Here is a 142,121-nt window from a genome sequence, read left to right on the forward strand (position 1 = left end):
ATTTAGTCGGGTTCACATTATAGACCGACTCTTGTGTATCTTATCTTTATGTTATGTTGGTTGAGTAGAGAAGAAGAAGATAGAAGAAAATTCAGCTATCCATCTCTCTCTTGTGTCTTCCTCTCTCTTGTGTGTGTGTGTGTGTTTGCTTCCTAGGGTTTGAAGCTCTCCCTCTCCCCCACATTCTCTTTAAACCATGCTAGTGGTGTAGATGTGGAAGCTATCACCCAGGCGAGTCATTAATGTCCGCCATAACACTAGTTGAGCTCGATATCTCAACACTCCCCCAGGAGCTCAACTCCACACACTGCACTCCAAGTAAGCTCCTAAACATGTGGAGCTTCTCTGTGCCCAATGCCTTTGTGAAGATGCCAGCCACCTGATCCTCTGTGTGCTAACATATACCAGATCTACGTCTCCTGCTAGAATCTTCTCCCTCACAAAGTGATAATGCACCTCAATGTGCTTTGTTCTAGCATGATATACTGGGTTTCTAGCCAACTGTATGCTGCTCATGTTATCACAATATATGACAACTGTACTATCCACGGGCTCTCCCATGTCACCAAGTAGCTTTTGAAACCAAGCTACCTCACAAGCGGCCATAGCATCACCCTATACTCTGCCTCTGTACTCGACAAGGCAATTGTTGGCTGCTTCTTACTCCTCCACAACTCATAGCAGCACTCCCAAATGAGAACATAAAACCACTGGTAGATCTCATGTCTACAATACTACGAGCCCAAATGAGAACATAAAACCACTGGTAGATCTCATGTCTACAATACTACGAGCCCAAATGAGAACATAAAACCACTGGTAGATCTCCTGTCTACAATACTACCAGCCCAATCAGCATCTGTGTATCCATGCAACTGTATCTCTGTACCAGCCTCATAGAAAAGTCCATAATCAACTGTGGACTTTATGTACCTGAGGATCCCTCTAGCCGCATCCAAGTGTGGCTTCCTAGGGGCCTGCATAAACTGACTCACAAGTCCAACATCATAGCTCAAGTCTGGCCGCGTAATGGTCATGTAGATCAAACTACCCACTATGCGCTTGTATGTACTGGGGTTCTCCAAAAGCTCACCTGTATCTGCAGAAAGCTTTGTGTTCTTCTCCAATGGCACTGAAATAGGCTTACAGCTCGTCATACCATACTTGGACAACATGTCCAAGCCATACTGCCTCTGCAATAGCAAAATGCCATGAGGTGATCTCACCACCTCTATGCCCAAGAAATACCGCAGCTCACCTAAATCCTTCATCTCAAACTTCTGCTTCAAAAGCATCCTAACATCATGTATGTCTGCATCACTATCACTAGTGATAATCAAGTCATCCACATAGATGACTAATAGCATGATCCCTCTATCTGTCTTTTTTACATATAGTGAAAAATCTACATTGGATATTTGAAATCCAATGGTAACAAGATACTCCCTGATCTTGTTTGACCATGCTTTGGGTGCCTACTTCAAGCCGCCAGACAAGGCTTTGCGTAGCCTGCACACAAAATCTGGATGTGCATCACTCTCATAACTTGGTGGCTGCATTATGTACACTTCTTCTTGCAAATGACCATGCAAGAAAGCATCCTTTACATCCATTTCACTGCACACAAAATCTGGATGTGCATCACTCTCATAACTTGGTGGCTGCATTATGTACACTTCTTCTTGCAAATGACCATGCAAGAAAGCATTCTTTACATCCATTTGATGTAAAGACCAACCCTTTGTTGCAACCATAGCAATGACAGCTCTCATGGTTGCCATTCTTGCAACCAGGCTGAATGTCTCCTCATAGTCTATGCCATAATTCTGCGCATAGCCCTTGGCAACCAATCTTGCCTTATACCTGCTCATTGAACCATTAGCATTGTTCTTGACTTTATACACCCACTTACATCCAATTGCCTTCTTTTCCTTAGGCAAAGGCACTAACTCCCATATTGCATTTGCATCCAATGCTGCCGTCTCCTCATCCATGGCATCTTCCCATTTCTTATTTCCAATTGCCTACTCAAAGCAAGTGGGCTCAACCTCCTATATTGCTTTTACCATGTAAGCATAATGATGGGCTGTATATCCATCATATCTCAACCTGCCAACAGGGTATCTAACCCTCATAGACCTGCGTACACCTGGATCACTGCCAGGTGTCTTCAAAACAACCCTAGTTCTCCTTACACCAGGAGTAACCACATACAGAATGCTAAGCTCCTTATTAAGGATCTACTTAGAGCCACTAGAGACACCATCCACATATGAGTGACCTGCTGACAGATCAGGCACAAAAGGTTGATCTACCTTTTCCTTCCCTTTCGGTGATACATGTGTACCTGCATCATTTCTCAACTTGCTTGACCATGGGCTAACATTGGATCCACTGCTCGAGGACTCCCCATGTCTACTCAACACCTGTGATTGCTGCTCTACATGTGGTGTAACATTAGCACTTCTTACATTTGCATCTTCTGTTGCCTTCACTATTGGTGCATACCAGCTACTTATCTCATCGAAGACAACATCTCTTCTTACTCGCATGACAACATCTCTTCTTACTCGCATGACATCTCTTCTTACTCGCATGACAACATCTCTTCTTACTCGCATGACATCTCTTCTTACTCGCATCTCACGAGTGGTAGGGTTATAGCATCTATAACCTTTTTGCTCCATATCATAACCAATGAAGATGCATTTCTCTGCCTTTGGATCCAACTTTGTTCTTTCTTCACCATGAACATGTACATATGAAATACACCCAAACACTTTCAAGTGAGACACATACGGTCTTATGCCTGTAAACTTCTGTTTATAGGAGTCATACCATGAACAGCTGTAGTGGGTGTCCTATTCGTAGTGTACACAACAGTTGCTACTGCTTCTGCCCAAAAGTAATGTGGGATATTCTTTTCAGCCACCCATCAAGGCACGTGCCACTTCTGCAATGTGCCTGTTTTTCCTTTTTACAACACCATTCTGTTGGCAGAGTGTACCTGACTTTTCTTGCACCCTGATTCCAATCCTTGAATGCCTTTATATTTGCAGGAGTGGCATTCTCCTTAGATAACTCTAGAGGCTCCTCATTGTCTCCTTCTACATAATCCCAAAATCCTTTACCCATTAGGAAGTTGGTCATTCTGAACTTCCAGGAATAGAAGTCATTCTTAGCTACTCGTGGTGAAAATAGATTTAAGGAAAGGCCTAGTTTTAGTTCCACTAATCACCCAATCAATTAGTTCACTATAAACTTAATCCAAAAAAAAACCCAAGGTTTCACACCAACTCATGCATTATTCCATATAGTTATAATTGGCTTCATATCAGCTCATGCTATATTGCATATAGCTATAATTGGGTTCATATTAACTTGTGCTACATTCCATCATTAGCACATTTTAGTATAGTGGAGAGATTCTATCGTTAATCACGTGGGTACCAATGACAAAATTCATGGATCTAATGGCTAGTCATGGATGCATACAAAAGTCCTTAATTCAATGATTGGTTGGGGGACTTGAGACTAACTTAGTTAAAGTTTTGTCACGAGAGTGTGTAGTATTAGCTCATTATTCATCTAATTGTTAATTCTTAAACTTGACCATTTCGGATGGTCTACCTCCATGCATTTGCAGTGCTATGGTTGATCCTTCTTGTATCCCTTGTCCTTGGCTTGTTTTGCTAATATTATTACTTGTACCTTGTTAAGGTCTCACTGGTTAGTTTGATGAATTCACTGATGATATTGAATTGCAAGTCAATGTCCAAAGGTTAACATAAGAATTGAAAACAGCCTCACTCTTTATTAAATTTTGTGTGATTTTTTTAACAAGAAGGTATTAGTATGAAGGATCACATGCTGGTTTTTGTTAGAGGATTAGAATTATGAGTAATGTGTGGGATGTTGTCAAAGAAAAAATTATCATTGGTTGTGATACTAATAATTCTCACCCCATTTTTGATCTTCATGTATTAAGCTACATTGTGTTTGTTATTTTGAATATTATGTACATCTATACAAACAAGGCTTTCTCTTAACCCCATGGTTACAGAGATGTCAATATGAGTTCCTCGCATTTCTATCATGTGATTTATTTTTATTGGTCTTTTTGAGCTCCCTTGATTAACATCCACAAACGTTCATATAATGATGTAACAAAGTGGCCACCATATGTAGCAACAATCCCCCAAAAATATCCCCAAATTGATAGTGGTGAAACCAATAGAGATGTGAGAAGAACCTTAGTTTTTGTAGATATGTTTAGTAGGATTTGTGCAAGAAAAATGATATAGTATTCCATGTTCTTGAACTGTTCACTTTTAGCTTTTATACGAGACTTTTCTTTCGATGTAATGTGCATGGGTTTTGAGAGCAACATTCAAGGCTATATTGTAAAGGCTTTTCTATTTTTGGCCCCACGCGTTTGTAGTATATGAATTTAAATTAAAGTAAATTTAATAAAGTTGAGGTTACCACGCACCCCATTTTGTGTCCACCGGACAAAAAGTGAGCCGCGGGTCCACCGCCCGGTGTGAATTGCTCATGCCACATTGTTGGCCGCCTGCTTCTTTTCCGCCGGTTTGCCTAAATCCAGATGTGTGTGGATGCCACGTGTGAGCCTGCATCATTTTTGTGCTTTCCTAAGGGTTCGACGTGACGAGCGATGAGAGTCTAGGTAGGTAGCCTTGTTTTGCAAGTGCCTTGTTCTTTCTTGCTTTTGCACTTGTCCTCGTCGTCGGCACCATCTAGCGTGGTCGCCATGGGCCTGTGGGAAGCTTTCCTCAATTGGCTGCGCAGGTATGTATCCATTTCTCCACTGAGATCGGTTTGGTTTTAAAAAAAATCGTCAAAATTACAACTCCCTTCCGTCTACCTCCAAGCTTTCGGAGGGCGCATCTAGCTTTTTGGGGTCTTATTTTAGAGTGTAAAATCACCTAAATGCCAGAAAATCTTGTTGGGCGTTTTCCAGGTTTACTAAACAATGCACTTCCTTTTGTCAAAGGATACGCATAATCAATGGATCGGGCTAGTATCTCTTTGACAGAGACTCTCAAGGATGAAGAAAGACAGTTATGCTAGCCCTAAAGACCATAATGTTATGGCAAAGTCTAGCGCTAGTTGTATCCAATCGGGAGGCACCGGGCATGGCTTTTTTAACGATACAGGGGGTGAGGCTTTTTTTCTGAGCAAGTGGCGTCAAGGATAGGGCCTTTTTTTTGGGGTGGGGAAACATGGCCAGCGTTTACACATTCAGTTAAATACTGCTTCTACAAGGAAATTTTGTGTTTCACAACCTGTGACAATGGTAAGGTGAAAGTGGGTTCGTTACCCAGGCACTAGAGCTTCAGCAGGTGCTGGGGCGCTTGTTACCATTGCTGCTTGACTAGATCACGCTGTTTTTCTGCTGTTCTTGGACAGCACGACACAGTGATATGCTGGGGCACGAATAATGCCTGACCTTGCTTCAGCTAGATTTGTGCGTAGGTGGTCCTGGAGTGCAAACACAGTATACTAGAAATGGCAAGATACTTGGACACTCTATAGTTGGGCCCGCTGCCAATTTAACTTTAGAGCTATGAAATGCGCTCGCATCCCGCTCCGAGGTGGAGCTGCTTTGCTCCCTTGGGCTCCCCTGGATACACACTGGATCAATTGAACGAGCCCCGCTCTATTGGGTAGTTGTCATTGTGAACTTGCGGGTGGTTCACAGGAGAGACATCATTTCCGTCATCGACTATCTTCTTCATGGAGACCCTCTCCACTAGGTTCTCCATATAGTTCCGACTCTCGATCGTTGGCATGGCGCCACGGGACTACTAGGTTACGGAGCTCTTCATCCATGCCTCACGAGGAACAAATTGGTGTGGATTCATCAATGTGATTTCAAGAAACAATGGGAGTGTTTCATGGAGAAACATGGTGAATTGATAACCAACTTTGGCATGTTTGTGTAAGCTTTTGGTCACTCCCAAGAACCGTCCGGGCGGTCGAAGCAAGTTGAGTGTGTGTGAAAATATACCCAAAAGGGTATTTTACCCAGCCCAAAGGGGCTATTTACTCATTTAAACTTTACTTTTTATCTGCTGGCCGACCAGCACCCTGCCTTTCCATATAAATATGAGGTGCCTCCTTATGAACTTAGCCATCACGAGTACTTCCCTGCTGGTCACGAGTACTTCCCTGCTGGTCGCCTACTTCAGGACTGCACCTCAGCGTTTTTACTCCTTGCTGCTGCTGCTGGATTGGTTGCCTACTCCAGGACTGTACCTCAGCGTTTTTACTCCCTGCTGCTACTGGATTGGTCACCTACATCAGGGCAGATCATCTGCGTTTTTCTGCTCCGGCTGCTGCCGTTGGTACAGGTGGAACCTCTCTCTGCTGGTGCTGAACTGGTCGCCTACATCAGGGGTGATCATCAGCGTTTTTCCTCTTGAGTTGCTGCTGCTGGTACAGGCCGCATATATCTGCGTTTCACTTCAGCATACTTCTGCGTTTTACTTCAGCAGCCATCAAGACATCAGTGCTTACTTCTCAGCTCACATCAGCCTTACATTAGGCATATATCGGCGCTTACATAAGGCTTACTTCGGGACTGTTATCTGCGTTTTTGGGACAGTAGCCGTCTCTGCTCGTTTGGAGTCTCACATAGAGCTCCTGTACTAGACTTTATCATTTATATACATATCACCGTTGCATGTTGTGTGATTTGCTTTGATCTTTCATATATTTGGTCCTTTGGTCTCTTTTGCCCTCACATGGTATTAGAGCTATCATGAGCAAAAGGATCGAAGACCTTGAGAGCACACAGCATGGATCGTCTACCCGCGATTCCGGAGGATCAACCTATCATACAAGATATTGACTCTCCTTATTCAGATATAGATCACACGGAGGATGGGACTCCTCATTCACTATAGAGCCCTGTTCGAGGTCTTTCATTGGGAGACGACCAACCTATTTTTACCCACTCACCTTCTACACCCTTGGCATATGGTTTTTCTTCTCCGAGCTCATCAGCCGTTACTTCCAGAGGAGGATACATGCCCACAGCCAGTGTGCCAGTATTGCCTCAACTGGAGAGCCTTGCTTCTCATTCTAGCCGACAAATTGGACTTTGGTATGGGACTTTTTCTCAGGAAGGACACGTACCTCCTCGGTCGTTTGGAGATCCATCATCATCAACCCTACCAGTGACCACGTCAGGTTTGTATATGTCTTTTTAGTACGTATGTTCCTAACTCTACCTGGGTATCTTCTTCTATAGCACAGGTTCAACAAACGGTACCATTAACTACTCTCGATCCCTGGCATTTTGTGAACCCAAACAGAGGAGGGTCTAGGAGTATAATTCATTCTTAGACTTCTGGTGTTCAAGGAGGTAACAATGTTTTCTCCTGTGGTTCACTTTCTGTCCCTACTCCTAATGTGTTATGGAATACTGCTCAATTTCAAGCACAAAACCCTCCCACCCAACCCATATCTTTTCCTACTAGTGTTGGTGTGCAGTCATCACCGCCTGCACCTCCTTTGGGTCCTGCGTATGGGTTCTACCCATCCCAGGTATCTTTTAGCTCTATGCCCTCTGGCACTGCGGTGCCACCCAGCATTCCGAGGTATCAGGTAGTTTACCAACCCATCTTTGGCATTGGTGTTTTTCCTAATTATGTGCGAGGCCTCTCCAGGATTTGTGCCTCAACCAGGTATTCCACCGATGCTGAGTGCCCAAACCTATATTCCATCTTATGGAGCACCCTCGACAGGTCCTACACCTATGCCTGGTCCTGGTGGATTTTCTGGTTTCCCCCCTCTAACCTTACACTCTGGATATGGGCACCAACCATCCCGGACTCCCCCACCATCTTTCTTTCATGTTTCTATGTCCAGAAATGCTTTCATAGAAAAGACTCATTTTTACGGGTCTAATTATACAACCTGGGCTAATCTTATGGAATAAGTTTTTACTTTCCAAGGTTCATGGAACCTAGTAAAGGGATTTGAACCAAAACCCCACCCTTCCCTAGCACCTCCTGAAGTCATCTTCCATTGGGAAGCTAGAAATGCCACTGCTATAGTGGAGCTCATGCAAGGCCTTCTGCCAGAGTTTCATTCTCAACTCCAGCAGTTCTCCTATGTCTCTGACAGATGGGCACGCTTTGCAGAGAGAGATGCTGCACGTGATCGCATGCGTCGCATTGATCTCGAGCATCAAATTCAAATTTTCTCTATCAAAGAAGGGGACGACCTGACCGTCAAAGTTGTTGAATATTGGCGCATTAACACCGAGTATGCCACCATTGGTTCTGCCAAGTCACAGGAAGACCAGCTTATCACTTTACTAAACAAGTTTCCACCTAGTTTCATTACTTTTGTCACACAAACCATTAGTCTAGAACCTATGCCTAACCTATATGAGTGTGAGTGCCAACTCTTGTGCTTCGCTCGGTTGCATGACCAATTTCATCCCAAGAAGTCATCCTCTTCCTCCACTCAAGAGGGGGCCCTTGTGTCCAATACCACCTCTACTCAAAAAGGACAGCAAAGGAAGGGGAACAACAACTCAGGAAATCAAGGCAAACCTCTCGGCTGCAATATTGATTCCAAAAACCCTGCCTCAACACACATTCCCCACTGGCAAAATATTCCCAAAAAGAATAGATTTTGCACTTATTGCCAAATGCCTGGACATTTTGATGATGAGTGTGTTTTTAAAGCCAAGGAAAATAGAGGCAACATCTCCAACCCCACTACCTCCACCCGCCGCCAAAACAACCAAGGTGGTAGCAATGCCCCAAATTGGAGATCTAGAGGGGGTAGTAATCCAACACCTGCTCTGTCGAGCTCCCTGCCAAGGACCCAACAACAAGGCAATGGTTCTACTTGGCTGCGTTCTTCTCAGTGGAGATTCACTGGTCAGGTTGCTCAAGCCCCACCCTCCCAGTCAGTTTCTTTCACTACCCTTGAAGAGATGTCTGACTGGTCTTCCCTTACGCCTTATCCCGGCCCCTCGGCCAATATCGCTCAGGTCACATTTAAGGTTGATTCTAGCCACTCCTCCAGAAAGAAGAAGAAACAAAGGCCTAAATGAGGCCATCCGCGGGGGAAAGCCTCTGCCTTCATTCAGATCTGTCAGTTACCTGACAGTCCTTCTGTGCCCATCATTGAGGCCCATCCAACTCTTCGCTGTGGTCATCCAATCACTTGGGTAGTTGACAGTGGAGCTACTCACCATATGGCACGCAATGCTAACATTTTCATCTCTCAACATCCCGTTAAGGGAGAAGTTCGATGTGGCAACAACACACAATGATGCCCATAAAATCCATTGGCATTGTCTTATTTGACACCAGCACTGGCCTCGACTAGGCTACCTTGGACAATGTCTATCTTGTCCCTAATTTAGGTCTCAACTTACTTTCTGTATCCCAGTTGACCCAACTCAATAGTGGCGTTTACTTCAACAAACGAGTTGTTGAAGTAATTGATGAAACTACCAGTCTTGTTGTTGCCAGAGGAGGTCAAACTTAGAAGGATGGTTTGTACCGGATGTCTACTTTTTTTATCGAGCCATCTTCTGCTGGTTCAGAGTTTCATCGGGTTCGTGCCCATGTGACCCAAGCTCCATCCGACATTGAATGACTATGGCACTTTCGCTATGGTCATCTACCCTATGCTACACTCTACGAGCTTTTTTTTTTTTTTTTTTTTTTCCGGGAAAAAGATCCTTCTATTAGTTAATGAGAAAACGCCATAAGGCTACAAAGCTCACCTCGCAAGGAGGGATAAAACACCGTGAACTCCTGAGCTCCACCCCCGTGGCTGGCCGCTCTCTGGGGGGGGCTACCTAGTAGTACATGTGGGAGGTGAGAAAAGCCAGACTGGAGGCCTGTAGTGCCAAGTGACATCCTCGCCCCTCGCGGTGAGGAAAGGGCCAGGGTGCCAAGTGCGGAGGAAAGCCTTGCGGCGCCCTCTCATGCGATCCGAGTCGCCCTGGAGTTTCCCCCAGTGTCCTCTCAATGTGTGAATGATGTCCACCCAGAGGGCCTGTATGACCTCTGCCGGTGGAGTCGCCTGGCGGTCAATGGCCTCCCTGCATCGGGCTCTCCATATGTGCCAAGCTGTCATGCTGCTGAGCATCTCCCATCTGTGCCCGACCCCCTCCTGAGGGGCTGCCGATGAGAAGTCTGGCGTCGGAACCACCGCCATCGCCCTGTCAGAGACCTGGATGGTCGCGCTGCCAGGGACGTCCTCATATCCAAGGGCCGGGCCGCTGTCCGTGGCCCAAGCCACCGCACCCCACGTCACCAGCATCTCACCTGGTGAGCCTGCAAAAACCATCCTGAGAGCGCGCTGCCAGACCTGCTGAGCCTGTGGGCAATCCCATAAGCAGTGCCGCTGCGACTCCTGTGCATGGCCGCACCGAGGGCAGGACGCTGGGTGTCTGCCAAAAGCTAGCCATGCCCCCACAGCCAGTCCTCTATGCGCTGTGAGCCAGAGAAAAAGCGTCACCTTCCGGGGCCGGAAGCTGGCCCAAAGGCGCTGCCAGAAGTCCCTAAGAAAGGCAGGGGAGAGCCCCTGTCGCCGCCAATGCTCGGCCGCCGCCGGGGTGCTCGCTATCCTGTGCCTCTGAATCCGCCGCCCCAGCCTCGCTGTGTACTGAAAAAAGGGGATGCCTGGGCTGGTAGGGGCCAAGTAGGGATCTCGCCAAAACCACTCACCTGGATCCCACTGAAGGCGAATAAGAGGCCTGCTGTCCCAAGCCCATAATCTCCAAGAACAGTCCTCTCCTATCGAGGCCGGTGAGGGGTCTACATGCCACTGTCTCTGATGAAAGCCGACCACCCGCACCCTCTGAAGAATACAACCCTGGAGCCCATCCAAATCTAGTCGTGTCCTCTGAAGCTGGCCACCCTCTCCCACCTCGAAAGTGAGTGGGGCGACTCTCTCCGCTGTGCCGCAGACCGCTAGAAGGATCTCATGCCGAGTAAAGACACCCATCCACTGTGGAGGTGGAGGGTCCTGTACTGGGGTCCGCCACTCCCGAGGGATGGCCGCCTCAATGTCCTGTCTCATCAACTCTCTGCCCCTCATCCCACTGAGTCTCCTCTCCTGGGCCTCTAGAGGCAGCTGCTGAAAACATATCCAGTCGTCCAGGGACTGGGCTGGGCCGGAGCTCAAAGGGCCCCACGACACGTGAGACCGCGATCCAACCATATGGCCACTGGGAAGTCGAATCAAGGGGTTCCAGATCAATGGCTGCCTCAGGCGCTCCTCATCGGTGCCCGGAGGAGTCTGGAAGAGTGACGGCCTCAGATGCGACCAGGCCCTCAGAAGGCTAGCTGCAAAACGCTCCTCGAAGCCAAGGCCCACTCCTCTGGATCGCTGCTCTGTAAAGATCCACCTAATGCTGGGGGTCCAGGGGCCGCTAAGAGAGGGGGTGCGGCTGAGCATCCTGGAAACACGAAACTCCTTCCACGGCTCAGCGCCTGGCAGGAGGCCACGAACTACCAACTTGCCAAGCAATGCTCGGCTTTGGCAAATAGGATCAACAATGCCCAGGCCGCCTCTCTCCCTCGGCTGAGTGATCACCGCCCATGCCACCTTGGCCCTGGCGGGCCGCCCGTCGCCACCGGACCAAAGAAAGTTCCTGATGAGCCGCTGCACCTGGCCAATGCATGCCCGAGAGAAGGCCCAGCAGGAAGTGATGTACCACATAGTAGCAAGCAGAACCTGGTTGGCCACGACTACTCGGCCAGCCAGAGATAAACGAGCGGTACTCCAATACAGAAGCTTCTTCCGAATGCTCAGAAGAAGGGGGGCTATCTGCTGCTCCGGAGATATGTCAATGCCCACATAACATCCCAAATAACGCACTGTAGTGCCAGGGGGCAGCCACTGAAAACCGTCAACTGGCCTCCAAGTCGGGGGGGGCATAGAGCTGACCCACAGCCCACACGACTTGTGCCAGTTGATCAAAGCGCCCGAAGCTCTGCAAAACCTGTCCATGGCTAAGGCGAAGCGGCGGAGGTTCTCCTCACCTCCCTGAAGATAGACAGCAGTGTCATCCGCAAACTCCGAGTCTAGGAGCTCCTCCGAGGTACGGATGGGAAGCTGGAGGCCCCGCAAACCTGTATCCTGAGCCGTCAAAAAAGTGCTCATGGCCTCCGCCACAAAAAGAAAAAGAAAGGGCGCTAAGGGGCACCCCTGCCGCACCGAGCGCGAGAGCTGGAACCTCTCTCCGCGCACGCCCTGTATCAGCACCTGGCTATGAGCCGATGAGTAGAGTGCAGAGACCCCACGGATCCACTGAGGGGGGAAGCCCATCCTCTCCATAGTGCCTTCCAAGAAGGCCCAGTCCACCCGATCATATGCCTTCTCGAAGTCGAGAAGGAGCACTGCCAGATCCTCCTGTCGAAATCTAGCCAGAGCCGTAGCCTCCCAGAAGGAGAAAATGTTATCCAGAATGCTCCTATCCTGGATGAAGCCAGTCTGCGTGGAGTGGATGATGTCCGGAAGGTGAGGCTGAAGCCGCCTGCTGATCGCCTTAGCTAGGACCTTGTAGGCCGTGCCTAGCAAGGTGATCGGTCTCCACTGTCTAATCTCCAGTCTGTCTCCTCCCTCTTTGGGGATCAAGTGGATCAAGCCCTCAGCCATGCTGTCCGGCATGACTCCAGACTCCATAATCTCCTGGAATGCCAATCTGAAGCCCCTGTGTAAGAGGCCCCAGTACCTCTGGAAGAAAGCCACCGAAAGACCGTCCTCTCCTGGGCATTTGCCCCGAGGTAATGCCTGAAGAGCCTCCTCCAGTTCCGTATCCGAGAAGGGGGAGAGAAGGGAGTGCTGTAAATGGGCCGGCACAACCGGTCTCGTGAAGCTCCAGACTGCCTCTCGAGCCTCTCTCACCCTGTCATCTGCTGGCTCAGCAGAGAGAAGGTCCCTGTAAAAATCTGTGGCTATAGCCCGAACCCTGGGGGGATCCACCACAACCTGGCCATCAGCCTGCCGGAGACGCCTGAGACCCTCCCGTCTGAAGCGAGGCCCTGTCGCCTCAAAAAAGTCTCGAGTCACTCTGTCCCCAGCCTGTGTCCAAAAGGAAGCCCGAGCATGGAATCGGAACTCCACCCTCCTCTCCTCGATGGATCTGATCTCCGTGCGAGCTGACTCCATCTGCTCTGAGATCCAAGGGCTCGTAGGATCCCTCTCCTGGAGTCTCTGGAGGGACGCTAGACTCCTCCGTAGGCTCCTCTCCTGCTCTCTGAAAGCCTCCAGCCGGTCCAAGGCAGCCTGTCTGAGCATCTGGCTAATCTCCTGCAAGCCACTGGCAAGATCGCTGGCTGCCGATCCTCTCCTGAACTGCAGCTCCTGCCAGACCTGCTCAACTCCGATCGCGATCTCGGGCTCCTCTATGAGACAATCTGGAATCCGGACGCTCTGGCTCTGCTCTCCTCTCGTGGGGTCCTCAATCTGGAGAAGCACTGGAAAGTGATCTGAAAACGAGGAGCCTGCAAGTATGCCCACTGTGCCACCTCTAGCACAGGCCCACTCATCAATGTAAAACCTGTCGATGCGGGATAGGTTAACCCCTGTGGCCCGTCTATCCGAGCGCGAGAAAGATAGGCTCCCCTGCAACCTGCCAAACTCCGGGAGAGTCCACGGATCCTGGCCTCTCACCTGAAGCACTAGTTCCTCCCAGGCAGCTAGCTCCGGCCCATGAATGGTCTCCTGGCTGCCCCCCATCCTGTCCTCTGCATCCTCCAGCATGTTGCAATCCCCTCCGAGGCACCAGTGGTCTGCCAAGGGGAGGGACTGCCTAATGGTGCTCCAGAACTCGGCTCTCCCGGTCGCCCCATTGGGGGCGTAGAAGTTGAGGAAGCCAATGCGGTCTTCCCCAACCCGAAGGATGATCCACTGCGCACGACCCTGGACCAGAATGCCAGAGTCCACAACTTCAGATAGAAGCTGCTCGCTGACTGAGATGCATACTCCACCCTGGTTCCCCTGGGAGCCATATGCCGGTGACCAAAAAGTGTGACTCCTGCCTGGCAAGATCTTCCCGCAGGTGCGGGTACGCCCCGCAGAAAGGTGGTGCTCCTGGATGAAAAGGATATCGATGGGTCCTCCAACGAGAGCCCTCTGGATCTCCTGGCGAAGTCTGCCCCGGCCAATGTAGCAGCGATGTCCACCGAGACCCTGGATGTTCCATGAGAGGATCCTCATGGATGAGCTATGGCAAGTGAAGCAGCCTCCACTGGCTCACCCCTCTCAGCCGGCCCGGATGATCTGCCCTCCACTCTGTGAGTCTTGGGCGCCGGCTTGGAGGGAGAATAATCACTGTCTGTCCGGGTGCGGAGTCTCTCCAAAAAGAGGGAGACCTGTCTCTGTGTCCAGCCCCACTCCGCCTTCGCCCTGTCCAGGGCATAGGCGTGAGACCAATCCTCTGCATATATGTATCTAAAGGTAGGCTGCACCCTCGGGGCGGCATGGAGGAGAATCAGAAGCACCGCCTCAACTGAGGTGTGGACCGGATCCGCCCGCCAGTCTCCTATACCAAACAGGCTCATGCGGGCTGAGTGTAATCGGGTCTGCAATAGGTCCGTGAGCCCCAAGTCACTGAAGTGATGAGAAAACTCCAGTATCTGATCACGCAAAACTTCCTCTACAGAGTTGCAATCCCATGCTGTGTCTGGGGCAACACTGAGAGGAAAGGAGAAAGCCACCATGCTGCTCACCACAGAGGGAGAACGAGAGGGATGGCACACCACGCAAACTCGCAAGGGCGCGACCAGTGTCTCGAACGGGCCAGCATCCAGCTGGAGGCACCTGAAAAAACCGTAATCCACTGGTAGCCCCATCACTCGCGGGGGCCCCCCAGGGGAGGCTGGAGAGAACTATCTCGAGACCAGTTAGTTGAAGGCATACCCAGCCTCAAACTGACAAAGGATGTCTGTCAGCCCTGTCAAATGGGTAAGCAACATCGCTCCCATTCCCACAACATGCTACTCATCGTGCTTCGGGAATCCTCAGGTTGATTCATTTCGACTTGAGTGGCCAATCCCCAACTCCCTCCTTGAATGGATCTCTCTACTACATGCTGATTGTTGATGATTATTCAAGGTACATGTGGGTATATTTCCTAAAGCATAAATCCGACGCTTTCCAATACTTTTCCACATGGGTTCGGTTAGTCACTAATCAAATGGGCGTCTCAATTGGGATTGCTCGTAGTGACAACGGTGGTGAATTTATCTCCCATCAATTTACTAAGCTCTTACAAGACCAGGGCATTCAACACCAACTCACCTCCACCAACTCTCCCTCACAAAATGGAGTGGTCGAGCACAAGAACTGGATTGTTGGGGATATGGCAAGCTCCATGCTCTTTGCAGTTGAGCTACCTGAACGCCTTTGGTCAGAATCGGTCAACACTGCGGTGTACCTTCTGAACCGTTGCCCCACGGTCGTTGTTCCCCACAGGACTCTGTTCGAGGCATTTTTTGGCGAAAAGCCAACCGTTTTCCATTTCCGTTTCTTTGGGTGTCGTGCATACACTCACACTCCGAATGACACAAGGGGCAAGCTTGAGCCAAGGAGTGAGTTGCTCATTTTTGTGGGCTACTCTTTTGAATCAAAGGCTTACAAAGTTTTTGATCCACGTTCAAACAAAGTTTTTGATCCACGATCAAACAAAGTTTTCGTTCGTCTAGATGTTGTCTTTGATGAGTAAGATTTACTTCGCCTTCCGTTGCCCATATCAACTGAACAAGAATCTCAAACTGTGCCACATGAACCCCATCAATCACCTACAACTTCACCTCTTGAGGAGGCTTCCTCCTCCCGACAGCCACCCAGGGACCCTTTACTTCCCTGGTATCAACAAACCATGCGTGATTCTGGCATGCTTCCCCTTGATATCCCTTTGGATGGTCCTCGTCGGTCCACTAGACTTGCTCCTCGTGCCTCATTCGCCTTTGTTTTTTTCGCAGACTACGTGGCGCATGATGAGCCAACATCGTGGAAAGGTGTTATCAAACTTCCATCCTAGAAACAGGCTATGGAACTAGAACTCGAAAGCATTGACCGTAATGGCACATGGTCCCTTGTGGATCGCCCTCGTCATAAGAAGGTCATTGGAACCAAATGGATCTTCTGTACCAAATTTAAAGCTGATGGTACCTTGGACAAATACAAAGCCCGGCTCGTTGTGCAAAGCTTTCGTCAAAAAGAAGCATTGATTTCGATGAGACCTTTGCACCTCGAATGATGACAATCCGTCTTTTACTCAATCTGGCTGCTCACCACAAATGGCCAGTCTATTAGATGGATGTTAAGAGTGCCTTTTTAAATGGCATTCTCGAAGAGGAGATCTACGTTGACCAACCTCCGGGTTTCTCGCTTCCCGGCTTTGAGGACAGTCTTTCGCTTACATAAAGCTCTTTATGGGCTTAAGCAAGCCCCCCAGGCGTGGTATCATCGCATCGACAAATTTTTTCACAGCCAAGGTTTTCAACCATCTCACTGTGACCCCAATATCTATATTTACATTGATCAGGGGATGGTTTGCTACCTAGTACTATATGTCGATGATCTCATTATTTCAGGTTCACATCAAGCCAAAATGGTTGATATCATGGCACAGCTCAGGCGAACTTTTGAGATGGCTGATCTTGGTCTTCTCTCATATTTCCTTGGCATGGAGGTGATCCAACATCCTGATGGTATTTTTGTGTCTCAACAAAAGTACTGTCTCCAACTCATTACTTCCTACTTTCATGATGGTGCTATCCCTGTGGCTACTCCATTGGATCCCACCGTCGAACTGTCAAAGGAAGTGGACTCACCTCCACATGAAGAGCGAGCCTATCGCCAATATTTGGCTCGCAAATTCTCGTCCTAATATCTCCTATTGCACATCCATTTTAAGTCAATATTTCAATGCTCCTAAGGGGCCACATTGGAGTTCAGCAAGAGGGTTGTTCGCTATCTAGCAGGTACCTATTTGTATGGACTTCACTATAGTCGTGGGATCACCTTGCGTGGTTACACGGACTCTGACTGGGCTAGTGATTTCGATTCCTGACGTTCTCATGGTGGTTATTTGTACTCCCTTGGATTTGCCCCTTTCTCTTGGTCTAGCAAAAAGTAGGATACCGTTGAAGGTTATTCCACAGAAGCCGAATACCGGGTCCTCTATGACGCCACCACTGAGGCTATGTATCTTCGTCAGCTTCTTTCGGAGATGCGCGTCCCCATTGACACCGCTTCTATCATCTTCGTTGACAGTCAGAGTCCGATTGCCCTTGCTAGCAATCCTGTTTTTTCTAACCGTACCAAGCATGTGGGTGTCCATTTTCATCTTACCAGGGAACAGGTTGAGCTTGGTACCATCCGACTCAAGTACATTCCTACAACAGAAAACCATGCAGACATTCTCGAGCGTCTTCGTGATCGGATCGGCATCGGTCCACCATCATCCTCTGCACATTGAGAGGGGGATCTTTCTCTCCCTTCACATTTTTTATCATTTTTGTATTGGGCACATGAGTCATTGAAAACTCCATGAGGGCACGGCTCATGTGAAAACCCATTGCATTGCATTTTTTTCCATCTTGCATTCCCTATGCACAGCATTCTGTTTTTGTGTTTGGGACGCATGCATGAATGAAAACCCAAAAATAGGCGTTCATGCATGTGAAAACGTCTTGCATTGTGGCATTCTTCCCGTACCTCCCAAACTCAGAAGCCACTACTCCGGTCTCAAATCACATGAATCCTCATCTTCAACAACCAAAGTTGTTTTTCCCCTCATCTTCTCTCATGATCCCTTTTTGGTCTGAGAGGGGGTGTGTGAAAATATACCCAAAAGGGTATTTTACCTAGCCCAAAAAGGGCTATTTACTCACTTAAACTTTACTTTTTATCTGTTGGCCGACCAGCACCCTGCCTTTCCATATAAATATGAGGCGCCTCCTTATGAACTTAGCCATCACGAGTACTTCCCTACTGGTTGGTTGCCTACTTCAGGACTGTGCCTCAGCGTTTTTACTCCCTGCTGCTACTGGATTGGTCGCCTACTTCAGGACTGTACCTCAGTGTTTTTACTCCCTGTACTGACCCACTATCCTTCGCTGCAGGAACATCTCCAAAAGAAGTATCCATAAGATCACTGGCTACATAGCGCACCCAGAAGCAGAAACCATCTGCCAATCACTTGCATCACCATACAGGTCAGAAAGTGTTGGGGTAAAGGCATTATGCCCACCCTTATAGTGTGTACAAGCCCATAAGTTATAGTACATAGTACACTTAGTACTTTTAATGTACTAAGTGCACTATGTGTACTAGTGCAATATACATGTGTGATAGGGGAGTCACACACTTATCTCTCATGAGTTGACTTATCCCCACATAGGTCTCTCTCTTTCTCTCCCTTCTTCTCCCTGTGTGTATGTCTCCCACATGAAACCTAACCCTAACTCTTAATTCTTCTTCCATTCAACTGGTATCAGAGCCACGGTTGTGTCCGTGTGTGTGCGGGTGTGCGGAGTCGTCTTCATCGCGAAGAAGAAGCTCGGCTATGGAGCCTTGAGTTTGGCACGAGCAGAGGAAGAGCCACGGGCAGAACTGCAACGCTGGAAATCGACTGTAGAAGAGCACTGTGTGTGGTCGTTGAGACAGCAGGTCGTTGAAGTGCAAGGAGTCAACGTGCTGGGCGCAGTCTGTGAATAAGTTGGGCAGCGACTATGTGATGGCGGCGCAAGTGTGCAGCTAACCGCTGCCGTCGACCATCAACCGTGAGGAGCAGCCAGCAGCGTAGGCTGCTCAGCTGCTGCCCAGCAGCAGCCACGCTGCCCAACCAGGCAGCGCAGAGGGCTGCCGAGCTATCCGTGCATCAGCATCAGCAGCAGCAGCAGCATCAGACGTGCCCCCCCCTTCTCCTGCAACAACAAAATTCAGTCTGCAAATCTCAAAGAAATTCAAAAATTAAGAGGTATTTGCTTTAATTCTTTGGGAATTTCTTATCAATTCAATCAATTGAGTAGGTATAGGTGCCAAATTGCTCAAATTTTGAGCGAAATTGGCAAAATTGGGTGACATTGGTCACAATCAGGATCAATTTGCAGGAAATTGGATGTCAAAATTTGGGGCTTTTGATGTATTTGTGCAATTGGGCATTCATACATGCTGTATGATGTGAGAAATCGCACATTCGGGCAAAATTGCAGCAAATTGCAGTGCAAATCAAGGGGCTTTTGTGCGGATTGGATTGATATGCATGCAGGCACTCGCATTTGATGCTTTGGGCAATGTGTTGATGCCTGTCAAGCACTCAATGTGCCTGTAAATCAAGGGGCTTTTATGTACTGGATGTATATGTGGCCAGGGGGAAGCATTGCGAAGACTCTGGATGCCTTCATGTGCGTTAATGTACCATGTATGATCAGAAATTGATCTTAAATCAAGGGGCTTTTCAAGATTTTATGCTTGTTGAGCTTGGCAAAGCAGCAGGCAAGACTTTTATGCTTTGAATCCTCAGAAATCCACTTGCAGTCAAGGGGCTTTTGCTCAATTTCAGTCCGGGACTGTTGTATGTAAAAGTATGATTTTCACTCATTTAAACAGCCAGGAGAGCATTTATTGCTACTGTACCTGTTGGTACAGATTTGGTACAGCTTTGTACAAGTTTTGGCATGGCTGCACATTGATTTGAGTGAGCAAAAATCTGCCGGTACAGGTTTGGTACATCATTGGTGAGCACTTAGTACTGCTGTACAGTACTTTGGAAGGGCAACAAAGCACATTTAAGGTGCTGTCCTAAATCTGCAGCAACCAGATTTTGGTGATTTTATCACATACAGTGGGAGTAGAGTTGCATTTGTGCTTCTGCAGTGGGAGATAAACTTTGGGAGAACAACTGTGAGCACTTTGTGTGCTTTTGGTGCAGTGTTTGCACATTTTGCAGGGAGTCAGGCATTGACAGGTTGCATATTGCTATGGCAACCACAGGTGAGAGCTCTTCATTGCTTCACATCAAGAAGCTTGAAGGCTCACATAACTATGATATTTGGCAAACCCAGTGCTATAATGTGTTCCTCCAGAAGAAGCAGCACAAGCCTATCAAAGAAAGGGGTGTAATGCCCGCTTCTCTTACTGCTGAAGAGTGGGAAGATATGGATGAGCTAGCAAGATCCACCATCATGTTGTCTGTGTCAGACACTTTACTTTTCAGCATTCGTGAAGAGAAGACAGCTTGGGGAATGTGGCAAAGATTGCAGGACTTGTATGCCCAGCAAAGTGCCTCAAGCAAAGTGTATTGGTTGAAGAAACTCATAGGTCTTCAGATGAAGGAAGGGGCGTCTATGGCAGCCCATCTAAATGAGTTTAATGGTATGGTCAGCCAAGTTATAAATCAAAAGTTGGCAATGGACGATGAGTTCAAAGCCACCTTTCTCTTATGCACTTTGCCAGAGAGTTGGGACACATTCAGGACAGCCACTAGCAATTCGAATGCTATGCTGTCATATGCAGATGTTGAGAGTGCTCTTCTTCAAGAAGAGATGAACAGGAAAAACAACTCTGTTGGAAAGTCCAATGCAATGAATGCACGTGGGAGATCCCAGCAAAGGGGTAAAAGCCAAGAACGGGGAAGGAGCAAGTTCCGCTCCAAAAAGGACTTGGAATGCCATTATTGTGGCAAGAAGGGACACATCAAAAAGCAATGCTACAAATCAAAGAATGATCAAAAGGAAAAGGGCAAAGGAAAGGACAAAGACAAAGATGCGAAGCCAAAGGGCAAAAGTGGAGTCAAAATTGAAGAAGTCAATGTGTCACATGCAGGTGACAGTGAGGATGAAGTCCTATTCACGTCTTCACTTGATGCCCATTCACTTCTTACAGGAGATGGTCATGGTATGCACTCATGGATCATTGATTTAGGTGCCTCCTTTCATGTCACAGGTTGCAGAGACTTGTTTGTCAGGTATACTGCTGGCAATGAAGGAGTAGTTTATTTGGGTGATAACCATGCATGCAAGATTCTTGGCAGAGGTGATGTGAGGCTTGTGTTTTCAGATGGCTCACAGCTTATGCTCCATGATGTCAGGCATGTGCCTGAGATCAAGAAGAACCTGCTTTCTACTGGACAGCTTGATGATGCTGATTATGTTACCACATTTGGTCGTGGAAAGTGGAAGATTAGTAAGGGCTCACTGGTTGTTGCCAGAGGCTCTAAGGTGGACACTCTTTATTGCATGCATGCAGGTGTTTGTCACCATGCTAATGTAAATGCAACCGAGCTGCCGGAAATCTCTATGTGGCATAGCCGGTTGGGACACATGAGTGTCAAAGGAATGGAGCAATTGTCTCGTTTGGGTTACTTGCCTTCTCTAAAGTTTTCAAGTTTTCAGTTTTGTGAGCATTGTATATATGGCAGGCAACTCCAGTGCCCCCACAAGAAAGCTCTTGGACAGAAAGATGCTCAGTTAGAGCTTGTGCATACAGATGTATGTGAGATGCCTCAGCTTTCTTTGGGAGGGGCAAAATATTTTGTGTCATTTATTGACGATGCCACACGCAAGGTGTGGGTTTATCCTCTTCGTTTGAAGAGTGATACATTCTCAGTGTTTCAGAAGTTTGTTGCTCATGTTGAGAATCAAACTGGCAAAACACTGAAGGCTTTGCGTTCCGACAATGGTGGAGAGTATATGTCCTAACAGTTTCAGGACTTTTGTGATGCTAAAGGCATCAAGAGGGAGCTCTCTACTCCTTATGATCCTCCACAAAACGGGATAGCAGAGAGGATGAACAGGACCATTCAGGAGAAGGTCCGTTCTATGTTGTCACATGCTGCGTTACCTCATGGTTTTTGGGTTGAAGCTGTTATGACAGCCGTTCATCTTATAAACAGGTCACCTAACACGAGGCTTGGTGGAGAAGTGCCAGAAGAAGTATGGACAGGGAAGCCTCCATCATACAAGCACTTGAGAGTGTTTGGTTGCGTTGCGTACGTGCACATACGTAGGGAAATGCGCACCAAACTTGATCCTAAGTCTCACAAATGCATATTCCTAGGATATGGTGACAGAGGTGAAATGGGGTATAGACTTTGGGATCCCGTGAATAGAAAGATTATACGCAGCAATGATGTCATTTTTGATGAAACATGCATGTATAAGGAGCCTGCAAGGCAATAGGAGCCTGGCAGAGTCATCTTTGATGATGATGGACATCATGGACAACAACCAAGGGCTGTAAATCAGCCATTACAGCAGCAAAACCAGCCCTTAAATGGTGCTGAAAATGGTCCAAATGGACAGCCAGAGATGGCAGAAGATATCCCTTTGGATATACCACAGTTAGAGGAAATACCGGGCATGATATTTCAGCCTTATGGCATGGAACAGGAGCCACCAATAGGTGATATGCAGGCTGGACAGCAACCTGCAAATGATGGTCATTGGGTACGGAGGTCCACTAGACCCTCCAGAGCCCCTGACAGGTTTGTTCCAGGGGTTGACTACTTGATGCTCACTGACTGTGGGGAGCGCTCATGTTATAAGAAGGCTTTACAGAGGGCAGACAAGGCTCTTTGGGAGCGTGCTATGAAGTCAGAGATGGATTCTCTGCACAAAAATGGAACATGGAAGTTGGTGCATTTACCTGCAGGCAAGAAGGTTTTGCCATGCAAGTGGGTTTACAGGCTCAAAGTTGCACCTGATGCAAAGCCAAGATACAAAGCCAGGTTAGTGGCTAAGGGCTTCAAGCAGGAATATGGTGTGGACTTTGATGAGATCTTCTCTCCAGTGGTCAAAATGACCACACTTAGAGCTGTATTAGCTTTGGTTGCTCATGATGATCTGGATTTGATTCAGATGGATGTGAAGACTGCAGAATGTGAAGACTGCTTTTCTTCACGGTGATCTCCATGAGGAGATATATATGCAACAGCTAGAGGGTTATGCAGTGAATGGAAAGGAGAAGCTTGTATGCAAGCTGAAAAAGAGTCTTTATGGGCTCAAACAGGCACCAAGGGAATGGTATCATAAATTTGATACATTCATGAAATCCCAGGATTTCAGGAGAAGTGACATAGATCATTGCTTATACACCAAGAAAGCTTTGGATGGCAGTCTATTGATCGTCATCTTGTATGTTGATGATATGTTGATTGCCGGGAAATCTCGTAAAGAGATGGATGTCTTGAAGAAGAGGCTGCATCAGACCTTTGATATGAAGGATTTGGGTGATGCAAATCACATTTTGGGTATGCGGATACTTCGGGACAGAAATCAGCATGTGTTGTATTTGTCTCAGAAGGAATACATTGGCAAAGTTTTGCAGAGGTTCAATATGGACGGGGGGAAGTAGACTAGTACTCCTTTGCCTCCATATGTGAAACTCAGTGCTATGGACAGTCCACAGTCGGATAGAGACAGGGCTGATATGGCCAAGATTCCGTATGCTTCAGCTTGTGGCAGTCTCATGTATGCCATGGTTGCTACTAGGCCGGACATTGCATTTGCAGTGGGAGTGGTTTCTAGATACATGGCCAAACCTGGCAAGAAGCATTGGGAAGGAGTGAAAGGTGTCATGAGATACCTGAAGGGCACACAGGATATGTGCATATGCTTTGGCAAACAGGATGCATTAGTGCATGGTTACACGGATTCGGATTATGCCGGTCATCCAGATAACCGGAAGTCTACTACCGGTTATGTGTTTACATTCACAGGAGGTGCTGTGTCATGGATATCCAGGATGCAGAAGTGCACTGCCTTATCTACCACAGAGGCCGAGTATATTGCAGCCACAGAGGCTTGCAAGGAGGCATTATGGCTATCTCGGTTAGTGGTTGATTTGGGTTATACAGGGGATATTCCATTGTTGCATTGTGACAGTTAGAGTGCCATCCAGTTGGCAAAGAACCCTGTCTTTCATGCAAAGACGAAGCATGTGGATGTGAAGTATCACTTCATCAGAGAGGTGATAGAGAACAAGCAAATTCAGCTTGTTAAGATTCATACGGATGACAACCCGGCTGATCTGTTGACAAAGAGTTTGCCTCCGGAGCGATTTGCTCATTGGAGACACTTGATGGGCATTGGATGAGGCCAGTTTCAGCCTTGATATGGCCTTGTATATTATCATGTACATGCTGATTTTTCTTTTCCTTTACTTAAGGGCACTTTGCCTTTAAGTGGGAGGTTGTTGGGGTAAAGGCATTATGCCCACCCTTATAGTGTGTACAAGCCCATAAGTTATAGTACATAGTACACTTAGTACTTTTAATGTACTAAGTGCACTATGTGTACTAGTGCAATATACATGTGTGATAGGGGAGTCACACACTTATCTCTCATGAGTTGACTTATCCCCACATAGGTCTCTCTCTTTCTCTCCCTTCTTCTCCCTGTGTGTATGTCTCCCACATGAAACCTAACCCTAACTCTTAATTCTTCTCCCATTCAGAAAGCAATTGCCACACATAGAAAGTAGAAGCATCATCAAGAGCATAGATGAAGTGTCGAAGAACGGAATCCTGACAATTCAGGAGGAGAAAGGCATAGATATGTCCATTAGTCTTCCTCCATCGACACACATCCTCCGCAGAGGCAAGGTCTGGCAAGCACCGATTCTTGTACGAGAGAAACTCCATCAAACCATACTCCTTGAGAATAGAAGTAACCTGCAACTTCCATGATTGAAAGTTACCACCATCCAACTTGTTTGCCTCATCTAGGAAATAACAAGAAAGTGGTACGGGAGTCAAATCTGAAGCTGTCATAATTGATCCAATCAATAGGACCAAACCTCATAAGATAAAAAAAACTCTCCAAATTAGAAAATGCTGATGTAGGTCCCTTCCTCCCACCAAAACGCAGCCCTAAGAGGCTGGACAGCATCCGAAAATCCTCCTGTAGCAAAAAATGCAGAAGCTTCTGTCGACTATACCTCCAACCTTGAGGTCACCAGAGGAGGGAAGCAAAAAATGCAGATTTGATATAGAGAGAAAAGGCAGCCACAGAGGGCTTGGGAATATGCTGTAAGAGGGTGCAAGAGGAAAAGGCATCAACTAGGACTGTAGCTTGGGCTCTCCCCAAGAAAAAAAAACATACAATCACAGAAGAAAGTGTCCTCCACAAGCACCAAGGGTGCCACCAAAGCCCGAAGCACCACAATCCCCCTCTGCAGAAGGGAATGTCCACCGGAGAGGAAAACGCAACCAAAGAGGGGCTGCTGTCCACCGGAGAGGAAAACGCAACCAAAGAGGGGCTGTTGTCCTGAAAAAATAGGCCGCCTAGATCCAAACTCCAAGTAGAAGTAAAACGTTGATGAGAAAATTACCTTCTGGTTGCAAGCGATGAAGCCAAACTGAAGGGAAAACAATCAGCAGAAGCTGTAAAACGCAGCAACAAGAGGGCTGCAAATCTGAGAAAAATGCAAAGGTTAAGGGGCTGTAAATAGGGCTGAATCTGGGGCAGCAGAGGGAATCGCTGAGCCGGGAGCTCTAATACCATGAAAGAGTGCTTAGAGCGGAAGCAAATAAGCAATAGAGTGTGCTGAGTAGAGAGTGCAAGAGAGAGAGAGAGATATGGAGCAACTATGCTGAATATACTGAAGCAATACAGTCCCAAGCAAGAGACAGAAGTAGTCTCATAAGTGAGGGAGCAAAAGATAGACTAGGTAATACAGTCCCAAGCAAGAGACAGAAGTAGTCTCATAAGTGAGGGAGCAAAAGATAGACTAGGTAAGATACAAAACTGAGGCCAGCTCACCTATTTATAGGTGGGGAGAGTTGGCTGACTAGAACTGCAGAAGCTGGCCGACTGGGAAAAAGGCATCCAAGCTGGGATAAATCCCAGAAAAATATATAAAATAAGGGTGGCCAGTCCACAATCAAGGGCCATGCAAAAGGGACCAAAAAGACACCAGACATGGGCAAAACTGGGGATGAATGTGCTAACAACATAGAGCTCCTGTACTGGACTTTATCATTTATATACATATCACCATTGCATGCTGTGTGATTTGCTCTTATCTTTCATATATTTGGTCCTTTGGTCTCTTTTGCCCTCATAGACTGTTTTGTGGATGGTCTGCAAATGTCCTTGCACGTAGATGTTCGTGCACATCGTCTTCATGATCTCTTGGACGCAGTCTGCCAATGACAAGTCTGCATATGTGGCATCGGCAGAAGCCGCATCAACTGCATCTCCCTCTGCTCTGGGACTACCAGCTGAGTCATCATCGCTATGAGACCCAAAGCCGATGATGCGCTCCTCCATGAACTCCCCAACAACCTTGTTAAGCAAATGCAAGTTTGCATTAACAAAGACTAGATCATTCGCCTTTGCTATGCCAAGGCCATTCCTCTTCTTTGACACTATGTGGCCAAATGAGCTCCACAAGCGCTCACAGCGAGGAGGAACTAGCCCCCCTGGCTAAGAATGCGAATGGCCAACTGTTGCAACTCCGGGGTGTCAGCTCAATAATCCTCCCACCATAAAGCTGATCCAACTACAAACCTATCTGTCAAGGCATCTGCATATGAAAATAGGTCCATTTTGTTCCTGTAGAAGTCCAACTGAGTTTTGATGGTTCTCCTTCGAGTCTGATCCGGCACCAATCTCTGGAGAGTCTTCTCTCAACCTCTGGGGACCTCTCAGGATTTAGTACCCTGCTCCTTGTCCTGGAACTCTGGATCCAATACAAATGCTGTCGCCTCCAAATGTGAGTGGTAACTATCCCACCGTGATTGGCATAGCTCCCTCAAGTCCTCAAACCTGTCAGCATTTGGTTCAATCTTCCTAATGTGCTCCATTGTAACTTGGTTGAACACAATGCTAATCAATACACTTAAATACACTAAGATTTGATGGACACATGCTCAATACAAGAAGTAATTTGCTGAATCGACAAGACACACACAATGAGTTGGAACAGCCGGCCCCTCCCTCAAATAAAGTATATTGATCTTGGGAGAATCAAGTACATACTATCATGGGCACTTCCACAAAGTATCTTGATACAGAGTTCTACACCCACTATTGGGCATTGATGTCGTTAGTGGGGATGTCGTAGTATCTAGTCCATACTATGCATAATGGAGTTGATAGTTATATAGTCTTGTGGGTTGACTACCATGAGTATATAACATGCACGTTCCTAAAAGGTAAATTTGGGCATGTTCCTGGATTCATCTAGGTATATAATTAAGTCGTATTAGCGGACATGCAGATTTCACATTGTGAAGTTTTCGTTCAAGTTGCGGCCAGTTGATATTGTGCTTATTCTTTCTATCTTTAGCGGTGCATTTGCCATATCAACTACTTATTTGCTGCACTAATTCTTTCTATTTGCTACTTCCCTTAGTGCTAGGCTTCACTATGGCTGAGTCTGCCTTGCATCTCCGGAGGTGATAGAAACTCAGTACGAAGGGCTTTGTGTGAATATATGCTCTTATGTGTGTGTGTCTGTGGAGTGCGTGTGTGAGAGCATATCTTGATAGAGAGTTCTACACCCACTATTGGGCACTGATGATGTTAGTGGGGATGTCGTAGTATCTAGTCCATACTATGCATAATGGAGTTGATAGCTATATAGTCTTGTGGGTTGACTACCATGAGTATATAACATGCACGTTCCTAAAAGGTGAATTTGGGCATGTTCATGGATTCATCTAGGTATATAATTAAGCCGTATTAGCGGACATGGAGATTTCACACTGTTAAGTTTTCGTCCGAGTTGCGGCCAGTTGATATTGTGCTTATTCTTTCTATCTTTAGCGGTGCATTTGCCCTATCAACTACTTATTTGTTGTACTAATTCTTTCTATTTGCTACTTCCCTTAGTGCTAGGCTTCATCATGGCTGAGTCTGCCCTGCATCTCCGGAGGTCTGATAGAAACTCAGTACGAAGGGCTTTGTGTGAATATATGCTCTTATGTGTGTGTGTCTGTGGAGTGCGTGTGTGAGAATATATCTTGATGCAGAGTTCTACATCCTCTATTGGGCACTGATGACGTTAGTGGGGATGTCGTAGTATCTAGTCTATACTATGCATAATGGAGTTGATAGCTATATAGTCTTGTGGGTTGACTACCATGAGTATATAACATGCACGTTCCTAAAAGGTGAATTTGGGCATGTTCCTGGATTCATCTAGGTATATACATAGTGTCATGGGCATTTCTGACCAGATTTCCATACCAATGCGTATGAAAACAGTATTGCAAACAAGTGGTTGTCCATGTAGACTTGCAACTCACACTACCCTCTCAAGTGCCCATGTTCCCTATGATCTGCTCTCTATTGTTCCACCAACACTAGCAAAAATCTGCAAGAGTACGTAGGACAAGAAAACACTACACTGGGTATGTGATCTTGTAATTCGGTTTCTCTCTCCTGCTACTTGCTTCCATATTTAAGCATAAAAGCTTACCAACTGCAAGTAGAGTCGATGACAGCAGAAGTCTTCGCGATGGAAGTCCTTGGAGTGATGAGATCTTCGATTTGTCGCATTTCTTTGCGACAAAGGTCTTCAAGAGGATGAAGGGAACCCTGCGAAAGCTTTCCCTATGGTTCAAATTGTGAAAGGAGGGCTGAAATTAGGGTTTTCAGCGAAAAGACCAGAAAAATACAGCAATAAAGAGAGCTGTTTTGCTGAATTTCAGTCATTGGGAGTGTGTAGGAGAGTGATAAGCACCCAGGAACACTCTTGGAAGCTTGAGAAACACCTTAGCAAGCTTGGATATGGAGTTGGGAAGGAGAAAGTGCAGAAATTACAGTCCAAATGCCCTCATGAAGGAGGTGCCTATCTCTAGAGAGAGTAGTAGTAGTGAAGTGGTGAGCTGTCTAGTGTAGGTGGTAGGTAGGTGCTTTGTGGAGCAAGCTAGAGAGGACACATGGCTGGTTACTCCCTTTGTACAAAGGGGATAAGGTCTGGGCGGTGGACATTGGGTTTTGTCCACCTCGGGGACTGGTCATAATTTATAAGTGAGTTTTGGTCACCCAAAACTTAATGAAGTGTGTACACACTCACTTATAAATTAGTGTTAACTCCTAAGACTAAGTTTATGACCAATACTTACGACCTGTCACATGCCACATAACCATGTCAGGAGACAGTTTCACACGCACGGTTCGTAGGCAGGCGTCACCTTACTCGGAACTACACATTGGTCAAGCAAGCATGAAAACAGCATGCAATGTCAATTGCAAGCAAGCACATAAAGATGCTATGTAATGCAGCATTGATATGGACAATCCCCGTTCATGCATCTTTATGTGCTTGCAATTTCAATTGCAAGCACATAAAGATGCTATGTAATGCAGCATTGATATGGACAATCCCCGTTCATGAGACTATACCAAAATAGACGTGCTCCAGGTAAGTACACGAAGTACCAGACCCAATGGAACACCAATCCACCAAGCATTTCCGGGCATGTACACAGAGGTACAAGTCCCAACGGAAAGCCAAGTCCATAGTATCACACGAGTGGCATCAATCCTTGGCATATACAACTGCCATGGACGCTAGTCCAATGTATATACATGATAAGAAAGCACAGGTGGACCAATTGGGTGGCCAAATGGTGACATCCCCCCTGGCTTCTAAACAGTTGTCCGCAATTGAAAAGCATCCAAATATGTCTGAAGCACATGCGGGTAATCTCTAAAGAACTCTTCATCTACCCATTTAGCATCAATGGTGTCAAATCCCCACCGGATCTCCTCGTAGAACGCTCTTGGTACGAGACTTGAAACCTGCAAACAAACAAATAAACAACAAAGGGGTGTAGGCCTGACTCACCTCCCAACCATGACAGCTGTGGGCAAGCCCACAATCTTGGCTGTCCCCATCGAGCCACGAGCTGAGCTAACTAGGTTGACGCACCGACCAATCTCTACCTCGCGACGTCCCATACCGCCACGAAGCTACCCTCGCGGGCCTCGAGATTGCTACCGGTCTCGGCGCGTAAAGCAGGTGCACGTTTGCACTAGATCCAGGCTCCAGACCATAGAGCTCTCACAAATCTCGCGAGACTCTATATGACTAATGACTAACCTTGGCCACCCTTTTATAGGCTCTTGGCCGGTCATCGGGCGTCCACACTTGGGCCCCCGCCCGTCCATACTTGGGTGCTCGCCTGTTAGTCTATCCCTAACTCAGCTCGCCTATCAGCTCGCCTGGCTCCAAGCTTTCCCAAACCTCGAAGCTAGTCTTGCGTGCGTGTAGCACACGGTAGATACACACTGTGCACATGACAAATGGGAAGATAGTTCTTAAACTTCACAAGGTAACGCCTGACAACTTTGCCTGCAGTAAGCTTGTGTTCCTTGTGATACACAATCTGCTCAGGCTGCAAATCTCCTCAAGCTCATCCACTTCTGGTGGATCCTCAGTGACCGTTTCACTGGGCTCCGGTCCTACATACTTGCGAAGGAGACTCACATGAAAAGCATTGTGTATATACCAATGACTAGGCAATGCCAATCTGAAAGCCACTTCATTGATCTTCTCGATCACTCGAAAAGGTCCATAGTACTTGGTTGCAATCTTAGGATATGCACCCTCTTTGCTAGGGCTCTTTGCAAGTCTTGCTTTCTCAAATTTCGGCAATACCCAATCATTCTCTTTAACATCCAATTGCCTTCTATGCTTGTCGGCAGCCTTTTTATGCTTGTCTTATGACCTTGCAATGGCTGTCCGCACTTGAGAAAAAGCAATATCCAAGTCTCTTACATACTCATCAGTTGCAAATATCTCATCCTTTGTGCAAAGGATGGGTGGCAAAATCACCTTACCATAAACAATCTCAAACGAGGCCTTTTCTGTAGATGCATGCACCGTGTTGTTGTATGCAAATTCCACAAGCGGTAAGTACTTCTCCCAAGAAGACTTCTGATCCGTCACATAACATTTCAAGAGATCCAACACGGCTGAATTTACGTCCATCCGTTTAAGGGTGATAAGTTGATGAAAAGTCCAATTTGGTGCCCATGTTATCAAATAAGGCTTGCCAAAAGAGACTTGTTATCTTGGAATCTCACAATGGACTTCAGCAGTCCATGATGCTTGAACACTTGTGCGAGATATATTTTAACCATATGCTCAGCTTTGATGGTCTTTTTAACCGGCAAGAAGTGAGCTTGCTTACTAAACCTGTCCACAATTGTCCAAATTGCATCATTACCCTGTTGGCTCCGTGGCAAGTTCATAATGAAGTCCATTGTAATACTTTCCCATGGTTGCGTGGGAATAGGCAATGGCTGAAGCAAACCTGGTGGCTTTTGCCTATCAAATTTCACCTTTTGACAGGTGATACATGCACGTACATGTGCCTCTATGTCCTTCCACATACATGGCCAAAAGAAATACCGCTCAATCATGTGCGTAGTAGGCATTATGCCTCTATGACCAGTATATGGAGGAGCATGGCACTAATCCAAAACCTTTTGCCTCACCACACATAGGCAATTATCTTTCATGAGATAACCCTCTTTGATCATGTGCATGACCAGCCATCAAATTTGCCCAAATAGTGGCAAAATTAGCATCCGTATGATGCAAATCACGCATGGCAGACAAGTTCCCATGAGAGGCAATCGAGATAGCTGCTACATACGGCTTTCGTGACAATGCATCTGCCACTACATTCTTCTTTCCTGGGGTGTGCAAGGTTTGAAAATGAAACATAGAGAGGAAATTGACCATCCTCATATGCTTCTATGATAATTTAGTTTGGGTAAGAAAATACCTCAAACTTTGGTGATCTGTTTTCATAATGAAATCAGTCCCAAGAAGATAATGTTTCCATATAGTAAGTGCATGAATTACAGCCAAGAGCTCTTTCTCATAAATGCCAAGAGATAGCTCTGCATCATGCAATCTACAGCTCTTATAAGCCTCGGCATGTCCCTCTTGATTTAGGACAGCTCCTATGCAATTTCCAGATGCATCACATTCCACACTAAAAGGCTTTTGCAAATCCGGAATGTGGTGCATGAGATCCGTAGTTTTCTTGGATTATGCTCTTACTACCGGAGGTTCATTCGGCACTTTGCATGGATTGCTTCTCCTTTGCATGATTTGACAAAGAAGAAGGCCACATTCAAATGAACTAATGTAGAGAGGGATGCATTCCTCAAATTGAAAGATGTAACTACTCATGGTCCAGTGTTGTAGATATGAAGTACTCAGTTGCACAATCATCAAACATGAACAAAGTGGGCTGATCCTTAAGCTGTCCCCTAGCTTTACATACAACCTTGTCTTTGCTATCATGTGAAGTGTTGCCCTGCACATCCGGAACCATATACACATTAGGCTTTGGTGCATTTGCATTATCACACTTTTTCTTGTTTGGGCATGCTTTTGCAATATGCTCGGTACTACCACAAGTAAAGTATTTTCCCTTGCTCATATATTACTTTTTCTGCTCCGGAGTGAGACCATAGTCTCTCATTTTGAAGGGACGCTTCTTAGTAGTGTTATTTTTAGCCTTTGGATCATTTTTATCGTGGTTTTGGTCCTTTTTAGGTGGCTGTCCATTATTTTGCAAGTTTTGGACAGTCCTCTCTTTGCCTTGAACTGAGGGTTTAGCCTTATTGGATCAACTCAATTTGAGTTCCAATTGCTCGGTGGCAGTGGCGGCTGCGATTGGTTGGTGTAAGGTGTGACCAGGATACATTTGTAGTCCCGGTGTGTACATGGGTTGCAATGCCGATTGAAACCTTCTCTTCCTTTCCGCCTCGGTGACATGCATAAATGGAGACAGCTCCAAAAGCACTTTCCAAAACTTTTGTACATATGCATTCAATGTTTCCCCCTCATTTTACTTCACCCAATCCCATTTCATTGTTATCTCATTCAATGCATTGGGAGGCAAGAAGTGAGCATAGAACCTCTCCTTGAACTCTTCCCATGATCTAACAGGATTCGGTGAGAGCTTCTCCGTGAGCCACCAATGGGCAGCAGTGCCTTTCATGAACATGCTTACATGCCGGATCATGGATTTCTGAGTGAAATCCTCATCACTGGAAGCAATATCAAAGTGGGCAATAAAAGCAAGTGCCTTTGATGCATCATATTTTCCATGATATGCGTCAAACTTCACAGATTTATCTCCGGCTTTGAAGTCACGAGACTTTGATGCATGTGCTTGCATCTCAACATGTTTTCTCCCATGTTTGTTCATTGGGACAGCCCCTGTGATTGGCATCATTTTAGGAGCAAAAGGTGATGCATAAGGCATAGATACATGTGCCCTGTAAGCATGAGGCATGGCTAGCCCCTCAACATACATTGGTACATTTTCAGCCATAGCTTCTTCCTCATGAGCACACTCGAAGGCATGAGTGGCATGAGAGAGACGTGGAATACCTGCACCAACAAAAAATTGCAGTCCATGTTGCATGTGTTGTGCATGCACATTTTCAACCGGCAATGGCATTTGACATACATTTTGACCATTGCCATAAACATTGTGTCCTTCACGGGCTACATAAGGTATTCCTGCATGGCGTGAAGTCACTGATTGTTCCTCTCCCATAGCATGGAGATTCGTCCGACATAAGTTCTTGTTCAGGCACTTGTGGGGATTCCAAGACATATGGGATGGTTGCCTTTTCTGCATAGGCATCCTCAGTACGAGCCAAGTATGCACGTGTTGCATCTCTCGGTTGCATGTGTAACTCTTGAGCAATCATTGCCATTGCAGGATCCATATAAGATTCAGCTTTCTTGGCTTTCAAACGGTCATGTACCAATGGATCCTCGCGGCGGTAGAGATTCAATTCTTCTTGTTGTGCACGGAGGAGAGCCTGCATACGGGTAAGTTCAGCCCTCAAGACTATGGACTCTTCTTCGTGCATCTTCTCTTTGCCACGGGATGGCTGTCCCACATATTCATATTCCCTATTGTGCACCACATGAGTTTGTTCATCTTGTAAAGCATTGGAGGCATGCAATTCATTGTCCCCGTCTCTTGAGTTAGCATCTCCAGCATTCACTGTATGGTTGTCCATAGTGTTCTAAGTGTAGAGATAGCTAGTGTTCACGGTGATCGTCTCTCACGATAGAAGTGAAAGAGAACCGTATGCTTTGATACCAATGTAACTTGGTTGAACACAATTCTAATCAATCAATACACTTAATTGTTGGGTTTTATGCTGTGTATGCACCCAGAGGAGTGCTAGTGATCATCAGTAGATTACTGGGGCACTTTTTACTTCAGTTAGTGGAGGGTTTTTCCCCCAGTTTAGTTTAGTTTCACTTATATGCAGTTTATAAGTGTTTTGGTCCACCCGGCACATTTTATGGCCGGACATGTGAACACTTATCTTTAGGGTCACTATTATGTGGCTATTGTACTTCACTTTGATCAATGAAGCATACACTGAAGTCGTGTTCTCTCTCACTGTTGGTTTTCCACGCTTGAAGCTCCTGTAAACCCTAACCCTAATACTGCAACACCTTCATTTGGTATCAGAGCATTGAAGCTCTGCCTTGCCCTGCCCGTACACTGCCAAGCTCTTGTTGCTGCTGCCCGTACAGCACCCGTACACCTCTGCGCCGTACAGTACTGTTGCTGCCCGTACATCTGTGCGCCGTACAGCAGCTTCAGTACCTGCTGCCCGTACTTCTGAGCGCCGTACACCTCTGCGCTTGCTGCCCGTACACCCAGTCTGCGCCGCCTTCAGCTACACCTGTGCGCCTGCTGCCCGTACACCCAGTCTGCGCCGCCTGCAAATCTTCGCCTTCAGTTACTGTACCTGCCCGTATAGTCAAGCGCCGCCTTCAGGTACTGTGCAACGCGTGGCCTTGCTTCCGTACCTGGCGACTGTACAAACCTGCGCAGGCTGCGTACTTGCTTCTGTACCTGACGTGTACCTGCTCGCCCAACACAGTACTGTACCTGCCCGTACAGTAAGCGCCGCCTTCAAACTTCCGTACCTTCAGTACCTGCACAGTACTTCCACATCATCAGTCCTGTGAAGTACAGTTAACTGTACTTGCACTTTGGTGATCTGTACCTGCAGAAATACCACAAGCTACTCAGTCGTTCAGTGGTAAGCATTAAAATTCAGTTTTTGGGCATTTTTATTTTCTCTGTGAAAAATATACAGGCACAATAGGCAGATTTTCTAGCAAAGAACTATACAGGTTTTTTGTACAGTTTGGGTGCAGCAAATTTGGGCATTTTTGGGGCATTTTGGCATTGTGTACGCCATTTGTTGCTCTACTCAGTCATTGGTGCATTGAGCTGCACATTCAGAGGATTGAGAGTGCAGGCATATTTGGGTTTCTGCTATTGGGTTTTTTGATAAACAGGTACAACATTGTGCGTAAGCATAATGGCAAATCAACAGCAAAGTGATGTATTCACATATTTGTCTAAGGAAGACAAATTGGATGGCACGAACTACTCCTTGTGGATGTCAGCAGACAGTTTCACACGCATGGTTCGCCCTTACCTGGAAGTACACATTGGTCAAGCAAGCATGAAAACAGCATGCAATTTCAATTGCAAGCAAGCACATAAAGATGCTATGCAATGCAGCATTGGTATGGACAATCCCCAGTAATGAGACTACCAAAATAGACGTGCTCCAGGCAAGTACATGAAGTACTAGACCCAATGGAACACCAATCCACCAGGCATTTCCGAGCATGTACACAGAGGTACAAGTCCCAACGAAAAGCCATCACATGAGTGGCATCAATCCCTGACATATACAACTGTCATGGACACTAGTTCAATGTACATACATAATAAGAAAGCACGGGTGGACCAATTGGGTGGCCAAATGGTCACATCCACCATCTTATCTAGTCCCTCATATACCTTGTCAATGCAAGGGTCATCACCATCCACAAGTCTCATCATGCAAATGATAGGTGAGACAATAGCAAGCACATGATGAACCTGTTTCCAAAAGCTCTCATCAAGTATAGTCTGAGAGCAACCTGTAAGAGTGGGACTATGGCCAATGCACCCACTCATCACTCACCACAAGCTGCCTCAATGCATTCTTGCACTCATCTAACCGCTCCAACATCAAGAAGTTATAAGCAAAGCGTGTGTTGGAGTACTTCAATAGATCCTTGGAGCCACTCTTGCGATAGCTTGCAAGAATATAATGATGGCGTGTGATGGTCACCATCTCTCTCCCCATCTCAATGACAGGCAAGTAGTAAGGCAATTTTCCAATGTCCTTCAAGAGATTGTTAAGACAATGGGCAATGCATGGACTAAAACATATGGGGGGATAGCGTGCCTCAATGATTGCTCTTGCTGCCTTGTTGGCATTTTCCCCATCTCCAATAAACTGCAGGACATTTGAGGCTCCAACATACTCAATGGCCCCACTCCAAATATCAGCAAGTCTCTCTGCAGTCTTCCCTGCCTCGGAGTTGTCAACGGAACTGACAAAGTATGACTTACTCTGTGAGTATGCAACGATGCCCTGAATGGAGCGAGACCTTGTGTCTTTCCAATAATCTCCAATGAGAGTGACCCCATGCTTCTGCCAGCTCTCCTGGATAGTCTCCAATGCTAGCTCAATGGATGTCTTCTCATCCTGTAAAAGCTTGGTCCTCAAAGCCTCAAAGCTTGGTGGATCATAAGTGGGACCAAACCTTGTAATCTCCTGAACCATCTCCTTGTAATAAGGAGATCTTGCGGCATTGAAAGATATGCCATAGCTATAAAAGAAGCGAGCGACAGGCGCATTTACATGTGCCCTTCCTGCCTGGATGCCATGTCAACAGCCTGGACATTTCCCAATATGAAAAGAGTCTGGTGGACTCCAGGACGTCTAAATATTTGGAAAGTACAAGCTTTGGGAATGGGGGATTATCTTGGAATACAAAGGATCACACTCCTAAAATCTAGGAGGTAAACTATTTTTGTCCGGACTCTGATGGAAATTGTACACGTCATTACGTCTGGAATTGAGCAAATGGGGGGACATGCCAAAGCACATGTGGTAGAAGGTCTACCAATTGGGATATTTTTAGAGAGAGTTTATGGAAGGACCCATTTCTTAGATTGGGACATGTGGCAAGAAAGTGAATCAAAGTGAGATAAGTGGCCTCACACTTGTCACTTCAGTGGCACTTCAGCTATTGTGTGGCTCTCCACTTGTCATTATAGCCTTCTCTTGCCATTTTAGCTCATGGGAGGCCCAAATTTATAAATTGGAGCCCTCTCTCTTCATTATGAGACGCTCTCTTGCTGCACGCTAGCCTCTACCACCGTTACAAGCTGCCCTAATGATGGCTACTCTCTTTCTCTCTCTCTCTCTCTTGAAGGCTGCCCATGAAGTATACTGGCTGTTGGGGACTGTTTTGATGGCTTCCATCTCGAAGAAATACTGAAGGCAAGGGTATTTAATCATTTTATTATGATTTCCAGCCATTGTACTTGTTGTACCAGTCCTTGTACTTGCTGTACCAGCCCTTGTACTAGTACCAACCACTATACTTGTACCAACCATCGTACCTATTGCACCAGCCATTGTACTTGTTGTACCGGTTGAATGGAGAGCTAAACCTGTTGTACCAGCTCTATTGCATGGTTTTTTTGGGGAAGAATCAGTACCCACATGGAGGTATATTGATTATATTGGTGGCTTGGCATTTCTACAGCGTGTGTACCGGCTGAACTTTATGGTTGCCTTGTGTTGGCTATGTTATGGCATTTGTATATGGATAATCCGGCATCTCCATGGGGAGAGCAAGGCCCTCAAAGCTTGTACATGATATTATTCTCCTTGGGTAATAAAATACTCCAAGGGGGGGGGGGGGGGGGTCGGCCCATTTTGGCCTCTATGCAGTGTCAGCTCTGCACATCTCTCTTTTATAGTTTTGTTGATTAAGTGGCATATGTTCAAGGCTGTGGCCAATTTCAATATTTGACACAACTAGCAGCATCAGTAGTTAGCGACCAGCAGTAGCAGGTGGCAAGAGCAACAACACAATGCATAGGCGCAACAACAACATATGCAACACGGGTAGTAGTAGTATGTACGTAGTTGCAGTTGATAGGTGGCGGTGCATAGCATATCAGCAACAACAGATTCGTGGTTTTGATACCAATTGATGGTAAAAAGGGGGAGATGAGAGGGAGAGCTATGGGAGCTTAAACAGGTACATGGCTGTGACATTGAAGCAAATAGAGAGTCTCATGATGGGACAAATATGCAGGAGTAAATTTTCCTTGTGAGCTCTAGTTCTTTTGAACCACTAGAAGGACAGTACTAGGCAGATTTGTGTGAATTATAAAAAGTTGAATAAAGTTATGATTAAGAATAGGAGTTGCCTATCATATGAAGATTGACCTTTGTACTGGTTATCACGAGATATGTATATCCGAGGAAAATGTCTTTAGGACAGGTTTCCGCCATTACGAGTTTCTCGTATTACTTTTTAGGCTCACAAATGCTCCTACTACTTTTGAGCATATGATGAATGATCTCGATTGAGATTATTTGGAGAAATTCGTTGTGGTATTCTTAGATGATATTTTAGTTTCTACTCATACCCTCGAGGAGCATCTTGAGCATCTCGGGGTGGTCTTGGGGGAGCAATTGTATGCTAAACTCTCTAAATGTGAGTCCTTTCGGAAGGAGCTCACAACCTAGGTCATCGAATTTCTTGGGATGGTATGAGCATTGATCTTGAGCAGAAGGTGTTGGATTGGTCGGTTCCTCGGACAGTGAGACAACTTCTGGTGTCCTTGGAATTATCTTTCTTAAAAAGTCAGTGAAGGATTATTTGAATTTGACTATTCCTTTCATGAACCTTTTGAGAGGATGGGGATGAAAGTCCAATAGTCTTATTACTTGGAATGAGAGGCTTGACGAGGGTTTTTGTACTCTCAAGCTCAAGGTGAAGGATGCACCTATTTTGGCCTTACCAGATCTTGGCCAACCATTTGTGGTTGTGACTGATGCAATTGGGTTTGCCCTGTTGTTGCAAGGGAGCGATTTGTGGCATTTGAAAACAAGAAGCTTGATGATAGCTAGATTAGGTGTATGGAGTTATACACGCATTGAAAATTTGGAGACATTACTTTTATGAACCTCCTCACGTGCCGGGGCTTCTCGTAGAAGGACAACGGGATGGACATGGTGGGAGGAGGTAAACTACACCACATCCGTTCATGGAGGCGGTTCTCGGCCATGGGTATGCAAGCTTTGCCCCTATCGGCGAACGGGTGGCGCCGACAAAGTGCGAGCCCACCTCTTGCATGAGAGTGGGCATGAGGTGAGGTTTTGCACGAATGTCACGCCCGACAAGAGACGGAAACTTCTTGACAAGCTTAGCGTCTACGAAGCGGTCGAAGCGACAAGAAGGACACCACGAGTGGCCGTGGATCCCGCGACGATGGGGAGAGGAACTCAAGCCTCTACCATGGAGTCATGTGGTGGATCGGGATCATGCACACCATCACCTTCACCATCAAGTCGGAATGTTACTCCATCCACGACACCAGCACCCTCCATCTCCACGGCTTCTCAATCATTACGTGGCCCACGGCGACAATCTACACTTGGGGAGAATTGGAACCCCAAGTTGAAGGAGGAGGTGGATATGGCGGTGGCCCGCTTCTTCTTCCACGACCACATTGCCTTTCAAGCGGCTAGCTAAGTGCAATCGATCATTGCCAATTCATCATTCATGTTTTCATCATCCTAGTCTCCTTCTCATTAGTAAATTACTTTCTTGAATAGGTCGGAATACTTCAAGGTCACGGTTAAGAAGATTGGGGAGTATGGCTCAACCTATACGCCCCCCTCATCCGAGAGCTTGCGCACTACATTGCTCGACAAGGAGAAGCGCATTGTAGAGCAAGCGGCCGACAACACAAAGCGGCAATGGGAGAGGAACGGAGTCTCCCTCATTGTGGATGGATGGAGTGACACCCGCAAGAGGAGTATTCACGGCATGGTTGCATATTCCCGCGGAGAGATGTAGAGCGCGGATGTGCTTGCGGCGGAGTGGGCTACCACCATGGAGATCGTTGGCCCCGAGCATGTAGTGGGCTTTGTTGCGGATGGGGAGCCTTCCAATAGGGCGGCGGGAGCTATTCTCCAAAGTATGTATGGACATGTCACGGTGTTCTTTTGTATGGCTCATTGCCTAAACAACCTCCTCAAGGACATCGGGGCATTACCATGGATCAGCCCGCTCATTGAGGAGGCCAACACCATAGTCTCCTTTGTCCTCAACCACCAAAGACTTCGGCATGAGTTCAACAAGAGGTCCTGTCTCTCTCTCCTCAAATATTCCGACACCCGGTTTGCCTACAACTTGCTCATGTTGGGCCGGTTGAAGGATTGTAGTGGTGCTTTGAGGGGGCTTTTCCTTAGCGACGAGTTTGTCGCCATGCAAGAGTCCCATACAAACACTGGCCAAGAGTGTAGGTTACGGGCGGATGACGCCTCTTGGTGGGAGCGTGTGAAGACCACAGATGCTATGGTGAGGCCCATAGTCCACCTATTGAGGATTGTAGACGCTATGCAACCATGCATAGGCAAGGTCTACGAGGCCATGGATCTCATGATAGAGAAGTTGAAAGACTTTGTGCCTGACGAAGAAAGATACGAGGAGATCCATGCCTTGTGTCTAGGAAGGTGGAATTCCTACTACTCTCCATTGCATGCAGCAGCTTATGTGGTGGACCCAGAATTCCAAGGCAACAAGCAAGAGAGCGACCGGGAGGTGAGCGCTGGATGGAGGATCATCTTGGATCGTCTTGTGCCTGATGCATCGGTTAGGCGCAAGATCAGGGACCAACTTTTGATGTACAGGTCATTTCATGGCTCCTATGGCTGTCATGATGCACAGGTTGACCGCTCCAAAGTTGGTGCTGCTCTATGGTGGGAGGACTTTGGTTCAGCTGGACCGGAGCTGCAGCAGCTTGCCATCCGCATACTTAGCCAGGCCGTCAGCTCCTCTTGTTTGGAGCCACTTTGGAGTACCTACAGCCACATTGCCTCTAGGAAGAGGAACCGACTCGGGGTAGAGCATGCCAATGACCTTGTCTTTGTCAGCGCGAACTTGCGAATGCTTTGCAAGAGCGTGACCAAGAAGGCAGATTCCTTCACCGAGTGGGAGATGAGTCAACAAGAAGAGCAACGGGAGGATGAGGTGCAGGAGCAGCATGCCAGTGAGGATGAGACTGAGGATGAACTTGATGCTTCTTTGGCACAAGCTACCCATGACCATGAGGCGAGCACTTCACGTGGATGATCATTCATGGATCATGATTCATGGGCCTTACTACTTAGCTCTAGCCTCTAGCCTCTAGCCTCTAGTCTTCAGCACCTTTTTGTCATTGACTCATTTGAGTCCGTCCTTGTATTTTGCCTCCTTAAGGCTTAGTCCCGACTCCTGAGTCTTGACTCATTTTGTATCTACTTAATTATTAATATGACTCAAAAGCTTACCATTTTAGTGTAAATTTGTGCTCATTTTGATGTACTTCCAAAGTAGAATAAGTGCATAGTAGAATTTTTTTTAAAAAAAAGTATTTTTTGAGTGCCGTTCCCTCCCCCGTCCCCGTTCCCTACTTATGGCCGTCCCCCGTCCCGTCCCCGTCCCCCGTCCCTTGTGACTATGACATGGACATGCTTCGTACTTGCAGCTAGGCAAAGTATGAGACAGAGTATGGCCTGATTTGGGAAACCTCTATATCTGAATGTTAAGAATGATCCCGACTTAGATTGAGCTTATACCTATCTTCTAATGTTACCGGCTGTCCTCCACTTGTGCATGCGCACATGAGGGCTGGTCAGCCCTACTACTTCACAGCTTCTATGGTGATCGAGATGTCTTGGTGGTTGTTAATTTCGGTCTTGGTTCTCTAGCCCTTGGTCTTGGCTTGGGAAACCTCTATATTTGAATGTTAAGAATGATCCTTGATCTGCCTTTATATAGGGAAGTGATAGGAAGTCATATTCAGGTTGGCTAGGGCTTTTATGACCCTAAACAGTAATCCAAAAGGCCTTTTATTGTGTTCATAGTGTGCCCATGTTGTGTCCCATCTATTGGTCCATGTCCTGGGCAGCTCGGAGGACCTATTGGGCCTGCCAAAATGGGCCTTACTTTGCCTCGTACTTTACCTAGAAGGCGGCTGTTAGTAGGAAACATGTCCATGTGCATCTGGAATAAGGTACGTACCGCACATGACGTGTATGTAGAATCACTGCCTTTCTAGGCGTGCCAAAGATGCAGTTTCATACTGAAAGAATATCACAACTAAGTATGTATATTCTTTCACTATCCCAACTTGCTGGCTGTCAAAATGTAAACATGTCTTTTGGCAACCCTTCATAGCTCATATAACGTTGGTCCTGTTAAGATTTCACGCTCAGGTCCACCTTGTCTACAGACGGAGTGTACTGCATCCAAGTGCATCTTTAAGCGTTTTGCTGTGTGTGACAATAGTGCTACATCATCTCCATACAAAATGAAGCTATAGACACAAGAACAAAAGCCCAGAATGCTGTTAACTATGAGAGAGAGAGAGAGAGAGAGAGAGAGAGAGAGATTGTCACCAGCCTGGACATTTCCCAGTCTGAAAGGGGTCTGGTGGACTCCAGGATGTTTAAATATTTGGAAAGTACAAGCTTTGGGAATGGGGGATTATCCTAGAATACAAGGAGCCACACTCCTAAAATTTAGGAGAGTTGCTATTTTTGGCCCGACTCCGATGGAAATTCTGTTCGCGTCATTACATATGGAATCGAGGAGATACCAAGAGTTGGCAAAGTGCCTATGACAGAATGTCTACCAGTTGGGATATTTTTAGAGATAAAGTTTATGGAAGGACCCATCTCTTAGATTGGGACATGTGGCAAGAAAGTGGACCAAAGTGAGACAAGTGGCCTGACACTTGTTAGAAAGTGGATCAAAGTGAGACAAGTGGTCTCACACTTGTCACTTCAGCTATTGTGTGGCTCTCCACGTGTCATTGTAGCCTTCTCTTGTCATTTTAGCTCATGGGAGGCCCAAATCTATAAATTGGAGCTCTCTCTCTTCATTAATGGAGGCTCTCTTGCTGCACACTAGCCTCTACCACCGTTACAGGCTGCCCTAATGATGGCTACTCTCTTTCTCTCTCTCTTGAAGGCTGCCCATGAAGAATACCGACTGTTGGGGACTGTTTTGGAGGCTTCCATCGAGAAGAAATACTGAAGGCAAGGGTATTTAATCATTTATTATGATTTCTAGCCATTGTACTTGTTGTACCAGCATTTGTACCTGCTGCACTTGATGTACCAACCCTTGTATTGACTGTACTAGCTTTTGTACTTGCTGTACCATCCATTGTACCGGCTGTATCAGCTTTTGTACTTATTGTACCTGTTGTACCAGCCACCGTACCGACTGTACCAGCCATTGTACTTGTTGTATCAGCCCTTGTACTTGCTGTACTTGCCACCGTACCGGCTGTACCAACCACTGTACCTGCTGTATCAGCCCTTGTACTGGTTGTACCAGCTTCTGTACTTGCTGCACCACCCATTGTACCGGTTGCACCAGCTTTTGTACTTGCTGTACCGGCTGTACCAGCCACCGTACCGGATGTACCGGCTGAATGGAGAGTTATACTTGCTGTACCCTTTCTATTGCATGAAGACCCGTGGTTTTTGGGGAAGAATCAGTACCCACATGGAGGTATATGGATTATATTGTTGGCTCGGCATTTCTACGGCCTGTGTTCCGGCTTGGTTGCCTCGTGTTGGGCTGTGTTATGGCATTTGTATATGGATAATCTGGCATCTCCCGTGGGGAGAGTAAGGCCCTCAAAGCTTGTACATGATATTATTCTCCTTGGGTAATAAAATACTCCAAGGGGGGGGGTCGGCCCATTCTGGCCTCTATGCGGTGTCACACGTGCAAGCTCCATTTTCAACATTTGTGGATGTTTTGTCCAGCGTTATGTTTTATGCAAAGTGATGATGGATATGTGTTAAGGTTGTGGCCATGTTTTAATATGCATTGATGGTATCAACAAGTGTGTCAAAGGTCCTAGTTCCCCGGGCACCCGCCGCGAGTTACATTGGTATCAGAGCATAGGCTTTCTTGGAAGCGGAGGCTTCCTTCTATCAATAAGGAAGAGAAAAGATCTCAAGTGGGGACCACACTTACCATCATTGCTGGTAAGCATGGCCAGCCGCTTCATAGCTTATGAAGCAAGAGCATGAGTAGTAGACAGCTTGTTGATCTAAGGATTTATGAATTCACAAAATTTTATCGTGGAAGTGTGAAGTTGGCTTTATGTGCACACGTTTAGCACTCTTTCCATATGGATATTGTGGATTATATTATCAAGCTTACAGGCAAGCTATATGGAGATATATCTCATTATATCTTAAGGATATGGTGACCAGATATTTCTTTTGGCTTCATGACCAACCTGGCAAAGAAAAGCTAAGTATACTTTGAGTTTGCAAAGTTGGTGCTTTTGCTATTTACTATGAAGCGTTCTTGATGTTCACTAACCCTTGTATAGCTATGCAAGGAGAAAGGTGTTGTTGTTTGCCTTGAGATGGTTTCAGGGAAACATTGTTTATGGCTCCCTTTATTGGGATGGATTATATCTATGGAGATTTCTTTCTTGGACGAGATTTATAAAGATATTGGGCTTCACAAGCAATTTCTATTGGACGAGATTTATATAGATATTGGACTTCACAAGCAATTTCTATGGACGAATTGTCCGAGTTTATAGAGAAGAAATCTTTGGATATCTCATGGATATGATGCTTTTATGGATAAAGTCCACCTCGACTCCAATGTGTGTGGTTAGCACGGAGTATGTGGTAAGAGTTATGGTATACAAGGATTATGGTATATAGGTCTATGGATTCTTGGACTTCTTTTCTAGGGATTTGGATCCATCCTCAGGTTTATGGATTATGTTTACGGCTTCCTTTTACTGGGATGGATTATTCCTTTTGGCTCCCTTTATTTGGGATGCATTGGACTTATGAAACTCATGATTCACATACCCTGTGTAGTGTTCTCTTGTCCTACGTGCTCTCTTGAAGATTGTTTTTACCATGTGAGGGTGGAACAATAGAGAGCAGATGGAAGGTAACATGGGCACTTCAAAGGGTAGTGACAAGCACAACTAGATATGTGTTAAGACTGTGGCCATGTTTAAATGTTTTAATATGCATTGATGGTATCAACAAGTGTGTCAAAGGTCCTAGTCCCCCGGGCACCCGCCGCGAGTTACAGAGATCTATTAATATTTGTGGAAAGTGTAAATGGCTTATGAGACCACAAAAGCACAATGTGTAGACAATCTGGAATAGTTGATGCCCAGCATGCCCTGAGTGCTATTGCAATGAAGAAATGAAAATTTGAATGATGTGTTACCTGCCACATCTTAGAAAAGCACTGGGAAGTATTAATAGGTTCTGGCCATATGCTCCTTTGCTAAGGCTGCAACCTCACTCTATGTCAAAGAATTAGGGTTACAGTATCAGCAAAGAATCCAGCGAGGACATTAATTTTGATTGATTGAGAGAGAGAGAGAGAGAGACAGAGAGAGAGAGAGAGTCCCCTTCAATGTAGCACAATATGGAATTTCGGCAGCCTTTTTTTCAAGCAAGAGATGGAACTTTCGTTGATTGGATTGCAAAATGCTGGGAAGACCTCCCTCGTTAATGTGATTGCGGTAACAATTACTGTTTTGTATTTTATGTTTCTTATGTTGATCTTGCTTCCCTTGTGAATGAGTTACCTTTGTCTGAGTGATAACATGACATCAATTTGGTTTGCATTTGCAGACTGGTGGCTACAGCGAAGACATGATTCCAACTGTAAGATGTTGAGCAATTCTTTATATCTTGAATTCATGCAAACTGCCTCTGTTTTTATCTGTATTTTGTTGTTCCAATAGGGTAATGCATTGGAGCAGAGATTTATGTGTAGGAAGAGAAGTTGCTCAACAGCTTGTAAGGAAGAAAGATAATATATGGATAATGGAGAGAGGAGAGCTGGAGGCGGCAGATGCATGGAAGTTGTTATACTGCAAGACTGGTCCAATCAAGTCTAAATGGGGTTATTGACCATAAGGGAGTATCGGCTCATCGCTGTATTTGAGATTCTAAGTGACCATGACCTACCTTGGTTTGTTGTTTCTCCTCCTGTGCGGGTTAAGAGGAGGTGCCTCAAGCCCATGAGGGGCAGGGAGGTGCGGTGGTGACGGGGCAGCTGATGGGGCGCCAAAACTCTGGGGATGATGCTGTTGGGGGGGAGGGGGTGTGTACGTCAGCTGCCCTGCAGTAGAGTGACGACGAGGGCAGGAGCCTGTGATGTGGTTCATCTGATGGTAGACGAAACACTTCCCCAGTAATTTTGAAAACTCAATAAGCAGTAAGAATTAGAACAATCGTCACGGGATTGTGAGGTGCTAGGGAGGGAGGGTATGAGCACTCTAAGGATACGGAGTCCTACCACTGGGGCGACAGTCACTGCGGCTGTCCAGCGCTTGATCACTGGGAGAAGCTTAAAATGTTCCTCAGGAAGGCCTGGAAGGCAGACAATGACGAGGAAGCCGGGGGCACCAGCTAATGGGTTAGAAGAGAAGTGGTGTGTCCATCTGGCGACTACACATCACAATAACAAAAAAACACGATTCCTCATTTCGAAACCTCAAAACATTTCAAAATGTTTTTGAAACCTCTCAGCCAAAGACGTTTTGCCCAATTTTGGGATTTTCCAAAAAATAAATTAAAAATTACAGGGCCTTTTTCTATTTCTTTGTGTGCATATCGTTTGCCTTTCTGGGAGCCTTCAATTGAGCAATTAAAGCACAATATTTGCGGCTGTAATTGTTAGCAGTCATCTCCTGTCTGTATATTTACACCAGGGCCTTTGTTGTGGGTGTGCTCGCCCGATTTAGGTGTTGTCAATGCCAGAGTTCGTTCTTTCATCTTCCTCAATTGCACACCACAGGTAATCAATCATATAAAGCATACGATGCTGGCGAGAGGTATTTGGCAGCATTTGGCTTCTCTCTACAACAGGGTATCACCCATGAAGAGAATCTCCTTGGAAGTTCAAATGCGGGTGATGAATCCTGCAAAGTCGTCGACGATGCGGGAGCACATCAACAAGCTGCAGGCTCTTCAGCAGAAAGTTCTCCAGGCAGGGAAAGAGATAGCGTCAGAGGATATGGCCATAACGTTGCTGTGACATTTGCCCCCTCAATACTCAGCCTTTTACTCTTCGTTGATTACCAGTGGGGCAGGCTCAGCACTATACATAGACAAAAAGTTGGCCCATCGCATATGCTTCTCAAAAAGTTTAGTTTGCATGAGGAAATAATGCAAGGTTTGATGATCTGTCTGCACAGTGAAATCAGCCCCAAGCAAATAGTGTTTCCATGTAGAAAGAGCATGAATTACAGCCAACATCTCTTTCTCATAAACTTGCAAATGCTTCTCGGCATTCTGCAATATACGACTCTCATAGGCTATCACATGTCCTTCCTGCATGAGAACTGCTCCAATGCTGTTTCCACATGCATCACGCTGGACAACAAAAGCCTTTCGGAGATCCGGTAATACCAATACAGGATCCGAAGTAAGCTTTTCTTTAAGCTTTTTAAAGGCTGTAATTTCCTGATCAGCCCATCTAAACGGAGTTGCCTTCTTTGTTAAGGCATGAAGGGGCGAAGCAATCTCAGCAAAATACCGTATGTACCGCTTGTAGTAGGAACACAATCCCAAAAAGCTGCGTATATCATGCACGGTCCTCAAATCTGGCCAATTAAGAATTGCTTCCACTTTCGAAGGATCCATACGGACTCCATGCTTAGACACAATATGCCCCAAGATGTGATATGCAGCGGAAGTCTTTGTATTGGAAGATCTGGTCACACAGATGCTCACACCGTCTTCTGTATCCTGAGTTTCGTGAGTTTAGCAATCCATTTCAATATTTCAAACTTTAAAGAGAGATGAGAACTGTACACCAGATTAGGTCCCGAATTATCCACTGAAGGGTCCCCTATCTCGATAATGAGATAGTATTTGCTTTATTTCTTTAGAGAGAATGACTGTGGACTGTAGATAAGCCAAACGCAAGATCTCGGAGGATCGGAGATTGGCTGAACTTTACATGGCTATAGAAACACCTCGATGACCTAATCGCGAGCCTATGCACTCTTCCCAAGGGCATGAGGAAGGGCTGCACACCTGAGACTGAGAAAAGAAGATGGTGGACTGTTCTAAGCTATGTTAGAATGTTGTAAATGCTTACGAATGCTGTGTTACCTTCACCAGATGACTGTTGCATGTATGGATGATGCACAGAAGGCTGGATACTGATGTAAACTGATGATTCAGGGTTGAGAACTGCTGTGGACTGAAACACAGACTTGTAGGGATGCTGCTGGACTGAAACGCATGAAGTACTGATGCTGCTGGACAGAAACGCAGGCTGATCTGCTGCTGGACTGAAACGCACAAGTGAACTGCTACTGCTGGACAGAAAACGCAGGCTGGCTGCAGGGGCCTATGGGCTGCACAGATGGACTGAACCTGAACTGCTGATTTCTGTGGGACTGCTACGTTGAAGTACAAGACTGCTGTACGGCTGCTTTGGACTGCTAGGGCTGACTGAAGCAAAGGTTCTCAAGGGGCTGGAAAAGCAAGCTCATAAGCTCCAAGGGCTGGATTAATCTAGGGCTGAAGGCAAGGGTACTCCTAGGGCTGAGGAGGAGAGCTTAGCACAATGAAGACTGAATGAGAAACTAAGCCCTATGCAAGCCTATTTATACTAACTGGAGGTTGGTCAAGTTGGCTGGTCATTTAATAAAGTTTATATTTATAAATGACAAATAATGCAAATAATGCTAAATAAATACTATAAAATATGGAAAAAATACCAGATAAATCCTAGTAAATTCCCTAAGACTTCTTGGATGTTCTAAATGATGCACAGGCATATGCATGCATATTATGCAGGATGCAGAGTGCTGTGAGTTGTCTCATGGAGAGACATTGCCTTATGCAGGAAGGTCACATGCATTTGATTTTCAGGTTTGTGGAGCACATGCCACCGTGCTTCATGAAACCTCCATGATGGCCCATGGAGCCCATGCAGATAGGGCTGCCCCGTTGGATAAGGGGAAAAGAAAAAGAGGAGACCATGAGTCCCATGCGAGAAAGCTCAAGGAATTCAAAGCAGGTGACAAGTCCGATAAGTTTGATGCCTTTCATGGAGAATATGATGCCTCTAAAGTGCTAGCTTTTGTTTCACAGTTTGATATTGCTTTTAGTAATGAGGACTTCACTGAGAAGTCCAAAATTCGTCATGCAAGCATGTTCTTGAAGGGGACAGCTGCCCATTGGTGGATCACTGAAAAGACCACCAAAGACCCCATTTGCACTTGGAAAGAGTTTAAGGACAGATTTTATGCCCAATTCTTGCCACCTAATGCGGAGTAAACTCTCACCCAAAAGTGGGATAGACTTGAGCAAAAAGATAATGAAAGTGTGCAGCAGTATGTCAATAAGTTTTGGAAAGTGTTGCTTGAGGTAACTCCCTTTTTGTAAATCGCTGAGGATAAAAGAAAGAGGAAGTTTCGCTCCGGATTGCAACCAGCTTATGGTTCGGGCATTGAATTGCACCCGAAACACACTTTGCAACAGCTTATAGCCTCTGCTATTGCTACGGAGCTAAGCAAGATCAAGGGGGTTCTAAGGGCAAAGATAAGGCTGTCCCAAACCTGCAAAAAGGTGGACAGCCACCTAAAAAGAGCTTTCGAGAGGTCCAAAAGGGAGGTAAAGCTGAAAATACCTCATCTAAGGATCATGGGCCAAAGAAGAACAAATTTGGCTTAACCCCTAAGCAAAGGGAGCAATATGCCAAGGAGGGGAAATGTTTTTCTTGTGGCAGCAAAGAGCATATGTTTAGACAATCCTCTAACCGCAAACCAAAGCATGAGGACAAGCAAATGAAGGCAAATGTGCATGCAGTTCCCGATGTGCAGGGAAACACAAAGCATGATGGAAAAGAGAGAATGGTATGCAAAGCATGGGGTCAAATCAAGGATCAGCCTGCCCTATTTATGTTTGATGATTGTGCAACAGATAACTTCATCTCTATTCAGATGATAGCCGCCTTGGGTATTGAGGTTGAGAACATGGGGCCTCAAATTGACATAGAAGCTGCCTTTGTTGGTAAAGAGGTGTAGGTTACCCCACTTATAGGGAAGTTGTGCATACATATCCAGGGTTACCTTGATCATGAGCATTTCTTGGTTGCACCACTTAATGGATGTGATGTATTGCTTGGCAAGCCGTGGCATCATAGGCTTGAGCCCCGCAAAGAGTACAAGACAACCATGATTTCCTTTATGCATAGAGGCTGCATGCATGTTATTGATGCTGGCAAGGAAGGAGATTCTATCCCACTTGTATCTCACATCCAGATTAATAAAGCAATGAAAAAGAGTTTTTCTGCATACTTGGTTTTTGTTCGTGATAGCATTGAACCAAGTCATCAAAATGTGGATATTTTGACTCAGGATAGGCTGAATTTTCTTCATGCATACAAAGAGTGTTTCGTGAAGGGAGAGTGTTAGGGTTTCATGTGGGAGACATACACAGAGAAGAAGGGAGAGAGAGAGAGACATGTGGGGATAAGTCAACTCACTGTATGAGTATGTGGCTCCCCTATCACACATGTATATTTGCTCTAGTACACATAGTGCACTTAGTACATTAAAAGTACTAAGTGTACTATGTACTATAAAACACATGGGCTAGTACACACTATAAGGGTGGGCATAATGCCTTTACCCCAACAACCTCCCACTTAAAGGAAAAGTGCCCTTAAATGAAGGAAAAGAAAAATCAGCATGTACATGATAATATACAAGGCCATATCAAGGCTGAAACTGGCCTCATCCAATGCCCATCAAGTGTCTGCAATGAGCAAACCGCTCTGGAGGCAAACTCTTTGTCAATAGATCAACCGGGTTGTCATCCGTATGAATCTTGACAAGCTGAATCTGCTTGTTCTCTATCACCTCTCTGATGAAGTGATACTTCACATCCACATGCTTCGTCTTTGCATGAAAGACAGGGTTCTTTGCCAACTGGATGGCACTCTGACTGTCACAATGCAACAATGGAATATCCCCTGTATAACCCAAATCAACCACTAACCGAGATAGCCATAATGCCTCCTTGCAAGCCTCTGTGGCTGCAATATACTCGGCCTCTGTAGTAGATAAGGCAGTGCACTTCTGCATCCTGGATATCCATGACACAGCACCTCCTGTGAATGTAAACACATAACCGGTAGTAGACTTCCGGTTTTTTTTCGTTTTTTTGAAAAAACGATCCTTCTATTAGTTAATGAGAAAACGCCATAAGGCTACAAAGCTCACCTCACAAGGAGGGATAATAAACACAGTGAACACCGGAGCTCCACCCCCGTGGCTGGCCGCTCTCTGGGGGGGGCTACCTAGTAATACATGCGGGAGGTGAGAAGAGCCAAACTGGAGGCCTGTAGTGCCAAGTGACATCCTCGCCCCTCGCGATGAGGAAAGGGCCAGGCTGCCAAGTGCGGAGGAACGCCTTGCGGCGACCTCTCATGCGATCCGAGTCGCCCTGAAGTTTCCCCCAGTGTCCTCTCAAGGTGTGAATGATGTCCACCCAGAGGGCCTGTATGACCTCCGCCGGTGGAGCTGCCTGGCGGTCTATGGCCTCCCTGCATCGGGCTCTCCATATGTGCCAAGCCGTCATGCTGCTGATCATCTCCCATCTGTGCCCGTTCCCCTCCTGGGAGACTGCCGAAGAGAAGTCTGGCGTCAGAACCACCGCCATCGCCCCGTCAGAGACCTGGATGGTCACACTGCCAAGGACGTCCTCGTATCCAAGGGCCGGGCCGCTGTTCGTGGCCCAAGCCACCGCACCCCACGACTCCTGTGCATGGCCGCACCGCGGGCAGGACGCTGGGTGTCTGCCAAAAGCTAGCGAAGCCCCCACAGCCAGTCCTCTATGCGCTGTAAGCCAGAGAAAAAGCGTCACCTTCCGGGGCCGGAAGCTGGCCCAAAGGCGCTGCCAGAAGTCCCTAAGGAAGGCAAGGGAGAGCCCCTGTCGCCGCCAATGCTCGGCCACCGCCGGGGTGCCCACTATCCTGTGCCTCTGGATCCGCCGCCCCAGCCTCGCTGTGTACTGAAAAAAGGGGGTGCCTGGGCTGGTAGGGGCCGAGTAGGGATCTCGCCAAAGCCACTCGCCTGGATCCCACTGAAGGCGAATAAGAGGCCTGTTGTCCCAAGCCCATAATCTCCAGGAATAGTCCTCCCCTATCGAGGCCGGTGAGGGGTCTACATGCCACTGTCTCTGATGAAAGCCGACCACCCGCACCCTCTGAAAGATACAACCCTGGAACTCATCCAAATCTAGTCGGGTCCTCTGAAGCTGGCCTCCCTCTCCCACCTCGAAAGTGAGTGGGGCGACTCTCTCTGCTGAGCCGCAGACCGCTAGAAGGATCTCATGCCGAGTAAAGACGCCCATCCACTGTGGAGGTGGAGGGTCCTGTACTGGAGTCCGCCACTCCCGGGGGATGGCCGCCTCAATGTCCTGCCTCATCAACTCTCTGCTCCTCATCCCGCTGAGTCTCCTCTCCTGAACCTCTAGAGGCAGCTGCTGAAAACATATCCAGTCGTCTAGGGACTGGGTTGGGCCGGAGCTCAACGGGCCCCACGACACGTGAGATCGCGATCCAACCATATGACCACTGGGAAGTCGGATCAAGGGGTTCTAGATCAATGGCTGCCTGAGGCGCTCCTCATCGGTGCCCGGGGGAGTCTGGAAGAGTGACGGCCTCAGATGCTCCCAGGCCCTCAGAAGGCTAGCTGCAAAACGCTCCTCGAAGCCAAGGCCCACTCCTCTGGATCGCTGCTCTGTAAAGATCCACCTGATGCTGGGGGTCCGGGGGCCGCTAAGAGAAGGAGTGCGGCTGAGAATCCTGGAAACAAGAAACTCCTTCCACGGCTCAGCGCCTGGTAGGAGGCCACGAACCACCAACTTGCCAAGCAAAGCTCGGCTCTGACAAATAGGATCAACTATGCCCAGGCCGCCTCTCCCTCGGATGAGTGATCACAGCCCATGCCACCTTGGCCCTGGCGGGCCGCCCGTCGCCACCGGACCAAAGAAAGTTCCTGATGAGCCTCTGCACCTGGCCAATGCACGCCCGAGAGAAGGCCCAGCAAGAAGTGATGTACCACATGGTAGCAAGCAGAACCTGGTTGGCCACAACCACTCGGCCAGCCAGAGATAAACGAGCGGTACTCCAATACAGAAGCTTCTTCCGAATGCTCAGAAGAAGGGGGGCTATCTGCTGCTCCGGAGATATGCCAATGCCCACATAGCATCCCAAATAGCGCACTGTAGTACCGGGGGGCAGCCACTGAAACCCATCAACTAGCCTCCAAGTCGGGGGGGGCACAGAACTGACCCACAACCCACACGACTTGTGCCAGTTGATCAAAGCGCCTGAAGCTCTGCAAAACCTGTCCATGGCTGAGGCGAAGCGGCGGAGGTTCTCCTCCCCTCCCTGAAGATAGACAGCAGTGTCATCCGCAAACTCCGAGTCTAGGAGCTCCTCCGAGGTGCGGATGGGGAGCTGGAGGCCCCGCAAACCTGCATCCTGTGCCGTCAAGAAAGTGCTCATGGCCTCCGCCACAAAAAGAAAAAGAAAGGGCGCCAAGGGGCACCCCTGTCGTACCGAGCGCGAGAGCTGGAACCTCTCTCCGCGCACGCCCTGTATCAGCACCTGGCTGTGAGCCGATGTGTAGAGTGCAGAGACCCCACGGATCCACTGAGGGGGGAAGCCCATCCTCTCCATAGTGCCTTCCAAGAAGGCCCAGTCCACCCGATCATATGCCTTCTCGAAGTCGAGAAGGAGCACTGCCAGATCCTATTGCCGAAATCTAGCCAAAGCCGTAGCCTCCCAGAAAGAGAAGATGTTATCCAGGATGCTCCTATCCTGGATGAAGCCTGTCTGCGTGGAGTGGATGATGTCCGGAAGGTGAGGCTGAAGCCGCTTGCTGATCGCCTTAGCTAGGACCTTGTAGGCCGTGCCTAGCAAGGTGATCGGTCTCCACTGTCTAATCTCCAGTCTGTCTCCTCCCTCTTTGGGGATCAAGTGGATCAACCCCTCTGCCATGCTGTCCGGCATGTCTCCCGACTCCATGATCTCCTGGAATGCCAATCTGAAACCCCTATGCAAGAGACCCCAGTACCTCTGGAAGAAAGCCACTGAGAGACCGTCCTCTCCTGGGCATTTGCCCCGGGGAATGTTAGAAGTCATCTCCTGTCTATTTGTATACACCAGGGCCTCTGTTGTGGGTGTGCCCGCCCGTATATCATTTTTCCACACTCCCCGTATTTTTTCCCTATTTTTCCCATTTTTTCCTAGTGGCTGGAGGGCTGCCAGGTGATGCCAGGACCACTCTGAGGCTGGCCGACTGCATCTGTAGCAGTCGTGGGCTATCTGAGTGCTGGCCGACTTGATCTGAGCAGATGTGGGGATCAGATGCTGGCCGACTGCTGTTTTTCAGCAGTCGTGGACATTTTGTGAGTCGTGGGCCTCTTCCAGAGCTGGCCGACTGCCCTCATGGGCTTGTATATATTCCCCCCCATCCTCCTCCACTTTCTCATTCAGTTTTCTTCGGGATCTTGTGTATAGAGAAGAGTTTACACACATCTCTCAGTGTTTCTTGTGCTGATTATTTTCTGCAGTCTACTTGCTCTTGTCTACCCAAGTTTGGATATCATTTCCGCTGCATATTCTGACATGGTATCAGAGCCCTAGGCTCTAGCAGATCTTGGGCGTTTTTCTGAGCAAGAGGGGGAGCAACAAGTTGCTGATCGGTGGACTGTTTCGGGCTGAACGGGAAGTGAAGGTGCAAGAGGAAGGCGAGCAGAGGGGCTGGACAGCCACTTGCATATTCTCTGATTTTCAGATTTTTTCCCACCCACCCACCCTTTCAGGTTACTCTCCGAGATGGCGGATTTACTCGAGATGGCAGAGAAGCACGTGAAGATTCCAACTCTCCCCACGTTCCCAGTGGATCGTCAGTTGGACGGGTCCAATTATGGCATCTGGAAGGTCATGATGGAGTCAGTTCTGGAGTCATATGATCTTGCTGATTTTATTATCAAAGGGGTGCCAAGGCCGGAAGCTGAGGAAGGGGAGGTTTTATCCGCGAGGAAGGACCGAGAGGCACAGGCACAAATGTGGGACCGTGTCAACGCCAGGGTCCGGTCATTTATATTCCTCAATTGCACACCACAGGTGATCAACCATGTGAAGCACATGACGCTGGCGAGAGGCATATGGGAGCACTTGGCTTCTTTGTACAACAGGGTATCACCCATGAAGCGGATATCCTTGGAAGTGCAGATGCGGGTTATGAACCCTGCAAAGTCTTCGACGATGCGGGAACACATTAACAAGCTGCAGGCCCTTCAGCAGGAAGTCCTTCAAGCTGGGAAAGAGATATCGTCCGAAGATATGGCCATCACGTTACTTTCCCACTTGCCTGGTCAGTATTCCGCTTTCTATTCCTCGTTGATCACGAGTGGCAGGCTCAGCACCATTACTTGGGAGGAGCTTGTGCCAATGGTCTTGGACCAGGAGGAACGTTTCACGAACCCTCCTCACGGCGGAGGTTCGGAGGCCTTAACTGGCCAACGGTCGAAAGGCCGTAATACCAACAAGGGCAAAGGGAAGGCTTCACCAGATAAGTCTTCCGAGAAGAAGCCTGATCCAGAACGAGAGAAGCTGAAGGCCGAAAGATCTTGCAATGATTGTGGCGAGAAAGGCCACTACTGGAGAAAGTGCCCTAAGCGGACAGGGAAGAGTGCTGAGTCCTCAGCCTCAGCTGCGAAGACTCCGGCATTTGTGCACTTGGAGATGGTGGACTCCGATGATTCATCGTCTTCGAGCGAGGAGGCAGTTGGCTTCACCGCAAAGGATACTCGGGAATGGATTCTCGACAGTGGTGCTTCCAAGCACATGACTCCATCCCATGACTTCTTCCTGGATCTGAAGCGGCAGTCAGGTCGTATCTTTATTGGTGATAATTCCACTATTCCGATTCATCGTGAGGGCCGGATGGAGATCATTCCCGACGGCAAGGGGGGCAAGCATGCTTCCCGTGTTCTTTATGTCCCTGCTCTGGGCTTTCATCTTTTGTCAGTACATGAGGTATGCAAGACTGGCTTTCGGGTGGAATTTGAGGAGCATTCAGTTGCTCTAAGGGACCGTGAGACAGGCAAAGTTGTTTGGGAAGGCGGTGTGGAGAACGGTATCTACAAACTCTCTGCACTCTCCTCACTGACAGGCTCTCAGGTCGGAGACTTGTGGCACTTTCGTTTTGGCCACTTAAATGTGGATGCTTTGCGGCGCGCCTTCCGGGACCAGATGGTGGTTGGCTTGCCAGATGTTGGTAGTAGGCAAGGACGCTGCAGTTCTTGCATACGTGGTAAGCAGCACAGGGAATCCTTTCCGAAGCAGGCTTCCAGGCGGGCTTCGAAACCTTTGGAGTTGATTCACACTGACTTGTGTGGACCACAGCAGATACCATCCTTGGGAGGATCTCTCTACTTCATGCTGCTTGTTGATGATTGTACCAGATTCACGTGGGTCTACTTTCTTTCACAGAAGGACCAGGCTTTTGCTCGGTTCAAGGAATGGCACGTGATGGTGGAGAAAGAGTCTGGATTTCAGGTCAAGACTCTCAGGGCTGACAAAGGAGGGGAATTCTCCTCGACTGTATTCTTTCGGTTTTGTGCAGATCATGGCATCAAGAGGGAATTGGCCAATACCGGATCGCCTTCGGAGAATGGAGTTGTTGAACGTAAGAACAGGACAGTGGTGGAGATGGCGAGGACCATGCTGGAGCATCGAGATCTTCCTCGTCCACTGTGGGGTGAGGCTGTGGCGACAGCTGTCCATACCATTAACCGCTCTCCGACGACTTCTGTACCCCATATGACTCCATTTGAGGCATATTTTGGCAGGAAACCCGATGTCTCGCACTTCCGTGTCTTTGGGAGTGACGCGTATGTACATATTCCGAAGAAGCAGAGGGGGAAGCTTGACTCCAAGTCCCGCAAGCTGGTATTTGTGGGGTATAACTCTCTTTCCAAGGGATACAGGTTGTATGATCCAGAGAGGAACGAGATTGTTGTCAGCCGGGATGTGGTTTTTGACGAGCATGTTCCAGCATCCATTGTCGAGGAGCCGCCACTTCTTGGAGATCCAGAGTCTGATGATGATTCCCAGTCTATCACTCCAGTTGATCCACCTCAGTCATCACAGGAGGTTGAGCCCGCAGCTGGAGTTGAGCCCCCGCGACCACAGGAGGCTCCACGATCTGTTCGAGTACCTAGGTGGTTGATGGACACCCTTCGAGAGTCAGGTGTCACGGAGCTACCCTCCGAGTGGACCACAGAGGACGGCCCTCGAAGATCACATCGAGTTCGAGATAAAAGCAACACGGCGGAGCTTCTTCAGGTGAACTATGCTCTTATGTCTCGTATCATGCGGGATAAAGAGCCCACTTCCGTAAAGGAAGCCCTTTCACAGGATACTTGGAGGGAAGCCATGCAGGTGGAACTTGACGCCATCGAGAAGAACAACACTTGGGAGTTGGTACCGAGGCCGTCGAAGCGGACAGTCATTGGTGTCAAATGGGTCTTTAAGACCAAGTACGCGGCTGATGGGTCGGTGGACAAACACAAAGCCAGGCTCGTGGCTAAGGGTTATGCTCAGCGGCCAGGCATCGACTACGAGGATACCTTTGCACCGACAGCGCGGATGACCACGATTCGGACCGTTCTTGCCCTTGCTTCTTCTCAGAGGTGGCCCGTGTACCAGATGGATGTAAAATCGGCGTTCCTTAATGGTGACCTGCAGGAGGAGGTGTACGTTGAGCAGCCTCCAGGCTTCATTGTTCCAGGATCGGAAGGGATGGTTTACAGGTTACGTAAGGCCTTGTATGGTCTTAAGCAGGCTCCGCGGGCTTGGAATCATAAGATTGATTCCTTCTTTATTCGGACTGGATTCCAGAGATCGGTTGCAGATCCGAACCTGTATCTCTTTCGGGAACGCGGCATGGTCACACTCATCATCCTTTATGTGGATGATCTCATTCTCACCGGCGGTCATGTGGAGCACATCGGAGTGACGAAGGCTGCCTTGTCAAAGGAGTTTGAGATGACCGACTTAGGCTTACTCCACTTCTTCTTGGGATTGGAGATCTGGCAGACCCAGAGGGGGTTTTTCGTCTCTCAGCAGCGGTATGTTCATGAGTTGCTTGAGGCCTTTGGGATGGAGAACTGCAAGCCTATTACTTCGCCGATGGACCCGAACACAAAGTTAACCGTTACAGATCCTTGTGAGCCAGTTGATGCCTCGCAGTACCGGAAGCTGGTTGGTTCATTGATCTGGTTGCTGAACACCAGATTGGACTTGAGCTTCTCCGTGGGGCTGTTGAGCTCTTTTATGCAGACGCCATTGAAGACTCATTGGGACGCAGGATTGTGGATCTTGCGGTATCTGCAGAGTACGAAGGATCTGGGACTCTTTTACACAGGAGGGAATGGAGTCAAGCTCCAAGGTTGGAGTGACTCAGATTGGGGAGGAGATCCAGACACGAGGAGATCTACTTCAGGATACACTTTTACCCTCGGCTCAGGAGCGGTTTCTTGGAGCAGCAAGAAGCAGCCGACTATTGCCCTTTCTTCGACAGAGGCAGAGTATCGGGCTGCTTGTGGTGCTGCTTGTGAGGTTGTATGGCTGCGGAGGCTGCTTGGCGAGATGGGGTTTCCACAGAGGGAGCCCACAGTCATCCAGTGTGATAACCAGAGTTGTATAGCTATTGCTCGGAACCCGGTTTTCCATGCCCGGACCAAGCATATAGAGATACAGTATCACTTTGTTCGTGAGAAGATCTTGGCGGGTGACATCTTGCTACTTTATTGTTCGACGGAGGACAATGCGGCGGACCTCTTCACGAAGTCTCTACCTTAGGCTACGCTCAGGCGGCACTCCAGCTCCCTGGGGTTGGTTACACAGCCAGGAGCTGAGAGGGGGTGTTAGAAGTCATCTCCTGTCTATTTGTATACACCAGGGCCTCTGTTGTGGGTGTGCCCGCCCGTATATCATTTTTCCACACTCCCCGTATTTTTTCCCTATTTTTCCCATTTTTTCCTAGTGGCTGGAGGGCTGCCAGGTGATGCCAGGACCACTCTGAGGCTGGCCGACTGCATCTGTAGCAGTCGTGGGCTATCTGAGTGCTGGCCGACTTGATCTGAGCAGATGTGGGGATCAGATGCTGGCCGACTGCTGTTTTTCAGCAGTCGTGGACATTTTGTGAGTCGTGGGCCTCTTCCAGAGCTGGCCGACTGCCCTCATGGGCTTGTATATATTCCCCCCCATCCTCCTCCACTTTCTCATTCAGTTTTCTTCGGGATCTTGTGTATAGAGAAGAGTTTACACACATCTCTCAGTGTTTCTTGTGCTGATTATTTTCTGCAGTCTACTTGCTCTTGTCTACCCAAGTTTGGATATCATTTCCGCTGCATATTCTGACAGGGAAGTCCCTGAAGAGCCGCCTCGAGTTCCGTATCCGAGAAGGGGGAGAGAAGGGAGTGCTGCAAATGGGCCGGCACAACCGGTCTCATGAAGCTCCAGACTGCCTCCCGAGCCTCTCTCACCCTGTCATCTGCTGGCTCAGCAGAGAGCAGATCCCTGTAAAAATCTGTGGCGATCGCCCGAACCCTGGGGGGATCCACCACTCATTAGCCTGCCGAAAACGCATGAGACCCTCTCGTCTGAAGCGAGGCCCTGTCGCCTCAAAGAAATCTCGAGTCACTCTGTCTCCAGCCTGTGTCCAAAAAGAAGCCCGAGCATGGAATTAGAACTCCACCCTCCTCTCCTCGATGGATCTGATCTCTGTGCGAGCTGACTCCATCTGCTCTGAAATCCAAGGGCTCGTAGGATCCCTCTCCTGAAGTCTCTGAAGGGAAGCTAGACTCCTCCGCAGGCTCCTCTCCTGCTCTCTGAAAGCCTCCAGACGGTCCAGGGCAGCCTGTTTGAGCATCCTACTGATCTCCTGCAGACCCCTGTCAAGATCGTTGGCTGCCGATCCTCTCCTGAACTGAAGCTCCTGCCAGACCTACTCAACTCTGGTCGCAATCTCGGGCTCCTCTATGAGACAATCTGGAATCCGGACGCTCTGTTCTCGCTCTCCTCTCGTAGGGTCCTCGATCTGGAGAAGCACTGGAAAGTGGTCTGAAAACGAGGAGCCTGCAAGTATACCCACAGTGCCACCTCTATCGCAAGCCCACTCATCAATGTAAAACCTGTCGATGCGGGAAAGGTCAACTCCTGTGGCCCGTCTATCCGAGCGCGAGAAAGATAAACTCCCGTGCAACCTGCCAAACTCCGGGAGAGTCCACGGATCCTGGCCTCTCACTTGCAGCACTAGTTCCTCCCAGGCAGCGAACTCCGGCCCATGAATGGTCTCCTGGCTGCCCCCCATCCTGTCCTCTGCATCCTCCAGCATGTTGCAATCCCCCCCTAGGCACCAATGGTCTGCCATGGGGAGGGACTGCCTAATGGTGCTCCAGAACTCAGCTCTCCCGGTCGCCCCATTAGGGGCGTAGAAGTTGAGGAAGCCAATGCGGTCTTCCCCAACCCGAAGGATGATCCATTGCGCTCGACCCTGGACCAGAGTGCCAGAATCCACAACCTCGGATAGAAGCTGCTCGCTGATTGAGATGCATACTCCACCGTGGTTCCCCTGGGAGCCATATGCCAGTGACCAAAAAGTGTGACTCCTGCCTGGCAAGATCTTCCCGCAGGTGCGGGTATGCCCGGCAGAAAGGTGGTGCTCCTGGATGAACAGGATATCTATGGGTCCTCCAACGAGAGCCCTCTGGATCTCCTGGCGAAGTCTGCCCCGACCAATGTAGTAGCGAGGTCCACCAAGACCCTGGATGTTCCATGAGAGGATCCTCATGGATGAGCTATGGCAAGTGAAGCAGCCGCCACTGGCTCACCCCTCTCAGCCGGCCCGGATGAGCTGCCCTCCACTCTGTGAGTCTTGGGCGCCGGCTTGGAGGGAGAATAGTCACTGTCTGTCCGAGTGCGGAGTCTCTCCAAAAAGAGGGTGACCTGTCTCTGTGTCCAGCCCCACTCCACCTTCGCCCTGTCCAGGGCATAGGCGTGAGACCAATCCTCTGCATATATGTATCTAAAGGTAGGCTGCATCCTCGGGGCAGCGTGGAGGAGAATCAGTAACACTGCCTCAACTGAGGTGTGGACAGGATCCGCCCGCCAATCTCCTATACCAAACAAGCTCATGCGGGCTGAGTGTAATCGGGTCTGCAATAAGTCCGTGAGCCCCAAGTCACTGAAGTGGTGAGAAAACTCGAGTATCTGATCACGCAAAACTTCCTCTACAGAGTTGCAATCCCATGCTGTGTCTGGGGCAACACTGCGAGGAAAGGAGAAGGCCACCATGCTGCTCACCACTGAAGGAGAACGAGAGGGATGGCACACCACGCAAACTCGCAAGGGCGCGACCAGTGTCTCGAACGGGCCAGCATCTAGCTGGAGACACCTGAAAAAACCGTAATCCACTGGGAGCCCCATCACTCGCGGGGGCCCCCAGGGGAGGCTGGATAGAACTCTGTGGCGGGCGAAGCTAGGATCGCCATCTCCACCGGCCCGGAGTGGCGGTGGAAAAGGCGCTAAACTGAACTCTGGCCTACCCAGCTGCGCTGCCCCTGGGCAGTGGGTGGTCTGGAGGAGTATCCTGGAGAGGCCGAGGGAGGGATGGTGGCTCGCGGAGAGGAGGGGGGAGAGCGAGGAGAGGATGGAGAGGCATCTGCTAGAGGAGAGGTGTCAGGGGGGGCCGTCGGGGGAGGCGGGAGGGGGGGGGGCTGGGGGGGGGAGAGGGGGGGTGGAAGGAGTGCTCTCCGAGTGAGGGGAAGAGGGGCCGGGGGTCGAAGAGTGCGGCCCGGGATCCTCAGGAATCTGCTCCATGGAGGGGGCGGGGCCCCCCGCGGGGGGAGGCGGGAGCGGGGTCTCCACGTGGAGGGCTCCACCGGCGGCCTCAACGGGCACTGAGACTGAATCCTCGTCCATCGGGGTGGGACCTGCTGGCCGCCTATCCCTGACTGGAGCATAAGTGCGGATAGGTGCCTGGACGCCACCCGGAGTCGCCTGTCCGCCAGCCTGTGCTGCCTGCTGGCGTCTGCGACGGTCCCTGCGGACCGGGCGTTTCCGCCAGCGAACCTCCTGCCATCCGCTAGCCTCCTGGGTCTGCGCGGCATCCTCTGCCGGGGCCTGCTCATCAAATGATGGCGTCTGGCTGCTGAGACGAGCCAGGGATGTCCGGTCTCTGAGGCGGATGGCCACCCCTCGGGCCTCCTGAAGGGGGTCCAGAGGCGGCAGAGTGTGAAGGATGAACCCCCTTGCGGGGACAGGCGCGTGCGAGGTGGCCCATCCCCCGACAGATGTAGCACTGGCCGGGGAGGCCCGAATACTCCACGCGCTGTATCAGATGTCCTCCAGAAAGACAAGGGAGGAGGATCGTCTTCGGGAGGGACTCCGGTGACTGAACCACAACATGAATGGCCGGGAGTCCTGCTGCCCGAGCTATCACTGAAGCCGCTGTCTGAGGCGTCTCCACCACCTGCCCGAACGCCTTGCCAATGGATGACAAGAGGGGCAAGTACTCCCTGCGGAGTCCGGGAAAGCAGATAGTGATGGGGAAACCTGTCGCGCCTGCTAGCGGGTCAGAAGCGGGGTCGAAACCGTGAGTCCATCGCGCCAGGAACGCCCGAGATGAGCGGAGGGCAATGGGGCTCCGAGCCAGCACCGTCTGAGCTGCCTGGGGGGACTCGAAATCCACCTAGTAGTAGCCACGTCCCAAAAAATCGACACTGACGATCTTGGCAGGCACGCCAACGAGGCTGCCTTGCAGAAGGTCGCGAAGCTCTCTCCGCATCGGACGGCTACCCACTATCTTGTAGACCAAGGAGGAGGCCTCAAGAGCGGATACTGTGGAAACAAACAACTGATGATCTGGATTTGTGAACTCCAGACGGAGACCGGAATCGGCAGGGGTAGTCGGAACGGCTTCCATGGAGTCCTCCAGAGGGAAAAGGCCAGATACCGGGGTCACCAACGGGAGGGACACAGCCCTACGAGGAAACGGAGAGGCGGAAGGAGAGAGGATAGCGGGGGCGGAGCGGGGGGGGGGAGGGGGGAGCTGAGGCGGGGGAGCTAGTGGTGGGAGGAGGGGCGAGACGGAGGGGGAGGAGAGGGAGAAGGCGGGGGGGGGGGGGGGGGGGGGGAGATGGCGGGGGAGGAAGCGAGGAAGGAGGCGGGGGGGGAGAGATGGCGGGGAGGAAGCGAGGAAGGAGGCGGAGGAGGAGAAGGCGGGGGGGGGGGGGGGGGGGGAGGGATGGCGGGGGAGGAAGCAAGGAAGGAGGCGGGGGAGAGAGGCGGAGGAGATGGCGGGGGGGGGAGAGGGGGGCGCGCGACGGCGAGAAGTAGCAAGACGGGAGGGGGATGAGGCGGAGCTCGCGGGAGCAGATCCGTTGCTGCGTTCTTTAGTCCATAATCCCTTTGATGCTAAACTCGGTGAACTGGTCCAGACTTCCGGTTATCTGGATGACCGGCATAATCCGAATCCGTGTAACCATGCACTAATGCATCCTATTTGCCAAAACATATGCACATATCTTGGTGCCCTTCAGGTATCTCATGACACCTTTCACTGCTTCCCAATGCTTCTTGCCAGGTTTGGCCATGTATCTAGTAACCACTCCCACTGCAAATGCAATGTCCGGCCTGGTAGCAACCATGGCATACATGAGACTGCCACAAGCTGAAGCATACGGAATCTTGGCCATATCAGCCCTGTCACTGTCCGACTGTGAGCTGTCCTTAGCATTGAGTTTCACATATGGAGGCAAAGGAGTACTAGTCTTCTTCCCCCCGTCCATATTGAACCTCTGCAAAACTTTGCCAATGTATTCCTTCTGAGACAAATACAACACATGCTGATTTCTGTCCCGAAGTATCCGCATACCCAAAATGTGATTTGCATCACCCAAATCCTTCATATCAAAGGTCTGATGCAGCCTCTTCTTCAAGGCATCCATCTCTTTACGAGATTTCCCGGCAATCAACATATCATCAACATACAAGATGAGAATCAATAGACTGCCATCCAAAGCTTTCTTGGTGTATAAGCAGTGATCTATGTCACTCCTCCTGAAATCCTGGGATTTCATGAATGTATCAAATTTATGATACCATTCCCTTGGTGCTTGTTTGAGCCCATAAAGACTCTTTTTCAGCTTGCATACAAGCTTCTCCTTTCCATTTACTGCATAACCCTCTGGCTGTTGCATATATATCTCCTCATGGAGATCACCGTGAAGAAAAGTAGTCTTTACATCCATCTGAATCAAATCCAGATCATCATGAGCAACCAAAGCTAATACAGTGGTCATTTTGACCACTGGAGAGAAGATCTCATCAAAGTCCACACCATATTCCTGCTTGAAGCCCTTAGCCACTAACCTGGCTTTGTATCTTGGCTTTGCATCAGGTGCAACTTTGAGCCTGTAAACCCACTTGCATGGCAAAACCTTCTTGCCTGTAGGCAAATGCACCAACTTCCATGTTCCATTTTTGTGCAGAGAATCCATCTCTGACTTCATAGCACGCTCCCAAAGAGCCTTGTCTGCCCTCTGTAAAGCCTCCTTATAACATGAGGGCTCCCCACAGTCAGTGAGCATCAAGTAGTCAACCCCTGGAACAAACCTGTCAGGGGGTCTGGAGGGTCTTGTGGACCTCCGTACCCAATGATCATCATTTGCAGGTTGCTGTCCAGCCTGCATATCACCTATTGGTGGCTCCTGTTCCATGCCATAAGGTTGAAAGATCATGCATGCTATCTCCTCTAACTGTGGGATATCTATAGGGATATCTTCTGCCATCTCTGGCTGTCCATTTGGACCATTTTCAGCACCATTTAAGGGCTGGTTTTGATGCTATAATGGCTGATTTACAGCCCTTGGTTGTTGTCCATGATGTCCATCATCATCAAAGATGACTCTGCCAGGTTCCTGTTGCCTTGCAGGCTCCTTATACATGCATGTTTCATCAAAAATGACATCATTGCTACGTATAATCTTTCTATTCATTGGATCCCAAAGTCTATACCCCATTTCACCTCTGTCACCATATCCTAGGAATATGCATTTGTGAGACTTAGGATCAAGTTTGGTGCGTATTTCCTTGCGTATGTGCACGTACGCAACGCAACCAAACATTCTCAAGTGCTTGTATGACGGAGGCTTCCCTGTCCATACTTCCTCTGGCACTTTTCCACCAAGCCTCGTGTTAGGTGACCTGTTTATAAGATGAACGGCTGTCATAACAGCTTCAGCCCAAAAACCATGAGGTAACGCAGCATGTGACAACATAGAACGGACCTTCTCCTGAATGGTCCTGTTCATCCTCTCTGCTGTCCCGTTTTGTGGAGGATCATAAGGAGTAGAGAGCTTCCTCTTGATGCCTTTAGCATCACAAAAGTCGTGAAACTGTTTGGACATATACTCTCCACCATTGTCGGAACGCAAAGCCTTCAGTGTTTTGCCAGTTTGATTCTCAACATGAGCAACAAACTTCTCAAACACTGAGAATGTATCACTCTTCAAACGAAGAGGATAAACCCACATCTTGCGTGTGGCATCATCAATAAAGGACACAAAATATTCTGCCCCTCCCAAAGAAAGCTGAGGCATCTCACATACATCTGTATGCACAAGCTCTAACTGAGCATCTTTCTGTCCAAGAGCTTTCTTATGGGGGCACTGGAGTTGCCTGCCATATATGCAATGCTCACAAAACTGAAAACTTGAGAACTTTAGAGAAGGCAAGTAACCAAAAACGAGACAATTGCTCCATTCCTTTGACACTCATGTGTCCCAACCGGCTATGCCACAGAGAAATTTCCGGCAGCTCGGTTGCATTTACATTAGCACGGTGACAAACACCAGCATGCATGAAGTAAAGAGTGTCCACGTTAGAGCCTCTGGCAACAACTAGTGAGCCCTTACTAATCTTCCACTTTCCACGACCAAATGTGGTAACATAATCAGCATCATCAAGCTGTCCAGTAGAAAGCAGGTTCTTCTTGATCTCAGGCACATGCCTGACATCATGGAGCATAAGCTGTGAGCCATCTGAAAACACAAGCCTCACATCACCTCTGCCAAGAATCTTGCATGCATGGTTGTCACCCAAATAAACTACTCCTTCATTGCCAGCAGTATACCTGACAAACAAGTCTCTGCAACCTGTGACATGAAAGGAGGCACTTGAATCAATGATCCATGAGTGCATATCATGACCATCTCTTGCAAGAAGTGAATGGGCATCAAGTGAAGACGTGAATAGGACTTCATCCTCACTGTCACCTTCATGTGACACATTGACTTCTTTAATCTTGACTCCACTTTTGCCCTTTGGCTTTGCATCTTTGGCTTCATCTTTGTCTTTATCTTTTCCTTTGCCCTTTTCCTTTTGATCATTCTTCCATTTGTAGCGTTGCTTTTTGATATGTCCCTTCTTGCCACAATAATGGCATTCCAAGTCCTTTTTGGAGCGGGACTTGCTCCTTCCCCGATCTTGGCTTTTACCCCACGTGCATTCATTGCATTGGACTTTCCAACAGAGTTGTTCTTCGTGTTCATCTCCTCTTGAAGAAGAGCACCCTCCACATCTGCATATGACAGCATAGCATTTGAATTGCTAGTGGCTGTCTTGAATGTGTCCCAACCCTCTTGCAAAGTGCATAAAAGAAAGGTGGCTTTGAACTCATCGTCCATTGCCAACTTTTGATTGATGACCTGGCTGACAACACCATTAAACTCATTTAGATGGGCTGTCATAGACGCCCCTTCCTTCATTTGAAGACCTATGAGTTTCTTCAACCAATACACTTTGCTTAAGGCACTTTGCTGGGCATACAAGTCCTGCAATCTTTGCCACATTCCCCAAGCTGTCTTCTCTTCACGTATGCTGAAAAGTAAAGTGTCTGACACAGACAACATGATAGTGGATCTTGCTAGCTCATCCATATCTTCCCATTCTTCAGCAGTAAGAGAAGCGGCATTACACCCCTTTCTTTGATAGGCTGACACAGACAACATGATAGTGGATCTTGCTAGCTCATCCATATCTTCCCATTCTTCAGCAGTAAGAGAAGCGGCATTACACCCCTTATCATGTTGTCTGACACAGACAACATGATAGTGGATCTTGCTAGCTCATCCATATCTTCCCATTCTTCAGCAGTAAGAGAAGCGGCATTACACCCCTTTCTTTGATAGGCTTGTGCTGCTTCTTCTGGAGCAACACATCATAGCACTGGGTTTGCCAAATGTCATAGTTATGTGAGCCTTCAAGCTTCTTGATGTGAAGCAATGAAGAGCTCTCACCTGTGGTTGCCATAGCAATATGCAACCTTTGTCAATGCCTGACTCCCTGCAAGATGTGCAAACACTGCACCAAAAGCACACAAAGTGCTCACAGTTGTTCTCCCAAAGTTTATCTCCCACTGCGGAAGCACGAATGCAACTCTACTCCCACTGTATGTGATAAAATCACCAAAATCTGGTTGCTGCAGATTTAGGACAGCACCTTAGATGTGCTCTGTTCCCCTTCCAAAGTACTGTACAACAGTACTAAGTGCTCACCAATGATGTACCAAATCTGTACCGGCAAGTACAGCAGCTGAAAATGAGCCTTTTCCTCACTCAAATCAATGTACAGCCATGCCAAAACTTGTACAAAGTTGTACCAAATCTGTACCAGCAAGTACAGCAGCAATAAATGCTCTCCTAGCTGTCCAAATGAGTGAAAATCAGACTTTTACAGTCCCCACCACTGCATACAACAGTCCGGAACAGAAATTTGGCAAAAGCCCCTTGACTGCAAGTGGATTTCTGAGGATTCAAGGCATAAAAGTCTTGCCTGTTGCTTTGCCAAGCTCAACAAGCATAAAATCTTGAAAAGCCCCTTGATTCAAGATCAATTTCTGATCATACATGGTACATTAATGCACATGAAGGCATCCAGAGTCTTCACAATGCTTCCCCCTGGCCACATATACATCCAATACATAAAAGCCCCTTGATTTATAGGCACATTGAGTGCTTGACAGGCATCAACACATTGCCCAAAGCATCAAATGCTAGTGCCTGCATGCAAATCAACCCAATTGGCACAAAAGCCCTTTGATTTGCACTCCAATTTCCTGCAATTTTGGCCCGAATGTGAGATTGCTCACATCATACAGCATGTATGAATGCCCAATGGCACAATTACATCAAAAGCCCTAAATTTTGACATCCAATTTCATGCAAATTGACGCAGAATGTGACCAATGTCACCTAATTGTTGCCAATTTTGCTCAAATCTAAGCAATTTGGACCTGTACCTGCTCAATTGATGAAAATTGACATGCAAATCCCAAAATTGAAGCAAATACCTCAGACAATTTCAGAACATCGAGGTAGCAGGGCATTGCTCGCAGCTATGATGGTCAAGCACCGAAACGGTGGTCGTAACAAGCACGGGAGGGGCTACACAAATCCCATCAGGTGCTCCAACTGCGGGCAATGCGTTCCCAAGGACAAAGCAGTGAAACGCTTTCTTGTGAGAAATATTGTTGAGCAGGGTGCGGTGCGTGATGTCCAGGAAGCATGTGTCTACGATGGATATATACCCTTCCAAAGCTCTGTGCGAAGATGCAGTACTGTGTGTCATGTGCTATCCACGCTCATGTTGTGCGAGTGAGATTCCGCACAGCACGGAGGGTTCGTGAGCCGCCTCAGCGATTCAGGCGCAAGGAGGAGAGTGAGATCGTCTGCGCAACGTAGAAGTCGTCGCCCACGTTTGCCTCCCGGTTCTATTAGCTGGCGCCTTCTGCTTGATACTAACGCTCACGCCACTTGTCGCCTCCGTTTGAAGAGAAACCGAAGAAAAGGTGCGAGTGACTGTGAAGTGTCGTGTCCTCCTGAGTATGGACACCCGCCTGCCTGCATGCGCGTATCCGCCCGGTTGCCTGCGACGACTGGTTCAACGCAGGGACACCCAGTCGCTGCCCAACGTAGGGAGACACAGTCGCTGCCCTTCTCTGGACTGCAACGACCTGCTGTCTCAAGACCACACACAGTGCTCTTCTACAGTCGATTTCCAGCGATGCCACTCAGCGCACGATTTTCCTCTTTGCACGCTTCACAGCTCTGCTGGCTGTACATAGCACTCCTCCAGGCTCTGATACCAGTTGAAGGGAGAGTGTTAGGGTTTCATGTGGGAGACATACACAGAGAAGAAGGGAGAGAGAGAGAGACATGTGGGGATAAGTCAACTCACTGTATGAGTGTGTGGCTCCCCTATCACACATGTATATTTGCTCTAGTACACATAGTGCACTTAGTACATTAAAAGTACTAAGTGTACTATGTACTATAAAACACATGGGCTAGTACACACTATAAGGGTGGGCATAATGCCTTTACCCCAACATTTTGCTGATGCATTGTCTGGTGAACTACCTCCTCAAAGGCCCGAGGATCATCGCATAGATCTTGTGCCAGGTAGTTCTCCACCTAACAAACCTGCATATTGGATGAGTGCAGCACAACAAGAAGAGATCATGAAGCAGGTTAATGAGCTTTTGGAGAAAGGTTTGGTTCAACCAAGTTTCTCACCTTATTGCTCTTCCGTGCTTCTTGTTCAAAAGAAAGACGGGTCATTCCACATGTGTGTAGATTATAGAGCTCTAAATAAGCTCACCATCAAGAACAGATTTCCAATCCCGTGTATTGATGACATTTTGGATAAGTTTGATGGCTCGGCTTGTTTCAGCCGTATTGATTTGAAGAGTGGTTATCACCAGATACGAGTGGTGCCACAGGATGTCCACAAAACTACATTTAGGATAGCTTTTGGATTGTATGAATTTTGGTGATGCCTTTTGGTCTCACCAATGCCCCAGCCACATTCAATCGTATGATGGATAGGATATTCCGACCCCATCGAAAATTCACAGGTGTATTCTTTGATGACATCTTGGTTTTCTCCAAGGATGAGCAGGAGCATAGAACTCATTTGGCCACAGTGTTTGAAGAGTTGCGGAAGCATAAACTCTTCATTAATGCCAAGAAAAGTGAGTTCTTTCTTTCAGAGATACACTATTTGGGTCACATTGTATCCAAGGATGGAGTAAGAATGGATCCTGCCAAGATAGAAACCATTCGGAATTGGCCAGAGTTGCAAAATGTACATCAAGTACGTAGTTTTCTGGGATTATGTTGCACATGTGTATTGATTACAGGGCGCTGAACAAGAATACCATCAAGAATCGATTCCCCATTCCGAGGATCGATGACATTTTGGACCGCTTACAGGGCTCCACAGTCCTTAGTCGCATTGACTTGAAAAGCGGGTATCATCAGATACGTATTAGACCCGAGGATGTGCATAAGACAGCATTTCGAACCACGTTTGGGTTGTATGAGTTCTTGGTTATGCCCTTTGATTTGACAAATGCACCTGCCACATTTAACAGAATGATGGACAGGATTTTCCGGCCTCATAGAGCGTTTGTGGGCACATTCTTTGATGATATGATTGTGCATTCACAAACTGAGGAAGAGCATAGAAGGCATTTGGCCATTGTGGTTGCAAAACTCAGGAACCATAGACTGGGTGAGTGAGTTCTTTTTGCAAGAGATACATTTCTTGGGGCATATTGTGTCTAAGCATGGAGTCCGTATGGATCCAGCGAAGGTGGAAGCAATTCTTAATTGGCCAGATTTGAGGACCGTGCATGATGTACGTAGCTTTCTAGGATTGTGTTCCTATTACAGGCAGTACATACGGTATTTTGCTGAAATTGCTTCGCCCCTTCATCCCTTAACAAAGAAGGCAACTCCGTTTAGATGGGCTGATCGGGAAATTACAGCCTTCAAAAAGCTTAAAGAGAAGCTTACTTCGGATCTAGTATTGGTGTTACCGGACCTCCGAAAGGCTTTTGTTGTCCAGTGTGATGCATGTGGAAGCAGCATTGGGGCAGTTCTCATGCAGGAAGGACATGTGATAGCCTATGAGAGTAGAATATTGCAAGATGCCGAGAAGCATTTACAGGTTTATGAGAAAGAGATGTTGGCTGTAATCCATGCTCTTTCTACATGGAAACACTATTTGCTTGGAGCTGATTTCACTGTACAGACAGATCATCAGACCTTGCGTTATTTCCTCACGCAAACTAAGCTTTCAGAGAAGCATATGCGATGGGCAAACTTTTTGTCTATGTTTCACTTCCAGATTGTGCATGTGGAAGGCAAAAAGAATGTTGAAATCGACCAGCTATATTTGTAGTGCTTTTTCCTTTTTGCCAAAATAGTTGGACTTGCCCCAAAAATATCAACTTTATGCTTTTCCCAGGCTTGTAGCACAAGTTTCAAGTAGGCGCCTCCTTTTGTCCTCCTGTCCATGCCCAAAATAATAATATGTCTAGCCAGATTTTAATAATGTGTGAACACACTAACTTATAAACCTTATTAGCCACTTTGCTGAATAAAATCCCATGTTGCTTTTGTTCAGAAACCATCTCTCAGGCCAAACTTACACATGCCCAAGACAAACATGCTTCACATGTCCATATGGTTCACTAGGGCAACAACTCTTCCATGAAACCATTCATGCTCGCTAGGGTTTCCCCTTCCACGAGTGCTGATAATACTCACCAGGCTACCACCCTTCCATGAGTGCTTGTCGCCAGGGTTTTCCCTTCCACGAGATTTCACTCACCAGGGCTACTATCCTTCCATGGGTGAGTCCAAGATAACATCCCCAGTTGACGTAGACACAGTCTCCTGCCCCAATGAGATATTAGTCCACATGACCCTTGGCGTAGACATAAGTCTCCTGCCAACAAGGCATCATGTCCTGTAATATGTAGCGGAAGTCTTTGTATTGGAAGATCCTGTCTCACACATGCTTACACCATCTTCTGTATCCTGAGTTTCGTGAGTGTAGCAATCCACTTTAATACTTCAAACTTTAAAGAGATATGAGAGAGAGATATGAGAACTGTACACCAGATTGGGTCCCAAATCACCCACTGAAGGGCTTATTACTTTAGATAGAATGATTGTGGACTGTAGATAAGCCAAACGCAAGATCTCGGAGGATCGGAAGCCTGACTGAACTGTACATGGCTGTAGAAACACCTCAATGAACTAAGCTCGAGCCTATGCACTCTTCCCAAGGGCATGAGGAAGGGCTGCACAACTGAGGCTGAGAAAAGAAGGCGGTGGACTGTTCTAAGCTATGTTAGAATGAGGTAAATGCTTATGAATGATAGAATACCTTTACCAGATGACTGGTGTATGCTTGGATGATATACTGAATGCTGGATACTAATGTAGACTGATGAATCAAGGCTGAAACTGTCGGAAATCTGCAAACGCAGGTCTATAGGACTGATTACTGGTTTAGGACTGGACTAAAACGCAGACTGTAGGGCTGATGCTGGACTGAAACGCAGACTGTAGAGCTGCTGTAGATCTGTAAACGCAGGGCTGTAGAGGACTGAACTGCAGGCGGCTGGTTTATATGCAAAAAATGCAGGTGTGTTTGCTGATTTGGGCCTGCGGATGTACTGTATGGCTGCGCCTATGGCTGTAGGGATTGCTGAACTGCATGCGTTGGAGAACCAGGGCTGGCTGAAGCAAAACTCAAGTACTCCAAGGGTTGGATGAGACTAGTCTAGTGTTGAAGGCAAGGGTACTCCTAGGGCTGAGGAGGAAAGCTCTTAGCACACTGAAGACTAAATGAGAAACTAAGCCCTATGCAAGTCTATTTATACTAGATAGGGGTTGGTCAAGTTGGCTAGTCATAATTTAATAAACTTTATGTTTATAAATGACAATAAATGCTTAAATAAATACCATAAAATATAGAAAAAATACCAGATAAATCCTAGTAAATTCCCTAAGGTTTTTGGGATATTCTAAATGATGCACAGGCATATGAATGCATATTATGCAGGATGCAAAGTGCTTTCTGATGCAAACCCTAAGGCTTCTACTGACTCTACATGCATGAATGATTCTCTCCAAGTGGGTTAAGGGACTTGACTGACTGAGTGACTTGCTAAGACTGAGGAATGACCTACGTAGCTCGTGCGTGACTTATCCTGGACTGAGGATGTACAATGGAGTCACGGCGTACGACAATTATCATCCTACTGGGTTCTAATAATGTACAAATGTTGCACTGTTGATGATGAGCCAGTTTGTCACCAGAGTGCAGAGTGCATGTGACATTCTCTCCTGCTTAGCTTGGTGGTAGGTTCATGGCTTCCAAGTAGTCCGCCAACAATTGGGGGAACTCCTGGAAGAACTCCTCGTCGAGCCATACGGCTTCGTGGGTACCTCGATCTCGGAATTTCGTATAGAACTGACGTATACGTCGGCCGGAACCATGCTTCCATCGATGAAGAAGGATCTGCTCAGGCGCAATAACTTCTGCTTCGTCTACCACGTCTGGCTGCTGTTCATTTGAAACATCAAACACTTCTGGACCAACATATGGTTTTAGCCAAGAAACATGGAAAACATCATGCAATGTTCAACTGGTAGGCAACTTTAACTTCATGGAGACATCACTTAACTTCTTAACTATTGGAAAAGGGCCAAAACTACGGAATGAAAGCTTGGGACAACGTTTGTCCACTTATTTCAATCTCTGTTTCATGATACGCAAATAGATCCAATCTCCTTCCTTGAAGTAGACATCTCATCTAGACTTATTTGCCTGTGTGCTATATGCTTCCTGAGCTTTGGTCAAGCGGTCCTTGACTGATTCAATGATCTCGGAAAATGCTTCCGTGGTTTTATTAGCCTCTAAAGATGGAGACACCATTCTCGTCAAAAGAGAAGAAAAACGACGACCAAAGGTTGCTTCATATGGAGTCCATCCGACACTGGATGAATGAGTGTCGTTCAAGAGAGCTTGGACCAATGGAAGATAATGTTCCCATTTGGACTGCTAGTCATGACAGTATGACTTGAGAACATCAAAGGCCAAATGGTTATAAATTTCTGTTTGGCCATCTGTCTGCGGATGGAATGCACTAGACAACTGCAGCTTAGTTCCGAAGTTTTCAAATAATGCCCTCCAGAAATGCGAGGTAAACTTGGAATCTCTATCTGATGTTATGGTGCTAGGCAAACCACAAACTGGATACCAATGCTTGAGAAACAGACGAGCTACGTCCTCAGCTGTGGCCGTATGCTTGCATGGGATGAGCATGCAGAATTTACTAAAGCAATCCACAATGGTAAAACACTGAGTGTTACGGGATCCGGTGGATGCTGGTAGAGGCCCTACAAAGTCCATAGATATATCGATGAAAGGTCCGTCGGGGATACGCAAAGGTTGAAGTAAACTTGCCTTCTTTGTATGGGGAACCTTGACTTTTTGACAAATCTTACAGGCTTGTACATGTGCGTGGACATCACGCCTCATCTTTGGCCAACAAAAGGACCATTCTAATATCTCGAGGGTACTGTTGATACTCCTATGTCCTCCAACTAAGGAGTCATGGGTATCGTGGAGGAGAGCGGAACGCTTTTCCCAAGTAACACAGAGACGGTTCTTGTAGAACAACCAACTGTTTTGTACTGAATAGTGGCCAGGCTCAGAATTGAGGACCAAACTGTACTGAGTACCAAACTCAGGGGAGTCGACATATTGGTCTTTCATACTATCTAAGTCCTTCCTTGTGATTTCGAGAATGGTAGATTCTTGGACTGCCTGGATGCTGGACTTTCGACTAAGAGCATCTGCTACTGGGTTATGCTTACCAAGGATGTATTCATTCAATCATACCTCCAAACTATTGGAAGATTTGACTCCACCTGGCCTGTCAATCACTCCAGTGGGCACTTGGCATAGTCCGAAGCCACTTAAGTGCTTGGTGGTCTGTTTTCATTGTGAAAGCCTGTCCATAAAGAAAAGGCTTCCAATGCTTGAGCGTTGTGATCACACCCAAAAGCTCTTTGTCATATACCGAATAATTCTTTTCGACGACATCCAACTTTCTACTGTAATATGCTACGGGTCTATTGTCCTGCTGGAGGACTGCACCTATGGCTACATTGCTGGCATCGGTGATGACCTCGAAAGGTTCGTCTGATGCTAACTTTAATACAGGTGCTTCTGAGGCAGCTTTGTGGAGTGCACGGAATGCATCAAGCACCTTGCCTGTAACTGAGACTTTCTGCTTGTGAGTCTTCACCCCCTTGAGCAAGTCGGTAAGAGGTGCTGCAAGGTTGGAAAACTGATGGACATGGGTACTATAGGCCTAACAAAGACCTACGAATGAACAGATTTCTTGGGCGGTCTTAGGAATGTCCCAATCTAAGATCTCTTGAACCTTTGATGGATCCAGTCTAATCCCATCGGAACCGATGATGTAGCCCAAATACTGAACTTCCTTAACACCAAAGACATACTTTTTGGCGTTTATGTAGAGCTGATTATCTCGCAAAAGTTGCAAGACTTTCTCCACATCTTTCTCATGCTGCTCGTAGTGGCTGAGAAGATTAGTATGTCATCAAGGAATATGAAAACACACTTCCCAATGTGGACTGCAAAAATGCTAGACATCATCTTATTGAAGGTTGCGGGTGCATTTGTAAGCCCAAAAGGCATGGCTACGAACTCATAGTGACCACGCTTTGTCTGAAAAGCTGTTTTTGGAATGTCAGCTTAAAAAATGCGGACCTGATGGTAACCACTCTTGAGGTCGATCTTAGTTAAAAATCTTAGCACTGTCTAAACGCTCCAAAATGTACTGTATCCTTGGCATAGGAAACAAGGTTCATTTCTTCATTTTGAGCAAGAGTCAAAGCCCGGTCATATGTACTTGGTTCAAAGTTACGAACTTTGAACCGAATGTTAGAGTCCAATCCACGAATGAATTGCTCCATCTTAGCCTACGGAGATAACCCTAACTGCTGTGCTAAAGTAATAACCTTACCGGAAAACTAAAGCACTGGGGATCCGTTGTGTCTGAGTCCATAGAACTCATCTTTCGGACTGGTCATGTACTGGGGCGGGAGAAATCTAGTCTTCAGGTCATGGACAAAGATGTCCCAATCAAAGGTTGTGACACCTGTGGCTCGGTTTGTATAAATACTAGACCAATGCTGCCACCAAGTGACTGCCTCACCAGTGAGATGGGGAGCCGCTAAGTGGACTTTATCTTGTGGGTCTGTGATCCTAGCTAATGGAATGTACATGAGCATTAAACTGATGAATAAATTGATTAACTGATGAATGATCACACTTACCATCATACTTACCGAAGTTTGGTTGACTGCGAATGACGGTGGTTGATGCTGCTGCGGACTGCTGGTGACACCTATGACTGGGGAGATTGAGGAGAGCTGCTGATATCTCAAGTGTATGGTCTCCTTTTCCCATTGGTGCTCGAGTAACATACGTTCTCGATCAAGCTCACGTTGGTGTTCCCGAGCGGCGAGTTCAGCCTGACGCCGGTCTTCGTTGATCCTGCGTTGGGCTTCCTCGTAGTCCCGTCTTTCTGCTTTTTCTTCTTTCCTTCGGGCCTCATCCTCTCTCCTTTGTTGTTCCATCTGAAAGAAGAGGGAGATGTAGTCGGGTGCTGCTGGAGGCGGAGAAGGATGTGCTGCTGCTGCCTCCAAGAGTTGGAGACGCTCCATGAGCAGCTGGTTCTGAGCTCTAAGAAGAGCTATGGTGTCTGCTGTAGGCGGAAGAACATGGTCTCCTTCGGGGGAGATGTCTTCCGGCTGATGAGTACTCTCTTCTATAGACATGATGCTGAAGTCGGAGGTCGTGCCGGAATGCAATCTAACAGTCCAAGGATGCCCCCACGCTAGGATACGGAGTGTGTGGATAATCTGAATCTGATACCAATGTAATATGCAACAGAAGTCTTTGTATTGGAAGATCCTGTCACACAAATGCTCACACCGTCTTCTGTATCCTGAGTTTCGTGAGTTTAGCAATCCACTTTAATACTTCAAACTTTAAAGAGATATGAGAGAGAGATATGAGAACTGTACACCAGATTGGGTCCCAAATTACCCACTGAAGGACCCCCTATCCCGATAACGAGATAGTATTTGTTTTTACAAACTATCCAAGGTGCGGGTGTGAGAACAACGGATTTTTCCACAAAATTTCAGCTTCAAAGAGCTGTCAAACAATCCCCAAAACAGCCCATAAATAGGCCTCAACCTCAGCCCTTTGCCCAGCCAAAATCTGAGATGAAATAGGCATAGACTGACCTCACACATGTGGGCCTGAATTGTACAATGGCACGTCTGGACTCTGTACAGACAGATCTGCTCGCGGTAGTTGTATGGACAGAACATGACAAGAACACATCCTGGCAACTGTATGACCAATGCAGAATCACCTGGCAGCCTAGTACGACCAGCAAGGATTGTACGGCTGTACGGCTGCTGCACACAACAGAGAGAAAATAATGAAGATCAGCTAGTTGTCGTCAAGTGTACAGCCAGTTCTGCCGTATGGACAGGGCTGGGTAGGAATACCACTGGGTAGCTGTACGGCTTGAGCAAGAGAGAGAGGATTGTACTCGTCTGTAGAAAGGATGCGCATGCCCCAAAAGAGAAGCCCCAACCCCTTTTTAATGAAATCGACCAGCTATATTTGCAATGCTTTTCCCTTTTTGCCAAAATAGTTGGACTTGCTCCAAAAATATCGACTTTATGCTTTTTCGTGGCTTGTAGGCCAAGTTTCAAGTAGGGGCCTCCTTTTGTCCTCTTATCCATGCCCAAAATAATAATATGTCCAACGAGATTTTAATAATGTGTGAACACACTAACTTATAAACCTTATAAGCCAATTTGCTAAATAAAATCCCATGCTGCTTTTGCTCAAAAACCATCTCTCAGGCCAAACTTTGTCGGTGAAAGCTCTAGCTTTCTTCTGTGGAAAAATCCTTGTTCACACCTTGGTTCCACTTAGTGTGTGACACACTGGTGAAGGGACCAAATGGTGACACCCAGACAAGAAACCTGCGATGTGAGGGCAAAAGGACAAAAGGACCAGATGTACGAGAGATTGGAACAAAACAACACAGCATGAAATGGGTGAGTGAGTGTATATATGATGGTGAGTGAAAATATGTACAAGAGGTCCTTTGATGTGAGGAGACTCTGAGTAGAAGACCAGTGCAGAAGCACGATCGATGACGAAGGCTCGCGTCAATGTGAGGCAAAGGCACTCCGTGAGGTGGTCAGTGTCGATGTCGATGTCACAATCCTTCAGAGATCTGTGCCATGCAGAAGGATTTCGTGGAGTTTGATGGATTCACTCATGTAAAAGTTGGTGACTTTAATGAGTGATTAGAGTTGGTGACTCTGACTACTGTAGTCATGCATTCATGCAACGGTTGGTGACCCTAGTGTCTAGGTAAACTCATGAAAGAGTTGGTGACTTTGTTCAATGAGTATGTTAACTCATGGAAGGGTTGGTGATCCTGGTGAGTTAGTTGGGCTCATGCAAGGGCAATGGCTCTAGTGAGTACAACACTTGGATCCAGCATGGGTGGTGCCTATGGTCGTGACAGTTTGTGTACAAGATGGGAAGTTGGGAGATTTAATCCGCACAAGCATTTGCTTGGGAAGTGCATTTGCATGTGTGACTTGTTTTGTTTACCTGGACATTTCATGGTATTTTGTCTGTGAATGTCCACGGGCATCAAGGACGCTTGGACACCCCGTGGACACGCGTGTGCACACCTGTTTGGGACTAAGGCGGTGAATTTTTTGTGTTTTGCAAGTGGTAAGTGTGCAAACTCAACCCTATTTAATTATTATTTCTTTGTTTACTGAAGTCTATGGTTGCAGGTTCACATTCATTAAAGTTTGGGCGGACAAACTTATATTTTATAAGAGTGTTCACATCGGGCTGGACTATTCTAATGAACCGGGACCAATTATGAGGTTTGGGCACCCGGGCACTAGACCAAAAGCCCATGAATTGCCCAAAAGAGACCAAGGAGTTATTTTTGACATGCACGAGTTGCTTTTCTGGGTGATTGGGGTGTGGAGCAAGCAAAGGGCAGCCAAGAGAGCTGGTCAACTACTTCTCTAGGGAACATAGGGCTGTTGGACAATAGGGAAGAGATCTTTGTGGCTGGCCAAGTCCATCTATTGCTTTATCTGGACAATAGTTGGTGACTTCTTTGGCCTTGGTTGGTGACCAAGGATTTATTTTCTCTATTGGGCAATTGGTGATTGCCTTGCTCTAGTTGGTGACCGAGAGCTTGTATTGTTTTGTTTTCCACAGATTCGGATAAATCTGGTGCTGGCTAAGGAGTGGAACTCCCAGGCACCCACATCTTGTACAAGAGAACACTCTGTTGTCAATAAAGATACCCGCCTAGGGGGGCAGCTTCAGCCCCTAGTGTTGTGTTATGTGCAAGATTATCTTATGTGGTTTCATGATGTATATGTACATGATGTATGTGACAGATGTGTTGATTCATGCTCATGTTGTGATGGATGTTGAATGTATGCTGTGATTTGAGCCGTATTACACGTGCTCGCTTGTGACAGTTGAAGGCTCGTGTCGGTGGATGCAGAGGCACTCCGAGGTGGTAGCAGGCAGCGGAAGGTGAAGTGGTGCAGACTCTGGTGACAAGGGTGATGTGGTACCTGAACGGTGATGACGAGCAAAGACGGCTACCGCCCCGAGTGGTGCAGGCTCTGGTGACAAGGGCACTGCAATACCTAAGTGGTGTTGAGGAGTTTAAACTTTAGAGGGCTGCCGTCCCGAGTGGTGAAAGCTCTCTCTCTGCTACAGCACATCATTGTTTTTCTTCTACAGTTTACCTTGGGACAACAGCCCTCTCTCCTCACCATCTCACATCATCGGGACGGGAGCCCTCTCTGCTTATCTTCACCTTTGACACCACTCGGAATGGCAGCCCTCTCTGCTCCTCACCTCAAGGCTAACTCAGGTATTGCAGCACCCTTGTCACCGCTTCTGTCCCATGAACTGATATGAAACACTGATGTGCTCTATGTAGTAGAGAGGGCTGCTGGCCCATGAACTGATATGAAGCGCTGATGTGCTGGATCTGACAGGCAAGGATGATGAATCAGATGCAGTGTAGGTGCCGGCAGCAGCAAATTAACTAGTGGTACCTGATATGATCAATGGAGTGGTACTAAATGATGTGGTGATGAGGCAAAACTATATATAGTATGTGGGGCTGCTGGTCGGCCAGGCGAGGGGCTGTCTGCCAGCAGCAAGACCCAAAAAACATGAAATAAAGCTAAATAAATCCAAAAAATTCCCTTTTTAGGGCTGGACAAAAAGCCATTTTCACACATGTGAAGCCTGAGGAGATCCTACATGAGAATACACTTTGGGCATCCGATACCACCTAAGCACAATCCACATAAAACCTCCATTAAGCATGATCATAGGTGGAATGGCCAACTTTCCCCCTACAACCCAGCCTTGAAGCAACCGAATTCCCCTCTGAACACCAAGGTCAAGAGATATGTGATCTTTACTACCACACTTAAAGCATTTACCTCTATTATGTATTGCACGCTCTTTGTCACTGAGACAACCCATATATGCTCCTCTTGTTCCATGGCTTCTTCTCTTGTAGATTTTCAGCTTTCGGAGCACCTTTGGCATCCTTGAAGTCCCTTTTTTGTAGCCAACTTGTCAGTGTTTTCTGCCACAACTTTTTTGAAGCCTCTCTTCCAGCGGTAGGAGCGATAGTGTTTTTTTGTCTTAGGCCCTCAAAGTGGCATCCTTTCCGGATGTATCCTCCCTCCAAGAGCGGCCAGCCAAGGAGGGAGCCCCCCCTCCTTTTTCATTGTATTTTTACCTCCTCCGAGGGTTCTTGTTTTCCCCTTTTTAGGGTTGTAGTCTGCTCAATGCAGATGTTTTTTTTTTTTTAATAGAGGAGGGTCTATTCTTGGGTGAGGCAAACAAAAGGACTGAGAGCAGTACATGGTGAAGGTAGCCTGAGCAGTGGTGAGCTTTTTTGCCTCAGCTATAGCAACCAAGAGCAGCCCTAGATGATTTTGAGAGTGCATTTTGTCGCTGCATGTCTGCTGTTTCTTTCATTAACTCTCTATCTGTGTACCAATTTTGTCCTCCAAAGACTTAACAAGTATGAAGTTCTCAGGCTGATGCTAACTTATGGTTTTAATGTGGGACACTAGTTGAATATCAGTAAGTTACTCTTTAACGAGCGAGTGTAAAATGACCTCAAAGTTAATGGCACCCTCGTAGAGCATCTATATAAGTGAGGATAATGCTCAGTAAGGTGACTTGTTAAACGTGAAACTCGTGGACCTAGGAGGTCAGCAAATATGTCGCACAAGAGTTTTTAGAACAGAGCATGGGTTGCTGCAGCTAATGAAGAGCTGTGGTGTTGTGCAGGTTGGCTTTAACATGCGGAAAGTCACAAGAGGGAATGTGACCATCAAGTTATGGGATCTTGGAGGGCAGCCGCGCTTTCGTAGCATGTGGGAGCGATATTGTCGAGGTGTTTCGGCCATTGTGTAAGCCACACGTGCTCACAAGCTCACAAGCTCACGGGCAATTTCAATTGCTAATGAATTGAAGTTCCTCTCCCAGATATGTTGTTGACGCAGCAGACAGAGATAACATATCAATTTCGAGAAGTGAGCTTCATGATTTGTTAAGCAAACCCTCTTTGAATGGAATCCCACTCCTTGTGCTTGGCAACAAGATAGACAAACAGCCCGAAGCACTCTCTAAGCAAGCACTCATTGACCAAATGTAAGTCCTTACGCACTTAAATGGCACCTAATGATGAGGTATCAGGAAGTCCCATTTCCTAATGTTTTTTGGTCCTGTTGTGAATTTGCAGGAATCTTAACTCCCTCACTGATCGGGAAGTTTGCTGCTACATGATCTCTTGCAAAAACGCAACAAATATTGATATTGTGATTGATTGGCTTGTGAAACATTCTAAGACCAAAAGCTAGTCTGCTTATGAAGATGGCATAGGCTTGTTTATTCTACAGTCTGAGGCTGTCTTGGCAACGTCCTTTTGTGGGTGTCCTATTTTTCAGTTTTTGGTATTTTTCTGTGATTGATTTATTAAGCATCCCATACCTTATGTTGTGTGATATTGTCATGACGTGCCAAAAAATAGGCTCTGCACTTGATTTGAGTGAGACATTACACTTACTGGTTTTTGCTAACAAGTTTTGTAAGGTATTCCTCCAGGTAGTTTGAGATGATTTGATTGTCTTTTACAGTATGCTTTTTGCAAGCATTTGTTGGTTTGGATAGGTTTTGTTTCATTGGGGTTATGCACAATTCCCTCCATGTGATAATGTAATTCAGCATTGTGGCTAAAAACATTTTACTATGCTTGCCTTAGAATGTTGCTTGAGCTGCAAAGACAGTGGATGGAAATTGGTGGCACTATTAACCAACATATTTCCAACCATGTTGAGTATGCAGTGTTATATGGTGTGCTACTACAGGAAGTGAAGTTCTTAAATGCACACATTGGGAAGATGTGTGTGTGTGTGTGTGTGTGTGCACGCATGTGTGAAACAATATGATAGATATTATGTTTCCGTGATATTTATGGTCACTTTCACTTTTCCAGATCCTTTTCCTTGGGAATCCTAAGCACCTTTTGTGTTTTCATGATCATGTAACTCTTGATTCAATAACAATGGACGTGACACAATTCTCTACCTCTTTGTGTGGAATTCTTGGCCCGCACCATCACCTTATAACTTTACCTATGCCGTTGCATAAAAGCAGGCATGGGTGCCCTTGTGTTGAATCCATCCAAACAAGATGAATGACCATTTTTATATTTTTGAGTGAGTGCATCAAGAAGTGTGTATCAAGCTTTCACAATATGCTTTTGATTTCTTAACCATGACACTCCAACAAAGCTAGCTAGGTCCTTGCTTGGAACATTGTTGAATGATAGAACAAGGTGCCGATGATGATAGAACAAGGTGCCGATGTTAATAGGTCCTTCCATTGAATTCATAATAAATATGGGGCTTGATTAATTATAGATAAGATGCATTTGTTAACATGGGTTAGTATAATTTTAAATGAAATTGCAACTCGTATAACTTCCTCTTGCATTGCATAAGGGTTGGAGACATGTTGGCATTGATTTGCATGGACATAGTTGTGTACATAGCTCCTAGGTGGAGAGTGTTTTGCATGATTGTCTCATGTTAAGCATGAGTTTTAGTGTGGCCATCTTTTGATCAGTTCACATGGTCATGTATGTGGAGTTGAATTGTCCCAAAAGGTAGTGTTTGAGGGTGTGACATGTGTCAATTGGACATGGGTATGTGCATAACGGGTGGAGAGTTTTATGTGATTATTTGAGTAGTGGCATTAAAGTTTCAAAGGGTCTAAAAGTTTGGAACCTTAGGTGTGTAGAACCTTAGTGGTGGCAGATTAGAAGGTAATAGATTAAGTGGGGCATTGAGTAGTTGAGCATTAGAGTTCATGTGTTGTCCACAAGTAGGAGGTTCGCATGTCGTTCTTGAGAGAGGAGGGTTGCAAGTAAGAAGGGAGCGGGGGTCTTCAATCGCAATCGAGAAGAAGAGGCCTAGCAACAATACTGAAGGGAGGCTCGAGTAGAGAGCCTCACCATCAAGGATGCCGTCACTGTTAATAGACAGAAGACATGAGAGAGATCAACTTGATATGATTGATTGTATTAATTTTATTACATTGATTAAGAAAGCTTGTAGGTTAGAAGGGATATCAATATCTTTATTTCCGTTTAAATAATTTACTTGTAGTTTCTCTGTCTATTGCTTTTCATCCTAGGCCTTTCCTCAATATTCACTTTCACAAATGACTTATGCCTCAAACATCACCTCTCAATTTAGAAAGAGAAAGACAAAAATAGAACTATAGATATTGTTTATTTTTGGTGACAAAAATTTCCATGGATTCAAATTTGAGGGTAACATATAAAAAGTATCATTTATGTGAATACAATACCAAGTTTCAAGTTTTTGTTTAGTACAAAGAAATATAATCTAGCTTGTGGAAGTTCTCCTCATTGTCACTATCTATGGTAATGTTGTTATCTTTCACTCTCTTTACCAGGTCTATGTAATTGCTCTTCCTTTATTATTTCAATTCTTTGTTTATTTGTTATACATATGTTCTCAACTATTTGCTCTTCCTCCATTATTTCAATTGTTTCCTTATCTGTCTTACATATATTCTCAACTATTTCATCTTTATTAAAGGCATACCACAATTCATTAACTTCATTCTCATTGCTTTTTTGCAAACCCTTGTTAATGCTTCTAGACCTAACAGTTGGCATTACCAACCCCATCACAGCCCCACAACCCATAATGCCTATGCCAACATCTTAACCCAACGCTGATAAAAAACGACACAACAACCTATTACAAGGGGGATTTACAATGCACAAAATGTGCCGTTACCTGCACCAGTTTTGGGACCTCAACCACCTTCGCCCCACGGGTGACACCTCTTAATCAAGTAAGCTTTGAGGAGCCTATTGATTACCAAGAATATGAGGTAGGTGTCGAACTCACCCCCACTTCTTTGAGGACCCCACAGAGCTTCATCTTGACTATTATGTCATGGATGGGAGAGGGGGATATGGCATTGATTATGAGGAAACTTTTAGCCCAATTGCCAAGATGGTAACAGTGAGAGTTGTGATAGCAGTCTATTCATGAATCAATCTAATCTTAGATGTGAAGCATCAAAATTTTATTTGTTAAAAAAAATATTATAGATATCTTTCATTGTTGCGTTGGATAGATATACCATTATCTTCCAGAAAGCATTGACTTTTTGTACCTCCATTGCTCTTGCTCGATAAGGTATTGTCCAATTAGAAGATAGGTGGTACTCTCTGTTGTGTATAAATTATTGCCTAAACGATGCTTTAAATGGAACTTTCAAAACATTAATGCTCTATCAAAAATGTTTGTTGGAGTGACACGAACTTTGTTCTCGAGATCATCCGCATCATATTGCATATTCACATAGAAGTAACTTTTACACTAATATTATGCGACATTTTTATAATAAGACTTGTCTAGATCTTTCATACAATAACCTATCATACCATGAAATGTGTGCATATTTTGCCTTAAATTTATACACATTGCAATTCCAACAATAGGATTCTTCTTGATGAGTTTATTAATTTATTTTGCAAGAATTCTAATTATTACCATTTGGTGAAAAACTATACTCTCTTTTCAATGAGCAACTACTAGTAAGGCATTCTTTTATAATAAAATTAGAAAGATTATTTAGTAATCCTTCATTAATATCACTATCACCTAATGATATTGTCACACTTAGCTCAAACACTTGACATTGGGTTGATCACACAATGCATCTTCATTAGATAATTTCTTTGGTTTACCACCACGATTTTTCTTTAATTCTATGCTTGAAACCTCATTACTTTGATTGTTTGAATTTATAAATTTTCAAGATCCTATTTCGGGTACTCTTTTTTTCATTTTTAACATTCCAGTACATCATAATAGGCAAAGAGAGTAAAGAATATGTTAACCATTTTATTTTCTTTAGTAATTAGTGACTAGGCGAATCTATGATGATTAATTAAGTGAGACAACAAGTATAGACATTTAATAATAGGTGTCCTTTCTATTTCTTTTTTTTTGTTTCTTTTATAAACTGTTGCTATTAATGCATTACGTTTTTGTTCAAAGAAAATCAAAAAAAAATCCATCAAATAATTAGTCAATTTTTTTCTTTTTTGACTTTTTGTAGGGCCCTATTCAAATGCAATGTAACCCATCACATAAGAGCATTGGTTGTGAAAAAGTTTATGGGATGTTTATAAAGTCTGTGTGGTGAAACACTTTGGGCTCTAGATCACCTCTCTTTACTTCTTTCTTTAGATTTCCTTGGTGATCTTGAGAATCTTGCATACATAGCCATAATTTGGATTCATTGCAACCTCCTTGTTGGTTGCCAATTTTGGCGATGATACCATGTTAAATAAGCATTATCACTACTAACAGAGATAAAAATGATGGGCAGGGTTGAGAAGGGGAGAGGAGCGAGAGAGATCAACTCGATTTGATAGGGGTTGCACACGTTTGATTATTAGTCTAATTAATTATTAACACGTTGTATCCGTTTGATTATTAGTCTAATAATTATTCATTATGATTAATTTATAAAGTTTATTTTCATAGTTTGTGTGAGCACACCATTACAGGCCGCTTACATTCCGACGAAAATGAATTGGAATGAAAATACAAGAATGTCCATATGCACGTCGGCACTTCCATCAGTATCGAATTGTCGGTATATTCGTCTAAAAAAACATTGAAAAGAACGTCGAAATACCCATCGGAATAGCAATCTAAACATGTGTCTCTATAGTCATCTATATATTAGTCTTAGAAATATTTTATTTACTGTAGACATTCCATCTTTTTACTTACTTTCCAACTATATTTTAGACATTTATTTCGATCCCTTTTCCATCGACGCTATTATAGACAGACACATGTTTTAAATTTTTTTGGCATAATGATGCATCCAGGTGCAGATGTGTAAAGTCAATATTAGATAATTTGGAAAAATTCTCATATTTTGGAAATTTATCACTCCATTTAATTTTGAATATATCTTAAACATGCCAACTCCAAATTTATCAAAGATTGTAGATCTAGATTCTACTCTTCAAGATCTTTCCAAAATGATATGTCACATGAGGGGGTTTTGACAAAATTTTGGACAAGTTCACCACCATGATCCCATTTTTCAAATGGGAATGGGATTTTTTCCAAATTATCTAATATGATGTTTGTACCTGGATGCACCATTATGACAAATGTATACAGACCTTGCTTCAATTGGTCTTAAATCAAGAATTTGACACAATTAAACATTTAAGACAAAGATTCATTGATACAAAGATATGATTAATTGTCGACCAGATATCAAACGTTACACGAAAATTATTGCATACATAAATGTTGCCGTACAGGGACGAGCAACTTATACACAACTAAAAAGAGTGCAAAATGGATCTATACAACCCCAAAATGGATCTATACAACTCCATCTACATGTCTAAGCAAAAAGAAGCTCGTTAGATGCGAGCTACTAAGTGGTATCGCTCTGTGAGCTATTCTCCTCTTGGGGACTCAGGTATTGCTCTCTACAAAAACAATGCAATACCACAAATTCGACTCTCTAAACTAAAGTGATCTACAAGCTCATAACATATATTCAAAAGGTATAAAGTACTTACCAAAACCACAACTTCCCAATTCACATTCTCGCCATCGTGGTCCATTTGATCAAGTAAGGCAGATGTGCCATGCTTGAATGCATAGCACTCCTCCAACTCACTAGGTCAGTGTTCTAATCACCCTCTCTTACATGCATGCAAAGAACACATAAAAACATACAACTTTACACTTTACATACGTACATGAGAGGCCATGAGAAGCATGGATACTTAATACTCATAGAATGAGTCCCATCCACTGCTCCCGAGGTGCAAGCTCCCCACGCTCTCCATCCACTTCACTGCGCCCACTTCCTCTTGCTGTGTATACCGTCAGGGGTTATCGGCGTGCTTCCTCACCTCCTCATCGCATTTCTCTTGGTCCACATGCCAAGGCTTTTCTCCCCCTCTTTTCACCGCTTGTGGTGGATATCGGACCGCTTGTGCTTCATACAATCTCTCATGAGATTGTAGATCCATCTATTTGGTACTTCCTCGCTACCCGGGGCTGGCTTAAACTAATGCTTAATTTGATTGCATATTCGGGTTTTCTTCTCCGATGAGAGGTGAAGGAATGTGGTCATAGTGTCACGGGCGAACACTATGCCACATAGTTGCCGAATGTGACTCTGCATCTCTTGTCCTACATTATCAAGAACTATACGCCCTTCTCGCACCGTATAAAGATATTGATTTACATTGGGGAGAGGGCTACTACTAAAACACCGATTAGAGTGACGTGATGAGATGGGAAATCCGCCACACTATTTATGGGTGGCCGCTCTCATGGAGGGGTAATTGCATCGGTGGAACCACGGCTACAACAACCACCGCCACCACTACGACGCGAGCGTCTACTATGGTTGGAGGGATGGCCCGAGGATGGGGTGTGAGTAGGGGATGACACGAGTGTGATCGTACACATGGTTTATTGTGATAGGCCAATTGGCTCATCTTGGGTGAATAAGCTCAAGCCATGGTTTGTTACTCTCGGGGCTCATAACATGTGGAGTAGACAGGACGGTTGGTTGGGGGGTAATGTCAGGAGTTATTGCCGACCAATATCCCTCGTCCATGATCTACATGCATGGACGTGGATTAGGGTTTGTGCATGTATATGTAAGATAACAGCCAAGGCCATGTGGCCATATATTTGCAAAAAGAAATAATGAAAAAAAAGCATAAGACTATAGGGCTTACCTCTAATAGCGGATGGGGAAAGCTGTAGAGTACCTGCATGACAAAATCAAGAAAGTAAAGCATGAGGGAGAGGTAAAGAGGGCTTGATATAAAAAATTAAGCAAATAAATAAAGATTGGGGAGAGCTAAGACAGGCTTACCTTTGCAAGAAGCAAAGTAGATGGTTGTGAGATAAGACCTGAAAAAAAAAACCCAAAAAAACCCCAAAAAAATTGCATTACAAAATTAAACAAATAAAGCATGATTAGGGAGAGGTAAATAGGGCTTGATATGAAAAATTAAGCAAATAAACAAAGATTGAAGAGAGCTAAAAGGGCTTACCTTTGCAAGAAGCAAAGTAGATGGTTGTGAAGATGAGCCAAGACCTACCCAAAAAAAAAAAAGACCCAAAATTTAGGTTAGAAATGCTTGCAATAATTTCTACATGATTGTAGAAAAAAGAGGAAAAATAGCATATTGTAGAAACCCGGAGGTGAGAAAGGAAGGGTGTGGGGGGTGAAGGAAGAGTGTGGGAAAAAGGAAGGGTGTGGGGGGTGAAGGAAGAGTGTGGGAAAAAGGAAGGGTGTTGGGGGGGGAGGTGCAGCCTCAACTCACATTCTCCCAAAGCTTCCAAAGAGTTCTAAGAAAAGTGAACCAGTATGCAAGTTTTGGTCATTGTAAAATTTTCACGCCATCGATAAAAGTGTCAGTAAAAACGTTGATACTAACGGTGGTAAAAACATCGGTAAAAATGTCTAAAGGATTTTCTTTGACGCTCTTTTGTACATTTTTTCCAACGATCATAAGGACGACAGGGATTATATATTAAAAAACCTTTTAAATTCAAATGTGTTTCACGTCTTGACACCCTTTCCACTTGAAAGTGAACTTTGGCCGACTAGACCGGCATATAAATATATAAGGGGCCATTCCCCCCTCCCAAAAAAAACACAAATTGGGCCATTCCTCCCTCCCAAATCGATCATGGACCGTGAAAACACTCCTACAAACATGTCATCTCGTCCTGAACGATGAGGAGAAATGCTTGTGCCCTTACAACAGATGCAAGTACCAAATCTCGAGACGACTGTGAATTTGCAATGACCATGTAAGATTGAACGGTATATTCCCAGTTGAGCGTCTAAATGCCTTACTTGGTGTTGTGAATATGCGCCCTTGCAATGATGAACTAATCGACTGCTTGGACCTTCGACCTGAGCGGAGTAGACAAGCAAACGACACAAGCAAGTACTACTCAGCCTCATGTTGAGGACGAAACTATGGTGAACTCTCCAGCGTCTTTGGATCAAGACATGGATGATATGATAGATGCCCTACATGACGCAGAGAATATCGAGTGAGAAATAACACACGAAATAGGTGGTGTCTATCGACACATGGAGCAGGCCTCAAGATAAGAGCAAGAGTTACGCAAGTTGGCTCCGTACACCTCTTTATCATGGTGCACATATATCTATTTTGTGTACATGCCTCGCAATGCTAAACTTGCAATCAATATTTGGATGGTCCAATACTAGTGTATCAAACTTTTTGCGTAAGTACTTATCACCCTTTCCATTTTTATCTCTTTATTTTACCTTTTCTAATCATCGTGGCTAATATGACAAGTCATTGAGGGATCAAATATTGCCTGAGGGCACGTGCAAACCGTATGCATGCAAAATCCATCTTGCAATCCATTGGTATGGACTACAATTCTTACCATGCTTGTCCAAATGATTGTGTTCTCTATTGGCACAAGCATGCAGGTATTGCACAATGTCCATGGTGTAGAGAATCCAGATATAGGAAATATATCCCAAGGAGAAAGGATTCCTGCAAAAGCACTCAGGCACGTCCCTGTCATTCCACGGATTCAAACAATGTTCAAGTGTAAATCCATAGTGTCAATGATGTCTTGGCATCAAACCACTAGATCTACAAGATGATGTTATGCATGTGCCCGTTGCCCTGCATGGAGACACATTGAAGAGAATTGGCCAGACTTTAACGAGGAGCCTCGCAACATTCACCTCGAGCTAGCTATGGATGGTGTGAACCTGTTTGGTCTTAAAAGTTCAACATGGATCACATGGCTCGTTTATCTTGTGAACTACAATCTTCCACCGTGGTTAGCAATAAAGAAGGGGCATATTTTTCTCTTATTAATAGTGCCTGGGAAGTACAAGAAGGTAGGATGTGTACTTAGCCCCATTAATAAAGGAGCTACAGAGATTGTGGGAAGGAATTGATGTTCACAACATGTCAAAGAGGTTTGAACAAAGGGATTTCTCATTACGAGGAATACTAATGTGGACTATGCATGATTGGCCAGGTTATGGAGAATGCAGTGGGGTAAGTTATTTTTCTATTATCCATGTTGATATCTATAATGTTTATATAACATTAATTGTTTTAATATAGGACTATCAATCTCTGGATACAATGCACGTCCTTTGTGTGGGCCTAGACTAGAGGCTCGCCATTCAAGATGCTTGAGAAAGATAGTGTATGAGGGTCACAAGAAGTATATGCCGCCAGAGGACCAGGAGCTACGTGAGGGCTTTTTGGATCGACCTCCTCCTACACTAAAGGCAAGCGATTGGAAGAGAGCATGGGAGGACAACGAAGGTTCCTCACCTCCCGGAATGAATCAGTTGTCCATCTTCTGCCAACTACCATATTGGGACAGTCTTCTAGTTAACCATTTTCTTGACCCTATGCATATTTTTAAAAATATAGCCGTGGTACTTTGGAAGTCTATTACTAGGGCCAAAGAGAGCAAGGACCAAAGGGAGGATTTACAAATAAGTGATTGTATGCAACACTTATGGCCACGAGCCAAAGCTAATGGTAAGCTGTTACTACCTAAATCTCCTTTGGGTATTGAAGATGAAAAAAGAAGAAGCTCAAGTTAAGAAGTGCATTTCAAAGCTTCATACTCTGATTAGATGCATGCACTGCCTAAAGGGGGCATTTACAAAGGATGACGAGCTCTCTGGCTTGAAATCACACAATTTGCACAAGTTCTTACAATTCGTCCTTGCCTGTGGGGCCATAAAGGGTTGCCTCACAAAATAAGGGATACAATATACAAGATTAGCACCATGGTCCGCTGGATTTCATTAAAGGAGATAAGAAAAGACACTTTGAAGTAGCCCACTTAAATGCCATAGAAGTTGTTACATTGCTGGAGAAGTTTGTCCCAACTAGCATATTAACCATACAGATGCATCTCCTAGTTCATGTTGTGGATGAGGTGGCAGCATGGTAGGGATCCTCCATTCACGTTGGATGTTCTTTTTGGAGAGGTTCATATGAAGATGCTAAAAGGGTTTGTCCTTAAAAGAGCTCATCCACCACCAAAGAGAAGTATGGCAATGGGATGGCTTGTGTAGGGAATCCCTCCCTAGTGTACATCACAGAGTTTCTTAGTACCTTAGATCCTAAAATGCCTAAACTGTGGTCAACAGAGGAGGATGATAGGGTAGTTGGAAAAGAGCCGCAAGGATAAGGGATTGAGAGAACGATGGTGGATGTGGCCTTACGGAGACAAGATCTATAAATTTTGCATCTTAAACTCAAGGAGTACGCAAAAGTGGATCAAGCGGTACGAAGAGAACAAAAATGAAAGGAATCAAGCTCGTCAAGCTTTTCAAAGGAGTATGGCTCACCAACCATACCCTCCATCTCTTTCTATACTTCCAGACTTTCTGTCAAGTTGATGGCTCCAACAAACCCTACAAGAAGCAAAACTTCACAGTGAAGTTATTACGGATGAGGAAGAGGATCTTGCATACGGTTGTGACTAATGTGTAGGTGATTTCATTCATTATAAGCCTCGATATTATGTCCACATGTTCTCTAAATATTATTTATAACTTCTCCATAAACTAACGGACGATGTGTTATTTTCTGCTAGTACTAAAAATTTGCAGCATTGTGGTCACATGGATGCCACTTTTGAGTGGAACACGGATCGATAAGAGGAGAACAGTATTCGATTGTGGTGTTAAAGAAAATTTCATGCAAGAAAGCACGGCTAGTGCAAGTGATCTAAATACGAATGTGAACCATGCTTGATTACTTTGGAACCATCCAAGATATCATTAAGGTTGGCTTCATATGTTTATCTTTGATGTTAAGTGGTTCAAGGTAGTTACAATAGGACCACATACAACCGTATGAAGAGACAAATCCATGTTAGTTCAAGTGGACTACTCCACACAAAGATATGGACAGACCAAAAGAACACATTTGTGCTACCGGAGCATTATGAGCAAGTTCTCTTTAAGGAGGACCCAAGAGATCATCTCGTCGATGGTGGTTTGTAATCCAAGTGTCACCACGCAATAAACAAATATATGAAGACATGGAAATAGCAAAAGATGAAGCAGAGATTGGTGGTAGGCCATCAACAAGAGCAAGGGCTAGACGAAGGTATAGAGATCAAACATTTAGACACAAGGGATGCCCCAAAAACCATAGGTGTGGTAATATTGACGAAGAGCCAGAAATAAATGAGGAACCAAGGGCTAGAGCTTGAAGATTTAGAGGCCAACATAGATGCATCTTCTAGTCCTACACGATTTGAAGATGGAGGGATTTTCCTTGAAATATATTTTCTCGGGGGACCAATGATCTTTTTGAACATGAGAGAGTTGATAATGATGAACTATGATTTTGTAAACATGCAAATATTCTAATGGCGTACCCAACTTTCCTCTTTTTGTTGGTTTCATATATTTTTATACGTATTTATGTATACCAAAAGTGAGAATATATATATATATATTGATTTGGTTTTAAAAAAATGCTAGAGGAGAAAAAATTGGGGAAAAACATTTTTCGACACTATTTTCGACCTTTATTCCAATGCTAGTATAGACAATATTTCTAATGTTTTTTTAGACGCTTATTCAGACACATATTTAGACATTCTTTTCGATGAGAATTTCGACGACGTAGAGGCATCAAAAATCACCATCAGAACATAAGCATCCTGTAGTAGTGGCAGTAGAGGAGAGAAGTGGCTTTGTGCTACACCCAACATGGGGGAGAGAGAGAGATACACCGCCAACTTGGTCGTGGTGCAAAGAACTAGAGACCACCATTGCCATCTACGCTTGCCATCTACGCCATGCAAAGGAGATTAAGTAAGCCATGAAGATTGTGGTGTTACAGCATGATGCGCCACCTACACCATGCAAAGGAGGAGTAAGCTGTGAAGATCGTGGTGTTGCAGCATGATGCGTCACCTTGCAACCTTCAGGTTCCCTACTTTTAAAATATTAATGCATTAAGTTCCCAACTTGGTCGTGGTGCAAAGAACTAGAGACCACCGTCGCCATCTACACTCGCCATCTACACCATGCAAAGGAGATTAAGTAAGCCATGAAGATTGTGGTGTTACAGCATGATGCGCCACCTACACCATGCAAAGGAGTAAGCTGTGAAGATCGTGGTGTTGCAGCATGATGTGTCACCTTGCAACCTTCAGGTTCCCTACTTTTAAAATATTAATGCATTAAGTTCTTAATCTTTTAGGTTAAGGGTTTGTTCATGCAGTGGTGCCAGGAAAAGGAGCATATCTACATGTGTTGGCACTTTAAAATGCCATGGTGTGCTCTAACATGATGTATATAATATGAATAATATATTAAAAGGTTTGTCAATAGGAGCACACAATGAGTGAAAAAGTGAATTTATTAATTAATAAGATTCAATTTGTAACTTTTTAATGTTTGAATTGATTGACGTCACTTCAAACGTCCACTCCTCATTTTGAATGAGGAAAAGGATGTTACCTTTCTTTCTTTTTTTTGTTGAGAAAGGGGACATTGACGTGGTAAGGTGGATGAAAAGGTGGGGTATATGTTGGCGTTAGATGCAACATTTGTGGTGGAAGTGCAAGAAAGAAAACACAACCAAGCTGAGATAGTGGGATGGATCTACTCAAGGCATGGAGTAGGCATGGATATAGGTCACCATCATAAGGCAATAGCCAACAAGGCCATGGAAGCTTGGGCCATAAAAGCTCTAATAAAGGTGTATCATATGATAAAATGGTAAAGTGATAAAAGGTCAAAAGGTACAATAGCCAAGACCAAGGTCACTTATATATATATATATATATATATATATATATATATATATATATATATATATATATATATATATATATATATATATATATATTGCTTGGCCATTTCACACTGGCTAATCAATATGCTTATGTCCCAAATCTATGCTGAAGGGACCCAAGGTCCATGTGCATGTGCATATATAATTGCAATGAAAAGAATCCATGACTGTGATACCAATGCAATAAAGAGAATCCATGCCTCTGATACCAATGCAAGAAAGGAAACATGACCAAGCTGAGATATTAGGATGGATCTGCTCAAGGCATGGAGTAAGCATGGGTGTAGGTCACCATCCTAAGGCAATAGCAAAGAAGGCTATGAAAGCTCCAATAAAGGTGTATCATATGATAAAACCGTAAAGTGATAAAAGATCAAAATGTACAATAGCCTAATCAAGTCACTTATATATTGCCTGGTCATTTCATAATGGCTAATCAATATGCCCATGCCCCAAATCTATGCTCAAGGGACCCAAGGTCCATTTGCCTAGGCCTATACCTATACATGTGCATGTGCATATATAATTTCTTCATATTACAAGAAGTGTTGAGGTCTAATGTGGGGGGGCGGAAGTGCGGTTTTAATTCGTACTACTACTATAGCAAGTTTTAGTGGCCTCTTAGGAAATATATATTGCAAGACTTTGTGATGTTGGAGAATTAGGTGCCTCTATTTTTGCTGCTAAAGGTGATCACGATGAACGAAGAATATCTATAGATGCACTTTTTTCCATTATATTGTATATTGGGAGAGATGAATTTTTAGAGACAATAGTGACAATATAGAATAGAAGAAGCTATTGTGTTTGTCACTACTACGGTAACTATTGTTTTACAATTTATTATAAAGTTTTTTAAAATTGTTTGTGAGGGTTTTTGGTATTGAAATTATGCCATTCAGGCACACACCTTATGGGTGTAGTGCATGAGGGTTTGAACTCGCACCCTTGGGGAGAGAGCCAAGTGACCCATTTTGCTATTGCACTATGTGCCTGCAGAGCAGGTATAGTAGAGTTGGCTATGTATATGATTGATAACATGATTCAATAGTGTAGATGCATATGTGAACTTTGATATGCTATGTGGTTGTCACTGTTGTGCAGGCTCTAGAAGTGGTCGGTGCGCCTTCTATAGTTCTTGGAGAGTTTTGTTGGGGAATTGTCCAAGGTTTATATAGTTAATTAGCGTTTTAGGCTTTTGTTAGTGGTTAGTAAGAAGTAACTCAGCGTGTAATAATAGTGTTAGTGTTAAGTGCAAATTAAGTTTGTAATTAAATGATGGTGATTCTAATAATGAAAGTGACTTAAGTTTGGTAGAGTAGGAGAGGGAGAGAGGAGTGAGATTAGTGGAAGGAGATACCAATAGCCTTTAAAAGTAGTATAGAGGGAGTAAAATAAAAAAAGAAATGATTAAAAACTTTAGATAGTAGAGCTAAAAATAATTAAGGTGGGTTAGGATTATAAGGTAGTGAAGAAGCATTAACACTTTAAAATTTGTTTAATGTTGTCTTTTGTATAGAAAGATAGGGTGAGTCCAAACAAGAAGACAAGAATTACATTGAATGACATCAAAATGCGACTTAAATATTGAGGAGTAAGTCAGTGTATGCACAAAGCCAAGTAAATGGATAATTTTAGGGAATTTATAGTAGTGACAATATTGCATTATACATGACCTCTTTGCACCAAGTGTGACCCTTGGTTTCACAATACATAGTCCAATACAAAATGACAAGTGTATGACAATAAGCTCAACACCTCAAAACTTTACCCTCCATACCATACCCTCCATCTCTTTCTATACTTCCAAACTTTCTGTCAAGTAGATGGCTTGATGAAGAGCCAGAAACAAATGAGGAACCAGGGCCAGAGCTTGAAGTTTTAGAGGCCGACATAGATGCATCTTCTAGTCCTACACGATCTGAAAAGATGGAGGCATTTTCCTTGAAATAGATCTTCTCGGGGACCAATGATCTTTTGTGAAGATGAGAGAGTTGATAATGATCAACAATGATTTTGTAAACATGCAAATATTCTGATGGCGTACCCAACTTTCCTCTTTTTGTTGGTTTCATATATTTTTATACGTATTTATGTATACCAAAAGTGAGAATATATATATATATATATATAGATTTGGATTAAAAAAATGTAAGAGGAGAAAAAATTGGGGAAAAACATTTTCCAACACTATTTCTGACCTTTATTCCGACGCCGGTATATAGACAGTATTTTCGATGTTTTTTTAGATTCTTATTCAGAAACATATTTAGACATTGTTTCAGGATGAGAATTTTGATGACATAGAGGCGTCGAAAATATCCGTTGAACATGGGGGAGAGAGAGAGAAGTGGCTTTGTGCTGCACCCAACATGGGGGGGAGAGAGAGAGAGAGACAGAGAGATACACCGCTAGCTTGGTCGCGGTGCAAAGAACCAGAAACCACCGTCGCGCCATCTACGCCATGCAAAGGAGATTAAGTTACCCATGAGTGGGCAGTGGGCTGGCGTGGTTAAGTGGGCCTTCGGCCCGTGGTTGGTTTTTTCCCCTTCCTTCTAATCAACTATATAGGTGCTGTGATCCCGTATGAAAGCTAGGGACACTGCATCATGTTCGTGCATGTGGCCACTATTCCATACGATCCAAGGTGTTGCATGTTCGAAGCTTAGCATAAACTAAACAAGAGCCATGAAGATTGTGGTGTCGCAGCATGATGTGCCACCTATGCCATGCAAAAAGCCGAGAAGATCGTGGTGTTGCAGCATGATGCGTCACCTTGCAACCTTCAAGTTCCCTACTTTTAAAATATTAATGCATTAAGTTCTTAATCTTTTAGGTTAAGGGTTTGTTCATGCAGTGGTGGTGCCGGGAAGAGGAGCATATCTACATGTGTTGGCACTTTAAAATGCCATGGTGTGCTCTAACATGATGTATATAATATGAATAATATATTTAAAAGGTTTGTCAATAGGAGCACACAATGAATAAGTGAAAAAAATGAATTTATTAATTAATAAGATTCACTTTGTAACTTTTTAATGTTGGATTTACAATTTTTAATGTTTGATTTGATAAACGTCACTTCAAACGTCGTCCGACACTCCTCCTTGTTCAGACAAATGTCCGCTCCTCCTAGTTCTGAAGATAGCCATCGCCATGTTAGATCTTGGTAGATCCTTTGGCTCCTAGTAAGATAGCCATCGCCATGTTAGATCTTAGTAGGTCCTTTGGCTCCTAGTATAGGTGCCTTGGGGCCATAGCCTTGACCTTCATGGGGTTGGACCTTGTGTTTGAAAAGAGCTAATAAAAGGCTAAAGCCATCATTGTAATCAAAAGGTACTTAGTGGTTCTTAGATACTCTTGATGAAGGTCTCTAGGCTATTGCTTTAGTCTCCTGCATGGTGGTGCCTTATTACTACTTATTTATTTTGGTCTCTACAAGGAGGTGCCTTATTACTACTTATTTATTTTGGTCTCTACAAGGAGGTGCCTTATTACAAGGAGGTGCCTTATTTATTTTGGTCTCTACAAGGAGGTGCCTTATTACAAGGAGGTGCCTTATTACTACTTATTTATTTTAGATTTTTTTTAAAGAAGGCTTTATAAATAAATCACTTAGCAATTTCACTTATAAGGCTAGTCTATAACTTGAGATACATTCACGTAAGTGATAGTGTGTTGAGACCAAGGCCATTACCATAGGTGTATTCTTAAATAAGTTTTGATTCAATAGAATTTGGACCAACTTTAATATTAATCCTTATAATAACTAGGAAAATTCGACCAGTCATAAACAAAGTTTCATGATTGCATGTTTAAGCATTACATCATTGTTAAAGTTACATTATTTTAAACAAGAACACTTTACTACTTGGCCATGTTGTCATGCAGATCTCACCAAACTTCTCAACACATTCCCACAAGATCCATAACACAATCATGCAACACCAAAATCTCTTGCTGCATGCAACATCAACTCATCTTCATCGTCGATATATTCAGAGGAAAAAATCTTCATTAGGAAGGGGAGCATGTTAACCCTTGTTAGAGAACTTTCAAGCGTCGATGCCGACCACCTCTTCACTTTCACCTCATTTGGTTGTATGCACCAGAAAGGTCAGATTTAACTTTAATGGTTATGCATTATATATTTTATGTGAGTGCTCGCCAATTATCTATGAAAGGCATGCCACAAGATAGCTTAATGAAGGGTACCAATGAGTATAAGGTTTACGCTAGTGTAAGCAATCGAGAAGGCCTAGAACCTAATTTTTAGCTTTGGCCACCTAAATGGTGTAAACCCTTTAAAAAAGGAGATAAGGCAAAATGGAATGCCAACCCTAGTGTTAGTAATCTAGGAGGCCTCCTAATTTTTAGCTTTGGCCACCTAAATATTGTAAACCCTAAAAACAAAGGAGATAAGGCAAAATGGAACGTTAACCCCTCATTCTCTCATATTCTCTATGCATAATCTAAGAGTTATCTTGCTTTCTACTCTCCCCCTCTTCCCTCTTGCTTGCTTATATGCATGATTTGGGCTCTCTAGGTACTTGTGTATACGTGTGTGAGTGAGTGTGTGTGAGAGAGAAATTGTAGTTTACTCCAAAGCAATGTATTGACTATAGTAAAAAGAATAGACACATAGTATTGTACTATTGTACTTCAGTTACTCCAAAGCAATGAATTGACTATAGTAAAAAGGATAGACACATAGAGAAGAACCATCTAGTATGCACCAATGTTTCAACTAGAGTATAATAATAGAGTCTCATAAAGCATAACCGTATAGTATGCAATCTTGTATCATCCGTCATGTGCCTAATAGTAAAAAGGATAGACGTATGGAGAAGAACCATTTAGTATGCACCAATGTTTCAACTAGAGTATAATAGAGTCTCATAAAGCAAAACCATGCAGTATCCAGTATTGTATCATTCGTCATGTGCCTCATCATCCAATAGCGGACATTGCCACATCAAAACATAGAATGACCAAACAAGTAATATAAATAAAGAGCAATTTATCTACTAGAGGACACTCCCTTATCAAAAATCAATGTAAGCAACTAGAGTAAAAAAGAGTTTCCTAAAGCAGAAACATTAAATCAAAAGGCTATATCATGCATTGTGTGTCTCATCATCACTAGAGGGTACCGCCTCTTTTGTTGCCTGCTATAGATGAAATGACATATGGTATGTTTGCCAACCTACAAGCGGCAGAGCAACCTCTGCTCTGCATATGTAGGTGATGACCTACATTAAAGATATTTCAGACCATTTGCTCTCCAAATTTATGCCAAGCTATGTTATGTAAACACCAAGTTGATATTCAGTCCCATTAATATTAAGAAAGAAAATCAATACCAAAAAACGTGACATACCAGTCAGGCATGGTTGTGAATTGATCGACATCAATAGCATCATCATCAAGGGACACAATCGAGCATCCCATGTTAACAATCCAAAAATGGGATTGATCATGGTGATAGACACAAGATTAAGCATAGATTAAGGTGGGTTATACCACACTAAGAACTCCATAAGAGAGAGAGAGAGAGAGAGAGAGAGAGAGAGAGATTGCACACTCAACACAAGTTCTATTGCATATCTCAAGTGAACCATACAATGATATAGGCTTTCTAGCCTTATCCCACTTTACACATCATCATCCATGTGGCAACTCCTTTTCCACTCTTTTGGTCAACACTCACACGCCATACAATATTACATGTGACATTGTTACCTTGCCACAATATTTTTCACCTCTAGGGTGCTTTCCCACATACACACAACACCCTGATTACATCTCTCAACACCCCCTCTTAATCGAGGTGTTCCACAACTCACCCATCACCCATATCAATGTAGCATTGCACAACCGCAATCGCTACCTCTCAACACTCCCCCTCAATGATACATTGGAGTGTCCATCAACCAAACATGTGTGCACGTGTCTACCACCTTAGACACCAAGTCTGGCTGTTTTGAGCCAACTCGCTCACAGCAGAACCACTGAGTCCAATTTGAACGTAGAAGTTCGGGTGGGAACCAACCCATGCGCATGCACCTCACACGTGCATCGCTCATGCACACATCACGCAACAACCATTTCGAGCTTCTAGATGAGCTTGGGCAAGGCAACCCTCATACCAATGGGTGATTACAAAATTTTTTGTTTTGAGCACGCAGGCTTGGACGATTGCCTTTCTCATTCATGGGTGAAAAAAAAAGAACAACACATTTTGGGCAGCAAACCCAAGTGTGTGTAATCAATTACAAAGTATATGCTTCTTAAAAAGCATGTGAACAAGGCTTTATCAAAATAGACCCTTTGAGATTTTGAAAGGTTGTGGACCTTTCCAATATATAAATAATAATAATAATAAATAATATGTTGCTGACTGTGCCCTCTCCTGAACCTGCACATGCTACAGGCGACATTTGAACACCTTCTTTACGATGCCTAGCTTCTATAGCATCGTGAGAATCATGGAATGCTGCAACGGTGCCGTGCCCCTCCAATATAGTAGGGCCATTGCCAGCAGTACCTGCTAGGCTCAAACCTGCCCGTGCCTTTGTCCAATAGCTAGTGTTGTAGCATCATCAGGTCGATATCATTACCGTAGCCCCAAAGGTACAAGCAGCTCTCTGCAGGTTCCATGGTGAGCTTCACGAAACCTCCTCTTTCTCCTGCACCACTGCATTGTGCGACTCTCTTTTCTTGTTGTTGCTACTACTTAAGGCGTTCTTTGAGCTTCAATGCCATGCGACTGTGCTGTTGTTCCTCTCAGGCGTTTGCTAGGTCATCGTCTATATGATGGCCTCATTATCTGTGCGACTGTGTGCCTTTCTAGGTGATTTCACCTGATGTGGAGCTTCTGCAGCGGCAGGGCGATTTTGCTTTGGGTGCGCTCTCTTTGCCTTGTGCTCTGCAACAACGAGCAATTGTTGGTGGCTGCATGATGTCTTTCTGGAGGCGTGCTGCACTTGTTGCTTGAGGTTGCTATGCTTGTGTTTTGCTACTCTGCAGATCCAGATTGCTCCACAATTCTTACTTTTGCTGTCCACTACTCTGATTCCATTGTTGTTGTGCCTGCTTCAACTCCTTTCTGCTCTGCTAAGATTTACGCATTCCTTCTAGAGTCATTTGCTATAAGCTCACCTTATTCATGTTGCCCTTCACTTCTCTCTCAATGGCTACTATGACTTTACTTGAGCATGATACTGTCCAAGCCTCTTCAAAGCTCTTTGATTCTGCTAAATGAATCTGCTTGTCCTTCACAATGAAAGCAGATTTTAGCAAGACTCGACAATGCTTGCACCTTGCATCCTCTACACCCGAGTCTTCCACCATTGATAGACTTTGCAATAGAATTTTGCCTCCACAACCTCCTCCTTGAGGTTTCAATGACCACCATTCTTCATACCTTTAGCTCTCATAAGAGCTTCAAACTCCATAGCATCTCCCATTGCTAATTTGCCTCTCCTAGACCTCCAAGTTGAGGTCTTCCATGACCATTGACATGTCCTTCATGTGCTCCAAAAATGAGCACCATGACGTACATGCTTTATCCCCACACACCATCTTCAAGGGTGCTTCTTCAAAGTGGTTTCTCATAAGAACCATTGAGGTGCCAAATATGTGTGAAAGCTCTCATGGCTTCCACACCCAAACATGCCCATTTTCCATGAGCATTCTACCACACATCTTCTTCTTAATGCACACAAATGAACTCCCCCTTGAGTTCACATTTTGCTTGCCACCATTTGACAAGCACGCACCTCCACACAAGATTCATGGAATTCACAAATCCCATACATAGCAACCCTTCATAGAGCATTTTTCCATGCTCAAACACCAAATTAGAGACAAAAACACCAAAATACCTTCTCAAATCTCGTTGGTAGATTCCTTGTTAACACCGAAGACTCCATAGTCTTCATACTTGCTGAAATCTCCATTTTCAGCTTCCATGATGATGAGCAGGTTTCCCATGTTGCAAAAATCCCATTTGCAACTCTTGGGTAGCTTCTATGCAACCTCCATGTTGCAAATCTCCTCTCAAACTTGAGAATGGCAGCTCCAAATCTCTCTCAAATCCTCACAAATGCAAATCCAAATGATAATATGAGTGTGCATAATTTTTTTTCCATATAACTAAAAATAATGCTTAATCAAAGAACTCATAACCAAGAAAAACTATACATAAATATCCACCATGACCAAGAGCCCACCCAAGCTCTGATACCATGTTAACAATCCAAAAATGGGATTGATCATGGTGATAGACACAAGATTAAGCATAGATTAAGGTGGGTTATACCACACTAAGAACTCCATAAGAGAGAGAGAGAGAGAGAGAGATTGCACACTCAACATAAGTTCTATTGCATATCTCAAGTGAACCATACAATGATATAGGCTTTCTAGCCTTATCCCACTTTACACATCATCATCCATGTGGCAACTCCTTTTCCACTCTTTTGGTCAACACTCACACACCATAGAATATTACATGTGGCATTGTTATCTTGCCACAATATCTTTCACCTCTAGGGTGCTTTCCCACATACACACAACACCGTGATTACATCTCTTAACATGCCATGGGTGTGGGCATCAATGGTTAGGCCTAAAAAACATGGATGAAAAATTAAAATCAAAGTATAGTGCATTCTTTTTAGCATTCTTCTTAATTAAACACATTTCAAAATTCTTTTACCTTGATATCACATGGGGCATACACATTCTTCGACGAGCTCCTCATTGTCGCTATCCACACAAACAAGCATGTGCGATGAGAAGTGGCACAAGCACATGAAATAGACCATCCCATAGGAGCCTTCACATAACATAATTCCATCACTGAGCCCTTTGAGGAAACAAAATCTCCAAAGAAGAAGGCCATGAGTGAAATAACCTTCTCTAATGGGCCACTCCATGCCTCCTTCTTTGCTCGACATATACTTCTTTCCGAAACAAGCATATAATGATTGAATGTTTAAGAAGTAAAATGCAAATTCAATGCCTTCCCAACCACATTTGTGTCTCCCAATTTTCTTTCTCAAGATGAAAGCAAATTGGTAGTCCACCTAAAATAAATTATATATTCATGAGAATCATATCAACCAAATTTATGTGATTATGTATAATTATTTATAATAGAGTAGACATCTTACCAATACATCATTTGATCCATGTAGCCCAATGCGTGTGACTCCAATGGGGTCCATGGATCAAATGACAAAGTGACCCTCCACCTCAAATCTAATGGAGTGAGAGAGACGTTCGACCTCCCCAATATTACTCATGTGAAAGATACATAATGCCCAACCATCATCATCTAGAAATGAAGTTGCAACTCCCAAGGAGTACCTCAAAAGTTCAGGATGGTGTACATTCCATGTAGGAATGACACCCCTCTCAAGATCCAACACCTCTCCTATAGGGAGATCTACCACTACAAGGTCAACCCCCCGACCAAGAAACTATTTCTCCACCCCTACGTTTCATCCCCCTACTGTCTCTAGTACATTACCTCCTTGTGTTTTCCTATGGATGGTACATTATCTTTTTGCTTAGCAAGACCACTAGTATTTGAACCACCCACATCTATGTTTGTGGCATTCCTCACCCTCATTGCATCCATGGTAGTGTGCAAGTCTACTCCATTGTGAGTGTCATGATCCGAAGAAGTTCTACTAGCCGAGAGCTCTCCCTTTGCATTTTTTCTCATAGAATTATTTCTCCTTCTCTATGTAGCTCCCCAAGGGCATCTCAATCCACCATGGGAAATTTCTCTCCTCCCATTCGGTAAAGTTGGCCATGCCACCATGTAAATCTAGAAAAAGTTTGGAGTACATGCATGCATCACTATTGAAAGAGCGCCATGCTCTAACTAGTAGAGGCACCACCTGCTCAAGTTTACCCATGGCATATAAGCATATAAAATATATAGTTTGTGATATCAAAGAATTTCATGTGGTTAAAAACCCCAACATAAACATCGTAAGGTTAATTCTACTTGCATAGATTATACCCACCTACATATCACCCTTCTCAATGCACACACAATGTCAACCTACTGTGCTGAGATATATTAGATTGTTCCATCTTTATCCATTTTTGGAATGGGCTGTTAATTGTCTTACCATTGAGACACCACCCCATTAAGAAACTCCTTCAAGGAAGGATGCTCAGGCAGCTAGAAAGGCTCACCAATTGGTAACATCTGCAAACCCAAAACGATGGACTTGGCCTCTGTGCATAATTGGTACAACCAAACCTCCATGCCTAGCCATGAAATAAACCTCTTATCACCACTTGGTATGTCATAGATTTTGCAGATATTTTCTTCTCCTCCTAATAAGGAGATCCATTTCAGTCTCATAGTGTCTAGAAAGGTAGCTATGGACAATTGATAAAACCTTTCAATTGTCACACAACTATGCTTTCCATCAAATGGTAGCACCCACAACACATCAAACCGTTCATCCTTGAGTTTTGGGTTAAGAATCAAAAGAACCCACATAGTTCCAAGAATTTTGCATTAGCATTAGCAATGAAATTAGAGAAATCCTCACACACTTGGGATAGTCACCATACCCGTGACATCTTATAGCAATATCTAGTCAATATTTCTCGCTGTGCCTTTGCCATCTTGTCTTTCTTCTGCTCATCAGACAAACCTCCTGGAAGTTGCATTTTTAATAGTCAAAGCTCAATATTGAATCGATTCTATGAATTTAAAACAAGATCAAACTTTTTTGCTTTACAAACCATAGACAAAGAATTGATGTATTTGACTACTTGAGTACATTCATCTTACCACATACACAAGGCGAGCAAGCAACATTCGTGTGAGAGGATACCATGGTCGTCTATGCACCTTGGCTTCTTTCCTCCTCTACCTCTCTAAAGATATTTTATCCTCTTCACTAAAGGACTCTACAAATCTTGCATCATCACAAAGGCATAATGTCCTTGTATTGAAGAGATAATCTATCAAATCCATCTTCACAATTGCATCCTCGTTCATCCTTCAATAAAATAACATGTATTGCACAAAGTAATAAACATGCTTGGTTTATATTAGCACATCACAATGCAATAATAATTAGAAAGATGATGACTTACAAATTCATTCTTTGTAGAGTGGCAACCAATGAAATCTCTATTTCAACATTGAGTATAATGAAGGTAGCAAAAACTATGGGATGATGGGATATATCATGCTTAAACTCCCCATTAATCACCTCCAACCATGCTTTGGTACGATGATTCCCTTCCCATACATAGAACATCTTATTTCTCAAACCATGCAATTCAAGCTTACCCTCAAGTTGTCTTTCAAACCCCTCATTCACTTCATTCCATATTGGATCTCATGTTGCTTTCATGTCATGTGTAACATCTATTGATGAACCATTTGACAAAGTTACTGATAGAATAAGGATCCCTTTTTCTTTCCAATAACCCTGTTCTGCAAAAGCTAGCTTGAGATCAGTGAGATCTTTTCTCAAAGGTCGCACCTTTGTGTTGTTGATGCATCTACATAAGGGCACAACAAAATTGGTGGCTAATCACCAAACATAGAGAGCCTTGTTGAGATATCGAGCTCGTCTAGTGAGGCGGTGGACACTAATGACCCGCCTGGGGGATAGGCCCCACACTTACACCACTGGCATGGTTGGTGAGATCTTGGGTGATATGCGGCCAGTGGGATGACAGGCTGTGTGACAGCCATTCTAGAGTGTGGCATAGTTATAGCGCCAGCTCATTTAGTTGGGTTCACACTATAGAGAACCCGTGTATGTATTGGTTGAGTACCTTTCATATTGCGTGTACTCTTATCTTTGTATATGGTGTGTTGAGTGTTGTGTGAAGAATAAGAAGATTTCAGCCTCTCACCTTGTGTGTTCTCTATTAGGGTTTTGTGAGTGTGTGTGTGTGCTTGCAAGAGCTCAAGCTCTCTTCCTCCCTGCATCTTTTCATGGTATCAGAGCCTGGTTCGTGCTAAGCGCTGAGTTGCAAGCAAGAGAACCATAGGAAGCGGTACGAGGGTAAGAGCTTCAACTACTCTTCCCTATTTGTGTTGGTGACTACACCCTTGTCGGGAGCTCTACAGGAGGCACCGGCAAAACGATCTCTGATTGAGGAGTTTTCTTCGCGGGAGTAAAGCTATAGGGCAAGTATAAGGTCCTATCGGACAATTATTTGGACCGAAAACGCATTTCGGGCGCGTCTGGACCTCCGTTTTTCAGAAAGCAGGCGATTTCGAGCACTGCGAGTAAGTCATCGATTCTCTGCAGAACTCTGTTTTAAGAACTGCAGGAAGACAAATTGACTATGCAGACACTGTGGGTGCTGCAAAAAGATCTACAGTTGCCATTGGGTGTATGTATGCACATTGAGGTCACTGGTGACATTTGAGAGTACTACAGTACCGCTGCAGGAAATACAGCAATTTGTGCAGGACAAACCAGAGTGCTGTTTCTGGTAAAATTGTGTGTTTGGCAAGATGTCAAATTATGGGATAACCCAGATTGTGGTTGAGAAGCTAGATAAGAATAACTTCTATGCTTGGAGGTTCAGGTTGACGAATTTCCTGATGGGAAAGGGCTATTGGGACTACATAGAAGGTGAGCATGAAGAGGCACTGGAGATACCGGACATAAATCCTACTGCTGCAGATGTGAAAGAGTTTAAAGACTGGAACCAAGGAGCCAAGAAAGTCATGTATTGGCTCTCCATTAGTATACAGGACCCATGATTGGGCACATTCAGGATGCCAAGTCCCCCAAGGAGGCGTGGGACACCTTGGTAAAGCTTTATGAAACAAATACCAAGGCACATAAGATACAGTTGAAGAATGAACTTCATACTATGGAGAAAAAGAGCATGTCTGTGAATGACTATGCGTTGAAGATAAAGGGTATTGTGGAATCCCTTGCATCTATTGGTGTGTCAATAGATGATGATGATAAGGTGGAGGTCTGTCTACGTGGTCTCGGGCCACAATACAAGGCGTTCAAGACGTCTATTTAGACTCGGGAAAACATTCCCAACTTTACAGATTTGGTGTCTATGCTAATTATAGAAGAGAAGAGCAACAGTCTTCACAAAACAAAAATAGTTCAGAGCAACAGGCCTTCTACACAAGTTCAGGAAGAGGACGAGGTAGAGGAGGCCGTGGACGCGGTCAAGGAGGTGGCCGAACAGGTAATCAGAATTATGGACAGCAGCAGCAACAACAACAGTCCCAGAATCAACAACAACAACAACAACACGCAGGTGGAAGAGGCAAATTCAGAGGCAGGGGGAGTTAAAGAGGCCGTGGAAATTGGCAAAGGCAATATAATGATGCACGTTAATGCTATTATTGTGGTAAGCCTGGACATGTGCAGGCAGAATGCTATAAGAAGCAGGTTGACATGCAAAATGGGAAAGTGCAGCAAAACAACTATGCATCCTCCTCAAGCAGAAATAATGAGGATAATGAGGTTGTTTGTTATGCAGCATGTTGTGAATGCCTGTATGAAAATGTTGATGCAGCACAAAAAGATGATGTATGGTATGTGGATTCATGTGCTTCGAACCACATGACAAGTCATGGGGAGTGGTTCAAGGAGATGAAAAACCCAGAAAGACCAGGTTTTGTGGAAACAAGGGATGACACTGCTCATCCAATTGCCCATGTTGGAGATGTGCCATTGTCTATGCAGGATGGCAAAGTGAAGTACCTTGTAGATGTACTTCACGTTCCGAACGTAACAAAGAATCTGGTTTCAGTTGGCCAGATGATTGAGCAGGGTTTGCAAGTTCGGTTTAACCCTGATGGTTGTTATGTTGAAGATTTTAAAGACAAGTGTAAGTTGGTTGCAAAAGGCAACAGAGTGGGTAGAATGTTTACATTGAATGTAGACATGCCTGAAATGAGTGTTACGATGTTTGTAAATGGTTCAAGAATTGTTGCAAACACAGACATTTGGCATAAAAGGATTGGACATGTGAATGTGCAAAGATTGAAGTCTATGCAGACTAAAGGAATTGTGACAGGGCTGCCAAAATTTAAAGTGGAAGGTATGCAGAAAATATGTGAAGCATGCCAATTTGGGAAGCAAACAAAGCATGTGTTTCCACGTAACAGATATGTGAGCAGAAATGCACTAGATGTTGTGCATTCAGATGTATGGGGTCCTACGAAGACCATATCTATGGGAGGCTGCAGGTATTATGTGACTTTCATTTTGATGACCACACAAGGAAAGTGTGGGTATATTTCATAAAGGAGAAGAGTGAGGTGTTCACTCACTTTCAGAATTTCAGAGTTTTGGTTAAAAAGCAAACAGGGAAATATGTAAAGTGCCTAAGGTCAGATGGAGGGGGAGAGTACTTCTCCAATGAGTTCTCTGAATTTTTGAAGAAGAATGGTATTCGGAGACAGTTTACATGCAGATACACTCCGCAGCAAAATGGAGTTGCTGAGTGGAAAAACAGGCACATTGCTGAGATTGCGCGAGCATTGATGGAAGAGAAGAATATGCCGCATAGTTATTGGGCTGAGGCTGTTTCTATAGCAGTATACATCATGAACAGGACTCCAACTGCAGCCATACATGATGTAACTCCAGAGGAGAGGTTTACTGGCAGAAAACCAGATTTGTCTCATCTGAAAGTCTTTGGATGCATTGCATATGTACATGTGCCAGATGAGCTGAGAACTAAGCTGGATCCGAAAGCTGAAAAATGTGTGTTTATTGGATACTCCCTTGAGCAAAAGGGATACAGGTGTTATAACCCTGCTACACGTGAGTTGAGGGTAAGCAGGGATGTTGTCTTTGATGAGATGAGCAACTGGTATGCTGTGTTGAAAAAGAAGCTGTTGGGGCTGATGTGAGTGGAAGTGTGGTTGCACAGAATGCAGGTCAGCAATCACAGTCTTTGAGTGGACCAGGAGAGTCCTCATCTAGTGGGTCTGTTGATAGACCATGGAGTGGCAGGTTGCGTCATAATACCAGTCCTGCAAATGTGATTAGTACATCACGTAAAGGAAAAGAGAAAGTGGTTGAGCCCCTTGGTATGCCTGACATTTCTGCAGGGCATTCTCATGTTGATGGAGAGTCTAGTGACTCAGATATGAGCCTTGATGAGGAGCTTGGGATCCCAGCTATGAGAACACCTGGTGCAAAGAAGGCTATGGAAGCCATGAATGAGAAGCTGCGAAGATCTGGGAGAGTGAAAAATCCTGTGCAGAGATTTACCTATGATGGTTATGTGGCACATCACTACGCATATATGGCAAAGGTTGTGCAGGTTGTTGAGCCCACATGCATTGATGAGGCTGTTGGAAATGTGTATTGGGAGAAAGCTATGGATGAGGAGATGGATGCACTATATGGAAATGAAACTTGGGATTTAGTGCAATTGCCTGAAGGCAAGAAAGCCATTGGATGCAAGTGGGTGTACAAAGTAAAACATAACAGTGATGGAAGCATAAACAGGTACAAGGCTAGATTGGTAGCCAAAGGATATGCTCAGACATATGGCATTGATTATGAGGAAACTTTCAGCCCAGTTGCCAAAATGGCAATAGTGAGAGTTGTGATAGCAGTGGCTGCGTCAAAGCAATGGTCTTTACATCAAATGGATGTAAAGAATGCATTCTTGCATGGGGATTTGCAAGAAGAGGTGTATATGTTGCAGCCACCTGGTTATGAGGATGTGTCACCCCGAGCATGTTTGCAGGTTGAAGAAAGCCAGCCTTATATGGCTTAAAGCAAGCACCAAGAGCATGGTCTGACAAGATTTCTGAATATCTTGTCACTATTGGCTTTCATGTAGCCAATGCAGATTTCTCGCTGTATGTGAGACATGGTGATAGAGGGGTTGTGCTTGTTGTCATCTATGTAGATAACTTGATCATTACGGGGGACCATGATGCAGAGATCTTTGATGTAAAGATTTTGCTTAGACAGAAGTTCGAGATGAAGGATCTGGGGGAGCTCAGATATTTCTTGGGCATTGAGGTGATTAGGTCACCACATGGTATTGGATTACGCAGAGACAGTATGGCTTGGACATGTTGTCCAAGTATGGTATGACAGGCTGTAAGCCTATTTCTATGCCATTGGATCAGAATGGCAAGTTGAGTGCAGATTCAAGAGAGATCTTGGAGGATCCTACTATGTATAGGCGCATAGTAGGAAGCTTGATCTATATAACGATCACCAGACCACATTTGAGCTATGCTGTTGGGTTGGTGAGTCAGTTTATGCAGGTTCCACGGAAATCGCATTTGGATGCAGTGAGACGCATACTGAGGTATGTGAGGTCTACTTTGCATTGTGGATTATTCTATGAGACTGGGACAGAGATATGTGTACATGGGTACACAGATGCTGATTGGGCTGGTAGTATCTCAGATAGAAGATCTACCAGTGGATTCATGTTTTCTTTGGGGAGTGCTGCTATGACTTGGAGCAGCAAGAAGCAACGTACGGTTGCTCTATCGAGTACAGAGGAGCTGCTATGGCAGCATGTGAGGTAGCTTGGTTGAGGAAGCTACTTGCAGATTTGGGTCTATCAGTGGATAGACAAGTTGTCATTTTCTGTGACAACATTAGCAGTATACAGTTGGCCAGGAACCCAGTCTTTCATGCTCGTACGAAGCACATAGATGTTCACTACCATTTCGTTAGAGAGAAGGTCTTGGCAGGAGACCTTGATCTTGTTTATGTCAGCACAGAGGATCAGGTAGCTGACATCTTCACCAAAGCATTGGGTACAGAGAAGCTGTGTAGATTCAGGGCTTCACTTGGTGTACATGAGTTGGTGTACATGAGATGGAGTTGAGCTCGAGGGGGAGTGTTGAGATATCGAGCTCGTCTAGTGAGGCGGTGGACACTGATGACCCGCTTGGGGGATAGGCCCCACACTTACACCACTGGCATGGTTGGTGAGATCTTGGGTGATATGCGGCCAGTGGGATGACAGGCTATTGACAGCCATTCTAGAGACTGGCATAGTTATAGCGCCAGCTCATTTAGTTGGGTTCACACTATAGAGAACCCGTGTATGTATTGGTTGAGTACCTTTCATATTGCGTGTACTCTTATCTTTGTATATGGTGTGTTGAGTGTTGTGTGAAGAATAGGAAGATTTCAGCCTCTCACCTTGTGCGTTCTCTATTAGGGTTTTGTGAGTGTGTGTGTCTGCTTGCAAGAGCTCAAGCTCTCTTCCTCCCTGCATCTTTTCAAGCCTCCCAAGCAAGTCTACAATGAGACCATCTACAATTACTACTGGCACAACTTGATCTAGTTCCTCTTCCACTTGGTTAGGATCTACTCTTGGTTCTTCTTCTTATGAAGCATTCTCTATATCTGAGTTTGTTTCCCCTTTAGCTTGAATGGTACAATTTCATTCCCAACCAAGCTAGTTGCCTCCTTCTCACTATTTGAAGATGCTCTCACTTATAGTCCGATGTGTGAGCTCAATTGTAACTATCCTCATTGTCCAATCTATGCTGCAAACGTGTCTAGCTATCCATCCCCTTCTGAGGCATGATCTCTTCTAGCATTGTACATGTAGTCATAACATAGAATCTACCTTCCACCATGGGGTAAAAGTTGATATGGAAGCTTTATCATCCCTTTACATTTATTATATAGGCCTGAGATAGTTTGTACTAGAGTTTGAGTGGGATCAAGGGCATGCTTTCCTAAAGAGACCTAAGTTTCATGAATCATTGATAATTGGTGCATGGATGGTCTTCCCAATATTACGTCAACAACAGTAAATGTATGCTCATACGTCAAACCACACGAAGTTACCTCAACATCCTTCAAGATTCCTACTATAAGGGTTCCTAAATTCGTATCCCCACTAGCTTGAGGACTATTTTTTATCTTTTAAGAGGCTTGCTTCCCCATCTTTGCCACATGTCTTTCGTAGCAATGCTCACTCCCGAGGATTGTAGTGGTGGTCACTCCTCCCAATGGGATGGTGGCATTTATAGCATCTCCCTCACTGTACTTCTTCCTAACAGCATTGTGATTGGAACATCCTTGAATGTTCATTGTGGGTAGCTTGGTTCCTCAATTTCTCCAATTGGTTTAATCTTTTCTTTCATTTACTAATGGATTTCATCTTAAGATATTGGCTTCCATGCCAAGTATTCGGCCATGGTTATAGTGATTGAGGTCGAGATAATTAATCTCGAGCTCAAGTTCTCCTTTTAAAGCATGCCTTAAAGATGGCACATTTGCAAACTGTCATCGAATCCTTGTCCATATCTATGCACAACAGTGCGATAGGTAATGAGCTAGGTTTAGATTTTACATTACCCATGCCCATTCTAAAGGCAGTCTCTTTGTGTATCTTCCCCTTAGAGATTCTCCAAGGGCATATTGCCTTTCTTGGTCGACCTCTCTCTTATGATGTGCTTATGGAGCAACCTCGTATTCTCAGTTTCCTCAAACTCTCAGAGCTCTTCTAACGTTTTTGTTTCATTTTTAAGCTCTTCGTGAGGCTTTAGCATTTTTGCTTGTTCCTTACTTAATACATGCCCCTCGTGTGATTCCTCTATGATCGGCCAGCTCTGATGGTGTTCTTAAAGCTAGTTACAGGGGTTCTTTGACCGGCTCTAACGGTGTTGTTGTTATAGGGGTTCTTTGTGGGAACATGGAAATCGGTCCATCTAACCCTAGCTCGGTCTGTTGCACCAACTCCTGTGCACCATTTAACCTCAATATTTTCTCTCTGGGTTAGGGTAAGCTTGTAACTTCTTGGGACGGGGTTCTTATAATCCTCAGAATTTGTATTTCCTTTTCTTCAGAAGCCTGCCTTTTGGTTCATTATGATTGATTCGACTTCACTTTCCTTGTCTCCTTCCTCGAGAGTGATTTGAACTGGAGGTTCTAGGATAGTTTCTATTTCTACATAACTCGGATCATTGATTGGTTTTATTCCTAGGGTTATTTGTTCTTCTCTATGTGGGCTTGTAAAGCTCTTTTTGTTTTCTCTCAAAGTTTTGGGGTTCTTTCTATCAACACATGTTCGTTAGGATTGTTTAACCCCCTAATCTTTATCCAAGGTTATTAACTTACTAAATTAGGAACATTTTTTATCTCAGCATAACCTGGATAGTCCTTTGGGTTTCTAGCATTGTCTCCTTACCACTAAGACTTTTTGAGTTCCATGGTTGATTGAGTACTTTAGTTGGCTTAGAGGAGGGCAATGTTAATTTTCCCTTGCTACGGTCCTTACCTTGTTTCTTTTAAAAAAACACTTTTGCAAGTTTTTAATGCTTGGGGGGTCGTTGACTGAGGACCACCAGCCTAATTTTTCTTTTGTTGAGCCTACATCCTAGTCACAAGCATCGTTGTGGTACTTCCTATTCTTCTTCTGAAGAATATTGACTTATGACACTCAATATCTTGGAGCTTGCTAGTGGTGGGCAGGGGTGTGATGATAGATGGATTTGAAGTTGCGGCTTATGTAGGGAGTCTCACTAATCAAGTGATTGATGCCATACCCAGTGCACCATCTATCCAAGGGTGTTTTACCCCACTTCTAGATTTGCCTTTATGGGGAATTCAACCACTCTATGGGGGCCTTGACATTTAAAACAAGCAAGAGGACCTCTCCTTTTGACCATCAATGTCCCGTTGGTTTGTAGGCTCTTGATACTATTTGCATTAAGGTAGTCAATTGTTGTGTGTCCCACATCATTAGTCCTGGTTGTCCCAAATGATATTCACTTTCAGGTGGGCTTCCAAGGATTGAGTATGGAGAGTTAACGTGAAATTTTGACGCACTAGGGGGTTCATAAAAAAGAAGTTCAATATCTACTAGCCTTGTCAACATAGTTTTTGGCGGCGTTGCTTATGGTGGTAGCACTGGATGTAGAACCTCCAATTCTTTGCATGGGTTTCTAGCCAACATGGGGTTCATTGCTACATGAGTAGCATCTGGTCTAGCTGTAGGTAGGTCTAGTAAGGCTAACGAGTAAGGAACTATCATAATGCAGACACTCCTACCATTCTAGCCATTTTTTGTGTGTGATAGTAGTTGGACGATTCATGACTTCCATATCTTCTACAATATCCACACCATTGGCTCCCCCTTGCTCTTAATAAGACTAGGCACTCATGCACTGTGTGGTTGCTTCTACAAACAGTACACTAAGTTATTTCTCATATTGGAGCTAAATGCGGATGGCATGTCTCCCTAGGAGACCTTTTCACACTTCTTCTACCCCTATGATCACTACCTTCGCAATGTCTTCTACACTCTTGGGCTCTTCTATTTCCCTAGTGGCTTGGCTTTTGACATTGGGTTTTATTTTGACTAAAGAGTTTGGTCTTCTACTTTCTGTGGAAGGGCTGCCTGTAAAGTTGTCGTCAAAATCTATTGCGTCTAGGAAACACTTTACTAATATTCTGTCTTTTAGCATACAATGTATCGTGTGTAATTTTTTGCTTCTCAATCCCTCTAAGAACAATGGGTTCAGCCTGGTTTGGCTAGTTTTTACTCAATTAAACATCTGTTATTTAGGTCCTTGAGGGTAATTGATACAGTCTCTCACAGACTCATGCTCAAGTTATTGGAATTGGTACAATTTGTGTAATTGTGCTATGACACTAGTCTCTTTAGAAGCCCGTTGGTAAATGCTAGTTTGAGATCCTCCATTGTCCCTTTCTATGAGTATTCTAGCATTTGGAACCACAACAACCCATTACAATCTAAAGTTATTCCGAAGGAATCTATCTTAGTTATGGGATTGGTTACCCTCTCTATTGTGCATATTGTGCCTGCAAGGATCCCTTGATCCTTCAAACTTGGACACTAGCTTGGATATCTTTGAGGCTCTAAACCTCGAATGGCCATGATCATTCCTCTTGGCGGTCTCATTGCTATAGGAACGACATCTAACATTCTTCCTGTTTCATCAGGAATACGAATTCTTGCTCTAATTTGAGCCTACTAGAGCCGTCAGACTATGTATCTTAGTTCAGCTCTGGGAGGTACTATGGTACATAAGATGGTCCTGCATATCCATAAGTTTTTGGCATTTCGACAACTGATGATTCAGGTAAAGATTTCAGGAACACATTAACTGTATGTGTCATAGGATATCACTACTAATATCCCATTAACTACTAGGCTCGTAGCTCTTCATTCATTGATTGTGTAGTATCTCGGGTTCCCAAGCTCCTTGAGCTAGTACTCTAGTCTTTAAGGGAGTGATTACCCTTGTTCTTCTGAGAGGTGTTGCCTCTCTTTATCCTTTCTTCCCTATTAGGTCCAATGAGGAAGGAATATAGAAATGAGCATCCTATTTGTGGACTGCCTCTTCTTGAAGTGATTTCTTTGTGAGAGGTTCTTGCTTCCCTTTCTCCTCTTGGGGTATAGGGGGGTTACCTTCCTCGGTCAAAACGATCCTTGAAAGTACGTAAGAATATCAATGATTATGTAGAGGTTACGTGAGGCATCCTCGTGTATCACCATTTGTTTATCGTCGACTCTAAGGCTGAAACAGGAATCTTTTCTCCAAGTATTTACATAGCTTAAAATTCAAATAAGAAGGGGTATACACATGAACAAGAGCATTGGGTGCAATCTCCCCCCTGACATGTGTGGCTCCTTCTCCCACATGTGGTATTTATGTCATATTCATATTTCTAGCCCTTATAGCCAATCATAGCACCTTTTCCTCTTTTGGGCTTTTGCTTTACATATAAATAACCTTGTCCAAAGTTTCTAAAGTGCAATCTCCCCCCTGACAATCTCCCCCCTGACATGTGTGGCTCCTTCTCCCACATGTGGTATTTATGTCATATTCATATTTCTAGCCCTTATAGCCAATCATAGCACCTTTTCCTCTTTTGGGCTTTTGCTTTACATATAAATAACCTTGTCCAAAGTTTCTAAAGTTTACACGTGACAAAAACTTTGCTCAATGATGATAAATATAAATGGGCCTATACATACACAACTTGTGCACACGTGCACATAAAATAATCTTGTGCACATCGCACATAAAATAACCTAATGCACACACGCACATAAAATCTAGCCACATGATAGGCTACAAATGATCAATTAAATGCTAATACAGGAATATGTTTAGCACATGATCTTTGTCTTCACACCACCGCTCAGTCCACCATCTATATAACACCTCAATTGGTACCCTCGTATAGTGCGACACCTCAATCAATACACATCTACTTATACTCATAGACATAGTCCGCATTAGTTAAACAATCAATTAAACACATCAATCAATCCCAACGCTACCATGAGAAATAGGTAACCATACTATCAGATCACACATATCTACTGGCATGACACACACGAGTGTCCCCAACATAAAAAATATAATTGCCAATAACTTCCTCTTTCTTGGGTTGTAACTAACCTCAGTTGTGTAAATCTGTGAGAGGATGGCCATGTTCATGATTAGTGTGGAATTAACACATAATGCAGATATGTAACAATCCAATCAAATGAACATATGTGAAAGCCATGACAATTACACCTTTGTCGGTCGGCGGACAGTTACACGATTGAACTTCATCAATCTCGACGATCGAAGCTTAGATGACTCGATGGTTGGACTATTGTGATTAGACTTTTAATGATTGATCAAGCAGCGTGGCTAGCCTTACATGATTGCTCGTACATGATTAGCTATATAGCGATTGATTAGCTGTATAGCGATTGCTTTCTATGCATCCAATTATAGCAGTTGATGATCAAACTCGTGTAGTTATTCGTACATCTAATCAATCATACGACAATTGCACTTTCTGAAGTGAATGAAAGTTGTGAAACACTCGACAATTGGACTATCTCCCCCCCCCCAAGCTTATATTTCTATAAGCGGTCACTACATGCAGGTTGATTGCTAGTCTAACACATTTTCTTGGATTTTTAAGCATTTAATATACACGTCCCCTCAATATTCTATGTCAGATTCAGTCAGTTGTGCTAGTATAACTCCCCATTTAGTGGATTCACTTACCATTTATAGCTCTGCAGACCATAATTGCCCATGATTTGACTTTTCAGTCCACTCTTGCTCGTTTCTAAGTAATCGGACCTGGACCTAGCGTTTGGACTTCACAATCCAATGATAACACTTTCGAGTGAGCTAATTTCACCTAACTTTTTTGCATAGTTTTACCTTTACCCCCTCTGTGTGCAAGGAAAATTTTGGTAATACAATCTACATTTGAGCTCAAGCTTGGGAGCTCCTTGCTTCTTGCTTGTCTTGATCTCTTCTTAATTCTTGCATGCTTTCATGCTTATGTGAGTCATTAGCTATATCGAGTCTTGTGGAGTTGCTTGCTTGCACGTGTGAGTGAGTGATTGAGTGTGTGTATGCTTGAGGTAGGCTTTCTTGATTCTTTCTTATGATTAGCTAGATGTGGAAGAGAGAGAGAGAGAGAGAGAGAGAGAGAGAGAGAAGATTGCTAGCTTCTCCCTCGTGTGCAATTAGGTTATGGAGGTCCAAACATTAGATTGGTAGAACTTGAGGGTTCAACACCCCTTGAGTATTTTATTCCCACATTCAATATGCTTTCACAATCTCGACGGTTATACTCCTTGGTGAAGACAATGCTTGTTTTGTGAAGCAACAACGTCCGTGAACAAAAGCTACCATTGCTAGTAGGGAGCAGAACTAGTGTTAGAGTGGAATAAAGACACTCTATTGATCCATTATTTATTTTAGTTTTCTCATAAGCTACAAAACTTGTGGTAAATTGACTTCGTGTTGAGATTTGGAGTGATTAATATCATAAAAATGTGACTAGAGTAAGAAGTTTGAGTGGATTTTGCTAACTTTAACCATCTTCATGTCCTTTATTTTCTTGATTTCAATCAATGGGTGATGGAAGAAGGACGTGAAACCCTACATGTGCTTAGGTTCAAGTCCCACGACAGGTCTTTAAGTACCAATTTCCTCATCAAAATATTTTAATTTTTGCTTAATTATGCTAATTAGAAACTTTAAATCTTTTGCTTAATTAGGTTGATTAGAAAATTTCACTCTTTTGCAAAAAAAAATATTTTTATGATTTTTTATGCTTAATTAAGGGCAATGTTCCACCAAGTTGAACCTTAATAAAGGTATATGAGACGACTTTTGTTATTAATGGTAGGCCTTTGGCCATGTATAGTGTGAAATAACTAAGCTAGCACGGGAGATACAAAGTGGTACAAAAAAGGAGTAACACACATGTATATAACACTCACACACACATGCATGTACACACACACACACACACACACACACACACACACACACACACACACACACACACATGCAAACACGTACACACGTACACACCTACTCTTCTTGGAGCCTATTTTTCAAAAGGGAGGGAGATGAATGGGTTTGGTTGTTGTCTTATGGGGTAATCAAGGAGAATCATAGCTTAATATTTTTTGAAGTTTAGCCATTATTCTCATAAAATCAAGGTTGTTTAATTAATGGGCATATAGAAGTGAATGCTGAGTGACAAGCTATCAATGTGTTCTACTCTACCCTTATAGGAAACTCATTACTTCAAAACCAAAGGGTTATTTTCATGTGTACATGTTGCCATAAGTGCGACCGTATGGTGCATTAACATGGGCAACATGGTATGGTAGTTATATACTCATGTGCACCCAAATTTAATATTATGTGCTTTGTGGTGGTTCAAAGTAGTCAACCCTATTTTCATGTTGGTGACTTCTTAATTACTTTCCTTGGCTATTCTATGTGCACATATGTGGCCTATGAATTTGGGGCAAATCTAGAATATATTTTATATACAAATTTGGTATGGTTTGAAGAAGTTAGATTAATCAATAATATATGGTTCAAGTATGGCCTTTTCTCTTGAGAAGCATTTTCCCATGATGTTGAAGCTCTTTTACATCAACTAATCAATATCATTTACCTTGAAATATTACTATCTAATGCTAATTTTATCCTTAGACAGTCCCTAGTTTCCTAATTTCAACTATGGCTATGTTGTGATATCATTAAGTATAATCTTTTATTTATTGGCTTACACCTAGAAACCACTAGTTTTCTCATTGTATTATGCACTCACGTTCCTATAAATGATTACATATTATAATGAATTTCTCACTTTATAGATAGGCCATGATGTAGCAGCTAGTTTCATTACATTTTGATACATTAATTTCTTGTTGGAATACAACTGGAATCCCACAACTTCTTGATCACTCTATGTATGCAACATTCCCATTTTTAATGGCCACAATTTTAATTGACACCTTGAAGCAAATATTCTATTTATTGTACGTGATCACAATAAATATGTTTATTGAGGCCTTGATGCAAGTATTCTATTTATTATACATGATCACAATAAATATACTAATGTAGAGATTTTAATACAAACTTGGACCCAATGTTAATGAAGGCAACCCAACAAATTGCACATGGATTTACATAAGATTCTAGTCCCCTTTATCGATATCATCATGTATCTTCTTAATACATTATCACAATATTTAATTTATCAAGACATCTTACTAGTTATTTATTCCTATGACACAAATATGAGGCCTTTGTATAACTTACTTTTACTTTAGTGTTTCTATTTATTGCGTAATGCGAAGCCACAATTTATATAGTGTTTAAGTGATGGTAATGCAAACCACTTTTTAAAAACTTAATTCATTTTGTAATACACTTTCCTACATCACACATGTTCTAGTGTCTTGTGCGTAGTAGCTTTGTTACTCAATAAAATTCAACGACTTTAAAAACTTGATGGTTGTTGTTGGATGCATCTATCAAAGTGAATATTGATGCGAATTAATTGGATTAAAGTTTGTTATAGCATGTTTGTATAAGATAATAACTTGATTGTGGGCCAACTTATATTGCCTAAAAAAGGTAAACAAAATTCAACAAAGGCTCAAAATATAGAACGATTGATGCTCTCTCTCCTAGCATCAACCATGTGAAAAAAGGTTACCACTTAATTCCTACAAGGCTACTAGATCCAAAGTAGGACCTTTCAAGTACTATGCAATTTTCTCCATGTTAGTGTGACACTTCTTTGGAAAGTTAATAATATTACATGAAAAAACACCTTAACAACATAGAACATTGAAGGAACTCAAGCATGCCAGCATTCAACACCTTTTGATGGCATATAACGGGATTAAAAGCATGGCACTTCTTTGAAAAGTTAAATGGATGACATAAAACATTGAAGGAACTTAAACACATTAGTATTCAACATATTTTGGTGGTATAAGGGGATGTGATTAAAGAAACAAACCTCCTCGCCAAAAATAAAAAAATAGAATTAATAATAATAATAATAAAATAACGAAACTTAAACACATTGTTATTCAAGGAAATTAATAAAATTGATGAGTGAAAAACACAAGATGTAGTTTTTTCTTGTAGTGTATCAACAGTCAAAACTTCCCCATTTTCTTATATTCACTACCTTGCAATATGTATTGAATGACTACTTAAAGATGATGTGAAAGTGAATGCTTGAGTAGCATTATGTAGTATGACAAATAAGCAACATATCTGTAATTGGTCATGAAGAGTCTTTCCTACATATTCATGTAGTGTGATGACTAGCACACCAACTAGCAAAAATTAGGTTTTTAATGGGCATGCTTTTACATTATTGTTCCTTCTAAACTGCCACTTCAAATTATCATGCATAAAGTTATAATGCTCTTTAAAAGATTTAAACATGATTTTGAGACGAATCTTCTCGTTTGTAATAAGAAGCCATAATAATTGATCAATGGAGGCAATAAAAATTGTATAGGAGTGAGTTATCATACATATAACACACTTCTTTGAAACTCTCTTTCACCCCTATAATACATTAATTATATATACATCATTGATGATCAAAGAAGTAAACATGGAAGTAAAGGTTTTTCTTCATGCTATCAAGCCATTAATTTTAGAAGGTAAAAGAAAACACTTTGATTGTTACTCCCAAGTGGCTAATCCATCTTAGGTCTTTATACATAATAACATCAATCTTAAATAAAATCTCTAAAAAGTGTAAAATAAGATGTCGAGTAGTGAAAGGCCCCTAATAAGTATTTAGAAAATTAGATACTCTATATCCATCTAGGTCTTTATATACATTGATATCAATCTTAGATAAAAGCTCCAAAAAGTGTGAAATAACATTCCACGTGGTGCAAGGTGTGGTGCAAGGTGCCTAATAATTATATAAAAATGTAGATAATGACATCAACAAATAAGGAGTGAGTGCTCATAAAATTAGATTGATTATTGTGAAAGAAAAGGCATTGTCATCTCTAGCAACAAATTATTATTGGTGACATTATTCCTTTTATCAATTAATTCTTACCACTACATTATCATGATCACCACCAAACACCATAGTCTTGTTCTCATTCTTCTCATGCATATCTATACAACATGTAACAATGGGCTCAAGCCTATGGGCATAGCTTAAGCCCCTTTCCTCATCCAATCAAATGAGGCCTTGGATTTCTTTTACTTTCGTCGATGAGATGTGCAAGAGAGAAATGTCCTTGTCAAGAATAAAGTTATCCTTTCTCACTTGTGATAATAGGATTAAGTCTCTCTCTCTCTCTCTCTCTCTCTCTCTCTCTCTCTCTCTCTCTCTCTCTCTCTCTCTCTCTCTCTCTCTCCCCATCCATTGGAAGGACATGTTGTGTCACCCTCTTATGTTGAGATGCTAGTTGATCTCGGCAACTCTACTTCCATATAACCACATGTAACCACCTCTAATCCATTTGCATGTATCCTCCTCTAGTGTAGCTTCTCCCCCACCCACCATTACCTTTCATGTTTTGCAACCCATTTGTGACCTAAAGGGGAGGGGTTCTTACCATTTGTGTTTGATGAACCTTAATGTTTCAAAGGTGAATATGCTTTCAAGAGGAGAACTCTACAGTTGATTGCTTGTTAGATCCCAACAATCACAAAGCGCTCATCACAATTTAGTGCTTGAGCTAATATTATTATGCTTTTAAATGAAAACTAGACATGTTTCATGATAGATCCTTGAACAAAATGGATGTGTTCCACATTAAGTAGACATTTTGCATCATAAAACATCAATAAATAAATTCAAAGAATGTTTTATATCCTTATGGATGAGGAGATGAATTTGTTTCCACAAAGCTTCAGAAGAACCATGAGATATATTCACGAAAGAGGACTTAAGAAAATAAATTATTGAAACCACCCTAGGAGGAGCCTTAAAGGAAGAAAGAGGCATGGATTTAAAGAGAAGATACGCTTGGTGCCAAGTTTGATGGGTAAGATACTGACCTCTAAGGTGGGGGGGAGATTGGAATGGTGGCGGACACACTGGAGATTGGAATTCAAAGCAAAGAAATCTGATGAGGGTGTTATTCTCGCTTACATGCTCTTGGAGGGGGAGCCTACTATTAGGTCAAAGTGCCTAATTTATGTAAGTAAGGGTGTTACAAATGTGTATGGGGGGGCGGTGTTCGATTCAAAAAAGGAGTGTGTAGAATTATATATTCATGTCAGAGCGTACCTCGTTAGCGCGGGGAAGTGCCACTGCACTGCACTGTGAAGGCTCCTCAGGCGTGTTTCCCCCTCTTTCTTTTGATTCTCTCATCTTCATCTCTGTTTACGTTTGTGTGTGCACTGTGGAGGAGCACTCTCTCTCTCTCTCTCTCTCTCTCTCTCTCTCTCTCTCTCTCTCTCTCTCTCTCTCTAACTCAGACACGTGACATACTTGGTTGTTGACCCCCACATCATCCCCATTAGCCAATTCCTACCTCGATCTCCATGCCTGCCTGCCTCCCTCTCCTGCTCTCAGAAAAACAAAGCGTCGATCCTGCACCCCAGCGCCAATTTCACTTGAACCGCTACCTTTCTTAACATCATGCAGCACAGCTCCGCCCCACACCAGGGCATTGCGGGCAGACGTGGCCCTTGCCACCCCTCCGCATCGCTTCTTCCCCACGAGCTACGGCGCGGCAGGGCCGGCACTGCTGCCGATGGAAGCGCCGGCCTACACGCCGACAGCATGGACGACCTAAATTTTTAGCTTTGGCGACCTAAATGGTGTAAACCCTTTAAAAAAAGGAGATAAGGCAAAACGGAATGCCAACCCTAGTGTAAGTAATCAAGGAGGCCTAGGACCTAAATTTTAGCTTTGGCCTTCTAAATGTTGTAAACCCTAAAAACAAAGGAGATAAGGGAAAATGGAACGCTAACCCCTCATTCTCTCATATTCTCTATACATAATCTAAGTTCTCTTGCTGTCTACTCTCCCCCTCTTCCCTCTTGCTTGCTTATATGCATGATTTGGGGTCTCTAGGTAATTGTCTATACGTGTGTGAGTGAGTGTGTAAGAGAGAAATCGTAGTTTACTCCAAAGCAATGTATTGACTATAGAAAAAAGAATAGACACATAGTATTGTACTATTGCACTTCAGTTTACTCCAAAGCAATGTATTGACTATAGTAAAAAGGATAGACACGTAGAGAAGAACCATTTAGAATGCACCAATGTTTCAACTAGAGTATAATAGAGTCTCATAAAGAAGAACCATATAGTATGCAATATTGTATCGTCCGTCATGTGCCTAATAGTAAAAAGGATAGACGCATGGAGAAGAACCGTGTAGTATGCACCAATGTTTCAACTAGAGTATAATAGAGTCTCATAAAGCAAAACCATGCAGTATGCAGTAGTGACAATATTGCATTATACATGACCTGTTTGCACCAATTATGACCCTTGGTTTCACAATACATAGTCTAATACAAAATGACAAGTGTATGACAATAAGCTCAACACCTCAAAACTTTGCCCTCCATCTATTTCTATACTTCCAAACTTTCGATCAAGTAGATGGCTCCAACAAACCTTACAAGAAGCAAAACTTCATGGTGAAGTTATTACCGGATGAGGAAGAAGGTGTTGCATACGGTTGTGACTACTGTGTAGGTGATTTCATTCATTCTAAGCCTTAATATGTCCACATGTTCTCCAAATATTGTTTATATAACTTCTCCATAAACTAACGGAACAATGTGTTATGTTCTTCTAGTACAAAAAATTTGGAGCATTGTGGTCACATGGATGCCATTTTCGAGTGAAACGGATCGATAAGAAGAGAACAACGTTCGATTGTGGTGTTAAAGAAAATTTCATTCAAGAAAGCAGTGCAAGTGATCTAAATACGGATGTGAACATGCTTGATTACTTTGGAAACATCCAAGATATCATTAAGGTTGGCTTTAGAAGTTTCATATGTTTATCTTTGATGTTAAGCGGTTCAAGGTAGTCACAATAGGAGCACATGCAACCGTACGAAGAGACAAATCCAGATTAGTTCGACTGGACTACTCTACAAAGATATGGACATACCAAAAGGACACATTTGTACTACCGAAGCATTGTGAGCAAGTGATCTTTAAGGAGAAACCAAGAGATCGTCGATCGTGGTTTGTAATCCAAGTGTTACCATGCAGTAAACAAATAAATGAAGACATGAAAATAGCAGAAGATGAAGCTAGTCTCTTGTCCGAATATCCGTGGGGCGAGGCCCCAAGTGTGGATCCCTACTCCGCACGAGAGACTGATACTCCTTCTATACCCAGCATCCTCGAACGGGGCATCGCGGAGGGGGCAGGGGTCTCACATGTATTCTGCTACATTAGTCATTAAGGTGGGCCACCATAATCTAGTTGTGAGGACTTTGTATGCACTGATATCTGCTACGACCCCCAACACACACAAAGTCAGCCTGTGAGAAGGAAGACATAGTCATCTTCACGGACACAACGTCTGATAATCTTGTCTTTTCCCTGCCACCATCAACAAGAGCAAGGGCTAGACGAAGGTATAGAGGTCAAACAATTAGACACAAGAGATGCCTCAAACAGAGATGCCTCAAACACTGCAAGTGGTGATATTGATGAAGAGCCAGAAACAAATGAGGAACCAAGGCCAGAGCTTAAAGATTTAGAGGCCGACATAGATGCATCTTCTAGTCCTACACGATTCGAAGATGGAGGCATTTTCCTTGAAATAGACGTTCTCAGGGCCGATGATCTTTTTTGAAGATGAGAGAGTTGATAATGATCAACGATGATTTTGTAAACATGCAAATATTATGATGGCGTACCCAACTTTCCTCTTTTTGTTGGTTTCATATATTTTTATACGTATTTATGTATGCCAAAAGTGAGAATATATATATATATATATATATATATATATATATATATATATATATATATATATATATATATTGATTTGGATTAAAAAATTCTAGAGGAGAAAAAAATTGGGAAAAAACATTTTCCAACACTATTTCTGACCTTTATTCCGACGCCAGCATAGACAGTATTTTCGATGTTTTGATAGACGCTTATTTAGACACATATTTAGACATTGTTTCAGATGAGAATTTCGATGACGTAGAGGCATCGAAAATCTCCGTTGGAACATAAGCATCCTATAGTAGTGGCAGTAGAAGAGAGAAGTGGCTTTGTGCTGCACCCAACATGGGGGGGGGGAGAGAGAGAGAGAGATTGCTAGCTTGGTCGTGGTGCAAAGAACCAGAGACCGCCGTCGCCATCTATGCCATGCAAAGGAGATTAAGTAAGCCATGAAGATTGTGGTGTTACAGCATGATGTGCCACCTACGCCATGCAAAGGAGGAGTAAGCCGGGAAGATCGTGGTGTTGCAGCATTATGTGTCTCCTTGCAACCTTCAAGTTCCATACTTTTAAAATATTAATGCATTAAGTTCTTAATCTTTTAGGTTGAGGGTTTGTTCATGCGGTGGTGGTGCTGGGAAGAGGAGCATATCTACATGTGTTGGCACTTTAAAATGCCATGGTGTGCTCTAACATGATGTATATAATATGAATAATATATTAAAAAGGTTTGTCAATAGGAGCACACAATGAATGAGTGAAAAAATGAATTTATTAATTAATAAGATTCAGTTTGTAACTTGTAATGTTGGTTTTACAATTTTTAATGTTTGATTTGATTAACGTCACCGCTCCTCCTGATTTTGAATGAGAAAAAGGATGTGTAGCCAGCTGATGTTGCTATGGCCTCCTGCTGCTAAGCAACGAAGGCCACCTTGCAGCACGTGGTTCACCAGCTGCTGTGAAGGTGAGCGTCGTGGTTTTCACCACCACCACAGTGTTGTTGTTGTTGTTGTTGTTGGCGTTAGTTAGCATATGCAACGCCTGCTATGGGGTCGTCACTGTGCTGGCTCTAGAAGTGGTCGGTGCGCCTTCTGTAGCTCTTCGAGAGTTCTGTACTTAGCGTTTTAGGGTTTTGTTTTAGTAGTTAGTAAGCAGTAACTCCGCGTAATGATCGTTTTAGTGTTAAGTGAAAATGAAGTTTGTTATTAAATGATCGTGATTCCAATAATGAACGTGACTTAGGAGAGGGAGAGAGCAAGGAGGGAGATACCAACAGCCTTCAAAAGTAGAAAGTAAAATAAAAAAAGAAATGATTAAAAACTTTAGATAGTAAAGCTAAAAATAATTAAGGTGGGTTAGGATTATAAGGTAGTGAAGAAGCATTAACACTTCATAATTTGTCTAATGTTGTCTTTTGTATAGAAAGATAGGGTGAGACCAAACAAGAAGACAAGAATTACATTGAATGACATCAAAATGCGACTTAAATATTGAGGAGTAAGCTGGCGCATGCACATAGCCAAGTCAATGGATAATTTTGGGAAATTTATAGTAGTGACAAATATTGCATTATACAGGACCTCTTTGCACCAATTGTGACCCTTGGTTTTACAATACATAGTCCAATACAAAATGACAAGTGTATGACAATAAGCTCAGCACCTCAAAAGATTGCCTCATCATTTTTCCTTTTGTTATCCCTCAAATGTCTATCAAGACATTCTCCATGGAATTGTTGGCAATCCATCTCTTTCCCATTGTTATTAATTGTTCACAAAGGAACACTCTATTGCCTCACACACGAGGAGATGAAGAGAAAATACAAGGGTCAATGTAGAAACTATGCACCTAGTTGTCAAAGAGAACAAACAAGACCATATTAGGAGGTTTGGAAAAATCCCAATTCTCACTTTTTTAAACATTGGGTAGTCTAGGACCAAACTCGTGCAATTTCATATAATTGTATTAAAAATTTAGCACACACAAAAATGATATTAGTATAGTAACAAATATAATAATCACAAATCAATGAATGGACTTTAGCATAGAATAGCACCTTTATATCATCTTATTTTTTGTGAATACAATGAAAAATAAGACTTCATGCTAAAGTCCACAAATCAGTGTGTGGACTTTAGCATAGAATAACACCTTTATATCATGTTCTCTCTTATTGTATACTCATTACCTCTTCTAGCATGTGTCTAATTGAACAATTGTGTAGCCAACAAGGTCACAAATGAGGAGCCCTAGTATTTATATTGGTGAGAGTGTACATATTTTATTCCGTTGCCAAGACCTCATCAAATTCAAGGAGAGAAGGAAGGAGCTTTACCTTAAAGTCATCGGCTTTGGGTTCTTTATTGCCACTAATTGTAGCGGATTTCTTCTAAATTGGTGTGGGGGATTTAAAGGCACTACAAAGGATAAATCAAAAACACAAAGATCTTTCTTAATAAGGGTGTATAGTGTGAGTAATCTTCTTCACATGTGGAAGGGAAAAGTCGCTATTTCAGTTTTTTTTTGGGTACCCAACTTCATGGTTTTGATCATATCTTTCAAACTATGAAGAATTACATTACCCATGCCCATTCTAAAGGCAGCGTCTTTGTGTATCTTCCCCTTAGAGATTCTCCAAGGGCATATTGCCTTTCTTGGTCGACCTCTCTCTTATGATGTGCTTATGGAGCAACCTCGTATTCTCGGTTTCCTCAAACTCTTAGAGCTCTTCTAATGTTTTTGTTTCATTTTTAAGCTCTTCGTGAGGCTTTAGCATTTCTGCTTGTTCCTTACTTATTAATACACACCCCTCATGTGATTCCTCTTTGATCGGCCGGCTCTAATAGTGTTCTTAGAGCTAGTCACAGCAGGGGTTCTTTGACTGGCTCTAATGGTGTTATTGTTATAGGGGTTCTTTGTGGGAACATGAAAATTGGTCCAGCTAACCCTTTTATTTCTAGCTGGGTCTCCTGCACCAACTCCTGTGCACCATTTAACCTCAAGATTTTCTCTTTGGGTTAGGGTAAGCTTGTAACTTCTTGGGATGGGGTTCTTATAATCCTCTAAATTTGTATTTCCTTTTCATAAGAAGCTCGTCCTTTTGGTTCATTGTGATTGATCCGACTTCACTTTCCTTGTCTCCTTCCTTGTCGAGAGTGATTTGAACTGGAGGTCCTAGGATAGTTTCTATTTCTACATAATTCGGATCATCGATTGGTTTTATTCCTAGGGTTTTGTTCTTCTCTATATGGGCTTGTAAAGCTCTTTTTTATTTCTCTCAGAGTTTTGGGGTTCTCTCTATCAGCACATGTTCGTTAGGATTGTTTAACCCCATGATCTTTATCCAAGGTTATTAACTTACTAAATCATGAACATCTTTGATCTCAGCATAACCTGGATAGTTCTTTGGGTTTCTAGCATTGTCTCCTTACCACTAAGACTTTTTGAGGTCCATGGTTGATTGGGTACTTTAATTCGCTTAGAGGAGGGCAATGTAACTTTTCACTTGCTACGGACCTTACCTCGTTTCTTTATAAAAAAACACTTTTGCAAGTTTTTAATGCTTGGGGGGTCGTAGACTGAGGACTAGCCTAAATTTTCTTTTATTGAGCCTACGCCCTAGTCACAAGCATCGTTGGTACTTCTCATTCTTCTTCTGAAGAATATTGACTTATGACACTGAATATCTTGCAGCTTGCTAGTGGTGGGATGGGGTGTGATGATAGATGGATTTGAAGTTGCGGGCTTATGCAGGTAGTCTCACTAATCAAGTGATTGATTCCATACCCAATGCACCATCTATCCAAGGGTGGCAAATTTGTTTTACCCTGCTTCTACATTTGCCTTTATGGGGCATTAAACCACTCTGTGGGGGCCTTGACATTTAAAACAAGCAAGAGGACCTCTCCTTTGACCATTAATGTCCCACTGGTTTGTAGGTTCTTGATCATATTTGCATTAAGGTAGTCAATTGTTGTGTGTCCCACATAATTGGTCCTAGGTGTCCCAAATGATATTCACTTTCGGGTGGACTTCCAAGGATTGATTATGGAGACTTAACGTGAAATTTTGATGCACTAGGGGGTTCATAAGAAATAAGTTCAATGTCTACTAGCGGCAACATGGTTTTTGGCGGCGTTGCTTATGGTGGTAGCACTAGATGTGGAACCTCCAATGCTTTGCATGGGTTTCTAGCCAACATGGGGCTCATTGCTACATGAGTAGCATCTGGTCTAGCTATAGGTGGGGCTAGTAAGGATTAACAAGTAAGGAACTATTGTAATGCAGACACTTCTACCATTCTAGCCATTTTTTGTGCATATTGTGCCTGCAGGGATCCCTTGATCCTTCAAACTTCGACACACTAGCTTAGATATCTACGAGGCTCTAAAGCTCGGATGGCCATGATGATATTCGTTCCTCATTCCTCTTAGCGGTCTCATTGCCATAGGAACAACATCTAACATTCTTCATGTTTCATCAGGAATACGAACTCTTGATCTAATTTGAGCCTACTAGAGCCGCCGGACTATGTATCGTAGTTCGGCTCTGGGAGCTACTATGGTACATAAGATGGTCCTACATATCCATAAGTTTTTGGCATTTCGACAACTGATGATTCAGGTAAAGATTTTAGGAACACATTAACTGTATGTGTCATAGGGTATGCCACTACTCGTATCCCATTAACTACTAGGTTCATAGCTCTTCATTCATTGATTAGGTAGTATCTTGGGTTCCCAAGCTCCTTGAGCTAGTACTCTAGTCTTTGAGGAAGTGGTTACCCTTGTTCTTCTGAGAGGTGCTACCTCTCTCTGTCCTTTCTTCCCTTATTAGGTCCAATGAGGAAGGAATATAGAAATGAGCATCCTATTTGTGGACTACCTCTTCTTGAAGTGATTTCTTTGTGAGAGGTTCTTGCTTCCCTTTCTCCTCTTGGGGTATAGGGGGGTTACCTTCCTCATCAGTGGCCAGTTGGTAACACTTTCTCACTAGGGGTGTATCTGAAAGTACCTAGTAAAGGTTGCGTGTTTTGGGATTTTGCTTTACATATAAATAACCTTGTCCAACGTTTCTAAAGTTTACATGTGACAAAAACTTTGCTCAATGATAAATACAAATGGGCCTATACATACACAACTACTTGTGCACATGTGCACATAAAATAATCTTGTGCACATAAAATAACCTAGTGCACACACATATAATGTAGCCACATGATAGGCTAGAAATGATCAATTAAATGCTAATACAAGAATATGATTAGCACATGATCTTTGTCTTCACACCACTGCTCAGTCCACCATCTACATAATACTTCAATTGGTACCCTCGTATAGTGCGACACCTCAATCTCAGTACACATCTCACTACCTATACTCATACACATAGTCCGCATTAGTTAAACAATCAATTGAACACATCAATTAATCCCAACGCTATCATTAGAAATAGGTAACCATACTATCAAATCACACATATCTACTGGCACGACACACACGAGTGTCCCCGGCCGATATAAAAAATATAATTGCTAATAACTCAAGAGCTTTTTGTAACATTTCCTCTTCCTTGGGTTGCAACTAACCTCAGTTGTGTAAATCTGTGAGAGGATGGCCATGTTCATGATTAGTGTGAAAAACTCAATTAACACATAATGTAGATATGTAACAATCCAATCAAATGAACATATGTGAAAGCCATGACAATTACAACTTTGTCGATCGGATTGTTACACACGATTGAACTTCATCAATCTCGATGATCAAACCTTAGATGACTCGATAGTTGGACTATTGTGATTAGAATTTTAACGATTGATCAAGCAGCGTGGCTAGCCTTACACGATTGCTCGTACATGATTGGCCGTATAGCGATTGCTTTCTATGCATCCAATTGCAGCAGTTGATGATCAGACTCGTGTAGTTACTCGTACATCTAATCAATCATATGACTATTGCACTTTCTGAAGTGAATAGAAGTTGTGAAACACTCGACACAATTGGACTTCCCCCCCCCCCCCAAGCTTATATTAGCGAGTCATTACTACATGCAGGTCAATTGTTAGTCTAACAGATTTTCTTAGATTTTTGTGCATTTAATATGCACGTCCCCTTAATATTCTATGTCAGATTCGGTCAGTTGTGTGATGGTATAACTCCCCATTTAGTGGATTCACTTACCATTTATAGCTCTGCAAACCATAATTCCCCATGATTTGACTTTTCAATCTACTCTTGCTCATTTCTAAGCGATCGGACGTGAACCTGGTGTTTGGACTTCATAATCCAATGATCAGACTTTCGAGTGAGCCAATTTCACTTGCTTTTCTTGCATAGTTTTACCTTTACCCCCTCTTTTGGGCTAGATTTATGACCTTTATTGAATAGTTTAAGGTTCAACTTGATGGAACATTGCCCTCAATTAAGCATCAAAAATCATAAAAATCAAGAATTTTTGCAAAAGAGTGAAATTTTATAATCAGCCTAATTAAGCAAAAGATTTAAAGTTTCTAATTAGCCTAATTAAGCAAAAATTAAAATATTTTGATGAGGAAATTGGTACCTAAGGACCTGTCATGGGACTTGAACTTAAGCACATGTAGGGTTGCACATCCTTCTTCCATCACCCATTGATGAGGAAATTGGTACCTAAGGACCTGTCATGGGACTTGAGCCTAAGCACATGTAGGATTGCACATCCTTCTTCCATCACCCATTGATTGAAATCAAGAAAATAAAGGACATGAAGATGGTTAAAGTTAGCAAAATCCACTCAAACATCTTACTCTAGTCACACTTTTACGATACTAATCACTCCAAAACTCAACACGAAGTCAATTTACCACAAGTTTTGTAACTTATGGGAAAACTAAAATAAATAATGGATCAATAGAGTGTCTTTATTCCACTCTAACACTAGTTCGGGTCCCTAGCGATGGTGCCTTTTGTTCAGGGAAGCTGTAGCTTCACAAAACAAGCATTGTTTTCACCAAGGAGTATAACGTGTCTAGATTGTGAAAGCATATTGAATGCGGGACTAAAATACTCAAGGGGTGTCAAACCCTCAAGTTCTACCAATCTAATGTTTGGACTTCATAACCTAATCACACATGAGGGAGAAGCTAGCAATCTTCCACTCTCTCTCTCTCTCTCTCTCTCTCTCTCTCTCTCTCTCTCTCTCTCTCTCTCTTGCACATCTAGCTAATCATAAGAAAGAATCAAGAAAGTTTACCTCAAGCATACACACACTCAATCACTCACTCACACATTTGCAAGCAACTCCACAAGACTCGATATAGCTAATCACTCACATAAGCATGAAAGCATGCAAGAATTAAGAAGAGACCAAGACAAGAAAGAAGCAAGGAGCTCCCATTGTATTACCAAAAGTTTCCTTGCACACTCCCATAAGTCTCTTATATACAAGTGTGCTTGGACCGGCCGCCGCACTTATGGGGTGCTGCCCGAAACTGACACAACTCAAGCATTATATGAGCTGACTTTTGTTATTAATGGTAGGCCTTTGGCCATGTATAATGTGAAATAACTAAGCTAGGGCGGGGGTTACAAAGTGGTACAAAAAAGGAGTAACACACATATATAACACTCACACACACACACATGCATACACGTACACACATACACACCTACTCTTCTTGGAGCCTATTTTCCAAAAGGGAGACAGATGAATGGGTTTGGTTGTTATCTTATAGGGTAATCTAGGAGAATCATAGTTAATATTTTTTGAAGTTTAGCCATTATTCTCATAAAATCAAGGCTGTTTAATTAATGGGCATATATAAGTGAATGTTGAGTGACAAGCTAGCAATGTGTTCTACTCTGCCCTTATAGGCAACCCATTACTTCAAAACCAAAGGGTTCTTTTCATGTGTACATGTTGCCATAAATGCAACTATATGGTGTGTTAACATGGGCAACATGGTATGGTAGTTATATACTCATGTGTGTTGGAATTAGGGTTGCAGGAAAGCACACAAAGCTTGGAGAAGAAGAAGCAAGAATGCACACAACACAAAGTGTATTAGATTGTGTCAATGTACAAAAGATTAGTTAGCCCTAGAATGATGGGCGTATATACAAGCCGGGGGAAAAAACCTCCTAAAGAGGGAAAAAGTGCCCCAGCGGTCCTAAGTGTGTTCACACACATCACTGCCTATGTATATGGTAACAAATCCCCCCTGGGAGTGATGGTGTGAACGAGAGCTGGCACTCATGTATAGGGGAGTGCCATGCCCGAAGTAGATCAATCCACAAAGGGGAGCAAGCCCAAAGCTTTGCGAAAAGCTTCGAACTTCTCACGAGGAAGCGCCTTTGTGAAAAGATCGGCGAGGTTGTCCTGTGTTGGCACATAGGCCAAGCTGATCTCTCCTGCTGAGAGTCTCTCCCTGACATAGTGATAATGCACCTCAATGTGCTTTGTGCGAGCATGAAAAACTGGGTTTCTCGCAACTGCCAATGCGCTCTGACTGTCAGTGTAGATAGAGGTGGCAGACTCCTGTCCAACACCCAAATCAGCCCATAAGCCGTCTGAGCCACACACACTCAACCGTAGCTGTGAAAGCTGCCCTGTACTCAGCTTCACAACTAGAAGTGGCCACAGTAGGTTGCTTCTTGCTCAACCAAGATATGCATGAGCTACCGAGCATGAAACAAAAACCACTTGTGGACACTCTTGTCAACCAGCCCAATCTGAGTCCAAAAAAGCATGTAAATCTGGCGGTAACGATCCCCCCTTGGGATAAAACAACCCAAGATGTATGGTGCCACTCAAGTAGCGAAAGATGCATTTAACTGCCTTCCAATGCTGAGACCCTGGGCTATGCATAAACCTACTCACCTGTGAGACCGCAAACTGAATGTCCGGCCTCGTAATGCATACATAAATGAGGCAACCAACAGCTGTCTGATAGAGTGTGACATCAAAGTGATCTCCAGCATCATGAAGACTCAACTTCAAACCTGTCTCCATTGGAGTAGCAATAGGCTTGCAGTCTTCAAGGCCAAATCTCCGCAACAATGTCTCAATATACTTTGTTTGACACAAAGCAATACCTCCATCACACTGCTTAAATTGTATCCCCAAATAATGATGCAAATGCCCCAAATCTGACATCTCAAAAGAGGCATTCAAGTCAGCCTTAAAATCAGCAATATGACTCTCATTTGGTCCTGTGAGCAGCATGTCATCGACATAGAGAGCAATGATTAGATGTACATCATCCACACGTTTAACATACAAAGTGCTTTCTGTTGGACTATTTTGAAAACCATGTGTAGTCAAATATGCATGTATCTTTTCATACCAAGCTCGTGGAGCTTGCTTTAAACCATATAAAGCCTTTTTCAACCTGCACACTTTGTTTTCCTGCCCTCTTTGAACAAAACCACGAGGCTGCGATACATACACCTCCTCGTGCAAATCTCCATTCAAGAATGCAGTCTTTATGTCCAACTGATGTACATTCCAACCATTATGAGTTGCCAATGCACAAATGCTACGAATGGTAGTCATACGACAAGTGGGAGCAAAGGTCTCATCAAAATCAATGCCCTTTTCTTGAGCATAACCCTTTGCAACAAGCCTAGCCTTATAGCGATCAACACTGCCATCTGGCTTTCGTTTCAACTTAAAAACCCACTTACATCCAATGGCCTTTTTACCAATAGGCAAATCACACAAAGACCATGTACCATTCTTCATTATAGCATCATATTCACTTTGCATTGCCGCCAACCATTTTTCTGAATTTTGTGCCTCATCAAATGAAAGAGGTTCTTCCTCTTCACACATACCAGACACAGCCAAAGCATAACAATCTGATGTATAAGAGGCATGCTGAAAACCTGAACGAGTATGACTAGTCATAGGTGCATCAATCTTACTATCACGCAAGGTTTGCACCAGCCATTTTGGCATACCTCTAGCCTGCTCATTTTCAGCCCTATCCTCATGAATTACATCCTGTAAATCTGCATCAGAAATAGGCTGATCTATGATGTCGTTTGAAATCTGCATAGGCTGAATATTTGCCTCATTAGGACTTACATTTGAATTCCCACCTGTAAAGAGAGGCAACAACGTATCAAATACATCCCGTGAGCTCACACCTGTCTCTTTGGTACATGATAACAAAGGTTGCACATCATCTTCCACAAAAACAACATCTCAACTAATCAAGATACGCTTTGACTATGGATGATACAATCTGTAACCCTTGCTCTTAGCACTGTAACCAACAAAAATGCATTTGACAGCCTTATCATCCAATTTTCTGCGTTGTTGCACAGGCACTAATGCATAGGCCAAGCAACCAAAGACACGCAAGTGACCAATAGAAGGTTTCCTGCCATGCCAAGCTTCATATGGAGTAATAGACTGCAAGGCCTTAGTGGGACACCTGTTGAGTACATATGCAGCACACATGATAGCCTCAAGCCAAAATGCATGTGGCAAAGCTTGGCTCTTGACCATACATCGTGCCATCTCCATAAGTGACCTGTTTTTTCTCTCAGCAACACCATTTTGCTGAGGGGTATACGGCACTGTACATTGGTGTTTTATCCCACGACTAGCCAGAAATGCATCAAACTCTTTAGACATGTACTCCCCCCCTCGATCAGAACGGAGGGTGGCCACAGTACAATTGGATACATTTTCAACCATAAGAAAAAACTGTTTGAAGCACAAAAACACTTCGGACTTTGCCTTCAGTGGATATACCCATGCATGCCTTGAGTAATCATCAATGAAAGTCACGAAGTACAAGTGTTTTACCAAATGACGGAGTTTGCATAGGCCCACATACATCACTATGTACAAGTTGCAATTTGCGAGTGGCCCGCACAGAACCATCCTTTGGAAACGCAGAACACTGCATTTTGCCCAAAATACAGCCTTCACAAACATGTTTTAATGGTGCCTCAAGAGGGGGCAATGAAGTAACCATATCAAATTTCTGCAAACGCAGCAAACTAGCAAAGTTCAGATGACCAAAACGAGCATGCCATAGTTTTGCATCTGAAACTGCTTTTTCATCAAAAACTGCATTTGCTGAATCTTCCACACACTTGTCATAAGAATTGAGCCTATACAGCCCACGAAACAAGGTGCCAGATACAATAATCGTATCACCAGAAGTCAAATCATGAACAGTACATCTGTCATCCACAAATTTGACTACAAGTCCAAGTCTAGCAAGCGCAGATACAGACAATAGATTCTTCTTTATCCCTGGCACATACAAAGCATCTGAAAGTGTGAAAGCGCTGCCATTTGCAGCCGTAAGCATAATTTTACCAACGCCCTTCACTGGGTAAGAAGCATTATTGGCACATGTGACAGTATTCCCATTAGGGACAGCCTCAAGAGAAGTGAACATATCACGATGCGAGGTAATGTGCTTTGTAGCACCACTGTCAAAATACCAAACATGAGAGTCAACAGAAACTGCCAAACATGCATCATGTACAGATGGGTCATACTGGCAATACACGCTAAACGCCCATTCTGTATCCTGCACAACATTTGCAGAATCTGCATTTGTAGAAGCATCCGCTATTGTGGCTGCATTTGACTCTTTCTTCTTTGCCTCTTTAGCCTTTAGCTTAGGGCAATTCTTAATGATATGATCATTTGCCTTACAATAGTTGCACCTAGTCTTTTTCTTGCCTTTATTAAGAGCCTTCTCAGACTTATTGTTGCTACCTGTGGAAGGAGAAGAAGTTACAGACCTACTAATAGGAGAAGAAACAGTGGAAGGGGTTGCCTTACCACTTCTTCTCTGCTGCTGGGCAGCAATAAATGCTTGATCAACTGCACGCTGCCTGGCCCTGTTTTGCCTAGACTGCGCTTCTTGCAAGAGCTTGTTGACTAAAGTATCATACTTGACAGCATCAGGTCTGTCCTCATTAAGAAGTCTCCATGTGGAAGCAAAAGTCTGATATGTCTCAGGTAAAGCATCAAGAACAGTCTGCACAAGAGAATGATCAGGAATAATCTCACCTGCAGAAATTAACTGTTCTTTGAGATCTTTAATCTTAGCAAGAAAAACATTCATGTCATCATCTTCTTGCATAATCTTCAATTCTAGCTCTTTACGTAGGTAAGCGATTTTTGCCTCGTTACGACCTGCATACAAACCAGCTAGAATATCCCAAGCCTGTTTTGCTGTTTTAGCTGAACGAATATGTGGGGTGATGTTACGTTTGACAGAAAGTGCAATCAAGGCATGAGCCTGTGCATCTTTACCATCCCAACGAGCTTGTTCAGCAATGGGTAAAACAGCAGCAACAGTAGAGCTGCTAGAACCTGCAACATCCTCAACAGATCCTACATCCACAGAACCTGGACGTACATCCATACCCTGCACAATGTTCCACACTCCTTTTGCAACCAAAACATGCTGCATCATGTATGCCCAAAGTGGGTAGTTGCTGTCTCCATCCAATTTGTCATCAGCAGATAACATGCGAAATACATCATTGCTGTTATCAGCCATGGCCACTGACTGAAACTGATGCAAAAGCTACCTGTAATGAAGCAAAGACTGAACAGAAAACAACTCGTGCTATGTAGCACGGTCCACAATAGAGTACGTATGCCTGTTTTGCAGAAAACTGCACTGTCGAAATTTCTGCAGAAAATGACGAAAACACCTGTGTAGAACTTGAAATGCAAAAACAGAGCCCGAAACGACCTCAGATGCGATTTCTGAAAACGCCAAACCCTACGGGCTTATTTGCAGAGTATAGGGACTTGCAAGCGCTCGTGAAAACTTACCTCAATCGGAGAACGTGAGTCGGAGGGTGCTGGCGGCATAGCCCTGGGAGCCGATGCCTGCTCTGATACCAATTGTTGGAATTAGGGTTGCAGGAAAGCACACAAAGCTTGGAGAAGAAGAAACAAGAATGCACACAACACAAAGTGTATTAGATTGTGTCAATGTACAAAAGATTAGTTAGCCCTAGAATGATGGGCGTATATACAAGCCGGGGGAAAAAACCTCCTAAAGAGGGAAAAAGTGCCCCGGCGGTCCTAAGTGTGTTCACACACATCACTACCTATGTATATGGCAACAAATCCCCCTGGTATCAGAGCACACAACACAAAGTGTATTAGATTGTGTCAATGTATAAAAGATTAGTTAGCCCTAGAATGATGGGCGTATATACAAGCCGGGGGAAAAAACCTCCTAAAGAGGGAAAAAGTGCCCCGGCGGTCCTAAGTGTGTTCACACACATCACTGCCTATGTATATGGCAACAATGTGCACCCAAATTTAATATTCTGTGCTTTGTGGTGGTTCAAAGTAGTCAACCCTATTTTCATGTTGGTGACTTCTTAATTACTTTCCTTGGCTTTTCTATGTGCATATATGTGGTCTATGAATTTGGGGCAAATCTATAATATATTATATATATAAATTTGGTATGGTTTGAAGAAGTTAGATTAATCAATAATATATGGTTCAAGTATGGCCTCTTCTCTTGAGAAGCATTTGCCCATGCTGTTGAAGCTCTTTCACATCAACTAATCAATATCATTTACCTTGAAATATTACTATCTAATGCTAATTTTATCCTTAGATAGTCCATAGTATTCCTAATTTCAAATGTGGCTATGTTGTATCATTAAGTATAATCTTTTATTTATTGGCTTACACCTAGAAACCACTAGTTTTCTCATTGTATTATGCACTCACGTTCCTATAGATGATTAAATATTATAATGAATTTCTCACTTTATAGATAGGCCATGATGTAGCAGCTAGTTTCATTACATTTTGATACATTAATTTCTTGTTGGAATACAACTGGAATCCCACAACTTCTTGATCACTCTATGTATGCAACATTCCCATTTTTAATGGCCACAATTTTAATTGACGCCTTTAAGCAAATATTCTATTTATTGTATGTAATCACAATAAATATATTTATTGGGGCCTTGATGCAAGTATTCTATTTATTGTACATGATCACAATAAATATACTAATGTAGAGATTTTAATACAAACTTGGACCCAATGTTAATGAAGGCGGCCCGACAAATTGCAAATGGATTTACATAAGATTCTAGTCCCCTTTATCGATATCATCATGTATCTTCTTAATACATTATCACAATATTTAATTTATCAAGACATCTTACTAGTTATTTATTCCTATGACACAAATATGAGGCCTTTGTATATTTTGCTTTTAGTTTAGTGTTTCTATTTATTGTGTAATGCGAAGCCACAATTTATACAGTGTTTAAGTGATGGTAATGCAAACCACTTTTTAAAAACTTAATTCATTTCGTAATATACTTTTCTACGTCACACATGTTCTAGTATCTTGTGCGTAGTAGCTTTGTTAGTCAATAAAATTCAACGACTTTTAAAACTTGATAGTTGTTGTTGGATGCATCTATCAAAGTGAATATTGATGCAAATTAATATTGGATTAAAGTTTGTTATAGCATGTTTGTATAAGATAATAACTTGATTGTGGGCCAACTTATATTGCCTAAAAAAGGTAAACAAAATTTAACAAAGGCACAAAACATAGAATGATTGATGCTCTCCTATCATCAACCATGTGAAAAAAGGTTACCACTCAATTCCGACAAGGCTACTAGATCCAAAGTAGGACCTATAAAGCATAATAATACTATAATGCTCTTTAAAAATTGTAAACATGATTTTGAGACAAAGCTTCTTGTTTGTAATAAGAAGCCATACTAATTGATCAATGGAGGCAATAATAATTGTATAAGAGTGAGTTATCATTCATATAACACACTTCTTTGAAACTCTCTTTCACCTTGTTATACATTAATTATATATACATCATTGATCAAAGAAGTAAACATGAAAGTAAAGGTTTTTCTTCATGCTATCAAGCCATTAATTTTAGAAGGTAAAAGAAAACACTTTGACTGTCACTCCCAAGTGGCTAATCCATGTTAGGTCTTTATACATAATAACATCAATCTTAGATAAAATCTATAAAAAGTGTAAAATAAGATGTCGAGTAGTAAAGGCCCCTAATAAGTATTTAGAAAATTACATGCTTTATATCCATCTAGGTCTTTATATACATTGATATCAATCTTAGATAAAAGCTCCAAAAAGTGTGAAATAACATTCCACGTGGTGCAAGGCGCTTAATAATTATATAAAAATTTAGATAATGACATCAACAAACGAGGAGTGAGTGCTCATAAAATTAGATTGATTATTCTGAAAGAAAAGGCATTGTCAACTCTAGCAACAAATTATCATTGGTGAGATTATTCCTTTTATCAATTAATTCTTACCACTAAATCATCATGATCACCACCAACACCATAGTCTCATTCTCATTCTTCTCATTCTTATCTATACAACATGTAAGAATGGGCTCAAGCCTATGGGCATAGCTTAATCCCCTTTCCTCATCCAATCAAATGAGGCCTTAGCTTTTTTTTACTTTCATCGATGAGATGTGCAAGAGAGGCATGCCCTTGTCAAGAATAAAGTTATCCTTTCTCACTTGTGCTAATAGGACCAAGTCCACCTCTCTCTCTCTCTCTCTCTCTCTCTCTCTCTCTCTCCATCCATTGGAGGAACATGTTGTGTCACCCTCTTATGTTGAGATGCTAGTTGATCTCGGCACCTCTGCTCCATATAACCACATGTAACCACCTCTAATCCATATAACCACATGTAACCAACTCTGCTTCCATATAACCACATGTAACTACCTCTAATCCATTTGCATGTATCCTCCTCTAGCGTAGCTTCTCCCCCACCCACCCACCATTACCTTTCATGTTTTGCAACCCATTTGTGACCTAAAGGGGAGGGGTTCTTACCATTTGTGTTTGATGAACCTTAATGTTTCAAAGGTGAATATGCTTTCAAGAGGAGAACTCTACAGTTGATTGCTTGCTAGATCACAACAATCACAAAGCGCTCATCACAATTCAGTGCTTGAGCTAGTATTATTATGCTTTTAAATGAAAACTAGACATGTTTCATGATAGATCCTTGAACAAAATG

The 142,121-nt window shown here is 44.1% G+C and overlaps 1 protein-coding gene across 2 annotated transcripts; it reads left to right on the plus strand.

The window, feature by feature from the left end:
* The first annotated feature begins 4,617 nt into the window (after nucleotides 1-4,617).
* Nucleotides 4,618-82,514, plus strand: LOC147627525 (ADP-ribosylation factor-like protein 8a). Of its 2 annotated transcripts, none has more exons than XM_086814445.1 (6): nucleotides 4,618-4,809; nucleotides 45,631-45,712; nucleotides 45,825-45,857; nucleotides 81,670-81,791; nucleotides 81,868-82,032; nucleotides 82,124-82,514. In XM_086814445.1, exons 1-6 carry the CDS (start codon nucleotides 4,772-4,774, stop codon nucleotides 82,239-82,241), a joined length of 558 nt encoding a protein of 185 aa, XP_086670571.1. In that variant the 5' UTR covers nucleotides 4,618-4,771; the 3' UTR covers nucleotides 82,242-82,514. The 2 variants fall into 2 exon arrangements, with proteins under 2 accessions (XP_086670571.1, XP_086670572.1); XM_086814446.1 differs by having other exon boundaries at nucleotides 4,647-4,687.
* The last annotated feature ends 59,607 nt before the right edge of the window (nucleotides 82,515-142,121 follow it).

The sequence above is a fragment of the Cibotium barometz genome, chromosome 20 (genome assembly GCF_041138505.1).
Source record: "Cibotium barometz isolate CiBa-2024 chromosome 20, ASM4113850v1, whole genome shotgun sequence".
NCBI lineage: Eukaryota > Viridiplantae > Streptophyta > Polypodiopsida > Cyatheales > Cibotiaceae > Cibotium > Cibotium barometz.

Coding starts and splice junctions, on each gene's coding strand:
- LOC147627525 (XM_086814445.1), top strand. CDS start 4,772: ATGGGCCTGTGGGAAGCTTTCCTCAATTGGCTGCGCAG. Junction 4,810..45,630: donor TTCCTCAATTGGCTGCGCAG/GTATGTATCCAT, acceptor GAATTTCGGCAG/CCTTTTTTTCAAGCAAGAGA. Junction 82,033..82,123: donor CAAGCACTCATTGACCAAAT/GTAAGTCCTTAC, acceptor GTGAATTTGCAG/GAATCTTAACTCCCTCACTG.